Source organism: Hyla sarda, chromosome 1, assembly GCF_029499605.1.
Source record: "Hyla sarda isolate aHylSar1 chromosome 1, aHylSar1.hap1, whole genome shotgun sequence".
NCBI lineage: Eukaryota > Metazoa > Chordata > Amphibia > Anura > Hylidae > Hyla > Hyla sarda.
In genome coordinates this window covers 417,111,440-417,255,618 of record NC_079189.1, presented here as the reverse complement: position 1 = coordinate 417,255,618, position 144,179 = coordinate 417,111,440, and the positions used below count along the sequence as shown (strand labels likewise).

The 144,179-nt window shown below is 39.9% G+C and overlaps 1 protein-coding gene across 2 annotated transcripts; it reads right to left on the bottom strand.

The window, feature by feature from the left end:
* Window positions 1–45,549: 45,549 nt before the first annotated feature.
* Window positions 45,550–136,879, bottom strand: FAM222A (family with sequence similarity 222 member A). 2 transcript variants are annotated; one of them, XM_056528861.1, is made up of 3 exons: window positions 135,940–136,879; window positions 82,776–82,896; window positions 45,550–51,239 (listed from the first exon to the last, which is right to left on the bottom strand). In XM_056528861.1, the coding sequence occupies exons 2-3, from the start codon at window positions 82,855–82,857 to the stop codon at window positions 50,002–50,004; spliced, it is 1,320 nt and encodes a 439-aa protein (XP_056384836.1). In that variant the 5' UTR covers window positions 82,858–82,896; window positions 135,940–136,879; the 3' UTR covers window positions 45,550–50,001. The 2 variants fall into 2 exon arrangements, with proteins under 2 accessions (XP_056384836.1, XP_056384837.1); XM_056528862.1 differs by lacking the exon at window positions 135,940–136,879 and adding an exon at window positions 92,426–92,541.
* Window positions 136,880–144,179: the final 7,300 nt, after the last annotated feature.

Sequence of the window (144,179 nt, the reverse complement as noted above, 5' to 3'; positions counted from 1 at the left end):
GGCAGTATATATATAAATATGCGCAGCGGGGGTCAGTATAGATATATAATAGCGCTGGGGGGGCAGTACATTTATTCAAGCCCAGCGGGCACTAAGTTTGATATAGCGCAGCAGGGGGAAAGATATATAGAAACGCAGGAGGGGCCAGATATATACCCCCCCCCCCAGCGATTCTATACATCTTTGCCCACCACAGCGCTTCTATATTAAAACTTTGCCAGGAGCCCTGATTGGCTCCTCGGTCCCGGCCTTTCAGGGCTTCTGGTGGGGAATTTAAAAATGAAAGTTTACAGTACATTGCAGGGGATCGGAACATGCCGCCTGCTCCCCTGCTTAATAACCTCTGATCGGATCGGGTCTCAGAAGTGAGACCCGGTGCGATCAATCCCTCAGCCCCTGCACTACTACCCCAACATGGAACAGACCCTGTTCCATGATAGGGGTAGTAGTACAAGCACTAATGTAGTCAGAATTTGCAGAGACTTTTTTCTGTCGCACAGAATACATTTTGTGCGACAGAAAAAAAAACCTGCGACAGAAAGAAAGGGAAATTGAGCGACAGATTAGTAAATCACAAGGAAAAAAAAGACGAGTACACTGAAAAAAAACCTAACCGACACTCCAGTCTGTGTAAATGAGGGCCATTGGGTCCATGAATACAAATTATTCCTAGAAATTTCCAGCATTCACGTTCTCAGAATATATATTTAAATGAAATAAGTGATTTGTTGCTGTGGACAACACTATCATGTCTTCATCGAATAAATTTTAACATAAATCAAGAAGAACACATAATGTGACGAGTAGTTGTCATTTTGGTTACTTGCTTTGGACACACCTTTATTCTGTGTTTACTATTGACATTTTTATCCGTATGTCTGGCAATAAAACAAAAACAAATGTTTTGGCAGGTGGGTTATTGTAGCGATGATATTCAGAAGACAGAAGCCATGTTGTTAGGTGGATGAGTGGATAGCAAGGTATTGTGCTGGCAGAGATTAGAGACAATGAATGCTGTTCCTTATCTTAAATTAGGTAGTAGCACATATTTTCTGGAAAATAACATGTTCAAAAGAATTTCCTTCTTATCAAGCAAGGATCCATTATTTGTGTTATTGTTAACCCCTTAAGGACACAGCCCATTTTAGCCTTTAGGACACAGACAACTTCATTTTTGTATTTTCATTTTTCCTCCTCCCCTTCTAAGAGCCATACCTTTTTTTTCATTTTTTGCATCTATACGACCATATTAGGGCTTGTACTTTGTAATTAATTTACTAATTTTACCATGAAATGTATGGAAAAAAAAATATACATATATTATTTGTGGGGAGAAACTGAAAAGAAAAATCCAATTTAGCAAATTTTGGAGGGTGTAGTTTTTAAACTGTTGTTTTCTTTATTCTGTGGGTCAATACAATTAAAATCATACTCATGTTTACATGCTTTAATATATATAATAAGTATGCTTATAATTGCCCTATTCTGATCCCTATAACTTTCTCAATTTACCGTATATAGAGCTGTATGAGGTCTAATTTTTTTTGCACTGTGATCTGTAGTTTTAATCTGTTCTCCTTTGCATGAATGTGACTTTTTGATTAATTTTCTTGGGATATGACCAAAAAAAAAAGCTTTGCTTTTGGACTTTTTTTTTTTACATTTATGCCATTTAACGTACGGGACCATTAACAATCTATTTTAATAGTTTATCTTTTTTTTAATCTTCTTTTACACTTTTTTTGTAAAATGGATAAAAGGGGTAATTTAAATTTTTATTGGGGAAGGGGCTGATTCACATATTTTTAAAACTTTTTTTTACTATTTATTTTACCTTTTTTTATGTCCACATAGGGGAATATTTATAGCAATCTTTTGATTGTTAATACTGTTCCGTGCTATGCATAGGCAAAGTACTGATCAGTACAATCTGCAATCTACTTCTCTGGTCTGCTAGAGAGCAGTGGAAGGCAGGTAAGCAGACCTTTAGCCACCATCTTGGCTCATCAATGGCTCATTGATTATGCCGCAGGCAGTCCGATGAGTCATATTAAGCCCCTGTTATGTTTCAGATGCCGTGATCGGTATTGATCACAGAATCTGAAGTGTTGATGGCAGGCATCAACGTGATCGCTGATGTCCACTATTACCAGCAGGTCCCTGGCTGCTGGTAGCAACTGGAACCTTCCATGCATAAAGAGATTTCAGAAGTTGCTACATGTACAGTACGTAAATGTACATTCTGGTGTGTTAAGTACCAGGGCATCAGGACGTTCATTTGCGTTCATTGTCCTAAACCTCTTAACAACATAGGACGTAAATGTACGTCCTGATGCCCTGGTAGTTAACGCACCCGGACGTACATTTACGTCCTGTACATCTGGACCGATGCTCGCATCATGCACGGCAGGTCCTGGCTGCTATCAGCAGCCATGGACCCGGCAATAATGGCAGATATCAGCTATTGCACTAATGTTCGCTATTAACCCCTCAGATGCCATGATCAATACAGATCACGGCATCTGCGGCATTGCGATTGTTAAACTGTGTGATTGGATCAGTATTATAAATGGCTCAAAAGGTGGGGGCCCTGTTAATGATTTTACATTGGGGCTTAGTTATTCCCTTGAGAACCAGTATTTTCACAGTTTTATAAACCAAGTGGCACTTAAAAATAATAATAAACATATCGATGCAGAATATTTTTCTGATCAGTGGTAAATGCTGGGACTGCAGGTAATAATTGCAACTAAAAATCTATAACATTCAACAGAACTGATTGGATCTAATACATCAAATTGCACACTAAAGCTTCTTTATAAGGGATGGGTGTTTTTGAAAATGAATTGAGAAAAAAAAAAAATAATAAAATAAAAGATTTTTTGAGGACAGTTTCCAGATAACTATGCCACTCACCGCTGAAGGGGTTATATTAAACTTCTTTATAGTAGAAGGTGGGTTTTATATTGTTTTGTCTTCTAAGATGTCCTTGACATGTTGATTAAAGAGGAAAAAAAACCTTCTTGACAAGAATGTGAGAAGTGTCAGAGAAAGCTGATTAGAGTCCCAAAGGATAAGAATAGATAAACAAGAGTTTGTGCGCTATATTCTCTCCCTATGGCTGGGCACGAAAAGGACCTTTCTCAAGGTCTTGTTAATTGATAAATGCCTTTTAACAGAATTCCGCAGATTGAGAGCAGAGATATGCACGCGAATAACTGCTTAGGGGAATTATAATGCCTCTTTAATTAAACGCCTTTATTAGGATAGATTTTAACGGCTAACCTTGATCTTATTAGAACTCCAGGGCCTCAGTGTTCAGATAATAGTACAAATAACACGGCACTGCGAACAGCGTGCGCTCACACACTTCACCGCAGATATGTGGACAGAAATGATGGGATTTTTAATATGTATACTTCATATTAAGACTATTCGCTAAATATAGACAAGGATCTGACAGTATAGCAGATATACAGACATACACTTTATTCATGTATACGCTTATGGAGCATAGTATGTGAATCTGTACAGTCTATTCATTCATCAGAGATGTGGAACCTATTGCTATACACTTAGGGTATGTGCACACGGCGGAATCTCTGCAATTCTGCATACCTTCTGTGTCCACATTCATTTTGCAGAATGCCATGTTATTTTTTCTGCATTTGCGAAATTTGAGCAGAATCCGTGCAGAATATTCTGCAGAGTTTCCTTCAGGCTATGCTCATACGCTAGAATTTCTGTGGAATTCTGACAGAGATTCTGCAGCAGCAGAGTCCCATTGATTCTGCTGTGCACATAGCAGAATATCTGTGCCAGAAACATCTGGAAATTCAAATTCCGGTGTCCGCAGAAAGAATGGTCATGTCATTTCTTTCTCAGGACTTTGCAAGGAATGCATTGCCGTCTATGAGACGGTCCATTCCCATGAGGTCCTCGTGCCGCCATGTCATGCTGGCACCCACAGTCTGCAGAATGTCAGCACAGAGATTTCCCTTGCGGACATTCTGACGTCTGAACATAGCCACAGAATTCTGCAGGATTCCTCAGTACACTTATAAAGGTGGACACATAATGTTACTAACATGCAAATTTCACGCCAATGTCGCTCAAATTCCCTGCACATTCTGTGCACATTCCACACTTTCTGCAAAAATTCAAGCCCCATGTACTTCTATAGGATTCCTATGCGGAATTCCACAAAATCATAAATCAAGACTTATATTTTTGCAGAATGCAGAATTTCCACAGCGGAAATTATTCTGTGTAAATGAGACAGCAAAATCCCATTGAAGTGAATGAGTAATTCATTTCTTCTGAATTTACTGTGGAATTTTCATGCAGAATTCCGCACTGAAATTCTGCCATGTGAACGTTCCCTCAAGGAGGAAGTAACATGGCCACAGCTGTGCACAAAATTATTTTTTATTTTTTATGCAGGATTATTCAGTATTGAAAAATACCAAAGAAAGAAAAAAGTTAATATGAAGTCCTGCACACCACAATTTATCCCAAAAAATGACAAGCTTTATTAATAACAAGACAGTACACTTAAAAACAGTAAATAACTAGAGTGGTGGAGACTAATAGAAAACCTGCTGAGTGTGTGATCAGAAAATGTTTAAATCAGGTTTTTAATTAAACATTTTTTTTTAAAAATTTGTCGGTGATTTTTTTACATTTTTTATTTTAATCTGTAAAGTAGTCCTAGAAACTTGCAGTTTTTCTTTTTATCACTAAACTTAAAGTAAAAAAGTAAAGTAAAATAAATATATCCCACGATCTCCGATACAGGGCCCCGACTCAGCCCTGGCTGAGCTGCTGTGCCGCTGGTACAAACCTGCCCCCTCCTTTCATCTCTATGGGAGAGGTGTAGACACAGCGTTCCTATGTTTCTGCCTCCCCCATAAAGATGAATGGAGGGGGCGTGTTTCGACCAGCTGAGGTGCTGGGTACGAAACTCTCTAGCAATGCCAAGCCGGGGCTCTGTACGGGAGATCACAGTGGTCCCAGCTGGGGATACATTTATTAGTACTAGACTTCTTCTTTAAAGCTAACCTGAGACATGCTGAATGTGATAAGGAGGAGGCTGCTAGAAAGCAATCAGTACAGTAAGACAGTGAAAGGTGACACCAGGAGATAGAGAAGACAATAGGAGTTCAGCCTGTCCTCCCCTGTAAATGATCTCTGCACAGGTCACAGAGCATGCTTACTAGCCTGGTCCATGCAAAGAATAGGGTTTGGAATGTTCATGTGTATGTCCATAGGGCTTGCTGTGAAGCATATCACACTATTAAAAACAGCTCAGGCAAGATGGCTGTCCCCATTTTTATGTACTAAAAATAAAATAAAAAACTACAATCAGAAAATAGAAAGATTTTAGAAAATAATAACATTATAGTATAACATTTAGTATCTGGCTTTAATGGGTAAAAAAAGAAACTACACATGTTCACTTTAAGGATAGTTGTGTATATATAAATCAATACTTTTGGGAATTTTTTTTCAGGCAATGCAGTTTCTTGAGTGTTCGCTGTTTGGCTACTTTTTAGCACAGTCTCTTTATGACTCAATATCTTTTATTCAAAGTACAGGGAGATGAAGGACAATAAAACAGTACAATGTAGAAAGACTATATAATGGAAATTACTCTCCCGGAGAAACAAATGTGAACATTAAACATCTGAGTACACAAGAAATCATCTTTGTAAATAACAACACTGAAAGCTGGGTTAGAACTTCACTTGGGCAGAGGAAGTATTTTTGTGTATTATTTAATTACTATGTGTATAAAATATATGAATATACAGTCATGGCAGTATATGTGTGCACCCTGAAAGTTTTTCAAGAAAATGAAGTATTTCTCACAGAAAAGGATTGCAGTAACACATGTTTTGCTATACACATGTTTATTCCCTTTGTGTGTATTGGAACTAAACCAAAAAAGGGAGGAAAAAAGCAAATTGGACATAATGTCACACCAAACTCCAAAAATAGACTGGACAAAATTATTGGCACCCTTAACTTAATATTTGGTTGCACACACTTTGGAAAAAATTACTGAAATCAGTTGCTTCCTATAACCATCAATAAGCTTCTTACACCTCTCAGCCGGAATGTTGGACCACTCTTCCTTTGCAAACTGCTCCAGGTCTCTCTTCTTGGAAGGGCGCCTTTTCCCAACAGAAACTTTAAGATCTCTCTCACTGTAGGTACTGTGTTCTTCTCTTTCTAAACCGAATTCCGTTTTCGATAAACAATAGAATGATGTGCTTTACCAAAAAGCTCTATCTTGGTCTCATCTGTCCACAAGATGTTTTCCCGGAAGGATTTAGGCTTACTCAAGTTCATTTTGGCAAAATGTAGTCTTGCTTTTTTATGTCTCTTGTGTCAGCAGCGGGGTCTTCTTGGGTTTCCTGCCATAGCGTTTTATTTCATTTAAATGTCGACAGATAGTTCGTGTTGACAATGATGCTCCCTGAGCCTGCAGGACAGCTTGAGTATCTTTGGAACTTGTTTGGGGCTGCTTATCCACCATCCGGACTATCCTGTGTTGACATCTTTCATCAATTTTTCTCTTGGTCCACGCCGAGGGAGATTAGCTACAGTGCCATGGGTTGCAAACTTCTTGATAATGTTGCGCACTGTGGGCAAAGGCAGTTCTAGATCTCTGGAGATGGACTTGTAACCTTGAGATTGTTGATATTTTACCAAAATGTTGGTTCTCAAGTCCTCAGACAGTTCTCTTCTTTCTGTTGTCCATGCTTAGTGTGGCACACACAGACACATAATGCAAAGACTAAGTAAACTTCTCTCCTTTTTATCTGCTTTCAGGTGTGATTTTATATTGCTCACACCTATTACTTGCCCCAGGTGAGTTTAAAGGAGCATCACATGCTTGAAACAATCTTATTTATCCACAATTTTGAAAGGGTGCCAATAATTTTGTCCAGCCAATTTTAGGTTAGGTGTGACATTATGTTGAATTTGCTTTTTTTCCTCCCTTTTTTGGTTTAGTTCCAATACACACAAAGGGAATAAACATGTGTATAGCTAAATATGTGTTACTGCAATCCTTTTCTGTGAGAAATACTTCCTTTTGTAGAAAAATTTCAGGGGTGCCAACATTTACAGCCATGACTGTATAAATTCTTCCTAGGCCCCCACATCACCAGCCCTGAGCAAGCCATGCCCTGTGGTGATACACATGGGGAGTTTGGTGGCCCAGGCTAGTCTGCCCCTACAATTCAATGGATGATATACTTTCTTACTTTTAGTTACGCTTTGGATATTTATACATCTGCTAAACTTAATACACTTACATTGCACTTTGAACAATTAAGTATAACTCAATATTTATAACTGTATTCTACTTTCCTTAGGTGACTGCACAACAGGGCCAGAATGGCCTACCGGGATACTGGGAAAATTCCTGGTAGGCCGCTCACCTGGTGGGTCGCAGCAGCCAGCTTGTGTGCTTTCACCCTGCGGCCGCTCACTTGCACTAGCACACAAGGTCCTTGTGTGCAGCGGCTGCAGAGTGCTGGAACTAAGAACTATAAGCTCCCAGCCCCACCACTCAAACCAGTACTGACTGGGAGGTCATGCAGAATGTCAGTCATGATGCCGGAGGCACCATGACGTCATATTATTGCGACACCCTGGACTGAGATGTAACTTGAGAAGATGTAACAGCTCTGCATGGGCAAGGTAGCAAGATTAGCTTTTTTTTTGTTTTATTTTCACATTGCTAATATAGGGAGGGGGGCTCCACTTAGCTAATATAGGGGGGGGGGGTGCTTTGAGGGGCAGGTGGCCTTCCTAAGGGGAGATAGAGGGGCCGCCTACCTATCTAAGAGGGGGGAATGGAGAAGACACCTACCTATCTAAAGGGGGTGGGACTGAAGCCACCTACCTAAGGATAGGGTGGGGGGAGAATGGAGTAACCACCTACCTATCTAAAGGAGGGGTTGGAGCTGAAGCCACCTACCTAAATGGGGGATGGAAAAGCCACCTACCTACCTAAGGGGGGGAGGCTGAAGCCACCTCCCTAAGGGGGGGATGATGGAGAAGCCACCTACCTATCTGAGAGGGGAAACTAAAGCCACCTACCTGCCTAAGGGGGGGGGGTGGAGAAGCCACCTACCTATGGGGGGATGGAGAGACCATCAGTATCAGTATCTTTTGTCTCTGGTATACCCCTTTAAGGACCCAGACCATTTTCACCTTAAGGACCTGAGCATTTTTTGCAAATCTGACCACTGTCAGTTTAACCCCTTAAGGACCACGGGTTTTTCCATTTTTTTCCTCCTCACCTTTAAAAAATCATAACCCTTTCAATTTTGCACCTAAAAATCCATATGATGGCTTATTTTTTGCGCAACAAATTCTAATTTGCAGTGACATCAGTCATTTTACTCAAACATCTATGGCGAAACGGGAAAAAAATCATTGTGCAACGAAATTGAAGAAAAAACGCCATTTTGTTAATTTTGGGGACTGCCGTTTCTACGCAGTAAATTTTTCGGTAAAAATTACACCTTATCTTTTTTCTGTAGGTCCATACAATTAAAATGATATTTGCGCAGTGATCTGAGGTTTTTAGCGGTACAATTTTTGTATTGATCCGACGTTTTGATCGCTTTTTATAAATGTTTTCATGATATAAAAAGTGACCAAAAATACGTTATTTTGGACTCTGGAATTTTTTGGCGCGTACACCATTGACCTTGCAGTTTAATTAATGATATATTTTTATAGTTCGGACATTTATGCACGTGGCGATACCACATATGTTTATATAAATTTTTATTTACACGGTTTTTGTTATAATTTGAAAAGGGGGTGATTTGGACTTTTATTAGGGAAAGGGTTAAATGACATTTATTAACTTTTTTTTACACTTTTTTGCAGTGTTATAGCTTTCATAGGGAGCTATAACACTGCACATACTGATCTCATACACTGTTCACTGCAAAGCCATAGCTTTGCATTGATCAGTGTTATCGGCATCTCAGGCTTGGAGCAATCAATCGCTGAAGGGACACCCCGGAGAAAGGTAAGAGGACCTCCACTCGTGTCCCAGCTGATCGGGACACCGCATTTTCACTGCGGTGGTCCCGATCAACCCCGCTGAGCAGCCAGGAAGCTTTCACTTTCATTTTTAGATGAAGCGTTCAACTTTGAACGTCACGTCGAAAGGGTTAATAGTGCACGGCACCGTGATCGCTGCCGCGTGCTATTAGCCCGAGTCCTGGCTTCAGTTACATGCCGGGACCGACCCGATATGACATGGGGTCACTGCGTGAATATACGTCCTTGTTCGTTAAGGGGTTAAGCATTAATAACTCTGGGATGCTTTTACTTTTCATTCTGATTCCGAGACAGTTTTTTCGTGACATATTCTACTTTATTTTAGTGGTGCATTTTTGTTGATCCTCCATAATTTCTTGGTGAAAAAGGCAAAAATGTTATGAAAAAATTTGAAAATGTTGCATTTTTTTTTCTTTGAAACCTCTGCTTATAAGGAAAATGGACATTCTAAATAAATTATATATTGATTCACATATACAATATGTCTACTTTATGTTTGCATCATACAGTTGACATGTTTTTACTTTTGGAAGACATTAGAGGGCTTCAAAGTTCAGCAGCAATTTTCCACAAAATTTTCAAAATCTGAATTTTTCAGGGACCAGTTCAGTTTTGAAGTGGATTTGAAGGGCCTTCATATTAGAAATACCCCATAAATGACCCCAGTATAAAAACTGCACCCCTCAAAGTATCTAAGGTTATTTATTCCCTTTAGGTGTTTCACAGGAATAGCAGCAAAGTGAAGGAGAAAATTCAAAATCTCCATTTTTTACACTCGCATGTTCTTGTAGAATCAGTTTTTGAATTTTTACAAGGGGTAAAAGGAGAATAAGCCCCCAAAATGTGTAACCCAATTTCTCTCGAGTAAGGAAATACCTCATATGTGAACATAAAGTGCTCTGTGGGTGCACTAGGGAGCTCAGAAGCGAGGGAGCGACAATGGGATTTTGGAGAGTGAATTTTGCTGAAATGGTTTTCGGGCGGTATGTCGCATTTAGGAAGCTCCTATGGTGCCAGAACAGCAAAAAAAAACAAACACATGGCATACTATTATGGAAATACCCCATCTGTGGACGTAAAGTGCTCTGAATGAGCACTACAATGCTCAGAAAAGGAGTCACAGCCTTTTGAAAGCAAATTTAGCTGAAATGTTTTTTTTTTTTTTTTGGGGGGGGGGGCATGTCGCATTTAGGAAGCCCCTATGGTGCCATAACAGCAAAAAATAAACAATTTTGGAAACTACACCCCTCAAGGCACGTAACAAGGAGCACAGTGAGCCTTAACACCCCACAGGTGTTTGAGGTCTTTTCGTTAAAGTTGGATATGTAAATGAAATAATTTTTTTAACTAAGATGCAGGTTTTTTCCCCAAATTTACAATTTTTACAAGAGGTAATAGGAGAAAATGTCCCCCAAAATTTGTAACCCATTTCTTCTGAGTATGGAAATACCCCATATGTGGATGTAAAGTGCTCTGCGGGTGTACTACAATGCTCAGAAGAGAATGAGCGCCATTGGGCTTTTGGAGAGAATTTGTTTGGAATGGAAGTCTGGGGCGATGTGCATTTACAAAGCCCCCATGGTGCCAGAACAGTGGAACCACCCCCCCACATGTGACCCTATTTCGGAAACTATACCCCTCACGGAATGTAATAAGGGGTGCAGTGAGCATTTACACCTTCAATTCCAGGAAAATTCTCTCTCCAAAAGCCCAATGGCACTCATTCTCTTGTGAGCCATGTAGTGCGCCAGCAGAGCACTTTACATCCACACATGGGGTATTTAAATTGTGTTACAAATTATGGGGGGCTTTTTTCCTATTACCCCTTGTAAAAAAAAAATTTGGGATAACACCAGCATTTTAAGGAAAAAAACTAAATTTTTCATTTTCACGTTCAACTTAAACGGAAATTTTTCAAGCACCTGTGGGGTGTTAAGGCTCACTATACCCCTTGTTACGTTCCGTGAGGGGTGTAGTTTGCAAAATGGGGTCACATGTGGGTGTTTTTTTCCCCGTTTTATATCAGAACCGCTGTAATAATCAGCCACCCCTGTGCAAATCACCTCAAATGTGCATGGTGCGCTCTCACTCCTGAGCCTTCCTGTGCGCCCGCAGTGCATTTTACGTCTACATATGGGGTATTTCTGTACTCCATTTCTGTAGAAATTGCGTTACAAATTTTGGGGGTATTTTCTTCCTTTTACCTCTTGTGAAAATGAAAAGTAGGGGGCAATACCAGCATGTTAGTGTCAAAAATACAAAATTTTACAATAACAAGCTGGAGTAGACCCCAACTTTACTTTTTCATAAGGGGTAAAAGGAGAAAAAGCCCACCAAAATTTGTCAGCCAATCTCTCCTGAGTATGGAAATACCCCATATGTGGCCCCAAACTGTTGCCTTGAAATACCACAGGGCTCCGAAGTGAGAGAACGCCATGCGCATTTGAGGGATAGGGATTTGAGAGGGATAGGGATTTGCATAGGAACGGACCCGGATGCAAGAATAACATTGTGCCTTCGATACAAAAATTATGCTACAGCCTTGTTTCCCAAACAGGATGCCTCCAGCTGTTGCAAAACTCCCAGCATGCCTGGACAGTCAATGGCTGTCCGGCAATACTGGGAGTTGTTGTTTTGCAACAGCTGGAGGCTCCGTTTTGGAAACAGTGCCATACCAGACGTTTTTCATTTTTATTGGGGGGGAGGGGACTGTGTAGGGGTATATGTAAATGTAGTGTTTTACTTTTTATTTTGTGTAGGTGTAGTGTAGTGTATTTAGGGTGCATTCACACGGGCGGGGGTTTGGGCTGCAGTGGAAAATATGCTGCATCTCAAACTTGCAGCGAGAAACTCAACTGTAAACCCCCGTCCATGTTTCTTGTTTTGCTTTTGTCTTTTGATGTATTTTTGAAATGTACCTTCAGCTGTTGTAAAACTACAACTTCCAGCATGCCCTTTGGCTGTCCGAGCATACTGGGGGTTGTAGTTATGCAACAGCTGGAGGCACACTGGTTGCAAAACACTGAGAGTTTCTAACTTAACTCAGTGTTTTGCAATTAGTGTTCCTCCAGCTGTTTCAAGACTACAACTCCCAGCATGTTTGGTCTTTCAGTGCATGCTGGGAGTTGTAGTTTGCAACAGCTGGAGGTACACTGGTTGCGAAACACTGAGTTGGGTAACAAACTCTGTGTTTCCCAACCTGTGTGCTTTCAGCTGTTGCAAAACTACAAATCTCAGCATGCACTTACAGCTGAAGGGCATGCTGGGACTTGTTATGCAACAGCTGGAGGCACACTTCTACAACTTCCAGCATGCCTTTTGGTTGTTATTGGAGAGTTGTAGTGCATTTCATAGAAAAGAAGTGCCACCAGCTGTTGCATAACTACAACCCCCAGCATGCACAATCTACCAAAGGGCATGCTGGGAGTTGTAGTTGTGCCTTATGCTGTTTCATAACAACTCCCAGCATGCCCTTTTGTGCATGCTGGGAGTTGTTGGTAGGCAACAGCAGGAGGCACAGCCTTACCTCCTGCTGCTGCTCTGCCGGATCCTGCCTGACGCCACCGCTGCTGTCTCCGCTCCTGAGGCCCTGCCGCCGATGGTCCAGGTGAGGACTCCTGGCACCCGCTCTCGCACTCCGGAGTAGGGGCGGACACCTCCACAGCAGGAGTCCTGATTCGTCGGCCGTTGCCGACGACATTATCTGAAGATCTGTCTGCAAGTGAGTTCTCACACACAGCCCTGCATGTGAGGAGGGGGGACATCAATCTGTCAATCCCGGTATCTGACAGGGCAAGCAGCGCACACAAGGATGCCGCCGGGAGCACCAGCCGTCTATGCCAGAGAAGTGCTTGTCACGATGCCGGCTGGCAGGAGGTGGATCCTCTGTGCCAGAGAGGGATAGCGAGGACCGCGCTAGTGGACCGGTTCTAAGCCACTACAGGTTTTCACCAGTGCCCGCCGCAAAGCGGGATGGTCTTGCTGCGGCGGTAGTGACCAGGTCGTATCCACTAGCAACGGCTCACCTCTCTGACTGCTGAAGATACTGAAGATAGGCGAGGTACAAGGGAGTAGGCAGAAGCAAGGTCGGACGTAGCAGAAGGTCGAGGCAGGCAGCAAGGATCGTAGTCAGGGGCAACGGCAGGAGGTCAGGAACACGGGCTAGGAACAGACAAGGGAACGCTTTCACTAGGCACTAAGGCAACAAGATCCGGCAAGGGAGTGCAGGGGAAGTGAGGTAATATAGGGAAGTACACAGGTGATCACACTAATTGGTAATAGGGAAGATTGGGCCAGGCACCAACATTGGTGCACTGGCCCTTTAAATTGCAGAGACCCGGCGCGCGCGCGCCCTAGGGAGCGGGGCCGCGCGCGCCGGGACAGGACCGACGGAGAGCGAGTCAGGTACGGGGACCGGGGTGCGCATCGCGAGCGGGCGCCACCCGCATCGCGAATCGCATCCCGGCTGGAGGCGGTACCGCAGCGCACCCGGTCAGTGGATCTGACCGGGGCGCTGCAGCAACGAGGATGAGGCGAGCGCTCCGGGGAGGAACGGGGACCCGGAGCGCTCGGCGTAACAGTACCCCCCCCCTTGGGTCTCCCCCTCTTCTTGGGGCCAAAGAACCTGAGGAAAAAAAAGTAAATTTTTCCGTGATGAGGTCCGATGCACATTAGGAGGGGTTCTGTGCGGAAACGCATGAGACAGTCCAATCTTTTATTGTTAATACAATAGATGTAGAGGGGTCTGGCGAGACTGGTCACAGGGACGTAGAACCTGTTGATAGGAGAGGCCAAAAAAATTTTTCCTGCAGATCCGGAATCCAAGGAGACCAAAGTAGAGAAGGAGAAGGTAGAGGCAGATATCCGCACAGGCACAGTAAGGCGTGGAGAAGCAGAGTTGACATCAAGAACTGTGTCACCTTTGTGCGGAGTCAGCGTACGTCTTTCCAGGCGGGGAGGACGGATAGGACAATCCTTCAGGAAATGTTCGGTACCGGCATAGTACAGGCAAAGATTCTCCATGCGGCGTCGTGTCCTCTCTAGAGGTGTCAAGCGAGACCGGTCAACTTGCATAGCCTCCGCGGCGGGAAGCACAGGAACGGATTGCAGAGGACCAGAGGAGAGAGGAGCCGGGGAGAAAAAACGCTTCGTGCGAACAAAGTCCATATCCAGGCGGAGCTCCAGACGCCATCCGGAAGAACGCATGTCAATGCGAGTGGCCAGATGAATGAGTTCATGTAGGTCAGCAGGAGTCTCTCGTGCGGCCAGAACATCTTTAATGTTGCTGGATAGGCCTTTTTTAAAGGTCGCGCAGAGAACCTCACTATTCCAGGACAACTTGTAAGCAAGAGCACGGAACTGAATGGCGTACTCGCCAACGGAAGAAACACCCTGTTCCAGGTTCAGCAGGGCAATCTCGGCAGAAGAAGCTCGGGCAGGCTCCTCGAAGACACCACGGACCTCAGCGAAGAAGGACTGGACTGTGGCTGTGGCAGAATCATTGCGGTCCCCATCAAACTTGTCCGGCAGGGACAAGCAGGGGTTAAGAACGGCCGGTTGCTGCGGAGGAGTTGCAGGAGCCGGCGGAGGAGATGGTTGTCGCAGCTGTAGCTGTGACTGAAGTTGCTGTATCTGCGGCAGCAGCTGCTGTGACTGAAGTTGCTGTATCTGCGGCAGCAGCTGCTGTAACTGTGACTGAAGACGCTGTGTCTCGGAGATCAAGTATGCCAGCTGTTGATCTCGTTGGGCGATCTTTACGCCAAATTTGTCCGGCAGGGACAAGCAGGGGTTAGGAAGGACCGGTTGCTGCGGAGGAGTTGCAGGAGCCGGCGGAGGAGATGGTAGTTGCAGCTGTAGCTGTTGCTGTATCTGCGGCTGCAGCTGCTGTATCTGTGACTGAATACGCAGTGCCTCGGAGGTCAAGTATGCCAGCTGTTGATCTCGTTGCGCTATCTGTTGCGACTGCTGGGCGATCTGACGAGCTTGCTGGGCGACCAGCGTAGGGAGGTCAGCGACAACTGGCAGAGGAACTTCAGCGGGATCCATGGCCGGATCTACTGTCACGATGCCGGCTGGCAGGAGGTGGATCCTCTGTGCCAGAGAGGGATAGCGAGGACCGCGCTAGTGGACCGGTTCTAAGCCACTACAGGTTTTCACCAGTGCCCGCCGCAAAGCGGGATGGTCTTGCTGCGGCGGTAGTGACCAGGTCGTATCCACTAGCAACGGCTCACCTCTCTGACTGCTGAAGATACTGAAGATAGGCGAGGTACAAGGGAGTAGGCAGAAGCAAGGTCGGACGTAGCAGAAGGTCGAGGCAGGCAGCAAGGATCGTAGTCAGGGGCAACGGCAGGAGGTCAGGAACACGGGCTAGGAACAGACAAGGGAACGCTTTCACTAGGCACTAAGGCAACAAGATCCGGCAAGGGAGTGCAGGGGAAGTGAGGTAATATAGGGAAGTACACAGGTGATCACACTAATTGGTAATAGGGAAGATTGGGCCAGGCACCAACATTGGTGCACTGGCCCTTTAAATTGCAGAGACCCGGCGCGCGCGCGCCCTAGGGAGCGGGGCCGCGCGCGCCGGGACAGGACCGACGGAGAGCGAGTCAGGTACGGGGACCGGGGTGCGCATCGCGAGCGGGCGCCACCCGCATCGCGAATCGCATCCCGGCTGGAGGCGGTACCGCAGCGCACCCGGTCAGTGGATCTGACCGGGGCGCTGCAGCAACGAGGATGAGGCGAGCGCTCCGGGGAGGAACGGGGACCCGGAGCGCTCGGCGTAACAGTGCTGCAGTCCACCTAGCCGGAGCCCACCATCTTCAGTGCTGCGAGACGGCCGAGTCTCCAGCAGCGCTCTCTCCAGCCAAGAGAGCCGACACAAGGGGCAAAGACCAGCACACACAGGAAGGCAAAAACTTCTGTTACCGGCATCTGTCAACAGGTAACACGGCTTGCCATCAACACTGCCGGATGGGTGAGCATTTTTCTTATTGATAAACGGAGCTTACTGCTCATATTGTATATCCAACTAATACCGCACCTAAGGACTAAACGGAATACTAATAATACTAGTATCACCAGCACATTTTTTTACTAGTTATCACCTTGCCTAAGGACATTAACGGACATAGCTATCACTTAAGGACATTAATGGAACTCTCTGCTTATTATCTATGCTATGATGGACTGGTCTCAATAGATGTGCGGTCACACTTATATATATATTATCATTTTATTGCACCATCCTTTTATTGCATATATTTTTATCATTTTATATTATCTTTATTGTTTACGTGGTGACCCTGACGACCCACAAGGGCCCTGTGAGTCACAGGTCACAGTATATTCTACTATTACTATATGTCTTTGTACAATTGTTTTATATAATAAATCACATATTGGTTAAATATCTGTGACCTTAAGCCCAATATCTTGTGTTATATTTACCCATTTTTGAGACACCGTGGTTATAGGTGTCAGTTGGGCAGCTCAGGTCTTTACTGGTGAATAGTTTGACAGGAGCCTCTCCATATCTATATATTTATTTGTCTCAGTATAAGGCCATGTTCACACATCGGAATTTCTGCGCGGAATTTCGCACAAAGATTCTGCAGCATTGTATTCAATGGGATTCTGCTGCCCTGTGCACATTCTTTCTGCGAACTCCACAAAGAATGCATTGCCGTCTATGAGACGGTGCATTCCTGTGCGGTTAGCGCCGGCATGTTATGGTGGCATCTGCAAAATGTTCTTAGAGAGATTTTCCGTGCAGACATTATGAAGTGTGAACATAGCTTTAAGAATAAGGTCAAGATTTTTATGACGGACGTTCATTACGGATGAATTTTTATAGTGTGAAAGCAGCCTTAGACTTCATTAAGGTACATATATCATATATCAAATATCAGATCCTCCCCACTCTGTACATTTTTGTATTCTAATAGTTTTTATCAAGCTATATGGGGCTTCATGGGGTATTTCTTGATGTGATCAATTAATATGTGATTTCTCATTATCTTTCTTTGTGGTTGAGTGTGTTCTTTGAATTAGACATACCCTCTTTCCACGTATTTCCTTATAATAGGGTGGGGATGTAGATCACAACAGAGGGGAGAAAAAAACTAAAAAGAAAACAAAATGAATTGATAAGCATTTAATTTAATATCGAATAAGGTCTTATATATGTTCATATCAAGAACTGAGCTTATAAGTGTGATTTATAAGAATTAGGCAAGGACTTGGATCAGCTCGGTTCCTAATACATTATCCAAGGCTGCAAGGTCCTGAAGTATTTATCATCTACATCAGAATCCATGGCCATAAACTCTTTTATCCATCTAATAGCCTCAGATGTATCAAACCAGTCTCTATCAGAGGAGATAGTTTTGGTTCTCCTGTACCTAGGTACAATCATGTAATAGGGCTTGCGATTGGCGTTTGGCTGAGCGGGACATTACTTGCCTATGTCAAGGAAGGTGGGGGATGGCCTCATACAGGAGATTGTGGGGGATGTGTCTGGTATTTTTCGTTCCCTGAAGTACTCCTTAAAAGCAAAGCAAAGAACCAAAATATTAGACCTACCTAAATATAGACCTACCTATGAGCAAGAGAAACTCAGAATTTCCAGTGTTACAATTAGAAGGTCTGTTTATCTTATATAGACGAACCCACTGAATGTAGTCTTACTAATTGAGCCCATTGTTTGACCTTCTTATGGTAAAACCAATTTAGAATATGTGTGAATTGGGCCACTCAATGGTTGGAGGGTTGCATGGGTAAGCCCAGAGCACCTTTTGAAGCTGCCCACATAAAACTAATAAATACAGAGTGGAATGTTTTAAAACACTGGAGAGATGAACTAAAATAGAACATCCTTTTTAATCTCTATAATAAATAAGATGATTAACCTATAGAGGTCATCAGGTTTTACAGGGAAATACAATCCCACATATTTTATATGGCCCTAGGGTCATCATGGTAAGAGCAATTGGTCTTTAGATGTTCCATATCTGATCTGGGAATGGAGAAGTTCAAGACCTCTGGTTTGTAGAAATTTACTTTGAAATTGATGAAGTGCCAGAACCTCAATATATTAGGGAAGCCTATCATTGCATTATCACTGTCTTTTAAAAACAAAGCAGTCAGTGACTATGGGTTAGCTGCTTTGGAAAATGGAACGGCTAGAATCCACCTCTTATTTCATCATAGGTTAGGGTTATTTCCCTATGCTTCCCCATGCATTATACTGCAGCTTCGCTTGTTCAGATTGATATCAGTGTAAAAGCATAAATATCGCATAGCTTCTCAAGTTAGAACTTAAAATGCTGATTTTATCACAGTGAGAGCAGAATGATAATAAACAACACGCAACTAAAGAATATTATCAGAAAATTTCCACACATATACTGGGCAAATGAGACTGGCTCCGGGGACGTCTGGAGATATAAAGATAAAACATTCCCCAAAATAACTATTTCATTTTTAAACTATATTAAAAAGTATAGTGGTGTAAATACTGGTGTTTTTCTACCTATCACTGAATGAAAGAGGGAAAAAAAGCAGCCTATAAACCCAGTAAGTTAGTCGACAAATGTTACCCAGTAGTATGAATATGAGACACATACAAAAACACTATAATATAGAAGGGAAAAATAATATTCTAGTATTTAATAACACTAGTACATTATTATTACTGTTATCATTGTTTTATTATTATTATTATTATTATTATTATTATTAATAATAGTAATAATAATATTAGTGCTATTTCTAGTTATTCTAATTATTTATAAATGTTACCCTTGCACACCTGTATGTCAGCTCTACATCTAGTGCTACCACCAATTGGTGCTGTATTTTTTTTTTTTTTTTTGCAATGTACAGAGGTAAGTACAATTGTAGAGTAGGCCCAGATTAAGCCTGCTGTTGCTGGGAATATGTGCATGGTGTCACCAATTACCACCACACTGTGACAGATAGCTGCTTGGAGGAGCAGTTAGAAGCCAGCCAAATGCTGTCTAAAATAGGTTACTACTTTAGCAAGTGATTGGCTAAGCCAGTATTTCCTTGTACAGTCATGGCTGTAAATGTTGGCACCCCTGACATTTTTCAAGAAAATTAAGTATTTCTCACAGAAAAGGATTGCAGTAACACATGTTTTGCTAAACACATATTTATTCCCTTTGTGTGTATTGGAAATAAACCAAAAAATGGAGTAAAAAAAGCAAATTGGACATAATGTCACACCAAACTCCAAAAATGGTCTGGACAAAATTATTGGTACCCTTAACTTAATATCTGGTTGCACACCCTTTGAAAAAAATAACTGAAATCAGTGGCTTCCTATAACCATCAATAAGCTTCTTACACCTCTCAGCCGGAATGTTGGACCACTCTTCCTTTGCAAACAGCTCCAGGTCTCTCTTATTGGAAGGGCGCCTTTTCCAAACAGCAATTTTAAGATCTCTCCACAGGTGTTCAATGGGATTTAGATCTGGACTCATTGCTGGCCACTTCAGAACTCTCCAGCACTTTGTTGCTATCCATTTCTGGGTGCTTTTTGATGCATGTTTGGGGTCATTGTCCTGCTGGAAGACCCAAGATCTCGGACGCAAACCCAGTTTTCTGATACTGGGCTGTACAGTGCGACCCAAAATCCGTTGGTAATCCTCAGATTTCATGAAGCCTTGCACACATTCAAGGCACCCAGTGCCATAGACAGCAAAACAACCCCAAACATCATTGAACCTCCACCATATTTCACTGTAGGTACTGTGTTCTTTTATTTGTAGACCTCAGTCCATTTATGGTAAACAGTAGAATGATGTGCTTTACCAAAAAGTTCTATCTTGGTCTCATCTGTCCACAAGATGTTTTTCCAGAAGGATTTTGGCTTACTCAAGTTCATTTTGCCAAAATGTAGTCTTGCTTTTTTTATGTCTCTGTGTCAGCAATGGGGTCCTCCTGGCTATCCTGCCATAGAGTTTCATTTCATTTAAATGTTGACAGATAGTTCAAGCTGACCATGATGCTCCCTGAGCCTGCAGGATAGCTTGAATATCTTTGGAACTTGTTTGGGGCTGCTTATCCACCATCCGGACTATCCTGCGTTGACACCTTTCATCAATTTTTCTCTTCCGTTCACGCACAGGGAGATTAGCTACAGTGCCATGGGTGGCAAACTTCTTGATAATGTTGCGCACTGTGGACAAAGGGAAATCTAGATCTCTGGAGATGGACTTGTAACCTAGAGATTGTAGATATTTTTCCACAATTTTGGTTCTCAAGTCCTCAGACAGTTTTCTTCGCCTCTTTCTGTTGTCCATACTTAGTGTGGCACACACAGACACACAATGCAATTACTAAGTGAATTTCTCTCCTTTTATCTTTCAGGTGTTATTTTTATATTGCCCACACCTGTTACTTGCCCCAGGTGAGTATAAAGGAGCATCACATGCTTGAAACAATCTTATGTTTCCACAATTTTGAAAGGGTGCCAATAATTTTTGGAGTTTGGTGTGACATTATGTCCAATTTGCTTTTTTTCCTCCCTTTTTTTGTTTAGTTCCAATATACACAAAGGGAAAAAACGTGTATAGCAAAACATGTGTTACTGCAATCCTTTTCTGTGAGAAATACTTAATTTTCTTGAAAAATTTCAGGGGTGCCAACATTTACGGCCATGACTGTGTTGAAATAGGGAATGAGAAGTGAAGATCGTTGCGGAAATGGACATCGTTGGGATGGCAGTGGTGTCAAATTGGCAAAATGAGTACTGATCTTTTAACTGTATTTTTTAACCCATTCTGCCCTCGCTTTTTATTATATTTTATCCTGCCATCGCTATACCGGTGAGTATGTGAAGAGAACAAGTTGCAATTGTCTTCCTTTAAAGGAGACCCTTGTGGGAAACCGCATATTACGTTTATTCTTTGCGTTGTCTACTTTTTCCTGTTTGTTCTTGGTTGTCTCTTGCAATATTTAACCCACAATATATTTGCCTGGCAAGTGCTTTCTCATGACTGATATCTTGCCTGTCTCTCATCTTTCCTCTTCTTGAGAAGACTGTGGGTAGTGTTAATTCTTCATGTGTGTAGGTTATTAATGGACCTTAACCCAACTAGGACCTTTCAAGACATAGGTGTAGGGTTCTCAGATATGTATAGGTCCCAGTAGGATTAGGTACATCCAGTAATTGCTCTTCTGCTAACTCCATGTCATTTGAATCCCAGCTGCTTGACCTATATTCCTGCGCCACGGGGCATGTCATGTATAGAAGACAGAACTTTCTTTATTTACACTTGTCTGCTGCTTCAGACATAATTAAAGTACAGACATTTTGACATCTTCAGAGGACAACCTGCAGCAAAAAAAAAAATGTGTAGCTTGGATATAGGCAAAATCATTAGTCATAACAGGGATACAAGGATCTAATTTATGTTCAGTTTATTCTGTCATCAAGGCTTCTGTTGTTTAATGGATCCAAACTGACATTTGTAGACCCTTTTGACTATAACGGGGTCTTTATGGGTTTTGTTGGGTTACCATATTTTTTAGCACAAAATAATGTTATTATAGGAATCCTCAACAAAACCTCAGATAAAAACATACAATTCTATTGTGAACAGAGCTTAGTTTGCATTAATACACATTTCAATAAGTATTAAAGGAATTTGCACAGTTAAAGGGAACCTGTCACATTAGAATGTAATCCAATCTTTTGGCAGGATGATGAAATTTGCGCAGCTCTGCTGTGGTTGGAAAAGCTCTACCACATACACTTTTTCTAGAAGCTTATGAGGGAGGGAAGTAGACACTTTCCTGGGTCCTGAATTTGGCAGGTGAGGTGTTTATACTTACTTTTACAGAGCTGCCAGGACATTTTTACTTGCATTTAAGGTTTTACAATCAATTTGATTGCGGTGTCTAAGGGGTTAAAGCCGGGCATCACCGTGATGTCTGGCATTAGAGATAGGTCCTGGTGGCAGATAGCTGCCAGGACCACCCAACTAGGACCACCCAGCTATGACACACTGAGCACGTGCCATAGAAGGGGAGTGGGACACTGTCGTCCACAAGAGGTTAAAGGTTGAATTGCGGAAAGTAGAAGGGATTCTGATGCCTACTGGTAGGTGGTGCAGCTTTGCGCCTAAAAAAGTACAAAATAGTGACTTAAGACAAAAGTCGCAAATGATAAATACGTGACCACTGCATGGTCAAAAAGAAAAAGTTCTACGGGTAGGCAAAAAGAGTGAAACTGTCTATATCAAAAGTTGCATAAAATTTGCTAAATATGTTGCTTGCGCCTGAGCTGCGCCAAAACATAGACAAAAAAAATTATCTAAAAGCAATGATAAATCTCCCCTATAGTTTGTGGGAAAAAGTCCAGGAGAACTTATTCAGTCATTTATTCATGTAAGGCTGTGTTCACACAAATAACATTTCAGGCATGTATTGTATAATACATGCAGATATCCCACAAAAATGCAGCAACATTTTTACAGATATATTTTCACAGCAAATCAGCATGTAACATAAAATATGAACCAAATGTTATGCCATGTGAACACAGTCTTTTGGGCTAAGTAGTAGTAGTAAATGTGGGCGGTCCTACACAGAGACTGAGAGTTATCTGTATGTATGTAGAGAGCTTTCAATCACAGAGTAGGACCACTCACTTGACTGTTTTGCTCATTCTGGGCTAGGTAGTCATGTGACTGTGTGCATGCACATTATACACACAGTCAATCACTGAGTAGGACCGCCCACATAACCACATAGCCCAGAATGAGCAGAGGTTTACCTAACTAAATTACAAATTTTACTGGAACCTTCCCTACACATTACATATCAATCTGCTCAGCTCCAACTGCTCTATATCATGCTGCCTGCAGATTGGACTGAATTTTTAATGTGACAGGTTCCCTTTAAATAGGGAAAAATAGCAAGATCCAGTTTCTATCTTTTGAAATATTGTAATTGGTAATAAAATACATGAACTCAAGCCTACTAGAAAGAGTTAAATGACTGAAGTTTGGGGCCTAGAGTTATTGCAAGTTCTAGACATGTTTAGGAGATGAAAAGAAACCTCTTCCTGATTGAATTTTATCCTCAAATGAACACAAGCTTCAGCAAAGTGGATCTGTTTGCTTGAGCCTTTCTTGCTCTCAATAGACTGAGTCGCCTGTTTAACAAAACAGCAGTAACAAGATGTGAAATGTGGAACAAAGGGTAATTTGCAAGCGACCCTATTTAAGTCTGATTAACCCTTTGAAGGTTGCCAATCAATGCCAAAGAAAAGCTGTTTGAAGTATTAATCTACACCAGTATGTTTATTTTTAAATAGCTAACCTTCAAAGCCCTGCTAAGGCCTATTCAACAACTTCCTTATCTCTGTACATGCTACAGAAGCCAGCGCCAAAAACAGCTTTCTGGGAAACCTCGAAGTACAGTGGGTTAGAAAACATATGTACTTCCCAGAGTAACAAAGGTAATGCTTTTACATAAGAATATTTTTTATTCATTCTCTAGGCATATTTTGAGTGATTTTTTATCTATGGGTCTTCATGTTAACCCATACACTTGTGTGAATAACAATATTTATAAAACATATAACATAATTTACTATTCAAGAACAAGAAGGAGGTTCTCACAGATATGCGGTTTTATTTTGTCATGCAAATAACACACAGGACATACACAGAGGTGACGCGTTTCGTGATTGCTAACTGTGATTAGTTTGATGGTGGGATTAGGTGAGGTGATGAAAAGATGGGAAATAAAAATGTTTTCCCTAATGAATAAAAAAATGACATATCTGCCCTTGTAACACCACCCTTAGAGCTCATCCACCAGGACAGCTGTTTAGCTAATGCACAGCCTATCTGCTCACAGTTTACAGCACGACATTGAGTACTGTGGCTACGTGTCCAAAATGTCAGAAAACCCTTTGGAGCTTGATAGACTAATCCTGGCAGATTAGTGGGCATTATATATATATATATATATATATATATATATATATATATTGCTGCTCCAACATAATATGAAATGGCATACCACAATATACAATCAATGACCATAAATTGAAGCTGGTGTGTTGATAAGATCTTAGATTGGCAAAGCATGTGGAGCGGAATTCATGGGGAAGGGACGACCATTTCTTCATTCTTTTAGATATATGCAGGATGAGCTAAACTCTACCTGCAACCAATACTAATTGAAAAAAAAAAAAAACAGTAGATAGGGGGATACAGATATCCAGGTCACAAATTTTGGTTCCACTACTATGTTGGAATCCAATACAGAGAATCAGTAAATATATTAATTAATCAATCAGAACAAATAACACACTGCCTATTATTAATGCAAAATTAAGCTCTTAGGTTTTAATTCTAACCTAATGATCTAACCTTTTAATATAACATAGAAATCCATTTTAACTCATTCTTGTGGCGTAAACATTCATGAGTTTCTCTTCTTCCCATAGGGACATACTAGGGGGGAGATTTATGAAAACCTGTGCAAAGGAAAAGTTTACTAGTTGCCCATAGCAACCAATCAGATCGCTTCTTTCATTTTGCAGAGGCCTTGTTAAAAATGAAAGAAGCAATCTGATTGGTTGCTATGGGCAACTGGGCAACTTTTCCTCTGCACAAGTTTTGATAAATCTCCCCCATAGTCAATCACTTGAATCAGAGTTGGTTGACCGAATGTTGCTGATCAATCAGCCATCTTTTCTTAATGGTGCTTTTATGTTTATTGATGTTTTCAAGGAATATCAGTAGGCATCTCACCAACATAGATGACATAGCATGGACTATATCCACCCTTAACAATTAATCCTGTAGATTCCCACTCCATCTGTATGAAATAATAGGAGGGTTTTCAAATTCAGGGATTTTTCTACACAAGTACACAATGTATGTACAATTCAGAGCATAGTTTTATTATACTTTTGTGTTTATATGAGTTGCTTTTATATATGTTTAGTGTTCTATGTATACCAGGTGTATATTATTATATTGTCAATGATAACCACTGCTTAAGAAAAAGTTTGCAAAAGCCAAAATTGCTTTAAGACATATGGATTAATAAAGAACCACGTTTAGCAAAAATGCCCATTTCCATGCATGTTACTTTTTTTTTTTACCTATCTCCAGTTCAGAGAATCCCTAAAACATTTCCATTCACATGTATGAATGATACATACAGCATAATATACGGACTTTTAGAAGCTTTGTAATTTAGTCTTCCTGCTCCTTTAATCCAACTCTGGTTAACATTAAGTGCATTTTAATTTAGCACAGAGATGTAACAGTGAGCTTTAATTATATAGTACCATTTATAATCACATGTTGTCAGCACTTGAATTAGTTGTTCATATAGCAAATAGACAAGCATTCACTGTCAAATGCTGTGTGACATATACTTATTTCATAAGAAGACTTCAATAGATTACAGCACACATACCACCAACCTCACCCCTTGATAGATGTGATATGGTGATGTCACTTTATGCCTCATTTACCTGGAAAAGCTATACCAGTTAAAAAGTTAGAAATCAGAGGCCTCACAGGCCACCCAGCCCCACTACAATCCCATTTAGGATGCAGCTCTGCCTCATTATAGTACCAAAGTTCTTAGAAAGTCCTTGTTTGGAGGCCAATGACCACCGTTTTATGGTAATCTTCTAGAACCTTTTGGTTCTTCTTGATCAGTTAGGCTACATTCACATCACGATTTTGCCATACTGTTTTGCATCAGTTTTTTTTTTTTATAGAACGTATGCCCAAAAACTGACAAAACTGTATGTAAATGTGTGCTTTGAAATTAAACTGCATAAGGTTTTAAACCGTATGCGGTTTGAATTTAGAGGTCCGGTTCCATCAGTTTTTGTAATAACCAAAATATACTTTTCTTTGGTTAACACTTTAATGCAATAAAGTTCCAATTGTTTTATTGAAATTCCAAAGAAAACGACGTATCCCAAAAACCTTATGGCACTGTAGACACATCTGTTTTTCATTGACTTCAAAGTTAAAAAAAAATTATACAGTTCATATACAGCTTTTAGACAGGACACAAAACAGCCAAAACAGTACACCGCCAAAAACTTAAACCGGATGTATATGGTTTTCCATACGGTTGTATACGGTTTTCCAATACAGAACAGTTTACAGGAATTGTACAGCAAAATTGTGATGTGAACGCACCCTTAGAGCTTTTAGTATATACCTGCCAGGCTATCTGTGTATTTCCTGTTGGAATTTAGTCTCCTAAAGGGTAACTATCATTAAAACTAATTTTTGCTATTGCACTCCTTATGGTAAATAAAAATATTTCTAATATACAAAAAAAATTAAGTTATCTAGATTTTATTTGTGCTTAAAAAAAAAAGCTCAAGAGGACATTTTCCCCCATCTCATACACAGACTTTGGACCGTAGTCCAAACACAGAAAGTGCAGCCTGGAGTGCTGAGGGGGTGTGTACAGCCTCATCCAATCATAGCTCCTCTCACACTTAACTGCCATATGTTGGTTGGACACTCCAGGCTGCACTTTCTGTGTTTGGACCTCGGTCTTAAGTCTGTGTATAAGATGGGGGAAAATGTGCTCTTGAGCTTTTTTAAGCACAAATAAAACATAGAAAACTTCATTTTTAAGCAAAGTATATTAGAAATATTTTTTATTAACCAGAAGGAGTGCAATAGCAAAAATTTGTTTTAATGAGAGTGCCCATTTAAACTACATATCCCATAGTTCAATGTTTGCAAGTGTGAAGTTACATTCCTCCCTCCCACCCATCAGCCACCCCACCCATTGCAGCACAAATAAGTTGAAACGATCAGTGTTTTCTAATCAGGGTGCCTACAGCTGTTGCAAAATTATCTTTCTGTCGCTTCACCCATTAAAGCAGACAGTCTCCTTTTGCACAACTGACTAGTGATGTCAGGTCACTGCAACCTGGGAAATCCCAAGACACGAGTAATTTTGCTGTTAAAAATAAATATTGGGGCGAACATAACATAAGAATTGCGAGACCACTGTCACACACAGGTACCGGCACTATATTATGAACTACACTAACTTTAAAACCTCTGAAGCATAGTCAAATAAAAATAATTCCTGGAATACCCCTTTAAAACAGCTCTTAAATGGAAAGCAGCAGGTTCTGACAGAACCTGACAGCAGGTTCACCCATAATAAACCCAAAAAACAGTGTAAGGCTGCATTCAAATCACGTTTGCAGCCTACGGCTTGTGCCGAAACACATTCACTGCGCCGACACACATTCACTTTAATGAGCCGACCAGAGTCAAAGAGTGACTCCGGTCGGCTCATTTCTGCCCCGTATCCGGTTTTGTGACCAGACCTAAAACTGTAGTATACTACGGTTTTAGGTCCGGTCACAAAACCAGCTATGGAGCACAGGTGGAAAAACATAAGAGAACAGGCAAAGGTGGAAAAACATTTTAAACAATAGTAAATTATTAGCAAAGGAAGAGTGGGATCAGCTCACCCGGCATAGACCCGCTGCAGCACGGACAGGTGCAGATTCACCTCGTAGCAATCAAAAAAAAGCTCCACCATTTTTCTTAGTGTCACAATACACTTACGATAATCTTAGATTTCACTCTGTATTTCACACTACACATCCAAGTTCATTCTGCCACTAGTGTTGCTCGCGAATATTCGCAATTCGAATATTATTCGCGAATATCGCATATTCGCGAATTCGCGAATTTCGCGAATATAGCGCTATATATTCGTAATGACGAATATTCGTTTTTTATTATTTTTTTTCTTCACAGTACACATCACAGTGATCACCCCTCTCTGCTTCCAGCTTGTGTGGTGTAAAGAAGGCTGTAATACTACTGTGTGGGACTGGCGTGCGAAAATTCGCATATGCGAATATTTGCATATGCTAATTTTCGCGTATGTAAATTTTGTATATGCTAATTTTCACATATGTTAATTTTCGCATACGCGAATATTCGCATATGCGAAAATAAACGAGAATATAATGAATATGCGAATATTCGCGAATATATGACGAATATTCATCCGTATATTCGCAAATATTCGCGAATTCGAATATGGCCTATGCCGCTCAACACTATCTGCCACCTTCACCTGCATTTTTTTTTATCTTTGACTTGACAAAAAAGTCAGGGCATGCCCTCATCATCTCCCACCTGAACTTCTGTAACGTCCTTCTCTGTGGCCTCTCATCTATTGCTTTTGCATCCCACCAATCTTTCCTAATGGGGATGAGCAATATTATAAAAATGTTGGTCCTTCTGGTTTGCTGAACACTAGCAAAAAGTTCTGGTTCTGACCGGACTAGTTGCGTCCAAAGCTGTACTGCACTAATAGCCAAGAAACATGTATAACACTGTCTAAGAGCCTTAAAAGCCATGTAAAACTCTGTCATATCACTTAGGAGGAAGATGCCTGCAGTTGTTTACATTCACACAGTGGTTGTGGCAGAAGCAATGGCTTTTTCCATGTGGTCCAAATATTATCCCTTTTAGGGAGTAGCAACAGGTTTTGTGCCTGGAAAGTGAAGGAGCAGTGGCTTTTTACAAGTTGTGAAAAATTATTACCATTTTGGATTGGCATCTTAAAAAGTTCACAAAAGTAACCTAAAATTGATTTAAAAAATAAATAAAATATAACACACTTAAAGGGGTACTCTGGTGGAAAGCATTTTTTTTTTTTTTTTATTATCAACTGGTGCCCAAAAGTTAAACAGATTTGTAAATTACGCCTATTCAAAAATCTTAATCCTTTGAGTACTTTTCAGCTGCTGCACGCTCCACAGGAAGTTCTTTTCTTTTTAATGTCTTTTCTGCCTGACCACAGTGCTCTCTGCTGACACCTCTGTCCATGTCAGGAACTGTTCAGAGTAGGAGCAAATCCTCATAGCAAACATCTCCTGCTCTGGACAGTTCCTGACATGGACAGAGGTGTCAGCAGAGAGCACTGTGGTCAGGCAGAAAATAAATTAAAAAAGAAAAGAAGTTCTTATGTAGAATACAGCAGCTGATAAGTACTGGAAGGATTAAGATTTTTAACAGAAGTAATTTACCAAACGGTTTAAGTTTTTAGCACCATTTGATTTAAAAAAAAAAATAAATTGTTTTCCACCGGAGTACCCCTTTAACTATTAACCCCTTAAGGACCCAGCCATTTTACACCTTAGGACCCGGCCATTTTTGCACATCTGACCACTGTCACTTTAAACATTAATAACTCTGGAATGCTTTTAGTTATCATTCTGATTCCGAGATAGTTTTTTCGTGACATATTCTACTTTAACATAGTGGTAAAACTTTGTCGATACTTGCATCCTTTCTTGGTGAAAAATCCCAAAATTTGATGGAAAATGTTGCATTTTTCTAAATTTGAAGCTCTCTGCTTGTAAGGAAAATGGATATTCCAAATAATTTTTTTTTATTCACATATACAATATGTCTACTTTATGTTTGCATCATAAAATTGACGTGTTTTTACTTTTGGAAGACACCTAGGGGCTTCAAAGTTCAGCAGCAATTTTCCAATTTTTCACAAAATTTCCAAACTCACAATTTTTCAGGGACCAGTTCAGGTTTGAAGTGGATTTGAAGGGTCTTCATTTTAGAAATACCCCACAAATGACCCCATTATAAAAACTGCACCCCCCAAAGTATTCAAAATGACATTCAGTCAGTGTTTTAACCCTTTAGGTGTTTCACAGGAATAGCAGAAAAGTGAAGGAGAAAATTCACAATCTTCATTTTTTACACTCGCATGTTCTTGTAGACCCAATTTTTGAATTTTTACAAGGGGTGAAAGGAGAAAATGTATACATATATATGTAGCCCAATGTAGCTCCGAAGCGAAGGAGCGACAAGGGGATTTTGGAGAGTACGTTTTTCTGAAATGGTTTTTTGGGGGCATGTTGCATTTAGGAAGCCCCTATGGTGCCAGAACAGCAAAAAAAAAAAAAAAAAAGAACACATGGCATACCATTTTGGAAACTAGACCCCTTAAGGAACGTAACAAGGAATAAAGTGAGCCTTAATACCCCACAAGTGTTTCGCGACTTTTGCATATGTAAAAAAAATAATAATAATTTCACTAAAATGTGTGTTTCCCCCCCAAATTTCAAATTTTTTGCAAGGGTTAATAGCAGAAAATACCCCCCAAAATTTGTAACCCCATTTTTCCAAATATCTGTTTATTAGTTTTTTTACACAACATAACAACTTAACGCAAAACAGACAGTAAGTAGGGTGACAAGCCCCAAACACATTACCGAAATATAACATGTATGGTCAATAATAAGGTTAAGGGGAGAGGATGAGGTAAGAGGGAATGGGAGAGGGAGCGGTGGATCAGAGGGTTTTGCGGCAATATATGGGTCTTCATAGCATAAGCAACAAGCTGAGGACCTGTTCAGAGAGAGGAAGGGGACACTAATGAAACATCCAGCAAGGCGATGCCATGAGCCAATAACTGTGCCCACCACATTCACCCACCATCCAACAGCATGCAAGCTGCCGATAAAAATTCTCGAGTAACTCAATGTTGGGAAACTTCATCTGTACAATATTCTGAGGATAACCAGGGATTCCATATTTTTAAAAATTTGTCATAAGTTCTCATTGATCTGTGTTGCATGCCCTCAAATCTACATATCTGGTGAACCTTGGAGAGCCATTCTGCCACAGTGGGAGGTTCAGTTTAAAGCCAATGTAGCGGAATAATAGATTTAGCCGCCATCAATAAGTGGGTAGTTAAGGAGTCTACCCCATCTCTTCTGAGTATGGAGGTACCCCATAAGTTGACCTGAAGTGCACTACGGGCAAACTACAATGCTCAGAAAAAAAGGAGTCATATTTGGCTTTTTGAGAGCAAATTTTGCTCGGGGGGCATGTCGCATTTAGGAAGCCCCTATGGTTCCAGGACAGCAAAATAACCCCCACATGGCATACCATTTTGGAAACTAGACCCCTTGAGGAATGTAACAAGGGGTACAGTGAGTATCTCCATAGTTGGGAGAAATTGCATTACTAATTTTGGGGGCTTTTTTCCCTTTTACCTCTTGTCAAAATAAAAAGTATAGGGCAACACCAGCATGTTAGTGTAAAAAATTTCTTTTTTACACTAACATGCTGGCGTAGACCCCAACTTCACCTTTTCATAAGGGGTTAAAGGAGAAAAAGCCCCCCAAAATTTGTTAGGCAATTTCTCCCGAGTACGGCGATACCCCATATGTGGCCCTAAACTGTTGCCTTGAAATACGACAGGGCTCCAAAGTGAGAGAGCGCCACGCGCATTTGAGGCCTGAATTAGGGATTTGCATAGGGGTGGACATAGGGGTATTCTACGCCAGTGATTCCCAAACAGGGTGCCTCCAGCTGTTGCAAAACTTCCAGCATGCTTGGACAGTCAACGGCTGTCCGGCAATACTGGGAGTTGTTGTTTTGCAACAGCTGGAGGCTCCATTTTGGAAACAGTGGCGTACCAGACGTTTTTCATTTTTATTGGGGAGGGGGGCTGTGTAGGGGTACGTGTATATGTAGTGTTTTTTACTTTTTTTTTATTTTGTGTTAGTGTAGTGTAGTGTTTTTAGGGTACAGTCACATGGGCGGGGGATTACAGCATGTTTCCCACTGCGAGTTTGAGCTGCCGTGCAAAATTTGCTGCATCGCAAACTTGCAGCCTGATACTCACTGTAAGCCCCCTGCCCATGTGAATGTACCCTGTACATTCACAGGGGGGGGGGGGGGGACCTCCAGCTGTTGCAAAACTACAACTCCCAGCATGCACAGTCTATCAGTGCATGCTGGTAGTTGCAGTTTTGCAACAGCTGGAGGCACACGGGTTGAGAAACACTGAGTTAGGAAACAGACAATGTTTCCCAACCAGTGTGCCTCCAGTTGTTGCAAAACCACTACTCCCAAACATTCTCAGGCATGCTGGAAGTAGTAGTTCGGCAACATCTTTAGAGCCAGATGTTACCGAACTACAACTCCCAGCATGCTTGGAGTTGTAGTTTTGCAACATCTGAAGGACTACAGTTTGCAGACCACTAATACAGTGGTTCCCAATCTGTGCCCTTCCAGATGTTGCAAAACTACAACTCCCAGTATGCCAAAACTGTCCAGGCATGCTGGGAGTTGTAGTTCTGCAACATCTGAAGGGCCAGATGTTACAGAACTACAACTCCCAGCATGCCTGGACAGTAAGGGCATGCTGAGGATGTGTAGTTTTGCAACATCTGGAAGGGCACAGTGGTCCCAAAACTGCGGACCTCCAGATGTTGCAAAACTGCAACTCCCAGCATTCCCAGATGCCAAGGGCTGTCTTGGCATGCTGGGAGTTGTAGCCTACAGGGTCCCAATACAGCAATGCATGTCGCTTTACGGTGACATGCATTGCTGTAAAGGGCCCGACCGCGGCTGAAGTGGAACTCACCTGTTGCCGCCGCCTTCATCGCCGGGATCCGGGTCTTCAGGGACGAGGTAAGTACCGGGGCCGGTCCCCAGCACTCCCCCGTCCCCCGCTGTGTCCTTCGGTCTTCCTCCTGTCCTCTCCGGGCTTCCAGGGGCCGGGCAGGGTGGGAGGAAGTAACCGCCCCCCTTGCGATTGGTCAGTTAGCTAACCGACGGATCGCAGGGGATCGGAGGAGGTGGCAGGCTTGCCACCTCGCTCCTAGTCTTCAGCATGGTCCTGGCTGTCTGTGACAGCCAGGATCATGCAAAATTACTGGGCGGTCGGGTCCCAGAGACCCAATCAGCCCGGTATCGCCGCAGATCGCAAGGGCGATTTCCCTTGCGATTTGCGATGATCGCCGACATGGGGGGCCTACATGGCCCCCCTCGGCGTTTGCCCTGGATGCCTGCTGAAGCATTTCAGCAGGCATCCGGTTCCGATCTCTGCCCGGCGCGCAGCAGGGACCGGAAAATGCCAGGATGTACGGGGTCGTCCTGGGTCCTTAAAGCCCAGGGTGCGGGGACGTCCCCGTACATCCTGGGTCCTTAAGGGGTTAATTAGAAGAGATCCAAAACACTTTATACACTGCTGCTTTACTACAGTTATTATATACAGTACAGACTAAAAGTTTGGACACACCTCATTCAGAGTTTTCTTTATGTTCATGACTATGAAAATTGTAGATTCACACTGAAGGCATCACAACTATGAATTAACACATGTGGAATTATATACATAACACAAAAGTGTTAAACAACTGAAAATCTGTCATATTCTAGGTTCTTCAAAGTAGCCACCTTTTGCTTTGATTACTGCTTTGCACAAGCTTGGCATTCTCTTGTTGACATTCAAGAGGTAGTCACCTGAAATGGTTTTCACTTCACAGGTGTGCTGGTGTGGAGGAGGAGGTGTGATGGTGTGGGGGTGCTTTGCTGGTGACACTGTTGGGGATTTATTCAAAATTGAAGGCATACTGAACCAGCATGTCTACCACAGCATCTTGCAGCTGCATGCTATTCTATCCGGTTTGCGTTTAGTTGGACCATCATTTATTTTTCAACAGGACAATGACCCCAAACACACCTCCAGGCTGTGTAAGGGCTATTTGACCAAGAAGGAGGGTGATGGGGTGCTGTGCCAGATGACCTGGCCTCCACAGTCACTGGACCTGAACCCAATCCAGATGGTTTGGGGTGAGCTGGACCGCAGAGTGAAGGCAAAAAGGGCCAACAAGTGCTAAGCATCTCTGGGAACACCTTCAAGACTGTTGGAAGACCATTTCAGGTGACTACCTCTTGAAGCTCATCAAGAGAATGTATGTGCAAAGCAGTAATCAAAGCAAAAGGTGGCTAGAATATAGAATAGGACATATTTTCACAATTTCTTGTTATGTATATAATTCCACATGTGTTAATTCATAGTTTTGATGCCTTCAGTGTGAATCTACAATTTTAATAGTCATGAAAATAAAGAAAACTCTGAATGAGAAGGTGTGCCCAAACTTTTGGTCTGTACTGCATGTAAGTTCCTACTTGCTTAGTGTCTCTTCACCTAACACCTGCAATGTCTAAAATGGCTGCTGTAGCTATCTGCATAGGATGTTATCGTGGCTTTGCCATAATCCCTATACTGCCTCCTGATTGGCTGGGAAAACTGAGATTCCCTGAGGTGATGTAATCTTTCCTCCTTCTTCTTTCTGTCACATATTTTAGCAGGTTCTGCTGAACCAAAACACATAAGGATTGAGTTCTAGCCTAACCGAAGTTTTAGCAAAGTTCTGAAGGAACTTTGGTTCTAGGGGTTCAGTACGCTCACCTCTACTTCTTGATCTGTGCTGTTTGGTTAAGCCAACTCTCCCTTCTCTGCCTCCCCTTGCTGTCACTCCCTTCACTGGTTACCCATTGTCTATATAATTCAGTTTACTCCGGTAAAAATTACATACACGTCCATCCACAACCTGTCCCCTCCATTCAACTCTAACTTTATCTCCCAACACCACCACTAATATGATTTCTGACCTTCACAGGACAGCTTCTTGAGCTGTTCTCTTGTCAGTTTCTCCCACATCTCCCAGTTTTTTCATGTGGGTCCCCAATACTCTGGAACTGACTCCCCTGCACATCAAACTCTCACACAACATTGAAACCTTAAAAAAGAACCTGACAACCTATTTATTCCAAAAAGGTACATGATAGAATACAGCCCATAATAATTCTGTCACTACAATCCATCATATGTCAACATATCTCCCCTAGAGATTGTAAGCCCTCATGGGCAGGGTCCCTCTGTACCAACCTGTAAAGCACCCTGAAATTAAAGGCGAATTCCAGTGAAAAACTATTTTTCATATCAACTGGCTCAAGAAAGTTAAACAGATTTGTAAATTACTTCTATTAAAAAATCTTAATCCATCAAGTACTTATCAGCTGCAGAAATTGAGTTGTTCTTTTCTGTCTGACATCAGTGCTCTCTGCTGACACCTCTGTCTGTCTCAGGAACTGTCCAGAGCAGAATAGGTTTGCTATGGGGATTTACTCCTGCTCTGGACAGTTCCTGAGACAGACAGAGGTGTCAGCAGAGAGCAGTGTTGTCAGACAGAAAAGAACAACTCAACTTCCGCATCTGATAAGTACTGGTAGGATGAAGATTTTTTTAATAGAAGCAATTTACAAATCTGTTTAACTTTCTGCAGCCAGTTGATATGAAAAAAATGTTTTTCACTGGAGTACCCCTTTAACTGCACTTTAAAATAAAAATAAATAATCATAAAAATAACTACCAGGTTTTGCAAGAATTGTTATGTTCATGCACATTTCTTTGAAGTTTTATTAGATAGGTTACAGCTGAAGCTAACTGGACTGTTGCTTTTAACCCCCTGTACTGCTCCTATTCTTGTTTGTTCTAAAAAGGAAAAAGAAGGGGTCACTGAAGCCATTTTCTGGATGATCTGATCACTACAAGAAAAACTGCAGCAAATTTAGACAATACAAAATGTGGTATTCCAGGAAAAGATTTCTTTTTATATATCAACTGGCTCCAGAAAGTTAAACAGTTTTGTAAATTACTTCTATTAAAAAATCTTAATCCTTTCAATATTTATGAGCTGCTGAAGTGGAGTTGTTCTTTTCTGTCTAAGTGCTCTCTGATGACATGTGTCTCGGGAACTGTCCAGAGTAGAAGCAAATCCCCATAGCAATCCTATACTGCTCTGTGCAGTTCCCGAGACATGCAGAGCAGAATATCAGCTGCTGAAGTTGAGTTGTTCTTTTCTGTCTGGCAACAGTGCTCTCTGCTGACATCTCAGCTTGTCTCGTGAACTGCACAGAGCAGAATAGGATTGCTATGGGGATTTGCTTCTACTCTGGACAGTTCCCGAGACAGGTGTCATCAGAGAGGACTTAGACAGAAAAGAACAACTCAACTTCAGCAGCTCATAAATACTGAAAGGATTAAGATTTTTTAATAGAAGTAATTTACAAATCTAATAGTGTAAAAAGGGGAGGCAGTCCTGCTAGGCTAGGTCAGAATAAAAGATATAAGGTCAAAAATTAGAAGAAAGAGAGAGAGAAAAAAGAAAACGTGTCTAAAATAGCATAAAATGATAAAATTTATTTGGAAAATGATGAGAGGTCTGCGGCAGGGCCCTTGCCGCAGACTGGTCACTAGATAAAATGGTTACAATGGTATAAAATGCTAAAAATATAAAATATACACAGTGGTATTGCACTTCACTAATTGGACAATGAGACAATGAAAGTGGGGCAATGGGACAGTGCAAACAGTATCTGTTTAGTTATACTGTAAAGTCAAATTATAAGATCCAGGATTAATCCAGATGAAAGTACATAGCAAAAAAGTTGATAATCCAATAAGGCAAATTTTCGATAGCTCTGGAGCCTCCCAGATTGGGGCCCACTATAAACATTTTTAGGTGCAGAGATACAGGCGATGCCCCCTCTACCCCGATGGCACGGGGACTGAATGCAAGAGGGCAATCGCTACACAGTTCAGGCACTTAGTGCCTCTTACCGGCTACAGTGTGCACAGTCAGGTGAGTGCAGCTGTGCTTGCGATCCGGATACACGTCCCTCTGTCCCGGCGGCACGGGAGAAATGTAGGAGGTGTGATATGATCCGGTGCTGAGGGTCGGAGATGATGGCTGGGAAGCAGCGTGTGGCAGCGCTGTGAAGCCTAGTGGTCGTAGCAGCGTATGGAGGTATCCTCTCTACCCCGACGGCACGGGGAGCAGGTGAGAGAGTAGGTGAGGACCGGCAATGCGGTAACGATTGTCTCAGATGATGTGCAGGGTTGTCTTAACACCAGACGCGTTTCGGGGAACTGCGTCCCATTTTTCAATGGTGGAGGTTCAGGAAGACTGTATGTGCCTAGCACTGTTATGGGGTACAGTTAAAGAGTCAGAGTATAGGCTTCTGCTCAGGAGACACAGAAGTGACTTCATCATAAAACCCTGTGCTGTGTTCTATGTTGATGCACATACATGATCTGCTTTTCCTCACCATCTCCGGCATGGGGTGGTAATGAACTATGGGTCTAATGGGCTACAACTATGTATTGTCTAATGGGCTACAGACTTCATTAACTGGAACAAAATGCTGTCTATTCAGAAGCCCCAAGACAGAATAAAAACAAATCTAAACAAATTCCTTCTAAGATAAAACATTCCCTCTAATGAGCAGAGAACCTTCAAATACATCTGTTTGTCTTAGTGTTAAGCTTTCTTTATTTTCTGCTAGGCCTCAGGCCCTGGTAATGACACACCATATGCTCCTCTCTTTAAGGCAGCTGAGATAGACAAGCCCCAGAGTGATAGAGGCAGTGAGTATGTGTAGAGTTTAATACAATTATACTAATGCAAGCTTCTCTATTGTTCACGGCAGAAATCTGTGTGTTGTGCCAGTGCACGCCAGGTCAGTATTATTCTGGATTACCCATATTGTGAAGGATATAGTGCAGTCAGCAATCCAGGGGACTTTTTTCACGCTGTGGGTTTCTAGCTCTAGAAAGTTCTCTGCTTTCCATAAGTGTTTCTGAGTTTACTGAAGCATCATATTCTGTAATGTTCTGGTACACAATGAACAAAACAAAAAAAATATTTACATGCAAGCAAAATAAAGTTATCCTAAACTTTATTGTTAGAGTTAAAGGAGTAGTCTACTGAAAAGTATCGTTGTGCCCGGATCTGCAAAAAACAAAACAAAACAGAAAACAAACTTGAACTCACCGTTGTCAATTCCCCCGAAGCACCACTACAGCTGTTTGGTCCTCCAGTCCAGTCTTCTTCCTTCTTCCGTGTGCACAGATCATCACACTGCAATCAGCGTATCGCCAGCTGCAGCGATGTCCCGCCTCGGCCCGTGATAGGCTGAGTGCAGTGTGACGATCCGTGCACAGGAAGAAGACCGGACCGGAGGACAGAACAGCTGTAGCAGTGCTACGGGACAACGGAGGAAGGTGAGTTGAAGTTTGTTTTCTTTTTTTTTGCAGCCTGGGCATAACGGACTGAAGATACTTATCAGTAGACTACTCCTTTAATAGACCTTTATTATAGGATATCTAGGAAATGTTTACTAGAGGCACCCAAATGCATTTTCAAAAGATCCCCCCATCCACTTTATACCTTTTATAACACTGGTGACTTCCTACTGGCAGAGTGGCGTTTGGGTGCCTCAGGCACCAGGGCCTTGGTGTTACCTCTGTTCCCTCTCCACCTCCAATACCTACACCCCTGATTTTACCATAACTTAGACAAGAATAGTTTCATTTTATCCCATAAGTGTTTACATATTTAAAGGTCCTGAGCCCTGAATGATTGTTCATACAGTGTATGGTAGAATATGCTTCTGTTAGATTTATATAAATATTGGGATTTTTTTTCCTTTTTTTTATTCATATACCCTTTAGCTAAACCTATTTCAACAAAAATATATACACCAATCAGCCATGTGCATTGGAGAATGGGCAGGAGACCAATACTGGACTCCTACCTTATACTGTGAAGGTCTGAACCGTAGAGTTATGTACTCTACATAAGAGGGGATCTGTGGCCAGTTTGAAAACAAAATCAAGTTACTTATATCAGTTTGTTGCCTCTGGTGTTGTGATTACGGTGGTGTATTTGTTGTGTAAATACACCACCTTTCCCAAGGTATAGCAAAATTTACTCTTTGGCTTCACATTTCCCCCAATGGTCAACTGAGTAGTAAATTCCTTTCAGTAGGAATTATGCATAGATCTAAGTCTCAGGGGAATTGAAACTCATGTAATTCATGCCCCCCTGAGTGTGCAACACATTTTTTCTTGCAAAACTTTCAGGTGTAAAAGTTCCAGGCTGTAAGTGCTGCAAGTGTCAACATAGTGTACAGAGGAGAGATTTTTGTTGCAATGTAGCAGTAACAGAATGTGAAGTGTGGCCCCTCAAGCGCAATTCCAAAGTACTCACTGAGTAAGGTCTTGTAACTGAGGTAGTATGTTAGCTCCTGTACAGGATACCATATTAACAGTGTTGAATGTACTGGAGCACGTTCCAGCATCCTATCTAGATAGCATCCCCATATTTGGAAATCGGTACTGCTAACCAGACCAGGACCACGTGGCATGTGGCGCCACGGTTTTCACTGTCTGCTATCAGGCACTTCTGTAGTTTCCTTTTTCCTGAAAACTCCCTAGTACTAGGGGTGGACAATGGACACCCTGTCATCAAACAGGATGTGTCTGGGTCTCTCTCTCACTTTGTGGCTCAACCTCCCTTTGTACTCACTCAAACTCACCTAAAGACATGTGGGCAGGTTACCTAGCAATTCCTGTGGAAAAACTCTGCTCTATGTGTAGAAAAACTGCTATAAATTTTTTCTAGTAGATGGCATTGTTATGTAACTTGTGAGTAGGAGGGTAAAATGTTTATCAGGGATATATGTCAGGGTTAGATTTAGAGAGCAAGTAGTAGTGTTATATTCAGGGGGACCAGTGTGTGGCAGGGTTACATTCAGAGGGTGCAACATCTGACAGTTTTTTTTTAATCATTGTCTTCATAATCTTGAAATCATGGCGGTCTGGTCCAGAAGAAGTCACTAATATCATTGTATATTCTGCCTGACTGTCCCATCAGTGCTGTAGTCACTAACATTCTGCAGTTATGATTAGTGAAACAACAACTTCCAGCATACCCTTACTACTGCTTTGATCATACTGAGAGGTATTATTTCATATAGTAAAAACTTATTAAGCACTTTTCTCTTATATGGCAATAGGTATTGTTATAGTCTGTCACGCCAAGTAGGGAACGCATTGTTAAAAAAGTGTAATCCTATAGTGATTAATAACTGTACCCCCCCCACACACACACACACACTTTTTTCCTGGCTTAGAGAAATAACTTTCTCTAAGCCACAAAGCAGTCATCGTCTTTCAGTCAACCCAGCATTGACCACCAACTTTATGCTCCTGGGTATGTTTTAAAAGGATATATTGTAGATTGGACATTTTATTTGGGTGAATGCTGCTTGGTTTTTTTCACCTATTGTTCGTGTTTTGCCACCATGCGTTATGATTATTGAAGTTGTGTACCCCTGGAATATTTTTGACTCCCTCTATAAGTTTTCAAACATAACAATATAGTAGTATAAATGTTTATAACCAATTGCAGTAGTGCCTGCCCAGCTTTCTCTTCTTAACCTAGTGTGCCATGTTGGTGGTGCCTTGACCAGTCAATCAGCCACCACAGTTTCAAAGTTAATTTTCCCTTTGGCTGACTGAAGTGTGTGTGTGTGTGTGTATATATATATATATATATATATATATATATATAACAATGGTGCAGCACTCTGTTCCAAAATAAAGTGCAGTTTATTAATTTATCTTCTCCTGTCACAGCAAAGCTTTGCTGTGACATGAGAAATTAAATTGCACTTTATTTTGGAACTGAGTGCTGTGCCATGGTTTGGATATTTGCTAGAAACGTGAGCTATGCCTTTCCCCCCCTCTGAGCAGTGCTGTTTTTTTTATTTTTTGTACATATATATATATATATATATATATATATATGTATATATAATTTTTTTTTCTTAACATTGAAATTAAAGCATATGAAGGAAAAGTTGTGGTCTAATGTATTGTAGCTTGACCCCTCTAGTCTTCACTTGTGGTACATTAAGAGCTCGGCATTACAACAGTTTGGTCATGGAAACAGTGGTACAGCTATTTCTATGAAGTGGCCAAGGAGCAGGCTACCATGACTGAAGTGTCTCCGGACTTTGTTTCCCATTGAGTGCATCTAGGACATCATTGGCAGGCAATTGTAAAGGGTGCTGGCAGCAGCAGATCTTGAGGATTTGTGTGCCCAAGTGCATTCAGCATGGCAGCACTTTCATATCCAACCATCACTACAATGCAGCTTACTGTCTCTTTAAAGGGGTACTCCAGTTGAATTTATTTTTTTTAAATCAACTGGTGCCAGAAAGTTAAGCAGATTTGAAAATGATTTCTATTACAAAATCTTAATCTTTCCAATACTTATCAGCTGCTGTCTAATACAGAGGAAGTTATTTTCTTTTTGAATTTCTTTTCTGTCTTACCACAGTGCTCTCTATTGATACCTCTGTCCATGTCAGGAACTGTCCAGAGCAGGAGCAAATCCCCATAGCAAACCTCTCCTGCTCTGACAGTTCCTGACATGGACAGAGGTGTCAGCAGAGAGCACTGTGGTCAGACAGAAAAGAAAATCAAAAAGAAAATAACTTCCTCTGGAGCATACAGCAACTGATAAGTACTGGAAGGATTACGATTTTTAAATAGAAGTAATTTACAAATCTGTAACTTTCTAGCACAAGTTGATTAAAAAAAAAAAGTTTCCACTGGAGTACCCCTTTAAGCACACAGTAATACACATTTTGGTTCAAGTGATTTATCAGAATGACTAGCTCAGGTCAGCATATTGGGACTTTACACAATTTGTCAGTGTTGTAGTTCATAGCTCTTAGAGTAAAATGATTAAAAAGTAAACATCATTTATAATCTCAGTAGATAAATTGCACTTTTAATAAACTATACAATAAATACAGAAATCTTCAATGAGAGACTTGAGACACACAGATCAAATAAAATTTCAGTTTTACTGTGGGAAATCAACATCAGAAGGTACATGTCCGTATTTGAGCTTTTCACTTCTGCAGACTGTTGGATTCACAGTGGCATATTATAGAAAAGAGCAAAGCTTTAACCCACACAGTTCCAGTCACGTTAATGCAGTGATGTATTGCCAAATCGATTTATTACATTTTTTTAAAAGCCCGGAGGGTAAATAAATAAAAAGCCTAATATTTATATATAAGTTACTCATTGTTTATAAATAGGTTTTCTTCTTCCTGATAGGATGTGATACAGAGATGAGGAGCAGTTAAGAATTATTCAAAAGGCAATCTGTATTTAAAATATATAGTAGAGGCGTTATAGTAGATGAGATTAGACATTAGTGTGTAAATTGAAGTTAATTTACAAAGCAAAATTCCATTATTTGGGTATCATTTAAAGGGGTACTCCGCCCCTAGACATCTTATCCCCTATCCAAAGGATAGGGGATAAGATGTCAGATCACGGGGTCCCACCGCTCAGGACCCCCTCCGGCTGCAGCACCCATCTGTTGCGGCTTCCGGAAACGCTGGAGGCTTTGGCTCCCGACCACAGTGATGTGAGATCGTGACCTCACGACTCCGCCCCCGTGTGATGTCACGCCCCGCCCCTCAATGCAAGTCTATGGGAGGGGGCGTCACCGTGGTTGTGAGGCGCTAGGATGAGAGCCTGCAGTGCTCCCGGAAGCCGCAACAGGTGGGTGCTGCAGCCGATATCCCGGGGGTCCCCAGCGATCTGACATCTTATCCCCTATCCTTTCGATAGGGGATAAAATGTCTAGGGGCGGAGTACCCCTTTAAGGCTGTGTTCACATCTGTAGTGGAGGCTGCTTTGCAGATGCCATCATATTGGAGAGAAACAATTGCACCGCATGCCGATCTGTTTCCCCTACCAAAACAACAGACCACCTTGGTGGACACCATGGGCTTGCGTATTGTCTATCATGCGATGGTACCACACTGCATTGTATAAATAGAAAGCACAATGAAGATGTGAATAGAGCTTTAGTTATTTGTTTTGGGGACAGAATTGCCACTTAGGACGATCAGTGTTCATGGACTCCATATGTAGGACATGGAATCATAGGGATCCCTATTACAGACTTTGTGTGCCACCTCTGATAGACTGTTTTCTCCCTTTGTAGCTTCCAGGGAAATTACCAGAGCAATACGACATGCAATAGAGCATGCCAATAATTTAGTCTTATGGATTTACATGGAAATACATAAGATCTCATGTGCACAAGGGAAAAAACAGTATGAAGCCATTGCAGTCTATTAGAGACCCAAATGACATGGATTATTATATAACAGTCTGCATATGGTCTCAACCAAGAACATGGCAAGAGGAGATAGCAGAGACAAGTAAAGCTATCAGTACAAGTTTGTGGCAGAATTGTTTAAACTCCCATTTAGCTCCATCTTTTCCTAGAAGAACTTGTTATACATTGTAAATTACTAAATCTCCAGTTACTATAATGCAGAATATATGACAATCTGGCACCAATTCAGTTAATGCAATGTTAAATGATGCCATATTGAATTAATTTTACTGCAATGTATTCTATTAGTAACATAATTACCTACATCCCTGAACGTCTCTGAGGGTATGCAGAGGTTGTACAGGGGCACCATAGAGTCACTGTGGCTTTATACCCCACATGACTTCAGAGAGGTAGGTGGTCCACTAGGGCGCTTATAGAGCATTATAGGTACTGTTTTATGCCTCATTCAATTCCACCTGATATACTCGGTAAATAAAGTTCTTCTTAGGGCTTCTGAACACGGGTCAAAGTCACGTGTTGTTAATGCCTTCTGTTTACAGCAAGCCAATAGACATTTAAGGGTAAGTTCACACATCCAGGATCCTGTGCAGATTTGATGTGCAGGATTTGTATCTGCCGATTAGAAGTTGTGCCCAGTCATTTAGTTTACATTGAAATCTGCAGCAGAAAATCCTGTGCATCAAATCTGCATCAGTGTGAATGTACCCTTAATAGATATCTCAGTTAACAAATGCACACGGGCATACGGCTACCGGATCCGGTGGGGAAATTTAAAAACCAGCCGCTGCAGTGTCCCCGCTGGACCCATTCATTTATATGAGCTAGCCGGAGTCAGATTGTGACTGGTCGGCTCATTGTTGCACCGTATCAGTCTTATTGCCGGACTAAAAACTGCGGCAGACCACGGTTTTCAGTCCAGCAACAAAACCGACCGGAGTAAAAAAAAAATCTGACTGCAGCTGGCACATTTAAATGTATGCGGCCGTATGCCCAAAACTTAGTGTGAACGTAGCCTAATATGTCTGTATTTAAAACATTACATAGTATAAGTTTAATAAAGTCTCCATGTTTTAAATACAGACATATAAATTGAGAAGGATCTTGTAACCCTCTAGGTTTTGTGTTGTTAAGCCCTTGAGATAGAGGCTGAATATTGGGCCCCGAGAAGTAATTTATCATTGGTAAAAAAAAAGTCAGTGGTATTCAAGCAACACTGGAAGCAGCCCTGGGGTGCTGGTATAAACAAAACCTATGAATTTGGATTTCTTTTGTTAGTTTTTAAGGCTGGGTTCAGAATACAAGGTTCATTTGTTTATTGAGAGTCATACCCATGGAGGTATGACTCTTCACACATAAGAAGTTATTTACAGTAGCTAGCATTATGATTATGGTGTGTGAGCAGAAGCAATACTACCGCTAAAGTATGCAGTGCTTTGCCCTTTACTAGGTTCACTGAAGAGTGAAGTTGGCGTAAATAGGCTTGTACCAAAAGGGAGATTACTGGCTAAAAAGATTACATATATCATGAAGAAATATTTTTTGGAAAATAAATTATATCTAACCTAGGGCTAATTAAATCCTATGAGCAAAGTAGCCCATGTATCTAGAAAGTTCCTGTGCCTAGAAATATTTGTTATGGTGTCTACAGATGAAGGCTACAATAATGTGTCCACCCCAAATTAAAGCAGTTCTGTCAAGCCTGAGGGCAGCATAAAATAGAGGGAATGGCTGAGCTCTGGTATATATTATATGGCATTGGATACCAACCCCATAGCTGAAACAGTGGTATTACATGATTGGTCATTCATGTGACTGGTTGACATTTAATGCTGCATTTCCTTCGAAGTGGCATCTACAGGGGAAATAATTTACTAGATTGTGGTTTCCAGGGCTTTAATAGTTTATTGTAAGTGGCCACATCTGCAATGCCATCTTCTGCTGAAAAAGGCTGTCTCATGAAGACAACCCTTTACCAAGAAGTTCTTCTTTTACCTTTGGCAATAAGCTGTTATTAGTAGGAGAAGACTCAGCCAAGCACATATTGCCCTGTAGCAGGTGTCTGTAATGTATGGACTAGGAATACTTAAAGGAGAACTCCGGAATAGGAAAATTATTGTCCATACTGCCAGCAGTAAAAAAAATAAACAGGTACATACCTTCCTTCACTCCCCCGGTGTCTCCGGTAACCGTCTCCAGCCTCCGCCGCGATCCTCTTCCTGGTTGCCAGTGGTCAGCGAGTCATACTGCGCTCAGCCAATCACCGGCCGCAGTGAAGTCCCGACTCGGCCGGCGATAGGCTGAGCGGCAGTGTGAGAACGTTTCACGACACACAATTCTTCACTACACCGGCACCTGCTGCCGGAGCCGAAAACATCACACTCAGCCTATCGCCGGCAGAGTCAGGACTTTGCTGTGGCCGGTGATTGGCTGAGTGCAGTATGACTCGCCGACCACCGGCAACCAGGACGAGGACCGCGTCGGAGGCTGGAGACGGTTACCGGGGGAGCGAAGGAAGGTATGTACCTGTTTATTTTTTTTTACTGCCGGCAGTATGGACGATCATTTTCCTATTCTGGAGTTCTCCTTTAAGCAAAACTGACTCTAAACTAAGACTCTAAGCTGGAGTTCTCTGTTTCTGCCCATTGAAGGGGGCTCCCAAGAGAGGAAGTCTCCTCTGTGATGCCCATTTGCCCTTAGGGAACGTTCACACATACAGGATGCTGCACAGATTTGATGCGCAGGATTTGTAACTGCAGATTAGAAGCTGTGCTCAGTCATTTAGTTTACATTTAAATCTGCAGCAGAAAATCCTGTGCATCAAATCTGCATACGTGTGAAAGTACCCTTAAAGGGTTTATGGACAAGGGTAGTCCTAATGAAACAACCGCTTTAATGCTGCCAGTATTCATGCTTAGTACACCCACACCACAGTGATTGACTGAGAATCCTCCCTATACACACACGTATAGAAAGCTTACTATGAGTGGGAAAACAGGACTCAAACAGAGAGATAAACACATCCTCCTAAAAAATGTTTTGGGTTCTTATTGCCCCATTTGCCCACTGAAAGTTCTACGCAAAAAGTTCAGGATCTAACGAATAAGATTTGTTTTGCAAAATTCAGGTTGAATTGATTCCCTCATCTCTACTCACAGACTTTCTCCATGAGTACTTGCAGCATAGGAAGTTTTTTTTAATGAAATACTGAATCAAATCATATAAAACTATATATCCCCGAGCTCAGTGTTCTCCTTCTATCCTGTGCTGCTTAAATCTAATTACAATTTTTCCATCCAGCTTAGAGGATGTGGGATGCAAACATGACTGAAATCTGCAATCTCTAAAATATTCCCGCTGAACACTGAGCATATACAGTGGAAAGACTGGTAATTGGTGGGTGTAAAAATGTTATTTAAATGCCAAAAGAGATCCAAATTCACAGATCACAAATGCTAAGCACCACCACCTTCTCAATTCCTTCTTGTCTGCCTGAAACAAAAGCGTACAACGACTGAAAATAAAAAAAGATACTGAAAAAAGAAAGATAAAAATCAATAGTATGAAGTCTATTTTCAAGCATAGAAAGCATGGGATATGAGGAAATGTTTTCAGTATTTTTTTTGTATAGCAGCCAACAAGTAAATTATACAATATTATCACACTACAAAAATTATATTCAAGTTTTCAAGTTTTTTTTTTTTTTAATTATTGTGTGTATTTTAAATATCCTCCTGCATTCGTTGTTTACTTCTACCTTTTTTTTACTAGTGCAAGTAATGGACTAAAAAAAACAGATAGAAAAGAATGAAATTTACGTTAACAATTTTTGTTTAATTATCCCATTTTTTCTGCCAAAACACTGACAGAATCAAAATGATCTTTTTTTCTTTTTTTAATCAGTAATGTGACATTGGTAAGATTATACAAATTTTTTTGGGTAATACATATATTTTTATGACTTTTTTTTGAGCAAAAAAAAAAAAAAAAAGAAATGTATTTTTTTTTCATTTGTTTCCAAAATAGCAGCAACTATGAAGCTTTAACCCTCATTCACATTCTTTGCACATATTTCTGTAGTTAAACGTTTGAATTTACTGGGCAAAAAGCATCACAGATCCAGTGGAAACATGGTAAAATGTCACAATAAAAATGTATAAATAAATGAATCCTTTCACTGCCACAGACACCTGAAACGCATTGTGGGTAAGTTAGGCAGCTAAATTAGATTGAAAAAAAATCAATTAGGTCGGTAGAAAGATAATGATCAAGACGCTTTTTTTTTTCACTGAAGACTATTTTTACCAATTTGCTTTAAAGAAATAAGATAAGTATTTGAAACTAGGACTAGGTCATTATCTCCCCCTCTCCTGGGGTTAGTTGGCTTTGCCTTGTTCTTTAATCCATGCCCTTGGAAATGGGAGGTATTGAAATCATACTTATGAAAAATAGATATAAAGAACCACATTAAGAAATTGTACTAAAGTGTACTTCTGTCGAATGCACAAAGGGTTAAGGTTTTCTCCAATAATTATGGATTGAGTAGAAACATTTCCAGAGATTGCTGTATGCCGGAATGAGTTGTATGAATGTAAATGGGGTTAAGTTCCAAAATTGACCTATATGTTATAAAAACATGATAGTTGAACTACAACTACTGTCGTGACTCACGCAGACCAAATTCATAACTGTTGTGGTCAGATAGATTTGTCTATAAGATTCTTAGCATTCACGTTGATGTTGATGAATCACATGACTGCAACATGTTATGATGTCACAAAATGTAAAGTTTGTATAACCAGGAGTAAGATGAGACTGTGAAGCCAGCTATACATTTGAGATAAAACCTTTTGATGTAGGATCAGATGACAATCTTGTCTGTATGGGATCTCTATGGATCTACCAATGGCAGATATCAGGGGAATGAGGGATTGGACATTTTACTGTAAACATGACCGATATTTTGTTCTTGGGCAGAATCAGCCATTGTCAGGAGTATCAGGCAGGGCTTTCTCTTCTCTCTGTTGAAATTAAATGAAATAACTAAACATGGGCTAAATAAGCATTTGAATGTTATGAAAATAATTATATAATTATACAGTGGCCCCTCAAGTTACAATGGCCTAAGGTTACAGGGGTTTCAACAAATAATGGTCTTTCCTGGACCATACTCAACATACAATGCTACAGACATAGTCTGGATCCACAGCACATGTGAATGGCTGGAAGATTTGACCAATCAGATCTGTACAGGACCCTGAACAAGCTTCTGCTCTCTATGCTTAAAGTTATTTTTAGTCTTAAGCAGCTGTTTCTGACTTTTATGTACGGACTTTATCTGCATTAGTTATCTAGTCATTCTTCATAAATATTTTTTCTTATTTCGGAATGACATTTCTTTTGGATAAAATGGTCTCATAATACAATGGTTTTAGTTGTCCAGGATCCAAATACATCTATCCAGTTTGAGAAGAGCACCCCCTTATCCAGACCTGATTTCATGAGATGGATTTTTTTTAAGTCCACCATACATTATTTATAGTGGCCATTTTCTTTAAGAAGACGACACCATAGAAGACCACATTTCAGAGCAATTTCAGGTGGTCTTCTCAAAGAGGTTTGGATGTAATACTATAACTTGATGGACCACTGTAATGGGAGTTACTCTAAGTATTCAAGGCACTAATGTTCTTTTTTCCAGCATTTTCTAATTGTCTTCCATTGGCCCGAGTGCATCATGTGTTCAGCTCATAGTGGTGCACTCACTTCTGGCATTTCTAAGCTGCAAGAAATCTTACCAATTCTAATAAGACATGTGCTCATCTTGTACCTAAAATGTGCCAAATGCAAGCTCTCAGAGAGGGGTCAACTCAAGTCTTTCTATTATACTGGAATCTTTATGATTGTATTTATACATTGAGCAGCGACTGCCATATTGGTATGTAGATTTGGGTTGTTCATAGACAGTACAGTATAATCCACTGGAAACAGAGGACACCATGAGAGCTGGTATTTTAGATGTGGCATTTCTTACCATAGTTCTCACAGGACGCCATTGAACCGCTGACCTAACATTTTGTGATATAACAGTTTACATTATTGGTTAGCTACTTAATGACTTTTATATTACTTGTGAACAAGTCACGTTACTACTACATTTAGCTTTCCGTAACTGTGTAACATGTAATATAGTCCTTGCCCATAACTATATGCGGAACAAAGAGATTCTCAGACAAGGTAACTAAATTGTACTAGCAGGCCTATCTTGTGTTACTTTGAGTCTTGATGCAAAATCTTCAAGTGACTTTAGGCTCCTGTGAACATAAGCTGACCAAGTAACAGCGATGAATGTTACATGTGAAATTAATTAAGGATTCACATTCATTTTAAAATTGATACCTTGCTTATTAAAAAATAAAGCCTTGTCACAATGAGGTCAGGATAGTTGGCAGTGAAGGGGTTACAGAAAGAACATAAGAAAAAAAAAATTATCCCAGATAAAATAATAAAAGTACCTATTCTATGCCTACCCTTCTTCTTGTGCCACAATGGTGAGAAATGATGCTGCATTCAGACAACTTTTGAGATTTTAAAGAAAAAAAAAATCAAGATGTCAATGATTACATGAAATCAGCATTAAAAGAAGCCAGAGCATTACATTTGCATTCAGTACAGGTACAACCAATATCTCTTCCATTGTAACAACATAAGACATGGAATAAAGAACCTGCATTTGAACTGAACCATTCTTTTCCATTTACTTGCAAGATAATATAAAGTGCAGGAGCATAGGCAGCATAACCAGAGCAGAAAAATGAAAACCTTTTTGCTGCCAGGACTCTCCTAAGCACTCAGACTGCAAAGGAGTGAAGGATGGCTAGCGTCACCTCTGCCCTCTGCACTGATAAAACATGCCTTCTTATGGCTAAGTAGCATTATCTAGTGTACTGAACCAGTGTTGGCCACCTTTACATGGAAAAGAGGAAAAAACTTTATCTGTAAATGGGCAGGCGGATGTGGGCATGCTGATGATCAAGAAGTCTTGGCACAGACACTGTTTCATAACCCTTGCCAAGCATCTGCTCCTTAATACAGGGTGGGTGAATGTCATTGATGAGATACTCCAAAGACTGAAGGCTACTGCTAAGAATAGAGGTATTGCAAAGGGTCTTGCTGGGAATGCTGGTTAGTCCATCTGATGGATGCACCCCCAAATCCCTGTGACCATTGGCAAGTTCCTGTGGATTGTAACAGTCACTGTTGGGTGTGACCAAGATACTGTTCCATGGAGGGGCAAAGTATTGACCAACAGAGAAGTTGCCATGCATTCCAACACAGTTCAGTGGGGAGGAGCTGACTTTCTCAACGGCACTAGCAAGCATATAAGGGCGAGACACTCCCGGGCAGACTTCAGGTGACTTGCTGACTGCTCCTCCTCCACCACTGCCACTACTGTATATCCGGAGTTGTTGCTGCTGTTTCTGTTGCCAAATAAGGTAGTCCATGCCATCCTGGTAGGATCCAGCTTTGGCCACCACTGGGGCAGACCCCAATGCCAACTCTGTGCCAGACCTACAGTCTTGTAGGACAGTCCCGGTATATGCCACAGTGCCACCGGTCATAGCAGTAAATCCTCCGGTCATTCCCTGCTTAGCTGGGCTGGAGTTAGCAACTACCAAACCATGACAAGCTTGGTGAGAAGCCTGAGCCTGGCACTGTTGGTTGATCTGGTAAATGATGCTTTGAATAGAGGGTAAGTTGGACTGCTGGAGTGTTAAATTTCTACCTAAAGGAATGACTGAAGTTGCCACTGTCACATTGGGTGGCACTGGTGCATCCATCTGTTTCTGATTTGTAATATAACTCAACTGTCCGTTGCAAGGTTGGCCTTGTGTTAAAGTGCTTGACATTGGGTAGGGAGCAACACCAACCTGTGCAGAAGAAATTTTAGTTCGTTTTCCCTCTACATTCTTTACCACACTTTTGCTAGAAGATTTAACAATAGCAAGAAGGCCTTGGTAGCCAGTTGTGTGTATTGGGTAAGGGCTATAACGCTGGCCTGTTGTGTCATAGCCATTTACAGTCCTATTTAGGTGCTTGTGCTGAGGAACCCTGATGTTGGTGGGGAAGATCTTGATAGTCAGTGGGCTGTTTGCTACTTTTTGTGCGTAGGCATCTAGTTCAGCAGGGCTTGGGTATCTTGTGGTCTGTACTGGTGTAGTAGTTTCACCTGAAATAGAAGAGAATAATGTCATTGTTTTTGCTATACTGTACAAAACGACAAAAACAAGATTTTTAACACTACAATTACCAATGTCCTCTTTGTTACTTTATAGTTACATATTATAGATATAGTATCAATATGGTAAGAAAAAAAATCAGTGGTTTAGACTGGAGGCATTATGAAGGTGCATGCATGCAGAAGATAGTGGGAGATGTAAGAAAGTCAAAGTCCTACAGATAACAATAACAAATGTATATGTTCTTTATGTGAGTGAAATGAAAAAAAGAGGTATAATATGTAGTAAGAAAATAACATACAATAATAGTATCATTGGCTCACTGGAAAATGGCAGATACAGGAAAAAAGAATGAAACAGGAAAAAAGTGAGAAAGAAAAATAGGCAAACATACAATGAGAGACAGAACACAGAAAACATAAGGCTGAACGGAGATGTGTTAGGTGTAAGCTTTGCCTTAAGGCCTTATTATAGTAATTTAGAAACTTCTATCATTCAAGCAGATTAAACATTCCCCAACTATTTAAGAAAAGTGTCAAAAATGCAAAATGCAGAATGTTTCGCGATGCATTGTTAATGATTATAGCTGTAAATTATGTCTAATGTCTTGTGTCTTCAAAAAAGAGAGCATTTTTGATTACTAAAAAAGTCCATATTTTGTGAGATGGCAGTTAATAATTTAATGACAGGGGAGGAAAGAGCTGTCAGCTCAGAACACGTTTGTCTCTATTCTTCTGTTAAAACAGACAAAAAGAGCCTTAGAACTGTGGCATTTGGTTCCACCCAAAGTACTTGGGGAGACAAAAATGACTGAACTGCTGTCGTTAAAAATCCCCTATAATTAATGCAAAATCTGTCATTTAAAATTTAACCCTAGAAGAAGATGCTGCAATACCGGGAGGGTTAACAGTACTTTGGTAGTAAATGCTTTGAATATATATGTTAATTTGCGATGCACCATCATACATTTAAAAAGAGTCACATCCTGCCCCTCTACACTACTGTATTATGGCACCTTGTAACCTCAGAGTTGTACAAAGCCATTTATACAGTGCCTTTAGAGATATGTGGGCCCTACTATACCATTGTGTGTGTCTCTGAATCTGTTAAGGGAACATTATTGTTAGATTTCACATAAATCTGCATTATGGTATACGGGCAGGGTCACACAGGGCGCATCCGCATCATATTTCGTGCTGCAGATGCGCAGATGGCAGTCACAGAGGGACACTGCAGAGCAAGTTCCCGGCTGTGGCAAGGTAGCTCTTTGTGTCTGCTCGTAGTGGCGGATTTCCGCCGTAGCAATTCCCCGCTACAAGCGGACACACAAAGCTATCCCGCCGCCGGGAGCTCACACTGCAGTCCCTCTGCGACTGCCGGTGGGGCATCCTCAGCATGAAATACCCTACGGATGTGCCCTGTGTGACCCTGCCCTAAGGGAATATTTGCTCTTATGCAAGGTAATGCAAAGTATTTATTCTTACGCCATACTGAGGCACCATTCAGTAGTATACAAAGCTGCAGGAACTCTCTACAAGCAATGCTATGAGTATGAGGCCTTAAAGAGATTAAAAAAAAAAACTATTGACAGCTTATTTACAGGATAGGCCATCAACAGTTGATCAGCAGAGAGCTGATAACCAGCATCCCTGCTGGTCAGAGACTGAGAATGGAACTGGAAGCAGTTGGCTCAGTGTTCCATGTAGCCATTGGTGCCGGGTTTCAGTACCCCGATGCCACTGCTACACAGAGTAAAGAGCCAAATGCTTCCGGCCCCATTCTCAGTATAGTGTGAATGCTGAACAGCTGAGCAGCAGGGGTGCAGGGTATCGGCATACAAATGTTGATTGTATATATATGATTTCATGATTTTGTGTTAAAGCTGGAATGTTTCTATTTTCTGTTCCACAATACCTTTGTTGCCTATTTTATGAGGATATGTATTACATGCATGATATCAGCTGGTGCAGTGTCTTACATAGCGTAAATTATTCTTGTGAATAATACAATAATAATTGTGAAATACATCTGCCTCTAATTGGAACATACTTCATGCGTAGATACAGGATAGGAAAATAAATTGCCTAGCTATAGTAACAAAAAACAAATATAAAAAGAACAGGATCAAACAAGAATGGATCCCGACCAAACTTCCAAAAATGAACACAGCACTTGGCTAGTGTTGCCATCAGTTTTAGGAAGTCTTCTTTTGTCTTCTGCTCTGCTTACGATGCAAAGATGAGAGCTCATTGTTTCTTTATAATACAAGTGAGGATAAAATGCTGCAATAACAATCTCAATCAATCTGATGATCCTTTTGAGATACGGAGACGGTTTTGGCTTGCTGAATAAAGCTAATCAGTTTATTTTCCAAGCAACTTTTTATATATTTATTTACAAACTGTGACATTGACAAAAGTTCTTCAAGGTCATTTTTTAAGAGCGCTGACAATGGAAGCCTTCCTGGATGGCCCATTATGTCCCATACCCCCATTATGACTCATTTCTGCATAGTAAAAATATATAAATAAAAAAAGAATGCAGCAAAAGTTTGGGTACGGCCACATTCACATTTTTGATTGTTCTTCATCTGGATTCACGCATGCAGTTTTTAGTCAACTCACATGTGGATAAGTAGAAAAATAATACACATAATAATTTTCCCTTTATACCTTTTCCTTCCTTTATCATCTATTTCTGGCTTTGGCTAGAACATAAAAAAGCAAAAAAATTTGCATTGGTGAATCTGAGTTTACTGTCATTAGTATCAGGTTTTAGTATCAGAAACGGTTATCTACAAAAAACAAATGAATTGTTGGACCCTATTCACCTCCACAAGAGGCAAAACGTATGATATAATGGATCAGTAAAAAAAAAAAAAAAAAAAAAAAAAAAAAAAGAAGAAAACACAAAAAAAGCCCTGAAAACATAATTGCCAATGTGGACAGAGCCCCGCTTCAGCGTTGGGTCATTGAAAATAGAATCATATCCAAAAAATCTGATAAAAAATGATGCAATCTATTATATAAATGTATTCCAGTGGACGTTTATGGGATATTTATTCATGAATATCACGTGGACTTGATTTCCTTTGAATTATCAGATACCAAATTGCAATTTAAAAGTGTATGTCTTGATGTGGCCAAGCATATTAGGTGCTGTGAATTCTATTTTTATCACGGGTCATTAGCACTGATGTATTCTTTTTTTTCAACGGTTAATCATTCATGAATTTGCGCGAGCGTTAAAAAAAATGCGCACATACTGATGATATATTTCTCTGGTGTGCTGTCTTGTGGTATGACATCTAAAAACATAAGTGCCATAACATCTTTCATCTTAACCTATTAATATTTATCATTATGCTCCAGTCGGTAATCTAGATTATTTTTTTTTCATCTAACCTTTATAGTGTTTTTTTTTTCTGCACAGGAATAAAAAGGTGACTCTCCAAAACACATTGCAATTTACTAACTCACTTCATAACTGGCGAGTGGGTTTTATATATTACCAACACTCATATGCCTAAATGTTTTGATATAGTGTCATTGTTAGTGGTGTAAAACATTTACAACCTTTATATTTAACATACATAAAACATGCAATACATACATACAGGACAAATGTAAGCACTGTGGGACCTTGATTCATCACAATAATGACAATCAAAGGAATGATCTCATGTACGGTAAATGCTCTCCATCACTTGTATGCATAAGAGTACCATCAAAAAGGTATTCAAACATATACTGTATCTTAGTTTTGGACTTCAGTAGCCTACATGTGACTACATTTGGCTAGTTTACCACCGGTATACATTTTATTTGTGAAGAAAGCACAGTAGTCCAAGTCTTTTTTTATCATGAGAAGACTACATTTGATCTACTAAAGCCTAGGGCTACACAGGGACTACACCAGGGTATACAGTGAAACATCTTTAAACAGAATAATTATTATTATTAGTACTATTATTTTTTAGTTTTCTACCTTGATATTGCTCTGTATTTTCTGCTCAGTTTCAGTCAGATTCAGAGACTGGGAAGGGGCGTTCCCCAGCAGACGTGACATCATCTGAAGCCATACAGGGGAGAACTTCCTCCCTCACTCTGCTACACACAGCCAAGAAACAGTTCAGTGTGTGAGAGGAACTATCATTTACTAAGGCTGCACACACACACACCCCTCAACACTCCAGCCTGCATTTCCTGATTTTGAACTTCTGCCAGGTCAGCAAAGTCTGTGCAAAAGATGGGGGGGAATGTGCTCTGGACAAGTAGGGAGACACCTAGTGGCAGTTTTTTAAAACACAAATAAAACATAGAAAACATTTTTTTAAGCAAAGTATATTAGAATTTTTTTTAAATTTACCATATGGAGTGCAATAGCAAAAACATTTTTTAATGACAGTGCCCATTTAAGACCACCCAAGTGGTCTATGGCCTCTTCTCTGAGGATGGTCTGTTTAAAGAAAATTTGCACAATGCATATATATGATTTCTGTGTTTTGGAGATGTTTACCTGTATTTTTTATACCTTTTTGATTATATATATGGGGCCTAATAGGTAAATACAAGAGGTGAGATATCAACACACACCTGGCCCAGTATTGTACACAAAATAAGGTATGCTGAACGTGCTATGAATGTAAGTATTTATTGGTGTTTCCCACAACATCATTATGACTAGATACTCAAAGCAACAATAATAAAAAATATACATCCAGGTATATGCTGCACAGGGGCCTGCTCCTATGGTAAAAAAATGGTATTTTAAATCAACTGGTGCCAGAAAGTTAAACAGATTTGTAAATTACTTCTATTAAAAAATCTTCATCCTTCCAGTATGTATCAGCTGCTGTATAATACAGAGGGAATTCTTTTCTTTTTTAATTTATTTTCTTTCTGACCACAGTGCTCTCTGCTGACACCTCTGTCCATGTCAGGAACTGTCCAGAGCAGGAGAGGTTTGCTATGGGGATTTGCTTCTACTCTGGACAGTTCCTGACATGGACAAAGGTGTCAGCAGAGAGCACTATGGACAGATAGAAAATAAATTCAAAAATTAACTTCCTCTGTATTATACAGAAGCTAAGTACTGGAAGGATTAAGATTTTTTTTTAATAGAAGTCATTTACAATTCTGTTTAACTTTCTGGCACCAATTGATTAAAAAAAAAAAAAAAGTTTTCCACTGGAGTACCCCTTTATAGTAGGTTGGTAAAAGAGCCATAAATGAGGTGGTTTAGCACCCCATTGTTATCAAACTAGAGTAGCTGAGAACAAGGGTCCCATATAGTGCTTTTGCACAAGAGCACTTCAATGTTGGCATGTGCCCCTCAATGCTCCATCCATGAAAAACCACCACCCTATGAAACTACCACCCTAGAAACTACCAGCGCTAATGACAGTGAGATGGGTGCATTATATTCTCCTAGACAAGCATGGAGTAAACAATATACAAATGCAAAATCTTCAATAGACAAAAAGCACTGACATTAAGACTATTTATAAACTATATAACTCATCTGTACATCCATATAGACACAGTACATTTGACTCTACCAGGTTATACATATTTTTCCTAAATTTAAATAAACTAACACCAGCCTAGTAATTCGAGGCTTCAAGGAAATGAAGTCCAACACAACACAAAACTCATTTTAACCCAAGCAAAATAAATTGAATGTAAAATACATTATAGACCTAATTTCATGGGTGTTTAACCCCCTCCAAAATACACACAAACGTAGTGAGAAAATCAGCACTTTTATAATGGGCCCAAAAAAGCCCTGTACATGCAATTTTACAGATGATCAACAAAATTAACACTTAGTTTGTCAAAAGCCGTGCCGAACAGATTTCATGACCCTCAATGATTGGTATTTTTGAGAAAACAATGAGCAAAATAAGAAACCATAGAACAGATTTTGTAAAATTGTGTTATTATTATGCAGTAGCTAAATATACCTATGTATTATTTTATAGGTCAAATACAGTTTAGTTTAACAGTTCTACATGTCTTGTCCAAGCTATTTGCTAAAGGATTGACCAAATATTTTTGGTGGAGAGCTTAAAGGGTATTGACTCATCTAAAAAATTTTTTTAAAACTTTGCAAATATTCTTGATTTAAGAAAGCTTTCTCTTTTATGTCTGCTTCTCCTATGTACACCTATGAGTCTAAAAGGGGATTCTCCTGATTGCAGATTTTTTATTTATTTTTTACTTGCTATCCCTACCTGTTCCAACTATTGTCAGCATTACGTTTGGTGTCCGTAATGCAAGTTAAAGGGGTACTCCTGAGGAAAACAATTTTTTTTAAATCAACTGGTGCCAAAAAGTTAAACAGATTTGTAAATTAGACAAAACCAAGATGCTATATTCGGCACTGCTATGACTGGCTATACCGGACCATTGGACGGACACTTAAAGGAGTAGTCCAGTGGTGACTCAGTGGTGAACAACTTATCCCCTATCTTAAGGATAGGGGATAAGTTGCAGATCGCGGGGGGGGGTCTGACCGCTGGGGCCCCCTGCGATCTCCTGTATGGAGCCCCGAGAGCCCGCGGGAAGGGGGCGTGTCGACCTCCGCACGAAGCGGCGGCCGACACGCCCCCTATATACAACTCTATGGCAGAGTCGAAGCGCTGCCTTCGGCAATCTCCGGCTCTGCAATTGAGATGTATTGAGGGGGCGTGTCGGCCGCCGCTTCGTGCGGGGGTCGACACCCGCTATCTGGCTGGAGAGCCGGGGCCCTGTACAGAGAGATCGCAGGGGGCCCCAGTAGTCGGATCCCCCGCAATCTCAAACTTATCCCCTATCCTTAGGATAGGGGATAAGTTTTTCACCACTGGACTACCCCTTTAACTAGGAAAATCCATAGAGATGTGGTGGTGTTCTGATAGAATAACAAAGTTCAAATCTTCCATGCAGTGAAGGAATAGAAATAATCGGAACTCACTTGAGTGCCGATTATTTCTATTCCTTCACTGCACTGAAGATTTGTAAATTACTTCTATTTAAAAATCTTAATCCTTCCAGTACTTATCAGCTGCTGTATGCTACAGAGGAATTTCTTTTCTGTCTGACCACAGTGCTCTCTGGTGACACCTCTGTCTAGGCCAGGAACTATCCAGAGCAGGAGCAAACCTACCCTCCTCTGGACAGTTCCTGACATGGACAGAGGTGTCAGCAGCTTTCTAGCACCAGCTGATTTTATAAAAAATAGTTTTCCACCAGAGGACCCCTCTAAGCTTATTAATAGCTAGCTTGCTTTAGTGGAAAGTCATTTTTGACAATGCACCCGAGGCTGGGTCTCATGGAGGGCTTGGCAGACAAACCTAATGCATAGCATGACTACTAGTCAATACATTTTCACAGCAAAAAATTGTGGCATCCTAGACTGGTTGCAAATGATATGAGTGTAAATGTTACCCATGGAAATGAGATGTTTTATCTATTTTGTCCTCCCCGTCGTAGGGTAATGCAATGTAACAGTTGGGTGTATAGAGTTCTCAAAACCATACACCCTATTTATTCTCACCAGGGATATGGCACAGATGTAATTTGTTGACTATCGACATGGCTATCTTGTGGGTCACAGATTCTGACCTAGTAGATGCCTAATGTTATACAGCACAGCACCAGGATGGCCGCATCTATGTAGACCACTTGCTCCTCACAGATCAGCAGTCTGATGTAGAAACTTGCTGTTGCCCCATGAGTCCTGCTATGCCATAAATGTACACTGTATACCAACACAGGAACAGAAGGAGCCAGACCAGCGTGTACACCACTGACATATCCCCTTCACTTAGTGACACCAGCACTTAGCCCCACTACCATGCCAATGCCACACATAATGCCTTACTTCTGAAGTTTAGGGTTTTTGTCACAATGCAAAATAGCAGCGCAGAGTAACTGCAAATAGTGAATGTACATTTTTGGTCACTATTTGAATATATATATATATACACATACACTTACACACACACACACACACTTATTTATATATTTTAATAGAAGCAGAGATAGATGTGGAAAGACTGGCAAGGAGCACATCTCTCTTCCTGTTCCAATTACTGAGGTCAATTATAGAGTTAAACACTATAGTTACCATACAGGGCTTCACTCTGAAACTAAAATAAACTGCTGAGTCTACGCCACCATCTTCCTCTTGCTGCGAGACAGTCACCCTGCAACCATAAAACAAAAGACAAAAGCGCTCCCTCATGTGACACCTACAGCATAAGAAATTTAAAATAGGTGAGCCAAGGGTTAACTCACCTAAAACGGTTGTGCAAATTCTGGCACAACACGTATATGCACTAGTTCATTTAAGGCTGCTGCACATTTCTCCTCATGCTCACAAGCGTGAATAATAGATTCCAATACCACTCCAAACTCCACGGAGGATAATAGGCGCTGCCAATGGTTGATCCAGGGGTGATAAAAAAACGTATTTTATTAAAACATGCTATGCACCGGTCCGGTTTCGTAACGCGTAGCATGTTTTAATAAAATACGTTTTAATTATCACCCCTGGATCACCTATTGGCAGCACCTATTATCCTCTGTGGAGTCTGGAGTGGTATTGGAACCCGGCAACCATGGCACTGCTTATTAAGACGTCGCTGGACATATTTAGGCCGAGGCTTAGTTAACAACGGGGCTAATATATTGTTCATTAACTCCAGGAAGAATATTCTATTGGGAAAACCTATTGCTTCTCTTGATATTGAGACATTTTCTGAAAACACACAGGGAATTTTTAAGAAAGGTTTCCTAAACATGGAGTGAATAAACAGATTAGTGTCCTTCTACAATTAAAGGGGTATTTTGGCCAAATACATCTTATCCCCTATCCAAAGGACAGGTGAAAAGATGTCTGATCGTGGGGGCCCGCCACTGGGACCCCCTGCGATCTCCGTGCAGCCCCAGCATTCTATGCGGGGTTGCGTCTCCAGTATCGGAAGCCTCTTTGTTTCCGGGACTGGAGAAGTCACCCCAAACCCGCTCGTGACGGCACGCCCCCTCCATTTATGTCTATGGGATGGGGCATGACAGCCGTCACGCCACATCCCATGGACATAAATGGAGGGGCCATGATGTCACGAGGGGGCGTGGCATGACGTCATGTCTCCAGTCCCGGAAGCAAAGAGGTTTCTGAGACTGGAGACGCAGCCCTGCATGTGGGCTGCACGGAGATGGGACTCCCCACGATCATACATCTTATGCCCTCTTTGGATATGGGATAAGATATATATAGGCCGGAATACCCCTTTAAACTTTCAGGTTAAGTAGATCTGAAATTTTGACTTTTTATTTTATTTACTTCTTTAGGTCAGTGTCAACAGGTAACTCCCTAGTCCACCATGCTTGAACTAAAAAGTGTGCAAAATAAAAAAAAGTTTGAATAATCTATCAAATGGACACCAGGGCCTTTTCATTCCAGCCCACATCCCAGTTGAAGGTAGGTATACATTTCTTTGACTCAACCTTCTAACAAAAAATAAGATGAACTACATATTATTCCTAAAGCACGTACTATAAAGTAAAACTCTGTGCTTCAGTATATTGCCTTTTAAAAAATCCAAATCTGTCCGAATAACAGTACTTCCTGCAGGTGCTTATATACTGGCAGTTTCCTATGAAAGTGCATTCTAGCTCTTTATTTGTAGAGGTATACTGGCTATATTCATTATTATCCTGCTGTTTGGCCCAAGAACCAGATTTAGAGTTCAATTCGGCCACATACGTTAAGTGCCAAGTGGATGATATCCAGCTGTTCAGTGTTCAGGGCAAGCAGCAGGATCTCTTCCTGCATCAGAAGTCTGCTACGCTAGGCATACAAAGCAACTTTTTTTTTTGTCCTTTACAGTAAAAGATCAGTTATTTCCAAATGATGTCAGATCCATTTACTGGATATGTACAACTCTGAATTTTCTGACTACATCTTGCAGATAATGTTGGTTTCCACCATTTAAGCTTTTTCCGTATTTATCAGGTTGCAGTGCCATAGTTGTTTTTCTTTTTGAAAAAATTTAATTCCTCATAAAATACAAATTTGCAGACATTTTTTTGAATTTTCAAAGAGAATTTTATGATTGAGAATCCTTAGCTTTTAATTATTCTTCACACACACACACACACATATATATATATATATATATATATATATATATATATATATATAATTAGTACAGACCAAAAGTTTGGACACACCTCATTCATCATTCAGAGTTTTCTTTATTTTCATGACTATGACAATTGTAGATTCACATTGAAGGCATCAAAACTATGAATTAACACATGTGGAATTATAGACATAACAACTGAAAATCTGTCATATTCTAGGTTCTTCAAAGTAGCCACCTTTTGCTTTGATTACTGCTTTACACACTCTTGGCATTCTCTTGTTGAGCTTCAAGAGGTAGTCACCTGAAATGGTTTTCACTTCACAGGTTTGCTGGTGTGGAGGAGGAGGTGTGATGGTGTGGGGGTGCTTTGCTGGTGACACTGTTGGGGATTTATTCAAAATTGAAGGCATACTGAACCAGCATGTCTACCACAGCATCTTGCAGCGGCTTGCTATTCCATCCGGTTTGCGTTTAGTTGGACCATCATTTATTTTTCAACAGGACAATGACCCCAAACACACCTCCAGGCTGTGTAATGGCTATTTGACCAAGAAGGAGAGTGATGGGATGCTGCGCCAGATGACCTGGCCTCCACAGTCACCGGACCTGAACCCAATCGAGATGGTTTGGGGTGAGCTGGACCGCAGAGTGAAGGCAAAAGGGCCAACAAGTGCTAAGCATCTCTGGGAACTCCTTCAAGACTGTTGGAAGACCATTTCAGGTGACTACCTCTTGAAGCTCATCAAGAGAATGAGTGTGCAAAGCAGTAATCAAAGCAAAAGGGGGCTAGAACCTAGAATATGACATATTTATCATAATTTCTTGTTATGTATATAATTCCACATGTGTTAATTCATAGTTTTGATGCCTTCAGTGTGAATCTACAATTTTCATAGTCATGAAAATAAAGAAAACTCTGAATGAGGTGTGTCCAAACTTTTGGTCTGTACTGTATATGCAGAGATACTTACACTGATGTCTTCTCTACCAATCTATGGGTTTGCGTACATAGAAAATAGTACTGTCACAGGTCTAAATTATTGATATAGGTGGGGGACATTTGGTCCGGCTACCACTGTCCAATGTCTAGTCACATGACAAGCAGAAAAATAATTTTAAATAAAGTGACAGCTCTTGCGAGACCTGTTGCAGGGTATGGCACAGATAAGAGAGATAAAAGTATTTTCTTAATATAGCAATTATTATGAAGATTTATGCAAAGTAGAGATCTTGTCCTATAAGCTGCTTATTATGCATAATCCTTAATAGCAGCTGCACTAATGTACACATATATTACAAACTTTGTGCAAGTTTATTGGTAGGTAGATGATGTTTTTCGTTTACTCTATATCCAGTTTTGGATATTAACTATCTGTTATCATTACATATGGGGTTTGGTCCGAATTTGACAAAAAATGTGGGTCTGTTATATTGGAACTTTTTTGTTATTTGTTTTGTCCTTGCTCTTGTTTACTTAGTTGTAATGCTTAACCTCGGGGCCACTTTCATTACATTCGCTGGAACGGGCTCTCTGCCCTGGCCCAGCTGCTCAGTGTACTGTACAGTAACAGAGACACCTGCCTTTGACAGGAGTCCCTGCGCTGAACATACTTTGGGTGGGCAATCACAGCATTTCTGAAACAAATCTGTGAGAGCCAAAACCATATCATATAAAGCTTGTGTTTGGTTCAGATCTGCAATGGAGGTTTTGTTTGGGGCCTCTGTAACAGATTCCTCTGCTCTCTGTTGATCACTCTGCTCCCTAAGCAGATGGAGCAGAGCAGTGTTGCAGGCTGTCAATCACTCCGAGGGGGAATCTCTACAGCCAGAGCGATGGGACCAAGTAAGTACAGCTCCCCACCCAGGGGGCTACTTATGGAGTGGTTGGGGAGACATTATTACTTCATATCCTCACCATCCCTGGGGGCAAAAACATACCCCGGGGATGGGGAGGATAAAGATTTTACCATTTATAACTCGTAGCCAATCATTATATATTGTAAGATCTAGTGCTTAATTCCTTTTAAACAGATTCTGTGTCGGAGGCACCTTTTCTGATGTGACCCTGTCCTAAAATGTCACTAGCAGAGAGAATAATCTTCATTACTTCATTATTTACTGAAGGAAAAAATTTGCCTCTAGTTGCGTGACTGACATTTACATGTTTTTGAATATTAACAGAAGAGGAGTATATTCAAATACCAGAAGTTGACAAAATGTTCCTTGCAACTTGAAGTATTGCTTTTAGGTTAGTGAGAGGTCAGGACAATTCAAGTTATAAAGTGTTCAAGAACAGAAATAACTGGGATGCTACACAGAATGTTCTAGAACAGCGGTCTTCAACCTGCGGACCTCCAGATGTTGCAAAACTACAATTCCCAGCATGCCCGGACAGCCGTTGGCTGTCCGGGCATGCTGGGAGTTGTAGTTTTGCAACATCTGGAGGTCCGCAGGTTGAAGACCACTGTTCTAGAAGAACTATTGCTTAAAATCATATCTCATTTCAGATGTTTTCATTGATAACATGGTTTTTTCTTTATGTTTTTCTTTTTTTGTTACTTTTAGAGATTAGCGAACTTACAGTAAATTCGATTCGTCACGAACTTCTCGGCTCGGCAGTTGATGACTTTTCCTGCATAAATTAGTTCAGCTTTCAGGTGCTCCCGTGGGCTGGAAAAGGTGGATACAGTCCTAGGAGACTCTTTCCTAGGACTGTATCCACCTTTTTCAGCCCACCGGAGCACCGGAAAGCTGAACTAATTTATGCAGGATAAGTCATCAACTGCCGAGCCGAGAAGTTCGTGAAGAATCGAATTTACTGTAAGTTCGCTCATCTCTAGTTACTTTGTTATTTTTATTATAAAATCCCCTTTAATAAAAAATGAAAAAAAAAATCGAATCTTAACATATAGTACTAGTATACTGTCCTTTCTAAATAAATGCTGGAGCTGATCATCCAGTAGAAGCGTTGCTAATTGAACAGAAAGAATACCATCATGATGGCCGCCGCACACTCCATTAAATCAACGTTAGACGCCAGTTACAGGTGTCTGAAACAGAAACCTCTATTAACCAGTATATTAAACTCATTTAGCTACGGCCTTTAGAGTAAAATTTTATGCTGATGGAAATTGTAATAAGATCTTTCAGTGTGGAAAATAAAATGCAGTCATTTCAATGAGATGTGGCAGACATGTCACGGTCTATTGTATATCTATTTCTTATCCAGAATTCAACTTTTAGTTTACACACAGAAGTTAAAGGGGTTATCCAGGGAAAAACGTTTTTTTATATATCAACTGGCTCCAGAAAGTTAAACAGATTTGTAAATTACTTCTATAAAAAAAACGTAATCCTTTCAGTACATATGAGCTGCTGAAGTTGAGTTGTTCTTTTCTGTCTAAGTGCTCTCTGTTGACACGTATCTCAGGAACTGTCCAGAGTAGAAGCAAATCCCCATAGCAAACCTCTTCTACTCTGTGCAGTTCCCGAGACAAGCAGAGATGTCAGCAGAGAGCACTGTTGCCAGACAGAAAATAGCAACTCAACTTCAGCAGCTGATAATTATTGGAAGGATTAAGATTTTTTAATAGAAGTAATTTACAAATCTTTCTGGAGCCAGTTGATAAATAAAAAAAAGTTTTTTCCTGGAATACCCCTTTAAGCATAAGAGTTACCAATAAGAACTGAATTTATGGAACAGTCTACCTCAGGAACTAGTCACAGCAGGAACAATTAATAAATTTAAAACAGGGTTAGATACATTCCGGGAACAAAATAACATTAATGCTTATGCAGAAATATAAAATCCCATCCCTTCCCCCAATATCCCACCACACCCCTACCCTTCAATTCCCTGGTTGAACTTGATGGACGTATGTCTTTTTTCGACCGTACTAACTATGTAACTATTTCTAATAGAATTCTATTATGACGGGATTGTTTTGTACAACGATGACAAGATTTTATATATATAGCAAAGGACTTATAGCATAAATATTATTGGAGCCTAATATATATCCTACATTAATACAGCTTAAATGAGTACTCCGGTGGAAAACTGGTGCCAGAAAGATAAACAGATTTGTAAATTACTTCTATTAAAAATATTTATCCTTCCTGTACTTATTAGAAGCTGTATGCTACAGAGGAAATTCTTTGCTTTTTGAATTTTTATCTTGTCCACAGTGCTCTCTGCTGACACCTCTGTCTGTGTCAGGAACTGTCCAGAGTAGCATAGGTTTGCTATGGGGATTTTCTCCTGCTCCGTACAGCCCCTGATATGGGCATCAGGTGTCAGTAGAGAGCACTGTGGACAAGACAAAAAGAAAACAATTTCCTCTGTAGCATACAGCTGCTAAAAAGTACTGGAAGGATAAAGATTTTTTTAATAGAAGTAATTTACAAATCTGTTTAACTTTCTGGCACCAGTTGATTTAAAAAAATTTTTTTCCACCGGAGTACCCCTTTAATGTATGGAATCCATTAAAGAGGTATTATATCGCATTTGCTGGAAACCCTTGCAATATGGAGAATGGGGTCCCAAGTTTCCCATATGAATGGAGTGGTGGAAGTGTGTGCTCACCATCAATGCATTTATTGTCTATGGATGCACCAGAGATATCCAAGTACTGTACTTCCCTATCGCTGGTGGGCCCATAGACAATGAATTGAACAGCACATAAGTTATCAGGCAAGTCCATGTCCAGCCAAAAGCTATTTCTCCTAATCCCCCCCCCCATATAAATGAATGCTTGGCTGGGAATAGGGAAGGTAGGTCACTGCCAGACGCATTTTCAATGGATACAAGAAATCTCTGTTATTTATACAGTTAACAACCAAGCATAAACTGGGTCCAGAAAGGACAATAGAAGGAGGTGGAGAGGTTGATAAAAAGGAAGAGTGGGGGAATGCTCTAGGGTCACCCCCACTTTCCCCACCTTTTAGAGAACCCACTCTCTTAATAGCATTGACCCTCTGCATTTATATTAATATGTCTGCCATTTTGGAAACCATGGCCGTTTTAAAAGCTAAATCAGCAGCTTCTTTGACAGATTCTTTGACATAAATGTGAATAAAGGGAAGGACATGACCCTGGTGTCTCTTTAAATAATAACGAAATAGTTAAATAAGCGGAAAGTTAATTAAATAACAAAGACAAGATCTAAAGAGGAGGTCACCCTATGCCTTGACCTGACCTTTACCTTACCATTCCTTCCATGCTAAACTTAAAAACATAAGAGCCTAATCCTATAAATCTTATAAATTGCCCCAGAACACATGACATAAATATATAAAGTCATGTAAAATGGGAAGACTCATTTTTGGTGACATTTAGCCAAAGTGAACCATACAAATTTATAGTATACACTGGTTTTAACTCAAGCTCAATTGTGTCTAATGTTCTAGCTGCATTTGACGTTTGGCCCTTCTGTAAAGGACTCATTTTATTGTGCCATGCAGAAATTGCAGCCAGCAGAAAAGTCAGACAATGGCTAGCACTGTTGTCTTCAGCACATGGTCCGGGGATTGATTCTGAAGTTGACCAAGGGCAACATCTGCAGTCTGTATAGTCTTCCTTTATTTGCATGGGTTTCCTCCAGGTGCTCCAGTTTTCTCCCACACTCCAAAGACATACTGATAAGTTAACAGGCTTCCTATGAAAAAAGCCCTAGTACGCGAGTGCCGAAGGTAAAGAATCTAGACTGTGAGCCAGGGACAGGGACAAATGTGAATGGAAGTCAATGCAGAATACTTTGAAACACTATATAAGCAATTGAATAAATAAATGTACTCTGGGCAATTTTACTACACCTGTAGCCATAGTCCAAATTATTGGGAACATTTCTAATTATTTGCGACATAAGGAAGCATAGAGTTTGCTAGAGATAAAAAATGTTTACCTTTAGTTAACCTACACAACCTACAAAATATGGAGTATAAAACAATATAGTTATGTACTTCTAGTATTGATACTGCTCCATTTGGGGTAGATTTATTTATACATCATGTTTTATACATCAGTCTTCAGATGTTTGCTAAAACATATATATTAATACATTTGGTATATGTGTGCCTATGTATGCACAATGTAAGAGCACTGGGTATGGATTTGCTGTGCTCCCCAACCGGTTTAACTTAGCACCAAACTTAGCAGTTGAATTCTGTAGGTTTTCACCCTTTATTCCACTCCTGGAGGTGGAAGATGTAATTTCTTGCTAGGGGGTACCAGGTCACTTCCCATGAGTGGTCCTGATGTGGGTAGCAGCTGGCCCAGTGGATCAAAAGATATGAATGCAAGGCAGCAAGTGGTCAAACAAGTGGTAAGGTATGTCAGGGTAAGAACTTAGGTCATGGGCAGGTGGCAAGACACCCTGGTCAGGAACAGGCAAAAGGGTTGTAGCACGGGGGTCAGACAGAGATGGAGTCAAGAGTTCAGGCACGGTTCAACATAGTATTACCCATAAGCTTCACAGAAATATCTTTACTAGAGTATAAACCACAATATGGCTCAAGAAAAGGTGAGCAGGTATAGCAGCATTAAATAGGTAATTCTGGGCAGGGACAGGTGGGGAACAGATAAGCCTTGTGTGGTAGGAGAGGGAGTAGTATGGTGGCAGCAGGAAAGGAAAATTAAAGCATGGAGAAAAACCCAGCAGGGGTGAATGACTCTGGTGGGGGACGACAACCTGCAATACATAGACAAAAATCTATGCCAGCTATTTCTGTTATAATAAACACCATCACAACACCACAATTACAGTAGGAGCCCCCTATTCCTTCAGCTGAACCCAACCAACATAAATACTTAAAAAGATAAAAAGAATTATGCTCATCTGTCTGTTAAACTAAAATAGAGGCTGAAGGCCCTTAATATATCACCCCCTTTATCTTTATACACTTTGGGTAACATCACTCGGGAAAATGTCATCCTTTGACTTGTCAAAAAGTGCACTTTATGGCAGACTATAGTCAGCCTTTAGTGTACCTATCACAGGATATTTTCAAGGGGTTCCCTAAGAGTATAAGACTTAAAAAATATTTTTGTAATGATTTAAATAAAGAATTGTACAGGTAAAATAAATGCCAAAACAAAAACACTAATAAAGCTTAACTACTCTAAACTTTTCACTGATGTGCGGTCACCATTGTAAGCGATGTGACATTTAAACCTCAAACTGTATTTTCACCCTATTATTACCAAACATCTGTAGAAGAATCACAGGTAACTTTTCGGAGGAATTTGCCATCCAGTGTTGGCATTGTCCTTCATTGTGTAACGGTTGTCCTTGGCTGAATACCCAAATCTCAATTAATGTGACACTAATTAGCTTTGTGACATTTGCAAAATTTTAATTAAATAAAAATCTCAATTGAGCCTTGAAGTGTGATAAAAATACTTAAAAGAGAATAAATACACCCTCTTGGACTCCTACCAACACGTTAATAGGCCGTGTGCACGACACTTGTGGGGATTGTACCTGTGGAAAATTAAGGGCACGTTCATATCTCTGAACAAAGGCCTTTAGCACTAACATATATTAAAATGTTAATCCACATTTATAACTGGATATATTGTAGCCCTGATCAGAGGTAGGCAGTGTCTGGAAGAATAAAAAAAAAAAAAAAAAACACTTTACATATGCATGCCCTTGGTCACATGCACAGGCACTTAAAGGGTTATCCAGGAATAGAAAACCAGAGCTAATTTCTTCGAAAAACTGTGGTATTGAAACTGTGCTCCATTTACATCAATGGAACTGAGCTGCAATACCACACATAACCTGAGGACAGGTGGGGTGCTGTTTTGTAAATTAATCACCTCTTTTTTTCTAATCCTGCTGAGTCCATTGACTCAGTGGCCCATGCTCTGTGTACAGGGAGGTCCCCTGTACACTCATAATTTGCATTGATGGCAGGACTGGTTTGGGAGCAAAATAAAAAAAAAATCTTTAAAAGACATACCAAAACAACAGTATCATGACCAAAAGGGCCATTATTTGTACTGCATTAATACTTCACAAGAGACAAGGCACCTGGCTGTGACATTTTTGGTAAAAAAAAAAAATAAAATAAAACAACAACACCCCTCTGACCAAAAAGACGTTCCTAAACACCAAAACTATGGCAAAGAAAGACAAAAAAAAATACACTTTTGTGTGAAATAACCCATAAAATAACTGCCCTGGAAGGGTTATTTCCATCTAATAAATTAATAAAATATTTCTAGGAAATGACATCGCTTTATGATTGATGGGGGTGTATTGTTGCGTGACATTTTTTTCAAATTCAATTTAGGAAAAAAGTGTAAATAATCCTAAAATTAAAACTAAGTAAAAACCTCAATGCGTAAAACCGCCCCCAATGTTCAGATTAAGTAAAGCGGACGGAATAAGTAGATGTCATACCTTTTTTGTATAAATACTGCTTAGGAAAATGTAAAAATACTCCTTCCCTCATCGGTACATTTCATGGTATTAAAGGGATATAATTAAAGATATTTGCCTTTAGCTGTGATCTTTCTTAACCAGCTGAGCGCCTGGCTGACCTTCTGAAATGGCCGCCTGCAGTTTTGCCTTGACAAAAGAACTTTCTTGGTCATCAAAACAGGAAATCTGGGGCGCACAGAAATGATCTGCTCCACTGAGCCCATTCTGGAAACATTTACATATAGATTTCCAAATTTTTACCTGAAGCATTTTTTAATAGAAAAAAAAAAGAAAGAAAATAAATCCAGTGCGCCTTACTCCTCTATTATGTCTTCTAGCAACTTTATCTTTGCAGCTGTTTTTTTTTCCTAGAAAAGATTAGTCAGAAGTAAAACCATATTAATTGTGTCGGGAAGAGAATAAAAGCTGCACGACAACTGTACGTGGTAAGAGGGACATGAAAGTCACAGTGACCCTGCGTATTACAGATCACAGTGGAAATTAAATAAAGCGGTGAAGGGAGCAGTAAATATTCACACACAAAATCCAAGAACTTCTGCTCTGCATAATGGCTTCTGACAAGGCCTTTCTGTGAGGGCTGAAGGCTCCGTCTCTCATTGAACACTACATAATGTTAGAATAAAACCAATCAGACTCCAGCTACTACTTTTATATCACAGTCTGGTAAGCTAGATTGGGCTTCTGATCATTACACATGAGAGAATGGATGGAAACTGGTCTAATATAGAGCTGTAGCTAAAATGCTGAAACGGGGATCCACGATTCAGCCTACATTGTCTTATACACAATGAAGAGAGCTCCATACCATAAAATCTTCCCAACTGCATAATGCTGAGATAGTGAATATTTCTTGACTCACGTACAAACTTACATTCGGTTAATTCTAGTCACCAGCTACCCATAAAAATTACTTTTATTATAGATTCATTAAAATTTCCAAGAAACACAAAACACGTTTGGGAAGCAAGTGATTGGAGTCAACCAGTCTTGGATGTGGGAACCGGTCCGATCAGTTCCATGTCCGGTGTGCTCCCCTGGAAAGAATGCATGACTCCACAAACATCCAACTGGTGGTGGTAAGCTATTTTTTTTTTCTTCTCCCAAACTTACTGTCATATTTCTAATACAGTCAAGCCTATTGGAAAAGACCACCTAAAATTGCACAAAAAAGTGGTCAAATGTGGGGCTGATCGCCATGTCAAATCTATGGTGTTCTGAAAAGCTGTCATGCGAAATCGGTCACATGAGAAGGTGGTCTCCTGAAAAAGGTGGTCCGATGGAGAGGTTTTCCTGTATGATTGAATTGATTCTCCTGTTGTTCTATAAAAAAGTGTGTTGTATCAGATACTATTGCGTTCAGCTTGTAATATGCAATATACTTAGCCTTTGGCATAAAAACTCTACAGAACATATCAGTGTTGCATATAGCCAGGGCTACACTCAGGACAGGATAAATGAGCCCAAAAAAGGGGGCCCACCTTCATATATCAGCTCTCGATAATACTCATCCAATGGGACCAGCTCCTATCAGATATAGATTATACCATAAATGCCTATGATGGATATTTCCCTTAGGCCAGTTTCAGACAGCAATAATAAGGATGGATTTCTCTATCTGTATTACAACTGCAAGTCCTGGTCCCTAGGCTGCGGTTATTTCGGGTTATAAGATTTGTGGTCCATCCAGGGCTGTATTATAGATGTAGAAATGGGCCTGCAATATGCTAGTCTGAAAGTGGCCTTAAATAATAATTATAAAAAATAATATTAATTATTATAATTATTACTTTATATACAGAGATCCAACAATTCAGTGATAAAATTCCTAGAAATATATAAAATAATGTGTGTCGGAAAGAATATAACATTTATATGCTGGAAAATCTATCAGAACGGTAGCATTCAAGATGGGGGTTGGGAGCCCAAGGTTTTTATAGGGCCCAGATATTACATGTGGCAGCCCTACCTACAGTGATCAGATTTCAGCTTACATTACATCTATGAAGAGCAGGCTGAAGAATAAAAGAAGAGCTCCGAATAATTGCTTCGGGCAATGACACTATTCGTCTGTACTAGTTTTTAAGCATGAGGTGAGTTGCCGCGCCGCTTACCTACCTCGTCTTAATAGTCACATCGCCCACAGATCTGTTCTTGAGTCTCAAACTATGTGCTCGAATTTTATATATATATATATATATATATATATATATATATATATATGTATACCGTATATATATATATATATATATATATATATATATACACATACTCCAAGAATTGTTCATGCAACACTACCCTGTGTGTTGCAGAGGTATATTTAGGTGCCGACGGCACAGCCCAGGTCACGATCTGTCTGCATATATATATATATATATATATATATATATATATATATATATAATTTTTTTTTTTTTTACTTGTAATGTAATAATAATATATATACAAAAATATATAAAAATAATAAAAAAAACATTCTATTTGATAACATTTTTAATCATATTTTATATTACTTATTGAGATATATATATATATATACATATATCAAAAAGTAATATAAAATATGATATAAATATTTAAAAAATTATGTTATCAAATAGAATTTTTATATATATATATTTTATACATATTACTACTATATTACAAGTAAAAAAAAAAAATATATATATATATATATATATATATGAAATAATCATATTATCATATTTTTTATCAGTTTTAATACATACACATGCATATATATTTTTAAACTAATATAAAATATAATAATTAGTATATATATATATATATATATATATATATATACACACTAAATTATTATATTTTATATTAGTATAAATATATATATATATATATATATATATATATGCATATTTATATATTAAAACTAATATAAAATATAATAATTAGTATATATATATATATATATATATATATATATATATATAAAAAAAATTTTTTTTACCGAATATAAAATATCATAACATATATAAATGCATAGTTTAGTATAGTTTAAAGAAATGATGTCAGGAATGACCTAAGCAGATACCTGTAAGCATTTAAGCTTATTCTGAAATGGTGCCTATGAGATTATACCCAACGTGGGCGCTACACCTTTAAACTGGTCCAGGCAGCAGACTGTGTACACATCATTTTGCATACGTCTGCTCAGCACAAACGAGGCAAGACACGTTATTAGCCCTGACTGGTGCAACAGCACAGCTTGTCATATCGTGTTATAGTCCTAGAGGCCAACACAAATCCTAAGCGAGCAGCTCAACTGACTGGTTATAAGCTTTATTAACCCCTTACGTAACCAGCTTGGCGTAAGCAGGCACGATACACAGGACTACCGGACCCATTTACATCCCTTCCATCCATCCGACTCAGAGTCCATTGTATAATATGAATAAAGTAGGTTCCATTTGTAATTGATATCCTGTTCTGTGCCGAAGACTAAGACAGGTAGAAGTCCGAATAATGCTCACAGTAATGTGTAAGCATTACAATTCCCTTTCAGATGAGGAATCTGTAACCCCCAGCTAGTAAATGCAAAGCTGCAAATATATGGAAGGGATTCAGGAGGATGTCAGGACTTTCCGACTCATTGAATACCACTGCAGCAGTGTTTCCCAAAGAGTGTGCCTCCAGCTGCTGCAAAACTACAACTCCCAGCATGCCCGGACAGCCATAGGCTGTCCGGGCATGCTGGGAATTGTAGTTTTGCAACAGCTGGAGGCACACTGTTTTGAACAATTCATTGCCTTCCAATACAACACACTAATACATCAGTGTCCCTTTAAATGTATTGGCAGCCTTTACCAGACTGTTAATTTTTAGCATTTTCTGTGCTGTTTTCCACTAGTCCTTTCTCCAGCACAACCCTTGACCTTCAACGACCTTATGTTCCGGCCAAACAAAAATAAAACTTTTTTTCAGGTGCATGCCACGTGGGTGCCAAATCCTCGGCCTTGCTTTTTCAAGCTGGGACATCAATGTGCCAAGTGTATCCATTTTCCTTTTGTTTGCCCTCGAAATAAATAAATACATTAAAAAATAAAAAATAAATCTCTCTCTCTCTCTCTCTCTCTATGTATATTTATAAAAATATATATCTATTTATTTTTTTTACCAAATCGATACATCCCACCCTCCCCTGCCGGGACTAAAGCAGTTAACTGATAGCACGTATACCTAAACGCTCTCATTTACAAAAAATGCCATTCTCTAATGCTGGCTTGTGTCTTTAAGAGACAAATGAAATATTAATAGAGAGAATATTTGCAGATCTGTCTCTTAAATGACAGTACAGAGGGGGGTTTAAACATGCCTCCGGCGAGCCGCAGGGCCCTTCCAATCCATTTAATGCGAGAATTCTTTTTCTCCGTCTGACAGAGGCGCTTGCTCTTTCTTCGGTTCTGTAATGCTGACTTGGCTGCTGTGTCAGACAGGAAAGAAATGGTTAAGCGTGGGAAAAAAAATAAAAAATAACTTGTTTGTTTCACAAACACTGTTTCACCTTTCACATTTGATACTGATTCTCCCTGTCATTGTGCAACGACATAGCAGAATGCTGCTCTCCGTAATACATACCATGAAAAAACGAATATTTTATAGCCTTGGCCAATAACTTGTGATTCGTCTCTATGCAATTCATGGAATGGAGCCATTAAATTAGGCACATATTCAGAACCAATTATGCTACAAGAGACAAGTTTGTGGGAGCGTAGAAAATCGATGGCGGGATACAGAACATTCTCCAATGGCCACAGTTCTATTTTATATATCTTTTAGATATATTGGATTTCAGATGCTTCTTGATTCGTCAATATACAGATGCCTGACCGGTTCGGCGGAGGAATAAAGAGGAATACCCTACATAAGGGCCATTTAATTAAACAGAAGCCGCTCCTCTCCGTTGAACAGAGCAATACAGGAATGAATTTTGGCCGCGCGGATTTGCAGATGATGATTTATATATAATTTAAATACGGCTCCTGCCGTGCACTCAGGAAAGATATGCCGGCTAGGTAGTTTATTACTCTGCATTGCGTGGTTTGTTCAGGGGGTGGATGAGGGGTTAAACCCGCCTGATCACATGCTCAGAGAGAAGAACTGGTTTATCAGTGCTTCAGATTTCGATTACAATAAAAACAAAAGATTAATTTAGCATCTGCCAAGGAACATGAGATCTGGAGACTGGAGTGATGGACGTGCCATGAGCCACGAGGGAGTGCACTATTTCTTTATGAAAATGTAGCACTGCATGCCAGAGCAAGAGCTGCTGTTTGTTACTAGCCCTGGCTTCACTCTGGTTCATAAAGGAGGGTTTTGAGAAGAGGTACCCCTCCATGATGTGTGTGTGTATATATATATATATATATATATATATATATATATATATATATATTCTCATACAGCATATGGAGAGGGGTTGTCTTTGGGAAACAACCACTTGAAGGTTGCAGTAAACATTTAATATGGTCAGCAAATAAGAAGGGACAATTACTAAGGTATGATGTCGTATAGTAACACACTGGTGAGAAATCAGTTATTTGGTGGCATGGCTTGGCCACCGACTGGTATGGCTGCATAGTTGCCTTGCCTCAGAGCCAGAGACTTCTTTACAGGGACTGACGGTGCATTAAACCCTGAAAACCCACCTTGTTTGCCACCATAAGATGTGGGAACCTTCCTAGCACACAATAGCATCCAAAAGAAGAGGTAAAAATCACGGTAGACCAAAAAAGTTAACATTGCTATGGCACCCCTAAGGATCCAGCATTCCAAGATGGCGCCGCCGCCTCACAGCATGGCCCCTCTCCGCACTCTAGCCCCCAAGACAGACAGCATTCCCCACAAGCTGAGGAGGAGACTCTGCCCAGAGCTCGCTCGCATCATTACCATCACCCGGTCTGAGACATACAGAAGATTTACCTTGCGGCTCCGGACGGTAGGTACATGCCTCAGCCCCCGTCTCCCCGGCCTCCTCTATATCGGACAGCCCAGCTAAACAGAGACCCCGGCTATCTCTCCCACGGGAGCTGTGCGTAGCAGACGGAGAATCCCTGCCCCATCCACCAGATATATCTGCTTCACTTCCCACCTCTGAGACCACAGTCACTGAGAATACTTTCAAGCAGATGCTGCAACTGCTGAACTCCTCCATTCAGAGTAATCTCTTATTATCCCTCCATCCATTACAATCCTCAGTGACAGAAATAGAGGGCAGAGTGGACCATATTGAGGGCAAGATGGCGGAATTAGTGGGTTCACACAATTCACTCATTGATGATCATTATGATTTGGAAGAAGAGGTGTGTGCTCTCCGGTCTAAGGTTGCAGACCTGGAAGACCACTCTCGAAGAAACAATATAAAGCTGACTGGCGTCCCAGAAGAGATAGCCACAAAGGATCTAGTCCCTTATATACAAGACCTCATTAAAATCAATTGTCCCTGACTGCTCACCCTGTGATCTCCTGATTGATAGGGCACACAGGATGCCAAGAAAAAGCATCTCTCAGAAAATGTACTGCATGATGTGCTTGCTTGCATACACTTTTATCATATCAAAGACCCGCAAATGACGTGCTCAAGAAATTGGGACTCTCTACCAGCCAAGTTCTATGGGATCTCCATTTATGCAGACCTTTCAGCGGTGACCCTCCAGCTACGTAGAAACCTGAACCCCATTACGCAAGCCCTGAGAGACAGAAAAATCCTCAATAAATGGGGTAACCCAACTCGCCTGCTCATCCAATACCGTGCAAAAGTTGCAGGTTTTACCAATCCACATACCTCCTCAACTGTATACAGACCTAGACTTAGCCCACCCATTAGACTAGCAAAAAGACAACATTACATATTTAGAAATTAAACTAACCAGTTCCTTCTCCAAACTGTATGCATATAATTATGTACCTTTCCTCCACTCTTTCCGGATTGACCTATATAAAATAGGAAAATATGAAGCCTCATGGCTCGGCAGAATAGCTGCATTCAAAATGCTTTTGTTGCCCAAACTATTGTATCTATACCGTACACTGCCTATGTGTCTTCCAATGTCTTTTTTCAAACAGACACATTCTGCTCTTTCGACATACATTTGGGGAAACATGAGACCTAGAGTGTGTACACAGTTGTTAATGAGAGACAAAGCTAACGGAGGGTTAGACCTTCCGGATCTTTGCCGATACCACTCAGCAACACCTCTTTCTCAACTGAAACTCTTTTGGTCTAATGAGGTTTTGATGCCTTGGATCCAAATTGTATTATCTGTAAGTGAATTGTCATGCCCTAAAATGTTATTGTATATGTCCATATGGAATCTTCCTCTCTCAAAAGACACATCCCCTTTCACCATAGCGAGACTACAATGTTGGTCGAGATTTCATGAGAAAAACAAAGTGGTTGCATAGATCCCTTACATGTGTTGCTCATGTTGAAGCTGCTATCAAAACCAGGATGTGTTGATATTTTTCCCCTGTATGCCTGTATGCCATGTTCCCCGACGCATCTCCACCATGCTGGAGAAATTGTGTACTCTCATGTACTTTCATGTACCTAACTCACCTATGTGGATACTGATATTTCATGCATCCCTAATGTAACTCTCCTTCATTGACGGAGGTTTTTGCCTATTTCCTGTGTAGCTCTCCATACTTGTATTGTTATGAGTACTACTGTGTTCTCTCAACCTTTCTTTGTATGACATTATGATTACTGTTATACCCAATGTCATGATATAATCTGGAATGTTATTTTTGTCTTTGTTCAGTTATGTATACTTGTTTAAATATACAAACATTTTTCAATAAAATGACTGAAACAGAGAAAAGGGTAATTGTGACAATGCTGTAATGCTAAGACTGTTTTGAAGTGTTAATGTCAATAGCTCCTGCAAAGTCTGGCCACCCCTGATATGTAGAGTAGGTTTTTATGGTGTCCCCATTTCTGTCTTTGATGATGACACCGTTCCCTAGAGGAGGAGGCATCAGTCAGTAAAGGCCAGACTTTGGCAGTAGACATTGTAGTGCTGTGGTGTGCTCCAACACCTTTAGGTGAAACTGAGGTGCCACCATATATATGTTTTTCGTGTCTTTGGGCAGTGTGTGCGCAGTGCAGTGAGATTGGGTGGAGGTCTGGGTCTAAAATGCCATTAAAGAATAGACCAGAGGGCTAAAAAATGTAACAGGTTAGATGAATGACTGGGTGCGTGAGGAGGAGTGGAACCTATGAAGCTACTATCTGAGGCCTGTGTAGGCTGAAATGGGAGATGAGTCCTGGAGATAGAAGTCCTTAAAGGGGTTATCCAGGAAAAAAAAGCTTTTTTTTATATTGCAACTGGGTCCAGAAAGTTAAACAGATTTGTAAATTACTTCTATTAAAAAAATCTTAATCCTTCAGTACTTATGAGCTGATGAAGTTAAGTTGTTTTTCTGTCTAAGTGCTCTCTGATGACACCTGTCTCGGGAACCGCCCAGTTTAGAAGCAAATCCCCATAGCAAACCTCTTCTACTCTGTGCAGTTCCCGAGACAAGCAGAGATGTCAGCAGAGAGCACTGTTGCCAGACAGAAAACAACAACTCAACTTCAACAGCTGATAATTATTGAAAGGATTAAGATTTTTTAATAGAAGTAATTTACAAATCTGTTTAACTTTCTGGAGCCAATTGATACAAAAAAAAAGTTTTTTCCTGGAATACCTCTTTAATGAATTTAGAGACAGTGAGGGTGCCCAAGAGGCTGGTTGGTTTGAGAGGCTGCTGCAAGTTACCAGTGGCTGTATAGTGTACACTGTTAAAACCCCAGCAAGTCAACAATAGGACTGGTTGCCCATGGCCAGGTCAAAGGCCATTATACAATAGCACTGTAAGTGAAACAGGGAGAGGCCATGTGACCACACCAGTAAGGGATTCATATGGAACGGTACAAGAGGCACCAAGAGACAACTGAAAAACATAGCAAAGTTACTGCCTCCTCGTGCTTAGAAATGAAAACTGGCTTATCAGTGCGTCAAATGTTGATTACAATTAGTGATGAGCGAATTGAAGCTGACCAACCCGAATTCGTTCCGAATTTCATGAAATATTTGATTCGCAACGCATGCGAATATCGCAGCGATTCTATCAACTGGTGTCAGAAAGTTAAACAGATTTGTATATTACTTCTATTAAAAAAATCTTAATCCTTCCAGTACTTTGTAGGGGCTATATACTACAGGAGAAATGCTTTTCTTTTTGGATTTCTCTGATGTCAAGACCACAGTGCTCTCTGCTGACCTCTGCTGTCCATTTTTGGAACTGTCCAGAGCAGGAGAAAATCCCCATAGGAAACATATGCTGCTATGGACAGTTCCTAAAATGAACAGCAGAGGTCAGTAGAGAGCACTGTGGTCATGACATCAGAGAAATCCAAAAAGAAAAGCATTTCCTCTGTAGTATACAGCCCATAAAATGTATTTTTTTTAATAGAAGTAATTTTAAATCTGTTTAACTTTCTGGCACCAGTTGATTTAAAAAAAAAAAAAAAAAAAAGTTTTCCACGGGAGTACCCGTTAAACTCCATTTACTGCGGTCCAGATTCCAGGGCATCTAAAATGGTGGATCCACAAGTCAGTACATGGGGCAAGGAACGCTGGGAAGGCAGGAAGGGAAGTAGGCGAGATGACCCTGAATCATATGCAGGATGCAGCCTATCAGCAGCCAGTCACCCCTGTGATGTCACAGCCCTATATATTCGTCAGCCATTTTGCGGCTCGTCATATCATTCATTACACTGCATAGAGATAGGATGGACATCACTATGTGTTACACAGAAAAGCTTGTAGCAGCAGCGTTTCACCTCTTAGTCACCTCAGCCTTCTGTAGGACACAGAGCACAACGTATTTGCACATAAATGAATTCTCACTGCAGCGATTAACCCCTCAGTCACTGTGAACAGCATTGTATTACAGAGAGGAGCAGAGAGCTGTGTATTGCCTCAGCTGCAGAACCATTTTCACAGGAGGGAGAAATAATTTTTTGGGGCAAATCTGTGTCTTTGTTCCACAGCAACTGGTCTGCTGGTTATACTAGTCTGTAGACGGTATAATCCATACCCAGCAGTCCATTCCTAATAATATTCTAGAGAGAGTCTTTTTGCAATTTTGGGTTTAGTACACTGTGTGCTCCAGCATTGTTGTGTACTGCTGGTGCTGTGGGCAATTTTTTTTTTTGCAAAAGTACTCACCGGCTGGTGCTTTACTCAGATACCTTTTTAAGTGTACTGTAGCACATTTGTCTGCCCTCATAAGTGCATACCACATACCTACATCTAAGTGGTGTACCGATCGAATCACTCAGTCATCCACTTCATCCCAAGTGACATCCGACACCCCCAGTCAACAGTCGGTGGGTTCCTCAGACTCAACCCTCAGTTGGCATGGCCCTCATGCTGCTGCTGCCGCCACTTCAAGGCTCTGTCATTTTGCTGCTCTATGGTCTCTTCATGCTAATGCTAACACCTCCAGGCTCTCTCATTGTGCCACCATATGGTCTCCTCATGCTGATGCTACCACCTCCAGGCTCTCTAATTGTACTGCTCTATGGTCTCTTCATGCTGATGCTGCCACCTCTAGCCTCTCTAATTGTGCTACACTATGGTCTCCTCATGCTGATGCTACCACCTCCAGGCTCTCTCATTGTGCTTCCATGGATACTGCAAACCATAATTAAGGTGCTGGTCCCCAGTTTCAGAAATTCCTCTGCATTAGGGTCACTTTAAGGACTCCTGATGTTGCCACCTCCAGGCTGTCTCATTCAGCCCCTATATGGTCTCCTCATGCTTCAGCCAACTCCAGGCTGTGCAAATCAGCCACTATATGGTCTCCTCATACTGCCACAAACTCCAGGCTGTGCCATTCTGCCACTATATAGTCTCCTCATGCTTCAGCCACCTCGAGGCTGAGCCATTCAGCCACTATAGGGTCTCCTCTTGATTCAGCCAATATATGGTTTACTGATGCTGCTGGGCCTGGGCCTAAAAATTTTCATCGTAGAACTAGCTACCATAAATCTTCAATTTAAACTTCAAAATTCATCTTTTAATCTTAGGGATTGTGAAGCCCTAGTGTCTACTCATGCTGCTGCCTGCTCCAGGCTGTGTCATTCAGCAACTATATGGTCTCCTCATGCTGCAGCCTACTCCAGGCTGTGTCATTCAGCCACTATATGGTCTCCTCATGCTGCCAACACCTCCACGCTGTGCAAAATTCGGCGAATCGACCGAATCAAATTTTTTCAAAAGTTCGCTCATCTCTAATTACAATAAAAACAAAAGATTTATTTAGCATCTGCCAAGGTACATGAGATTTGGAAACTAAAATGAATGACGTTCCATCCCCTTCTTACAGCTAGGCTCAGGTAGCAGGAACCATTTTCAACAACAATGTCGCCAGCTTCTAGTCACAGAGTCAGACAGGCTTCATAGAAAGACACAGACCCTACTTTGAGCCCTATGTGAAGTTCCTTCTGTTTTCTCAAAGATGTACAAGCATACTTCTTAATAATAAATAAGAATAAAATAATAGCTTTGTGTTTTCACACAGTATTCATACAGCTGTAAGCAATAACGTGATGGCAGCTATAATATTGTTGAAGAATAGTACACAAAGAGAAATAATAAGATACAAATAGACCTACACCAGCTATTTACATTTTAACTAAGATAGAGAGACAGATACATATATCTACGTATTAGATTTCAAATATAGTATACCAATTGATGAACAAACCTGAGTCAGCAAGAGCCAATATGAAATGTGGTTAGCCACATTTCACAGTCACATCGCTACTTTGTTGCAAAAATAAAGCCATTACTGTACTCCCTGCCATTACCCTCACACTTTAATATTTTATGTATTTCTTTCTCCTTGGCCTGATTTATGGTGAAGTTACATGTGCTTAGGTTACAGGAAGCTAAATAATATCATAGATACTTATTGCATGCAGTTTAACCTTCATTAGTAGATGGCTGTCATAGGCCGGTAATAGATGTACTGTAATGCTCAGACACCTGATAAATAGACATTACAATCAAGCCTCTTAAGTCAGTAGTTAATCTGCATTATAAACCCGGCTTGACCCAAACTCTTATTTTTATGCCACAGGAACTAGTCCTTAAATCAGGGCAATGATTTACCTAAGAAATGCAAGGGGCATGGGAGTGGAGCAATATATCATTTATTAACTAGCTAGGCACTCTTCACTCTTCCCTATTAACATATGTATGCACTCTGGATTGACGGCATATACCCAGAATGTTGGGAGTTAAAAGGAACACATAATAAAGAGAGTAGGATAAGAAGTGAAATCACCCAGAATTTAGACAAAGGAAGCTGTATTAAAATAGAGGCCTATTGAAATAAGTGAAAAGGGTCTTATCGGACCCTGTCATATCTCTCACTGAGCCGGTGCCAGGGTATACAGAAGACAGTTACAGCTGAAAGCCTCAGTGCTGCATGTAGGCAAATAACCACTTAAGTACTGGTGGGAATAACAAAACAAAAAAAAATATGCATATTAATAGTAAATGTAAGTTAAAATGCCCTTTATTGTCCTCTTATAGCCATGTCATATGTAGGTTATTCCAACCTATCCTACATTGAAGTCTTGAATCTTTATCGGTCTCTTTAAGAAAAAAAAAACAAAGAAAAAAACTAAACAGCAAAGTCCATTGAGTCATGTTCACACACTACACTACAACAGCAAATAATGTGCAATATCAGTTAATGGGAATCTATGAATTTCACCATTGGCTTCAATTCAAGAACACTATTAATGTTAAAAACGAGCATATGTCCCTATGAATAAATGTAAATAGTAAACTATGTCACAATGTAATATCTACAAAAGAAAAAATATATAATACATACAGAGTAAAAACATTTTATATTACACTTACACTTTCGAGGCTCCAGACCCTTGTTTGAACATACAAGGTGCTTTACTGGAGGATTCTGGGTTCTTTGAAGACAGGCCAACATGGTTACGGGGACTTATGGTCACCTAGGCAGATGGTCACACTGCAAGAAGACATTAATAACAGTTAATACACTGCTGACCCGGTTAGGTATAACATTACTGTAATCATATTCCATTCTTCAGGATGAAGGAAGAATAAAAAGCAGAACATTAGCGGCACAGAAACATCCATCTTTAAAACATAGAAGCGTCCCTGGAAATTAGGGGCTGCCGGCAATTATGAGAACCGCAAATTGAAATCCCACAATATGAAGGACTAAACTCCAGCAACATGATCTGTTGACAGGAAAAGTCTGCTGCATGTTATTCACAGCGAGGGGAGATTGCAGCCATCTCCATCCGTGACTGTGAAAAGCCCTCTGTTACTTGCCACATCAATTATGTGGCTGCAATAAAGTCATCTATATTATAAGAATAAGCAGCTAAAATATTTACGCACGGAAGAAACGTCTTTTGGTATTGGAATATATTAAAGCTTGTTGCCTACTCTTTCTTTTCTAGGGAATTGAGCATTTCACTTACATAATGGTTGTACATTTATTTTTAAATATCCCATTCTTCAATTATCCTAGTAAACAGGTCCATGGGTTATCCTCTCCGTCCGCATTCTCAAAGATTCTGCATTCTTTAACATGTTATATATTCTATGAAGGCTGGAGAACAACCGATGTGGCTGCAATTACAGCTTTCCAATAGTTACATGTGACCAGACCCTGTACACATTCTAGGAAAGATGGGTAATGGTATACAGGGGGTCTGTATGTATAGACTTCTACATATGCCGTATTGGTGCAACTACAATATTGTAGCTAATGATTTAAGGTATAAATCTAATTTAAAGGGAACGGGTCCCTTTAACATGAAATATAAGTGACATTTTGATGTTAAACATATTTTTTGGGTTTGGTGATTTTTTTTCCTTATTTTCGATTTTTTGTTTATCTGTATGTTAAAATCTTGCAGGTTTTACAGGACGTTTTTCTAATTATACATTTTACTGTTTACATTTTCAAATAATCCTGAAAATAAGATGACATTTCCTGTTCTGTGGAGGAAACCTTTCACCAGTGTACTCCTTATCATATACAGGATTACACTGTAGGGTGACACCAATATATAGATAACAAATGATTAAGCCATTCACAATAGGTGATAGTTACAGCTTCTCTCTTCCCTTCCCTGCACAATGACCCCTGCACAGGTCATAGAGCGTGCCTCTCCTATAGAAGTCATCAATGCTTCCCACCCCCAAGTTTTTTGTTTGCAATGGTTCATGTATCTGCTGTAACGCTTCTCTCTAAATGCTGTTAAAGAGTACCTGTTACCAAACTAAACTTTTAATATATTGTTCCTTATGTTATTATAAGACACTTTGCTATTTACTTGCTGTTAAAATTCTCTACCTTTATATGTTTTTAATGTAATTGAAAAAACCGCCACTAGGTGGCTCTGTTTGGTTCCCAAACAGTTAGTTTGGTCTCCACTTGGACTTTCAGTCCAAATGTGATGGGCATGGCGAGTCACAGCTCTTGCAGGCTTCAGTGACATTGCAGCTGCTAGGGAACGTCCACTTTCTCCTGCCGGGAGCTCACACAATGTGAGCAAGGGGTGAGGTAGGATACACAGCTTTTTAAAGCTCAGAATTTTTTTTTTTAGGGCCGGAGGGGTGTTAGGAGTAGTTAGGGAATATAATTAGTTTAGAAAATATGGTTTGATGGCAGGTACTCTTTAACAGAGCAGAAGCTCAGCCAATATGGCTGCCTATAGTAATGTACAATAAATGAAAACAATAAAATAAAAATAATTTGATCAGAAAATAGAAATGGTAAACCAGTCAGTAAAAAAAAAATCTAGGTGGCACATTTAACGACTTTAGTGGTGGTATACAAACAAGTAATACTATACTATTTACTTCACATATACAAGGTGCTATATAGGGGCCATCTGTATGATATCACTATATCAGAATTACTACTGCATTGTGTAATATATGTAACTAGTCTTATAGATAATATATTAAATCCTGTTAGTGTAGTCACCCCATGTTGTCTACAGTATAATGGGGTTTCATCTTCATATTTGTAGATGTGAATAAGGATCTGAACTGAAGTTATGAGACTGGATGAATCCTTTGTATAATATATATATATATATATATATATATATATATATATATATATATATATATACACACACAAGACTTCCAGACAGTTTATGTATTTAAGGCATGTTTTAGACTTGATAGCATAAATACTGCTTAAACGTAGCTCTAGCGTGACAACCATATAATAGATATATCTAATTGAAACAAGAGACTATGCGGAATATAAATATATACGTTTACATAATTACATTTGTTATATTAGTGTCCATTTAGGATTAATGTCATCAGGTTTTCCATCTATTCCCTGACAGTCAGCCCTGGGATATCCCTGAGCAACATTTGAAGACTGGGTAATTGTAGATAAACACTCCTAAGAATAGGTGGGAGGGCATGTGATCTTTAAGTTCTTGTATCTGTAACAAATACATTCTAAAGTGCACTCCTGTGAAAAGGTTAATGAGAGAATAAAATAAGGAAGGCCTCGGTGCAACCTGAGAGAACTCTGCTGTGTCCATTATTAGGATTAACATTCACATAACTTCAAGATCAATTAATGTTAAATCACTTTCTGTACTGTCTAAATTAATGGGATTCAATGAGAAGTAAAAAATCCTATGTCCTATCTAACAAACATATGATTGTCTAATAATTGTACATTTTTGGACTTTGGAGTGCTACAGTTATTTCCTATTATTTTATAACCATACAGCCAAAATTTTATACCAGACAGAGCAATGGTTGGGGTTAAAAGAAAACTGTATTTAAATACGTTTACGTGATATTAACTATCTACAGTTTAGTTTCAGTCAGATTTATATTCCACCTGGGTCATTATCCTTAGAAGGTGCCCGAGTTCCTCAACCTGCTCTGTATAGCAGTAGGAATTCTTAAACTTGGACAAATGTAAGTTTCGTTGTGAGGGGTGAATCTGAGGCCATGTTTACAAGTCAGAATTTTCAGAGATTCCGCTGCAGCAGAGTCCCATTGAATTCATTTAAAAATCAATTAAAATTATTTGGTCTACCTGTCATCTGTAAAAACTTTTCATATAATGTAGATAATACCATTATATCTGTATTTGTAATATACATTGGTTAAAATTTTTTTATATTTTTGGGTGAAAAAATGTTGTCCCTGCAGCTATTGCCTGTGTGTCTCTGTGAGGTGTCCAAATACAGGAAGTGAGGGCAATACAAGAAGGGCTCTGTGCAGACTCCTGGCTTGTCAATCATCCTAATGCGTAAGCTGGGAGGGTGTCATAGAGCCTCAGTGCACAGTGCCCTGCTTGTCCTCAGTGTACAGAGCCCTGCTTGTCCTCAGTCTACAGAGCCCTGCTTGTCCTCACTGCACAGAGCCCTGCTTGTCCTCAGTGTACAGAGCCCTGCTTGTCCCCACTGCACAGAGCCCCACTTGTCCTCAGTGTACAGAGCCCTGCTTGTCCTCAGTCTACAGAGCCCTGCTTGTCCTCACTGCACAGAGCCCTGCTTGTCCTCAGTGTACAGAGCCCTGCTTGTCCCCACTGCACAGAGCCCCACTTGTCCTCAGTGTACAGAGCCCTGCTTGTCCTCAGTCTACAGAGCCCTGCTTGTCCTCACTGCACAGAGCCCTGCTTGTCCTCAGTGTACAGAGCCCTGCTTGTCCCCACTGCACAGAGCCCCACTTGTCCTCAGTGTACAGAGCCCTGCTTGTCCTCAGTGTACAGAGCCCTGCTTGTCCTCACTGCACAGAGCCCCGCTTGTCCTCACTGCACAGAGCCCTGCTTGTCCTCACTGCACAGAGCCCTGCTTGTCCTTATTGCAGAGTCCTGCTTGTCCTCATTGCACAGAGCCCTGCTTGTCCTCACTGCACAGAGCCCTGCTTGTCCTCACTGCACAGAGCCCTGCTTGTCCTCCGTGCACAGAGTCCTGCTTGTCATCACTGCACAGAGCCTTGCTTGTCCTCACTGCACAGAGCCCTGCTTGCCCTCAGTGCACAGAGCCCTGCTTGTCCTCAGTGCACAGAGCCCTGCTTGTCCTCAGTGCACAGAGCCCTGCTTGTCCTCAGTGCACAGAGCCCTGCTTGTCCTCAGTGCACAGAGCCCTGCTTGTCCTCACTGCACAGAGCCCTGCTTGTCCTCGGTATACAGAGCCCTGCTTGTCCTCAGCGTACAGAGCCCTGCTTGTCCTCAGTGTACAGAGCCCTGCTTGTCCTCAGTGCACAGAGCCCCGCTTGTCCTAACTGAACAGAGCCCTGCTTGTCCTCAGTGTACAAAGCCTTGCTTGACCTCAGTGCACAGAGCCCTGCTTTTCCTCAGTGCAGAGCCCTGCTTGTTCTGAGTGCACAGAGCCCTGCTTGTCCTTAGTGTACAGAGCCCTGCTTGTCCTCACTGCACAGAGCCCTGCTTGTCCACACTTCACAGAGCCCTGCTTATCCTCAGTGCACAGAGCACTGCTTGTCCTCACTGCACAGAGCCCTGCTTGTCCTGTCCTCACTTCCTGTATTTGGTCTCCTCACAGAGATACACAGACAATAGATGCAGGGACAATTTTAAACCAATATATATTACAATGTTATTTTCTACATTTAATAAACAGTTTTTGCTAATGACAGGTACACTTTAAAGAGTCTGACAAGGAGAAACACTGTGTCTCGTTTTCAGGTAATGGAGGCTTTGCAAGCAGGCACTTCCTTTCAGTGTGGCACACATTTCTTAGAATTACAGACTTTCCACAGTATGCAAAACACAAGCGATTTGTATCACTTAAACAAAGCAGTTCAGCAAAACTGATACAAGTTTTAAAAAAGCCGAAGGACAAAGCTGTTATTTAAAACCAGGCAGGTGTCTGCCGAGCTCCAATTGTAAACCGTCACTTCCTTTTTTTCCCTTTATTCAGATTCTTAATGAGGTATTCATCCTTTGAAAGATATCTGCGCCACCTCCTTAAGATACTAATTTCACAACAAAATCCTCGTTACAGAGTAATTACTCTAAACGCCTGTCTAAATTCCATCTGTCCTCCTGCTCCTTCTCAAAGGCAAATGGAGGAGTTTGCAGTACGGCGTCTAAAGTGATGCTCATTTGTTTCTTTTCATTCATTTTTTTAATTAACTTTTTTATGCGAGCAATGAAGTGATCATGCAAGAATTTGTCCACTGGATCTGATCCATGGCGCATGAAAAAAAAAAAAGAAGTTACAGCACGCAGTAAAGCAAAACATAGTCCAATAAGTGCATGAACTAGCATCATTTAAAGTGGGCCTCAAGTGCAGATACACAACTAAACTGCAAATTATAATAAATTATAATTCCAAGGTGTACAAGTACAACTTTCCAGTAGCCTCTCGCTATTTTTCTCAACTGCGTGCAGCACCTGCCTATGAACATTTTGGGATGTGTTGTGAGAGACATAATGAGAAAAAACAAATCCATAAAATCACTGTCTGATTTTTAAAGAATTTATTTGGAAATTATGGTGGAAAATAAGTATTTGGTCACCTACAAACAAGCAACATTTCTGGCTCTCACAGACCTGTAACTTCTTCTTTAAGAGTCTCCTCTGTCCTCCACTTGTTACCTGTATTAATGGCACCTGTTTGAACTTGTTATCAGTGTAAAAGACACCTGTCCACAACCTCAATCAGTCACACTCCAAACTCCACTATGGCCAAGACCAAAGAGCTGTCGAAGGACACCAGAAACAAAATTACCTGCACCAGGTTGGGAAGACTGAATCTGCAATAGACAAGCAGCTTGTTGTGAAGAAATCAACTGTGGGAGCAATTATTAGAAAATGGAAGACATACAAGACAACTGATGATCTCCCTCGATCTGGGGCTCCATGCAAGATCTCACCCTGTGGTGTCAAAATGATCACAAGAATGGTGAGCAAAAATCCCAGAACCACATGGGGGGACCTAGTGAATGACCTGTAGAGAGCTGGGACCAAAGTAACAAAGGCTACCATCAGTAACACACTATGCCACCAGGGACTCAAATCATGCAGTGCCAGATGTGTCCCCCTGTTTAAGCCAGTACATGGTCTGGGCCCATATGAAGTTTGCTAGAGAACATTTCAATGATCCAGAAGAGTATTGGGAGAATGAAACCAAATCAGATGAAACCAAAGTAGAACTTTTTGGTAAAAACTCAACTCGTCGTGTTTGGAGGAGAAAGAATGCTGAGTTGCATCCAAAGAACTCCATACCTACTGTGAAACATGGGGGTGGAAACATCATGCTTTGGGGAAGTTTTTCTGCTAAGGGACCAGGACGACTGATCTGTGTAAAGGACAGATTGAATGGGGTTGTGTATCGTGAGATTTTGAGTGAAAACCTCCTTCCATCAGCAAGGGCATTGAAGATGAAACATGGGTGGGTCTTTCAGCATGACAATGATCCCAATGAAAGAGTGGCTTCGGGCAACGAAAGAGTGGCTTCGTAAGAAGCATTTCCAGGTCCTGGAGTGGCCTAGCTAGTCTCCAGATCTCAACCCCATGGAAAACCTTTGGAGGGAGTTCAAAGTCCATGTTGCCCAGCGACAGCCAAAAAACATCACTGCTCTAGAGGAGATCTGAATGGAGGAATGGGCCAATAGAACAGCAACAGCGTGTGAAAACCTTGTGAAGACTTACAGAAAATGTTTGACCTCTGTCGTTGTCAACAAAGAGTATATAACAAAGTATTGAGATGAACTTTTGTTATTGACCAAATACTTATTTTCCACCATAATTTGCTAATAAATTCTTTAAAAATGTGATTTTATGTATTTTTTTTCTCATTCTGTCTCTCATAGTTGAGGTATACCTATGATGAAAATTACAGGCCTCTCTAATTTTTTTAAGTGGGAGAACTTGCACAATTAATGGCTGACTAAATACTTTTTTCTTTGCCCCATTGTACATATAAAGACAAATACATATATAGCCCCTTGCCGCATATGGACGTTTATAAACATCCATAAGCGGCTCCCGAGGTATGACACACGCTCAGCAGGTGAGCGCGGATCATACCCGGTGAGTCCGGTTGTTTTAAGCATCCATGACCCATGGCTAATGCCGGACATCGTCTAAAGTGAAAGTAAAAGCTTCCCGACAGCTCATTATAAATTTTCCTGCATGTATTTATGATTTTTTTTCAGAAGTAATACAAATTCAAACCTAAGTAGGGTATCATTTTAATCGTATGGACCTACAGAATAAATATAAGGTGTCATTTTTACCGCAAAATGTACTGCGTAGAAAAGGAAGCCCCCAAAATTACAAAATGGCATTTTTTCTTCCATTTTGTCGCACAATCTAAAGTGCAAAAATGAAAAATCGCCAAAGAGGGAAGGGGATAGAGAAAGAGAGGCACACATATACACATATATAGACATTTACACACACACAGTAGATAGATAGATAGAGACATATACCTATATAGAGAAAGAGAGACACATATACATATGTAGACATATATACACACACACACACTAATATATATATATATATATATATATATATATATATATATATATATATGTATGAACGAAAGAACAAGGTCCGGCACTAGGTTGCAGGTAAAAACTTCTTATTTCTTTATTTGAAGATTCTGCAGTACAGGGTCGAAAGGCTGACGCGTTTCGCAAAAGAGCTTAATCGTAGATTAAGCTCTTCAGCGAAACGCGTCAGACTTTCTACCCTGTACTGCAGAATCTTCAAATAAAGAAATAAGAAGTTTTTACCTGCAACCTAGTGCCGGACCTTGTTCTTTCCTTCACAAGTGAGCAGCCAGAGGCGGTACCGGCCGGTCTACGGCACAGGTGGCGAGGTGGGCATGCACAGGGTGAGCGACTCACAAGTCAGCCTTTGACATATATATATATATATATATATATGTATGTATACACATATTTATACACACATATATATAATGATAGAGAGACACACATACATAGAGAGAATTTGGCCACATTCTGATGCCTTGTTATGAACCCAAATGGAATAATTCACCAGAGCGTGTGGTTCCATGCCAAGCAACCAATCAGTTGAGAACCTACTTCATCCAATAAGACCATAGCAATGGGTGGGTTTAACAAATGACATGGCTTCTTTTTATTTTGTAAAGGTATTTCTATTGTTCTCATAAGGTGATTGTGTCATTCAGTTTAGGTATCTGCGCAACTTTAAAACAACTTTTACAATGAATTAAGACACTCTCAGTTTAGTCGCTGTAAGTAAAGGAGAGCTCCTGCCCCTTTTGGAAACTTAGAAGTAGAGTTTTCATTAATACAACCCAGTTTAACTTTTTTCAGCTAATAGCTTTGTCTGAAAAAAACTATATTAAAGTGTATGTAGCTACCAAGATTCCATTACAATTTACAGCCATGAGTACAATCCCAAAATGCATAGATAGTACACCCAGTATTCTCTGTGCGATCTGCACCAACATACAGTTTTACAGCTCCTTATGTCATTATGGACTAGTACTGTATGTCATGAAGACATCACCAAGAAGCAATACAGAACAAAGAGGGGCTTACAAACTCATGTCTGTTAGCATCTATGTGATTTACAGTATGTCTCACTTTAAAAGGGGTTGAGGGGGTATTATGTCTCCCTGTGGATATTGCCAGCTGGCGTATGGAGTCCTACAGGCCAGGAAATGCCCCCTGGGAAAAAGGTATGCACATTAGTTTCCTCAAGGAAAATATTGTCTCTGTAGGGCCACCGATTGGAAGTAGTTACCCTGTAAGTCACTTCCCAACCCATAAAAGATCCTTGAAACGTGACTAGGGATAATCCAAAATCAGAATATGTTCCAATAGAATGAGGAACCATCTATGAGTACAGAGCAGGAGCAGGATGGCTGGGTAAGAGGCCTTTGACCTAGATCTAAGGGGGTTGTGTTTCTCCACATGGAGACCACCAAAGAATATGAAGAGAATGAAGAGTCAGACATTAATTTATACTGTAGCTACCCCCAATGGGTGGCACTATTGAGCCAGCTTTCTTCATTCTAGAGAAGTGGTAATTTGTCATTTTGACAAAAATATCCCACGTATTGTGTATAGAACATTATAGATGATATATAAAAACAGTAGAAATATACGAACCTATCCATAGCAATCTAATAAATATAACCGTAGATAACTAAATGTATAGAAAGACATACAATAATGTTGTATACCTGAATTAGCTGATCATTATGACATATGAGGTGCTTAATACAGATTATAGATATCCGCAGTATAAAAAAAAATTATATTATGGGAAAAGTCAATAACACATTGATCTGGAGAAGCATCTCTCTTTTATCAATGTTTTAAAAATACCCCCCCCCCCCCCCATACATAGGGTATATCCAGAAAGCATATGCCAAAACACAAAGTATCTCCAGCACAAGCCTTCATTTTTTTTCTAAATAAAAAACATATTTGCCATCAATGCAAGCCTGCCTTCAGGCAACTGCTCTTCTACCGTTCAGTAGTAAATTAATTTATTTCCTTACCTCCAAACAAGCATGGATGAACATACATATAGCCATTAACTCTGTTGTTTCCACTATCCCATCCACATGAAGACTGCAGCAACTCAGGCAGAACCCTCAAATTATAGTGTTCTCAAGACCAATGACTGATGGATAGATCTGCCCTCTAATAAAATAAAATGATATAGGGGGAGATTTATCAAAACCTGTGCAGAGGAAGAGTGGTGCAGTTGCCCATAGCAACCAATCAGATTGCTTCTTTCATTTTCCACAGGCCTCTTTAGAGGCCTGTGGAAAATGAAAGAAGCAATCTGATTGGTTGCTATGGGCAACTGCACCACTCTTTCTCTGCACAGGTTTTGATAAATCTCCCCCATAGACTCCACAGAATGCCCAACAAGGAGGTAAAGAGGAGATACCTCCATTCTGGAGCAATATAGATCCAAACACATAGACTAGTAGCCATCACCATTAATAGAAATGTTATATTGAGATCTGGGCAAATGTAAATAGCTTCAATAACTGAGCACCCATCCCGCTTTAATAAACATTAGGTTTCTTTTGGTGGAGCCAAATGACTTCAATCTAGTAATTCTGAGAACTGGCCTTGAATATATTAAGGGGAATCTGTCACTAGTTTCATGCTGCCCGAACCATGGACCACACTGATGGGTTCTTTTACCACAATATATATGTATCACTTTGAACAGCTGTGCTCTATTAGAGGTATAGTAGTTGTAACTTCAGCCAGGAAGGGATCTTTAAGTCACTAGGGTGGTCTTCCAGCTCTGGATGACAGATGTCCATCAATCTGCGACTTGGACCTCGCTTGGGACCAATTCACAACTATGTTTCCTCTTCAACGCCCAGCCATTCTAAATTTATAATACATCTGTGTAATAAGGAAATCCAGTACTTATGAGCTGCTGTATGCTCCACAGGAAGTTCTTTTCTTTTTGAATTTCTTTTCTGTCTGACCACAGTGCTCTCTGTTGACACCTTTGTCCATGTGAGGAACTGTCCAGAGCAGGAGCAAATCCCCATAGCAAACCTCTCCCGCTCTGGGCAGTTCCTGACATGGACAAAGGTGTCAGCAGAGAGCACTGTGCTCAGACAGAAAAGAAATTCAAAAAGAAAATAACTTCCTCTGTAATATACAGCAGTGTATAAGTACTGGAAGGATTAAGCTTTTTAAAAAGAAGTAATTTACAAATCTGTTTAACTTTCTGGCACAAGTTGATTAAAAAAAAAAAAAAGGGTCATGCTTTAAGGGTCATGCTTGGTTCCTTTGAAGGAAGGGTTCCTAACATTTAGTCCTTCAGCTTTTAGAAGCATTTTACTCAGGAATCAAGGTCAGTGCAACACATGAAACGCGACTTAGTTCATTAACAAGGGCTATGTGACTACCCGAAAGAGTAGAGGTTTCCGTGGAAATGCTTTCATTTTGGCTGCCTGTGCAGTACTCAATAGCCGGGACATGCTGAAGATACATTGATGGCTACAATCAGCCCTTAGGGGCAAGTTCATTGCAGCTGTTTTGTGAGAGGGATTAATCAGAGAGAGAGCAGGGAGATAGCGTCTCTTGACATGAAGTGATCCTGGCAGTTCTGCTAATCATCAAATTAGATTTTCTGCTACAGTTGTCTATGCATAACTAAATCTGCAGATGATGGGGTAGTGTGGGGGAGGAACCGGGAAGAATAGAGAGGAAGAGCCACAGGGGGGAGGGAGAGAGGATCAGAGGAAAACAAGAGCATAGAGGGCACTGATGAAGAACACATGACTGCTTCTCTATAGCATGCTTCATATCCGGAGAACACATAATAAAGAAGCAAGTAATGCATTATATACCTTAAATCCAAATTTGCTGGGGGGTGGTGAGGGCACAGGATAAGTGCACTTATTGTCACATGTATATCACTTGTGGTGCTGAAACAAGGGGGAGGATATTTTTTAGCACACAGTAAACTTCCTATTGAGTGACACAACCAGCAGTGTGATCTTGTGTGTAGGCAATGTTGGGCCCTGTTTACACTGCCACTAAACTAACATATGCATCAAATGTATCCGTTATATTGCTCTGTCCTCCTATCAACTTCAATGTAACTGTTCCTTTTAAATGTTAGAGATTGCTTACACATAATAACTGATGAACGCTACGTAACATACAATGCTATCAAATATAGAAGTATGCACAGAGGTTTGTATGATTCTTCACTTACTGCATGTTCAGCCACAACTCATGCACTGTTTTTAACTTTTTTACGTAGTTACCGTACTATTTTTTTTTCAAAGTGTTTACAATCTTAAACTCTAAATCGGCAAAATGTCTTTGCTGATCAATGTGATCATGTATCTTTTCAGGGGCTGGAGGGCAATAATTTTTTTTTGTTACAGAAGTCTCAAATACTTTGCTTTAAAACATACATGAATTATAACATTTTGGTTGCTGCCAGCCACCACTTGGAGAAACTTACTTAAAGGGGTATTCCAGGAAAAAACTTTTTTTTATATATATATCAACTGGCTTCAGAAAGTTAAACAGATTTGTAAATTACTTCTATTAAAAAATCTTAATTCTTTCAGTACTTATGACCTTCTGAAGTTAAGGTTGTTCTTTTCTGTCTAAGTGCTCTCTGATGACACATATCTTGGGAAACACCCAGTTTAGAAGAGGTTTGCTATGGGGATTTGCTTCTAAACTGGGCGGTTCCCGAGACACGTGTCATCAGAGAGCACTTAGACAGAAAAGAACAACCTTAACTTCAGAAGCTCATAAGCACCGTACTGAAAGGATTAAAAAAATTTAATAGAAGTAATTTACAAATCTGCTTAACTTTCTGGAGCCAGTTGATATATAAAAATTTTTTTTTCCTTGAATACCCCTTTAAAGTGTTGCTGATATAGTCATAGACACATGTCAATTGTTTTGATTGGTTAGGGTCTACATGTTCAGACCCCTACCGATCGCCAAAACAAGCCTGATGAAGTGCTTGGCTGAGTGCTTCTTGTCCTGGCTCGCTGCTGTCCCCATATGGCTGCAAGAGATGAGGTCTATAGACTCTCCCACCGAGACCCCAGCGGGCCAGGATGAGCACTCAGCCAAGCTCACATAGACACAGAGCACGGAGAGAAGAGCGTGTATGTGCCATGTCCCTGTAATCATTCAGGGTCTGAACCCTACAGATCTTTTGACATGTACAAAGTTAGGTCGATAATGATAGGTTCATAAGTGGTATTTTAGTCAGTATTTAGTCCCCTTTTTGGTCATTATTTAGCCCAAACCAGAAATGGAACTGGCACCTCTATGTTTCGGAGTGACTCTTGATTTGGATTAGAAATAAAGGCCAAAATAAGAACCAGATATTATATAGATAGTCATCATTGTAGGTATAACTACCATATTCAGTCCACCTGAGACAATACAAAGCAATGACATTTTCATGTGCAGTCACAATATACAGTCTGAGTAATTTCTCACCAGCTCTAAATGATAATGCCAGTGTCAGCAAGTAAACTTTATAAAGGTCTGTAACAGGTGCACAAAAACACAATAGTGTAATTGTTAACCGCTGTAATTGTATGCAGCGCTTATCCTTAAAGCTGTGGCAGATTGTACTAAATGGGTCCCTCCTGATCCCAAATTAATCCTAGTGCTGATGACTAATTTAATGCTAAGTACTGGGACATTGTACATCTCACGTCCTATCAGCTGATGTAAAATGCTGTCCTGAGAGAGTTCAGCTGGAATGTCCTTTCATAGTCCACCTGCTAAGAGCACGCTAAAGTAAGCCACTCTGTAGCCGTAATGCGTCTATACATCGCTAAAACATTTGGCACAGCATCATTCTGCATGTATGCAAAACAAATCAGAAACAACCATTTCACAACAATCAATCTCCAGCATCGCCAGGAAAAAAACAATATGACATGCCTCTCTGTCATCTGACTTTCTATGGCAACAAGCTGAGCTGGCAAAACCATTTTACTGCACAGGTGGTTTCAAATGAGAAGAGCTGTAACAGAGCGGAGTTTCTTATCTGTCCTAACAATATGCTTGTGGTTTTAATTCATTCTTTTCTGAGTCATAAACAATTCAGTGTAAGGGTAGAGTCACACATAGCCTATAAGAAGCGTATTTCCAGCTGCATGAAATCCGCTGTCCTATAAGCAGACACATAGGGCTTCCCCGTGGCAGCCCTGTGTGTGCAAGGAGGTTTGGAGGCGGGGCTTGCACATCACAGTCATGTCAGCGTGCAGGCCCTGCCTCCAAACCTCACTGCCCGCACAGGGCTGTCACGGGTAACCGAGTGTCTATATTTCTTGCTGAGCAGTGTATTTTGAGCAGCCTGAAATATGTTGCATATACGCTAAGCATGACCCTACCCTAAAAAGACACAGAAACCCCTACATGCCTGTAGTAGTGCAAATAAAAACAGCATGCATACTCAGTTCTAGAAAATGTATTGTCTTATTGTTGTCCTCTCCCTAGTGGTTTAGTATGCTTCCTTCTTGATTTCCAGCAAACTGGGCAGACCTGCACTCTGTCACACATGACCACTTGGTTCCTTGGCTAAACTATCTTTCCCAGGGTTCCCTGCGCTGTTATATAAGCATTTATGATCTGTGCCGTTATAGAGCAACAGGCAACAACAGGCAAACATACCAGTCCGGTAAGCTGCGTAGTTATACAGATGGCAATATTCTGTATCTGGCAATTACTCCTGTGACTGGCCATAGGCTTTTTATTTTATCAGGAATGTTGATACCACCTTCTGGACTACAGGGGTAGCATGAAGGGTATTTAGTAGGGCACTGTAACAAATGGGGTACATTAGAATTACCATAATTCTTGCATATACATTATGAATATAGTGTTAGGAATCCGCCTTGGTAATGCCCCGCGAGTGAGGACCAGCCTTGACAGCTATTGGTCTGACTTAAAGGGGCATTCTGGTGAAAAAAAGTTTTTTTTAACTGGTGCCAGATTTGTAAACTACTTCTATTTAAAAATCTTAATCCTTCCAGTACTTATCAGATGCTGTATACTACAAAGGAAGTTCTTTTCTTTTATAATTTATTTTCTGTCTGACCACAGTGCTTTCTGCTGACACCTCTGTCCATGTCAGGAACTGTCAAAAACCGGATAGGTTTACTATGGGTTTACTCTGGACAGTTCCTGACATGGAGAGCGGTGTCAGCAGAGAGCACTGTGGTATTTTTAAACAGAAGTAATTTACAAATCTGTTTACGTTTCTGGAACCAGTTGATTGTAAAAACTAAATGTTTTCCATTGGAGTACCCCTTTAAGGCCAAACTTGGAGCAGAGTCTAAGTATTCTACTGGTTTTCACCCTTGAACTTACTCTAGGATGCAGAAGCTAGACTTCTTCTGCAAGGGTGATACCTGTTCACTTTCGCAAGAGTGGTTCAAGTTAGGAGGAACTGGTCAGGATGGCCAGAACGCCCCTAACGTAAAACATTGGATACTTGAGGTGGGCGGAAGCAGATTGCATAGCAGAGTTGCTAATATATATGAATACTTAGTAGCACAGGAGCAGCCAGGTGCTGTACGATTGATGAACCACCAGCATTGTCAACAGTTTGGGTCAAACAAAGAATCAGCAAGGTGTAATGGCATCAAGCAGAGTCGAGATATCAGACACAGAAACAAAACACAAATCAGACACCTTAGCTGTATAAACTGCACTATTGCTTAGGCAAGGAAGGAGTACGGTACCTGGCAGGGATTGAAAGAGGGCATGGATCAGGGATGCCTACAGACCCTTAAAGAGACAGTCTGTGCATGCACATTGCCCCTACAGGTGCCCCAGAAACTGTCACCAGTCGACAGCACAGAGTAGTATGGATCAATATTACAGGGGAATGCCAGTGATTTTTTTCTCCAGGCTATTACTGTAGCTTGAGGGGGAGGTCAGATACAAATATGTTTTACATCTTGGCAAAACATTAATTATAAGAAATTATTATTTACGTGTTATAGAAATCATGGTTTACTGTATCAAAAAACACCCCATACCATACAGAACACAATCCTGTCTGGCTGCAGAATCATCTTTGTCCAAGCTGAAGCACAGGCAAGGACAAAGTCCAGTGAGTGAGTGAGGGACTAGCACTCCTCTGTGCTCACTCCTGTCCTGTCAGACTGCAGCATGAAAACAGAGAGGAGGGGTAACAGAGTACCCTGCAGGGATTGGATAAAGTGACCCAGCACAGCACAGCAGACTCAAGGAGGAAGTGAAAGCATGGTGCGTGAGGACACACCCCTGCCAAAGCACAGAATGACAATGCACCAGATTTTTGAGAGAAATATAGATGCTCTACACATAAAAATTATATGTACATGATTAGGATTAGGTACTGAGTAAGAACTTTTTTTTTTTTTTCTTTGTGGGATGTGACAGGTACGCTTTAAACACACTGACAAATTCCCTTTACGAAGATGGAGTTGAACTTTCTTTTCCATTTTGTTAAAAAATATTTCCCAGAACCGTGATTCCTTTCAAAAAACATTCCGTGCTTTATAAAATATTACTACTTCATTTTTGATGATAAATTCACTTTGAAGTGGGCTGGATTTCAAGCAGCTCGGAAATGCTAGTGTTTCTTTGTGATACTTCTGTTTGTCTGCTATGTTAATTATGTTTTTTTTATATACACTTTTTAGCTAAAAAAAAAAATTAAAAAAAATTAACATTTCTTTTTTTTTTTAAATCAAAATCTGTGCCAAAATGCTTCTGGGACCGAAATCCTAAATGTCATGGTGGACTGGTCTTATCGTCCACTAGGTCTGATAGTTTATGAAAAACAGTCTGTAAAAAATTGTCAGCTCAGTTTAATGAATTTTGGATTTCATATGTGATCTGAGGGCGAGACTTGGAAAAGAATTAATCATCCGAAAAGTAGAATAAAGTCCACAGAATGTAATGACTTTTTCTTTTTTCCTTTTACAGTCCATATGCTATAAAAGTCTGTCATGGTAAAACTGCTTTAAATGTCAGCTGGTAGATAGTAACCAAGATTGTACTGAGAACAGAACTCCAATTGTTTCTATCGTTTTTTTCCCACACATCACCCTAACCCTAAAAAAAATCTAATTATGATTATTTATAAGCTCTATAATGTAGCAAAGAGTGAAGAAAATGCTATTACTGTCACAATCAATGTTCAATAAAAAGGGTTTTCACGCTAGGATATGCAATTATTTAAAGGTGTACAGTGACCCCCCGACCTACGATGGCCCCGACATACGATAATTTCAACATGCAATGGCCTCTCAGAGGCCATCGCATGTTGAAGGCAGCATCAACATACGATGCTTTTGTATGTCGGGGCCATTGCATAAATGGCTATCCAGCAGCGCAGACTGCTTCAGCTGCCACCGGATAGCCGTTTACGGTGCCCCGTGTGGTCCACTGATGATCACTTACCTGTCCTCGGGGCTCCGGCGCGTCCTCTCCGGGATCCCCTGCATAGTCGGCGCTCTCCATCGTCGTCATCATGTCGCTGTGCATGCCATACCGTCATCCAATAGGAGCGGCGTGTGTAGCGACGTGATGGCGGTGACGGAGAGCGAGGATGCCGGGGAAGCAGAGGCCTTGCCGGAGCATCGGGGACACGACGACAGCAATGGAAGGTGACATCCAGGGCAGCGGTGACGAGCGGTGACAGTCCGGAGCGGCGGGGACACGTGAGTATAACCTCCAATACCAGCGGTCTTCAACCTACAGATCCCTCAACATACGATGGTTTCAACAACCATTGGTCCATTTGGAACGGATTACCATTGTATGTTGAGGGACCACTGTACTCTCATATCACAAAGTTATCCTCTAGTCACATGATAGGGAATAACTAGCGGATCAGTGGAATCTGAATGCCAATGCACGCTTATTTTGTATTCTGCTTTTGTAAAATTAAAGCAGAGATCTGATTGGTTGCTATGCGCACCATAGTCTTGATTATTACCTGAATAGTGTAAACATACCCTGCTATATACAAGTCCATACTGTGAATGGACTATTAGGCATGGTCAGGGCCAAATTTACGGCTTGTGCTGCCCTAGGCACTCGGCACTCAGGTGATTTCACAAGCAGTCAAATTTTTTTCATACAGATAGGACACACGGAATGTAGTGAAATCAATCACAAATCCACAACGTTATAAGCGACTGCGGCTGCAAATCTGCAGATAAACTTCTTAGCAGTTCTGACCCCTGTGAATGTAACCAAAAGGGGAAACTGATTGTTACTCTTCAGACGTAAGCAATATGTTGTGTGCCTTTAGGGTTAAACCTCTTGCACAGCGTTCTATCAGACCCTGTATTCACGTTTGATACAAGCCTCATGGGGTAAGCAAAATACTTAAAGGGGTACTCCCGTGGAAAACTTTTTTTTTTTTAAATTTAAATCAACTGGTGCCAGAAAGTTAAACAGATTTGTAAATCACTTCTATTAAAAAATCTTAATCCTTCCAGTACTTTTTAGGGGCTGTATACTAAAGAGAAATCCAAAAAAGAAATGCATTTCCTGTGATGTCCTGACCACAGTGCTCTCTGCTGACCTCTGCTGTCCATTTTAGGAACTGTCCAGAGCGGCATATGTTTGCTGTGGGGATTTTCTCCTGCTCTGGACAGTTACTTAAATGGACAGCAGATGTCAGCAGAGAGCACTGTGGTCATGACATCAGAGGAAATGCATTTCTTTTTTGGATTTCTCTTTAGTATACAGCCCCTAAAAAGTACTGGAAGGATTAAGATTTTTTAATAGAAGTGATTTACAAATCTGTTTAACTTTCTGGCACCAGTTGATTTAAATAAAAATAAAAAAAGTTTTCCATGGGAGTACCCCTTTAAAACAAATATTGTGCAACCAATAAACTAATATAACTCACAATTCAGACGTTGTCTTCATGCCATGATTTTTATGTTTCTTTATGCACGGTTCAAAACAAAAAAGAAGTTTCAGGGAACTTCCCTGAAGCATTGCATCTGGACTGAGTAGTGACCGGGTCTGTAACACCTCAAGCATTCTTATCCAGAAAAAAGCTTTTGTATTGAACTATGCATAAAGAAACAAATAAATCATGGAATAAAGACAATGGCCCTCATTTACTAACAGGATTCCTACTCTGTCGGGTTTTGCACCTAAATTCTGTTGCACGGACCATGCAACAGAATTTGCGACAGAAAAATACAGACTTAATCGGAATCACTCAGAGTGAAAGAAAAAAAAAATACATAATGGGTGTGGTTTTCGGGGAAAAGAGGCGTGTTCCCTACATTTCATCCAAAATCACTAGTGTTTTCCGAAAACCTCTCTTCACTGCTTTGTCCCATGTGTCCCGTAGCATAAGTTTTTATTTTACTGCTGTCTCTGACCTTTCCCACCATTTCATGAGGCCAGGAAAACCTGTCCAGAGGAAAAGTTGCTCAGTTGCCCATAGCAACCAATCAGATCGCTTCTTTCATTTTGCAGTGCCCGTGTTAAAAATGAAATAAGTGATCTGATTGGTTGCTATGGGCAACTTTACCTCTGGACAGGTTTTCATAAATCTCCCCCCAATATGTCATAAGTCACATGGTCTCCAGGAGAGGTGGCTACGAGGCAGTAGGTGGGTGGCACTACTTCAGTAAATCCCTTCCCCCTTGCTATTCACCCACCCACTACAGCATGATAAGCTTACTGGTTGCACTTGTCTGTAAATGCTATATATGTTACTCTCTAGGACACATCATGGCGGCAGCAGCTACATCAAAAGTATTTATCATTTGTCAAATCACTGAAGTGCCCCCCTCACAACATTGCTGCCCTAGGCACAGGACCACAGATGCCTAATGGTAAATAAAGCCCAGTTTATGGTAGCCATACTGTTTACCACTCACATCCCCCCAGATTAAAGGGGAATTCCAGCAAAAAACTATGTTTTTCATATCAACTGACTCCAGAAAGTTAAACAGATTTGTAAATTACTTCTATTAAAAAAATCTTAACCCTACCAGTACTTAGCTACTGAAGTTGAGTTGTTCTTTTCTGTCTGACAACAGTGCTCTCCGCTGACACCTCTGTCTGTCTCAGGAACTGTCCCGAGTAGGAGCAAATCCCCTTAGCAAACCTCTGCTGCTCTGGACAGTTCCTGAGGCAGAGAGCACTGTTGTCAGACAGAAAAAGAACAACTCAACTTCAGCAGCTGATAAGTACTGGCAGGATTAAGATTTTTTTAATAGAAGTCATTTAAAAATCTTTTTAACTTTCTGGAGCCAGTTGATGAAAAAATAAAAATGTTTTCCACCACAATAACCCATTAAATCTAACAAAGGATCACTTATATTTACATGTAATTTCCCTTTATTTCTAGGGAACAATGCATGATACGGAATGTTTCATATTTTCACTCCATAAATTTCCGATCTTTTCTGGTATACTAACAAAAGCCACAGGAAGCCTAAATCCGCTCCACAGCTTTCTATATCCAGTAAGTTTTTTTATTTTTTCCACCCTAAAGTGCTTCTACAAGTTAGATATCAGGTCGCCCTTCACTTAAACAAAGTGTGCGGTTCACCTCAAGCTGCAGCCTAACCTTTTAATTCCATTGACTCTATCCACTTGCTCAGCCTCAATTAAAAATACATAAGGGTATTATTTATTCAATAAGACTTACTTATGTGAAATATAATCATAACGTCTCAGCAGTCCACAGAGGATGAAAAGGCTTTGTGCCAAGGTGGGAAGGACAGATTGTGGAAGTTTAAAATGTCTGCTGCCAACATTTTTACACGACAGCGTGCAAATACATTTCCATGACAAGACCTTGTGTCATAAACTGGTCGCGATGGAATTCGAGAAAATAGCCGAAAACAAATCTGATGGATTCTATTCTTCAGACAACTGTGTTTGTAAATAATTGTAAATATTTGTAAATAAATTGTAAATAAATTGTAAATAATTGTAAATAAATTGTAAATAATTTGTTGATCCCTCTTTTTTCTGGTGATCATAACATTTATACAAATGTATTTTATAAAGGAATTCCTTTTGACTGCCGTGGGATTTGGTTTGATACTTTTGTGTCTTATGAGGCATCTCTCAGCACAAAACATTTTCTTGCAGGTCACACTGAAGTCAATGGGGCAGTGGATGAAAACGAGTGTCATTCATTGCATATGTTTTTCACATCTGTCATCTCATTGACTTCAATGTAATTTGAAGGGGTCAGGTTTTCAAGTCGTTTCTGTTTCATGGAAAAAAAACAACGAGCAGGGTATAGAATAGTGCAGTGTTTTCTAATCAAGGTGCCTGGTTGGGAAACACTGAATTTTTAGCTCCTTGGCGGTTTCGCAAAGTCACAGCATATTGAGCCAATGGCGTTTTTTTCCCTGAAATCGTGGCGTTTTTCTCCCATAGAAGTCTATGAGAGTGAAAAAACGCCAAGAAAAACGACATGTGGGTTTTAACTTTAGCGTTTTTGCAGGCGGTTTTTATTTTTTTGGACCTTAGCGATCCAAAAAAAGTGATGAAGATACCTTTTTTAATAGAATTTCGTAGGGTGCCAATAAGAAGAAGAAAAAAAAAAGATACAGTAGTGAAGGCAAAAATTGTATCTAACAAAATTTATCTTTTTTTATAACCAAATTTTTATAATTTTTTAAAACAGGGATCAATTTATGTGTGCGTGCATGGCACTAAAAATGTAGCCGACAATAATAATAATTTTTTTTAGGTATTACTACTGCTCCCAGCATGGAACACACTGTTCCATGATGGGAGTAGTAGTACCTGTTCTAATTGACAGATCACCCGGGTCCGTTGCGATCCTTCTGTATAATTTATAGATGTGGCCGGCCGCTCTTCTAGGGTCCCCTGCACTGCCGAATATATATACACATATTTATATTTCCCGCAGAGAGCTGTGATTGACCAGATGGTTCCAGCCAATCAGAACTCTACTACATTATACAGGAGGAGCTCAGTGGGTGTCAGGAGTGACATCCGCTGTGATCTTTCCTTAACTGAAGGTACTAATGCTCCCAAAATGGAGCACACTCTGCATTGAGCAGAGTGTGCTCCATGTTGGGAGTAGTAGTACCTGCAGTTAAGAACAGATCACAGTAGGTGTCACTCCTGACACCCAATGCGATCATCCTGTCTATTGCAGAGATGCGGAGCGGCACTCTACAGCGCTCGCATCTCTGCACTATACTTCGGCCAGTGCTATCAATAGAACATCGCTCATTCCTATTTCCTGCTGAGAGCTATGATTCGCTGCAACCATTCGGTCAATCCCCACTCTGGGTGAAAAATATGAATGAGCGATGTTCTATTCACATCACTAGCCGGAGTACAGAGCAGAGATGCGAGCACTGTATAGAGCCGCTCCACATCTCTGATATATTATGGACGATTCCATCGGGTGTCACGACCGACACCAGAGGCGATATGTCTATTAGTACAGGTACTACTACTCCCATCATGGAACAGTCTGTTCCATTCTGGGAGTAGTAGTAGTACCACCTAAAAAATGTAAAAAATAGAGAGAGAAAAAGTGAAACACACACACTTTATAAAAAAAATTAATAAAAATTTTGTTATAAAAAATATAAATTTAGTTAAATAAAAAAAATTCCATCACTACTGCATTCCTCTTTTTTTTTGGGGTACCAAAAAAAAAACCGCCAAAGGGGCCAAAAATGCAATTTCCACTCAAATGCAAAAAATGCCAGAAAAAACAGAAGAAAAAAAACGCCAAACAGGAAAATGCTGTGGTGTTTTTTCTACGTTTTTTCTTGTGTTTTTTTGGGCCACAAAAAAAACAAGTAGAAACTTAGCCTAAATCTAACCTTGGAATGGAGATAGCATCCCCAATTAAATATTAAGAGACTGAGAGATGTACTGCCTCAGAGATGGATGACCTCGAACCATGGACATTTGGTTTGTGTGTCTATATAGCAAAATACAAGGTGCTGTTTTTTATTTTTTTATTGTGCAACTACAGCTCAACTGTGTGTGTCTAGTTTCAAACAGAATGATAACACTGTTTATGTAATGAGATACCATCATTTTTATTAGCATTTTCAAGGCAAATGTCCTTTAAGATTTCAGATATTACCCGACCATGTAATATTCTGAAGCTGTTCATTTACGGAACCTTGGTACGGTACGTGGACGACGAGTGCTGTGGAAGGTTGCTTGATTTAGGCCATGGTTTTGGAGTAAATTGGAAGGATCCCATAACAACAAGGAAATATCAGATCGCATTGTACAGTCTCAGGGTCAATAACTAAAACACAACGCAATATTTCAGTAGGATCATTGCTTTAGGTTGAAATGGGACACTACAATTTAAATACAATTACTGCGGCCTCTGATACCATAAGATTTTTCTTACACCATTTAGTCATAGTTTTATGTAATTCTTTAAAGGGGTATTTCAGGATTTTTAAACTTTTATGGTATTTGCCTCTGATGCCAAGTTATGTATGGTGTCAATCAACTTGAATTACCTCTCTGGGGTGGATCGTGCATTTTTTTTTTTTGTATTTTCCTCTCCCCGGAGCTTTTGCATTCTTGTGCACTAGGGATTACTGTCGTCTCAAGCTTTTCCCTGCTTGCTGTGCAGCTCGAGACAACGAGTCACAAGTCAGCTGATCACAAGGTGCTTGGCTACTTCTTGTCCTCAGCAACAAGCCAGCCCCCTGATGATGTGTGGGACTCTTCTGTGTGTCCCACCGTGCCAGCGTGAATGCGCCCCCACTATCTGCAGACTGTGCTGAGATCACTTTACAGCAGGGGGCGCATTCAACAGTGGGACGTATAGATGGGCCACACGTGTCATCTGGGTATAGCTTCTCAGGGGGGGCTTGAGATGATAATAATCCCTAGTGCACAAAAATGCAGAAGTTCCTGGGGTGTGATCATACAAAAATCATCATGATCCACCCCAGACAGGTAATACAAGGTAATTGACACCATACATAACTTGGCATCAGGGGCTCATAACCCTTTAACATTTACTAGCAGTTGTACCTGAACACTGAAGCTTTCCTCTAAAACATGAATTCCACCTGGAGATTGCCAGAAATAAAAATATTCCCAATCCGATTTGTCTCACCAGAGGTAATACTCTAAATCTGCACAATTGTGACAACAGTGATTTACATAGGACTTACATTGTAGGGAAATTGAAATGATAGAATGCCAGCTGCCACATAAACTGAGGAGATGTATTACTTGTTGTACCTGTGCATTCTTACATGATATTCAGCTAGTTGTATGAAGTAAATAGGTGAATGAAGAAACAAGTGTGGGATGACTGTCACAAGGTCTGAAGCGTACTTGGCGATGCCACTTTAACATTCCTCTGCCCATTTCTAAGCACAAACCCAACCAAGCCTCTTAGTGGGCCTCATTATTAATTAAATGTTAATCTAAAAAGCAATTTACGCCAGCACTCTTATGACACGCGAGACTACATTAACACATCTAACTTTCATGGCTTGATTTCCCCTTACAACCAAACCTGTTAAATGCTTTTATTTAAAATCACAAACTTCATTTGTCACTTCAGAGTACACTACATACAATTGCGTCTCAAGATAAAGCTGACAACATCCTTCTGTATTTTTTAAAGGCCGCTTACTGTCAAACCAGTGCACAAAGGCTGATAGGAAGCAATAGCCCTGGCAAATTCCGCAGCATTTCGGGTCATTCTTGTGATTTTTTTTACTGTATTTAATCAGTGTATATATTTTTACTTTAGATAATCGATATGGCACAGCTCACACGTTCGGCCCTCCCTCGTCTCGGACCGAACCGGACCTTGGTTCAGATAATACTGGTAAGAGCAAGGAATGTCCAGCGCGGATGTCAAGCAATACGAAAATTTATTCAGCCATAACACCAAACGATGACAAGTGACGCATTTCGGCCGCAATCAACGGCCTTAGTTTTTACTTTATATATAGACTTTTAATAAAATATAAATTATACAGTGACACCTCCCAAAAAGACCCCCCTTTTGAGAAGACCACCCCATCTAGACCACTTTTTTCAAATGATTTCTCTCACATTATAATCTATAGAAGCTGCCCCTCTATAAGCAAAGACAACTTTTTAAGAACATTTTTCAGCTGGATGAGGAAGAAAAGTCATACTGGGGGACCAGGAATGAGCAGAGGAGTCATGCCAGGGGGCCTGGAATAAGAGGGGAAGCCATTGTGAGATCAGAAATGAGAAGGGAGCCATGCCGGGACCAGGAATGACATAGAAAACCATACTGGGAACATGGCATAACATGGGATGCCATGCCGGGGACCAGGATTGAGATGGGGAGCCAGCTGTGGACAAACTATATGGGGAACCATGCTGGTGACCAGGAATGATATTAGGAGCTATGCTGTGGACTAGGAATGAGATAATAAACCAGGCTCGTGACCATTAATAAGATGCGTAGCCTTGTGGGAATTATGAAACAGATAGTGAACAATGCTGGGGACAAGGAATAAAAGGGTGTACCATGCTGGGGACATGTTAATAGAACATATGTAATAGAGACACCATTTTTTGGGCTCCTCCCTCATTATATGTATTTATTTGTGTGCTATACATGCTGCTAACTTCTTTGGACAATTTAAACCACATTCTGTGTACTTTTTTCTTTGAGAGGATCAGGCCCATAAAAGACCACTTAACTGTGCAAATTGGGTGGTTGGCTTAAAAAGGGCTTACTGTACTTGATTCAGAATAGCTTCTTTTCTCTATGGAAGTCTAGAGCAATAGTAGTTGGGGGGGGGGTGCATGGAAAGGAGAGGCCATTATTTTGAAATACACAAACGGATTAAATACATATCCCTTCCCATATAAACATTTATATATGTAGCTGATATTGGTAGACCTCCTTAATGGCCAATGTTTCCACTTATCCCCATTGAGGGATACATTGTGGGCCAGTCACTTTTTATATACGAGTCAGCTGCAAAGTAAAAAAAAAAAAAGATGCCCATCTACTGATATTAGGATTTATTCAGACCTAATATTGCATGCTCAGTTATGTAAACACTCAGGATAAACTGTTTTTTAAAATATTATTAGACCAAGTAGATTTAAAAGGAACCCGTCATATTTTTTATGCTGCCTGATCCAAGAGTCATGGTGGCAAAGACCTATGAATCAAGGCCAGTAAGACCGAGGAAGCTGCCAGAGACCACCTCAATAACTCCTAGTTCAGTCATCATACAAATGATGGTATGTTAGCTTTAAAAATGGCAGCAGATTCTAGTATGTTGTGGTGCCTTACCAACGCAACAACCTAATTCCACCTATTCATTATCTCCAATATCTTTCACTCATCGGGCCTTAAAAGGTTACAACACTGTCTCCGCTCGATTATCATATTATTCTCCTGTCATTGCCTGGTATCATTCCTCATTTTCTTCTTGCCTCCAATTCTCCATTCCAGCTCTTTTCCCTCCATCTCAGATCTACTTTTCTCTCCATATTCTATTTTCCTTCCTGACATTTCAGCGTCTCGGTGGTTCATACCCTTGTTAGAATATATATACTTGACAACAATACAGATACATTAGCCAAATTAAACTTCTCTTTCTGAACAGTGTATTATTTATTCTGACAGTGCTAGCTCTCCAGGAATTGTAGCAGGGCTATGTGCCGAGTAAAATATATGGGTTTACACCATTTAAATTGCTGTTGACCTGTGACATAGTAGAACAGCATATTTTACAGCGCAACATCCGAAGCGTCGGTGGCAAATCATTTAGTCAAAAGTAAGCAAGTTTTAGCAATGTAGTCCTCAACTGTGTCTCCGTGGATCCTGTGGGCTAAAAAATTTTTTCTAACCAACACCCCCAGTATGTCAGACAAGGAGTCCACACATTATAATAGAAACGCAGAACTGTCTGCACTATAGTATTGCTTCTTTAGACATGTGCGACCCAGGAGAATTCATATCAACGTGGTGTATTAGCCTTTAATAGAAGGCTGTATGGGTGAGCAGACTATATGTGGATAGCATTAGGGTTCTTTATTACTTACATTACTACATTACTGACTATAAAGACAAAGTTAGATAACTTGAAACTTTGAAATCACAAAAACCCTGTCCATACCTTGGCATTCGAGACCCCACTTGAATGTAATCTCACTACATCATATGGCAGACAGTTGTAGAGTCTCACTGCTCTTACAGTAAAGAAGCCCTGCCTGTAATGATTGCTAAACATTCTTTCATGTAGACATAGAGGATGTCCCCTTGTTATGGTTACAAGCCAAGGTATAAAAAAGTCCCTAGAAAGGGCTCTTTAACGTCCATTTCTGTACATTGTGATCAGATCGCCACAAAGACATCTCTTCCCCCCCAACAAAAATAAATACCCTTAAGCATGATAACCAGTCTTGGTACTACAATCCACCCATGAAGTGAATTAGAGTTCCCTATTGCAATAATATAATAGGGAATCCTTCATAATCCCTAAAGAATGAGGTCTACAAACACTGTGCTTGTTTCGGCAGCTACACAGCAACAGACAATAGTGATCCCTACTGAACTGAACGCTCATGATGAGACAGAGTGATGGCACAGCTTACTAGTTTAAATATGGCAGCCTTGGATCCCAATCACACAGAGCGGATACCCATTGGTGACTGGGATTGCGAGATGGAACAATAAACCCACTACTCACCCCTGTTGTTCTGTCTATGGAGAGTGGCCACTGCTGATGTCAGCTGCGCACAATGGTACTGACTAAGACCCAAACCCAATCACTATAACAAGTTGGGAGAGTACGTGCTTAGCGTGTTCTCTCACAGCTCTAGGTCACATGACCGAGACAGTCTCCTAATGTAAGTCTATGGGCCCATCTAGTCTGCATACACACAGGGCTGGGAAAGATGAAGGCAGCCATGCACTTCTTTACCCACTTGTTCTAGAGATCAGTGAACACTCAGACCATGACCGATCAAAATTTTTGACAAGTTTGTAGTACATGTGACATTTTTTTTGTAATGACAGGGCCACTTTAAGGCCATGTTCACAAATCATACAAAAAAAAATAAATAAATAAATAAATAAATAAATACAACCGTATTTTATTTGTGGCCTTTTTTGTAGCCAATAAAAGTGAAAAAAAAAAAAAATATGGCTGAAAAATGACGGGAAATAAAATAACCTTTTTTTGGCTAGATTTATTGGTTACTCTTGATGGATAGAACTAGCCTACAAGCGCTGGTTACTAGCTAGATGAAACAAAAATCAAAATGTCTAATTTCTAACCTAGAGAAAAAAACCTTGAATTTCTATGTACTATTACCCTTATTAAATGAGTCAAATGAGTTCCCTTATTGAATATTCTGAAGTCTATTAGGAAAAGCAATGTGTCTTATCTGCCGCTTCAGATGTTTTGCCGAGGCCTGTGGTTTTATTAAACAAGAATAAGCATGTTTTTGATGGCCCACGTCTTTCACAAATAATGAATCTTGGGTTAGCAAGCCTTTTCGTGAATGTCTGGCGGTTCCTGGACTGTGCCGTCATCCAGTAACATTTGGAGAAACTTGGTTCATCTCTCCTATACAGTAGCCTCTCTAGCCACATTTCGGATTGCACAAAGCAATGAAAGTAAATCAATGCAATGGATTGGCTTTAATACAGAGACAGCAGACAGGAGCCATCTGCTTATCTACAAGATAGCACACAAGAGACTTCCATTTAACCTATTTTTTGCCAAAAAGGATTTGCAACCAAGATATGCAACACAGCAAACGTGAGACAATCTGTCCTAAGCAAGTGATGGTACAAAAGGGAAATTGATGTTATAATACCACTTGATCAAAAACTATTCAAAGATTTAATATATTGTTCCCAGTCTACATAGTGAATATATAACTTCATCTTAAAACACAATTAAGATACAGTGAAATGTTAAATCCGAGCAGAATGAATTTATACTATGGTGGCTATTTTCATGCCTAATTCTTCTTAGTTATTTATATCTTGCATCATAACCTAAGAATGTCATACATACAAGGCTATGTTTCCCAACCAGTGTGCCTCCAGCTGTTGCAAAAAGCATGCTGGGAGTTGTAGTTTTGCAACAGCTGGAGGCCCATACGCTGGGAAACACTCACATAAAGGTATCAGTCATCAAAAAATTGCTAGGGCATTAAAGGGGTACTCCGGTGGAAAACGTTTAATCAACTGATGCCAGAAAGTTAACCAGATTTGTTAATTACTTCTATTAAAAAATCTTAATCCTTCCAGTACTTATTAGCGGTTGTATACTACAGAGGAAGTGCTTTTCTTTTTGCATTTCTTTTCTGTCACGACCAAAGTGCTCTCTGCTGAACACATCTGTCCATCTCAGGAACTGTCCAGAGCAGGAGAAAATCCCCATAGCAAACATATGCTTCTCTGGACAGTTTCTGACATGGACAGAGGTGTCAGCAGAGAGCACTGTGGTTGTGACAGAAAAGAAATCCCAAAAGAAAATAATTTCCTCTGTAGTATACAGCCGCTAATAAGTACTGGAAGGATTAAACATTTTTTTATCGAAGTAATTTACGAATCTGTTTTATTTTTCAGTTGATTTAAAAAAAAAAAAAAAAGGTTTTCCACCGGAGTACCCCTTTAAATTGAAATATGGCTGATCTACTTGCCACATGACATGCAATGCATAAAGGTGTCTTAGCAGGTTCCTATGCATATTGGATTGACCATCACAAATAAAATAAAAAAAACTCATACATGGGGCTTGACAAAGTAGTCTAAAAAAAAAACCTGAATAACTCTATTTCCAACTATAAATAGGAGGAAGACAAAATACTGTAGACTTTAGGAGCCAGATTGTTTTCCAAGAGGCCAGAAACCCATAATATTGATAGAAAGCAACCTATTAAGTCATAAATTGATACATGGGATTGTAACCTAATCTCAGAAAAAATATATATACATATTTATTTAATTTTCTGATTAATATCAGAATTTTATGATTCTCTAAATAAAAAGTAAAGCTGAACATATAAAAAATACTGCAGTCTCGTAAAAGGGGCCCTCCGTTAAAGGGGTACTCCGCTGGAAAACAGTTTTTTTTTTTTTTTTATCAACTGGTGTCAGAAAGTTAAACATATTTGTTAATTACTTCTATCAGAAAATCTTAATCCTTCCAGTACTTATCAGCTGCTGTATGCTCCACAGGAAGTTCTTTTCTGTCTGACCACAGTGCTCTCTGCTGACACCTCTGTCCATTTTAGGAACTGTCCAGAGTAGGAGAAAATCCTCATAGCAAACCTATACTGCTGCGGACAGTTCCTGAGGTGTCAGCAGAGAGCACTGTGGTCAGATAGAAAAGAAATTCAAAAAGAAAGGAACTTCCTGTGCAGCATACAGCAGCTGATAAGTACTGGAAGGATTAAGTTTTTTTAATGGAAGTAATGTACAATTATGTTTAACATTCTGGCACCAGTTGATTAAAAAAAAAAAATGTTTTCCAGTGGAGTACCCCTTTAAAAGGGAACCTGTTCTCACATTAATGCTGCCTGAAAGACCACAAGTTATTAAGGTGGTCCACAGTGGCCCACTCACTTGACTGAGATTTCCCCCTATTCCCCCTATCGCCAGAGATCTTTCAGTCAAGGTTGATGGGGCCGGAGCCCCACAACCCGCTGAAGTGTGTTTGAGAGAGCTTCACCACTCCACATCGACATACTTTAGAAAAAAAATAAAAAAAATTATATACAGTGGTCCCTCAAGTTACAATATTAATTGGTTCCAGGATGACCATTGTATGTTGAAACCATTGTATATTGACACCATAACTCTATGGAAACCTGCTAATTGGTTCTGAAGCCCCAAAATGTCATCCGAAAAAAAGGCAAAAGTGAGGATTAAAGATAAATAAGTAGATAAATAATAGAGACAAAGCTTCTCCATATATAGGAAAGTAAGAAAGAGCTGCTGTAAATCACTGTCTATGTCAGTGTTTCCCAACCAGGGTGCCTCCAGCTATTGCAAAACTACAACTCCCAGCATGCCCGGACAGCCGTTGGCTGTCCGGGCATGCTGGGAGTTGTAGTTTTGCCACAGCTGGAGACACCCTGGTTGGAAAATAATGGTTAATGTAGAGGACAGGAGCTTCTTCAGGGTCCTATACAGTACACCCAGTGTCCCAAATGGAGCCACCCTTCCTTGGTGTTCAAAGGAGCAGCTAACTCTGGCACAGGTAAGGAGTAGTCCAAAACTTGTAGTTCCTCCCTGTACTGTAGGGGGCGCTAACAGACAGCCAGTCAGTGCATGCACTTCAGTAATACAGGTGATTTACCAGTAAAATGCCCATTCTGATTGGTCAGTTCCTCCAGTTGTGACAGGTATCACAGATCTGGACTGTCTGTAGCATTGTATGTTGAGTCTGGTTTCAAGTTACAATGGTCCAGAAAATACCATTGTATGTGGAAACTATTGTATGTTGAGGCCATTGTAAGTTGAGGGATCACTATATATATATATATATATATATATATATATATATATATAAATAAAAGGTATACATGCTGCTGTATGGCATAGTTTGCAGGAATCCAAAATAAACATAAATGCCAGGTTTCTAACAACAAATATGCCATTTCCTATGCAGCTATTAACATAATTCTGCATAACTCTCAGCTCGCCTCGCTCCGAAATGGTGCACTGTACACGTGTGACAAGTCAGACTGGTTCTACAGTAAAGTTGACAGGCATATGAAATGCTATGCAATGGAATATAAATCTGTCACAGATGCCATTTTCTGCACCACTGCAACAAAAACAGCACCACAAACCTTACCTTACCTTGGGGTAAGTGACCCTACACAAGGAATATAATAAATAAAGTGTATATAAAGTAAGTAAATAAAGTAGTAAATGCTATATCTTCCGTGTTCGCTATCCTATCATTACCAGAAGTTAATTACTCCTGTTTATCCATAGACAAAAAGGCTGAGCAATAGAAAATCCCATCTTATAAAGTTTACAGTATACTTTTGTCTGGACAAGTCCCAAGGTGAACGCACTCCTCTATAGGCCAGTTGTGTTTCCTAGTAAATCCTGTTTGAAATGCAACTATTTGGCAATTAGGGAAGCAGCGGGGAAGAGGAATAAGGTAGGACACCCGCCGCTTTCCCAGCAGGTCTTTTCAATCAGAGACTGGTACGCTATGCTGTGGCTTAAAGAGACATTAAACTTAAAGTCGGTCTTATCTCCAGCCACTGTGTAGATGAATGCAATCTATTGTTCTCTGTTATTAGCCATTTCAGGCAGGGGAGCGGCTGGGTGTAGAGTTCTCCAATCCCTGCCCCCATGACCATTACTTGATCTCACATCCCCTCTCTGAATGAATAGAAAGGATATTCACATTCCTTTAAAATTAAAGCGATTGCATTTTAAATGATTTTTTTTTTCACATTTACTAAAAGCTGTGTAGACGTTGCCCATAGCAACCAATCAAATCACTTTTTGACTTTTCTAAAAAGGCCTCTGAAAAAGGAAAAAAAAAAGCTATCTAATTGGTTGCTATGGGCAACTGCACCTCTCTTCCTCTACACAGGTTTTGATAAATCTCTCCCTATGAATGAAACTGATAAGGACCATAATCGTCATATGATATCCATGTAAAAAAAATTAATATATATCACAGTCATTTCCTAACCTTGAAAATGGACAGCCATAATACAATTTATCCTAATAAGACAAATACATGGGGGGGTATCAAAATGCGTGTAGAGAAAGAGTAGTGCAGTTGTCCATAGCAACTAACCAGATTTCTCCTTTTATTTTTATACAGGCCTTTGAAAAATTGGTTGCTATGGGCAACTGCACCACTCTTCCTCTCCACAGGTTTTGATAAATCCCCCCCATGGTTTTATTTCTATAATTTTTTTGTGTGCAAGTGTTCATCATAGAAATAACTAAATTTTTTGTATTTTTTTTTAGGGTATGTTCACACTACAGTGTGTAAACGGAATCTCCGCTCGCTGAATTTAGCGAGCAGAGATTCAGCCTGGCAGCCGGCGGTAGGACCGCGCGGCACTGCGCCGTCACCATTGACGGCTATGCAGTGCTCGCGGACTTCCGCGCAGAGAATGAACATGTTCTTTCTTTGCGCGGAACAATTCCGCAGTGTGAACGGGTCTCGGAGACCCTTTCACACTAATGTTAAGTTCACACCGTGGAATTTCGTAGTGTGAACATACCCTTAGGGTGTATTCACATGTACAGAATTCTGCACATATTTGATGCACAGGATTTGAAGCTGCTGATTTGATGCTGTGTTCAGTGATTTACACTTAAAACTGCATGATAATGTACATGGGAATAGACCCTAAGGACTGTCCATATATAGCTATAAAGGGGTCCCCATAGGTATACAAGGTAGAGTCGCTTTGACTTCTCTTACACGTACAGGCATTTATAGATGAAAAGAATGTCTCAGTATCTGACTCTATAATAACAATTTAGACAATATATTCCCTTTAAATGAACATCACAAATATTATGAGAACTGAACCTTATTGCGCTCTTGCGGTCTACACCTTTCTCACAAGACACTTCCTAACCAGAAGTCTCTTTATAATCTTAGTCTAACTGTGTTCAGACACAGCAGGTGTTAACTCCTGTTGTATTCCAGAGGGAATTTTCCCTCCCTTACTGGCTTATCACAGGTTAGGTCACTGGTCAGGCCGGCGGCTGAGAAAATAAATACATTCTTCCAGAGCAGACAGGTCTGAGGAGGTTGTGGTATGAATTTTGTGCTATCTCCCTCGCTTCACTTGTTCTGTCTGACAGAACAAAATACCAGTAGGTGGCGTACCCTCATACCTGGCATATCTTCAGCCATGCAAGGTACTTTATTATCTAAGATAAATACAATCTGGCTCCTTTGTTATTTTCACAGAACTTCTTTTGGCTTCTTAGGCATATACTTGAGATAGCTGTCAATCGAATGCTCCCTGACCCCCTCCATATCTGTATAGAATCCAGAGCCTGCTTTCCCAACATTTGCCACTGGAGTAGAGTTGGGATACCTCCATAAACATTAGACATATGACGGGTCCTGCCAAAATTGGTGGGTTTCCCAGACATTAAAGGAGAACTGCAGCATACATTTTTTAAGTCCCCCTGTGCCCGGGCTGCAAAAATATTTAAAATTTTCTTTTTTTTTTTAACTCATCTACCTATGTTCGTCAGTTGCGGTGATATTGGCATCCCATTCCTCCGATGCAACTGGCTTCTGGCTTCTTAGGCTCGAAACGTCACAGGCAGGCAGTGTATCGCCGGCCGCAGCAATTTCCCGCCTCGGCCGTTGATAGGCTGAGTGTACTGTCATGTAAGGAGCCCGGGCCCAGGCTCCTTACACGACAATGCGCTCAGCCTATCACTGGTTGACGCGGCACATCGCTGCAGCCTGCACTGTGACGTTTCCAGCTTAAGAAGACAGAAGCCAGCAGCACCGGTGCAACGGGACACCCATATCTCCGCAACGGGGTATGTAGGAAGGTGACAAAGTTTGTTTTTTATGTTTTTGCAGCCCGGGCACAGGGGGACTCACACCACAGTTCTCCTTTCAGACAAGGTCTGTTCAGATGACTGATTTTAGGAGGTTACCCCCCTTTGTTATCAGTTAGCATGAATGTGATTGTCCCGTTTACTCTCCTCTCAACTTTGTCAAGATAACACATAGGAATACATCCATACACACACAAAAATCTTTACATGCATTCAAATATACACACATATATGCAGGGTCGAGATGACTTGTGCCTTTTTTCTCTATTTTGTATTTGCATGTAAACAAACGATCAATTAACAAAGCTAATGACCTGTATCTGACAAGAGCATGTGAGAAACTCGTAAAGTATAGACATGCTGGGCTTCTAACAAAAGGCCCTTTATAAAACATCAACAGGAAATTTGGATTTCTTAGATTTATTACGATCAAAATAATTCTAAATACACAGCGAGGCAGATTTATCAGTGTGTCAACAGGCGAGGAGACACATTCATACATCATACATATAATAATGATTTGGGGAAAAAAATTATATAGCACAAGAATAATGTGTATATGTATATATATATATATATATATATATATATATATATATATATCGCCAAAAAACACAAAGAAAGTAAATGCTGGCACTGTTACTGAATTTCTCAACCTTACTCTGGATTATTGGATTATGCTTCAGTGTCCCAGCATACAGTCTCCTTTAACTCCCAGCGTATAAAGTGGTGCACAGCCCAGCAGGCGCATAGACATCCAAATAGCTCAAAGAGAAATGAATTGGTGGCACCCACTTGTAAAATCCAACATGCTTTATTCTCTTTTGGAGCAGCGGGTTACAGCAATGCATTTAAGCAACAATTGTTTCGCGCTTACACGTGGAAGAAGCACGTGTCAGCGTAAAACAATTCATACCATAACTGGTCAAGACCAGTATATGGAGGGTTAATTATAACAGTTTTCCTATAGATTCACCTTGGGGTAATCCAAAAATACCCTATCTTCCCATATACCTTTTAAAATTTCCATAAGCTTTATTGTTTTGTTACTTATATTCTACACACAATTAAAAACAATAGTGCTGAAAGCCCTTTTTGTTATATTTGTAAAACACTGTACTCTTAGAGACCACTCTGTCTTCTGAGAGTTATCGTTTTAATTGAATGTCTGAGTGTGCTCACACTCAGTCCTATCCCGGACTCAGCACTATTTATGTTAAAACCTCCTACTCTGCCCCCCTCGACATGTTTCGCTACATAAGTAGCTTTATCAAGAGGTAGCAGGCATCTGAGCATGGATGCCGTGTCAGCTTGTTTTATAGATTCCGTTTGTGACATCACTGGAATATCCCGAGCGCTCTTTACCCAATGGGATCATGAGCTTCTCGATCGGGTCTGTTGTATGGATTAGTCATTCTTGATTGCCAGATCTATCCTGCAATCAAATTCTTTGTTTGTTTATAGGCCACTCCTTCATTTACTAATGGTTCGCCCTTGCTATGCTTCCGCCCAATCATCGCCTTTGCTTACCTCCTGCGTTACCCGCGCGTTCTCGGGTGCGAGTAGATTCCACATATGCTTGTACTTAAATAGACACTTTTAGATTTCATTGCAAGTGTCAGACCCCAACCTTTGTTTCATTATACTGTGAGGGTTTTGGTGCCTATTTCTGTCTTTAGGACGTTTATACCTATTGTGCCCTGTTCTACTATGAGTATTCTATCAATTTTTATTTGTTCTTAGAAATAAAAAGGAAATTTGAGAAAGGAAGCAGCCAATTATAAACAAATAAAAATTGATAGAATACTCAAAGGGGAAAATAGGTATTTTAGGATTACCCCAAGGGGAATCTATAGGAAAACAGCACAAAACAATTGTCGCTTACTAAACACATTGCTGTAACCTGCTGCTCCACAAGAGAATAAAGCACGTTGGATTTTTACAACTGAGTGCCACCAATTAATTTCTCTTTGAGATCTATAATTTTTTTTATCACAATAAAAGGGCTGTCTCATCAAAATTGTCCATATTCGCTGTGTATATCCTTTATAGGGGAGTTCGTGTAGGTTTTCTGTGCATTCATGGTGTAGTGGTGGTATTTTCCTTTCATATGCACCACAACACTGTCAAATCTTCCCCATTGTGACCCTCTGTTCATATAGACATAAAATTGTGAGGCCTTGTCTTAAGAAAGGGGTGATCCATAGGAACTCTAAAGAGACACAAGGCACATGCTATTTATTGTAGCCATGAAAACAAACTCTGCCAATGCCTGCTGCCAATGTTTTAGAGCAGTGCGAATACTTTCACTAAGCAGAGAATATTTTACCTGATACACATACTGGGCTTCCAACAAAGGAAATGATGGTTCCGAAGAATTATTTAAATCATACGCAGTACGCAGTGAGGCAGATTTATCAAATGTGTTTGAAGTGACAGGTGACACATTGCTTATAAAAATGTAATTCAACAAATGAAATCACAATTATATGGACACTTTTTGTCAATTCAGAATTTTGGTTTGCAGGGGAATGTTATCACCAGCAGTATTTCAGGAAACATAAATATATGATGCATCCAATCTTATGAAAAGTCGATACAACAACTACAAAAAGTGGAGGTGTCAGGGACCAACCAGGGGACAGGGAGAGTGAGCTCTAAACTGACCCTAAATCCACTCTCCCTGCCTACTTGCCCATCCACCCTAAATGGATCAACAACTGGGCGCCGGTCCCTCCCTGAGTTAAAGTGCAGGGGCCTAATAAAAACACATACTAATAAATAGTCGGACACAAACCAGAAACAAAACAGGAACATAGAACTCTATATTATAAAGTTCAGAGGACACAGATCAGAGAGTTAGTACAGAGGACTCAGTGGTCGTGAAAAGAGGACACTATAGATAAGCGGTCATGAACAGAACTCCAAAGATCTGAATAAAGAACTAATAAACATAAGAGTTTATACCAGACAGGAAAATGGATAAGTCTGAACATACTCCAGAACAAAACAGGAATAAGTTTAATCCCCTAGAAAAACCTCTGGTAGACACAGGAATAACAATACCCTATGAGTCCCCACGGACAGGTAAACGGGATCTATCGCTAAACAGGAATTATCGCAATCCCTCCAAACATCTCCAGTAGACACGTCCTCAGTCCACAGTTCCCATGGACAGATAAAAGGGATGCCAAGTTACAACTCAGAAAAATGGATACTCAGGATATAATTATAGAACACTGTTCACACTAAAGACAAGACAGGAATAATCGCAATCCATTCAGAACACCTCCAGTAGACGCAGGAATAACAACACCCTCTGAGTCCCCATGGACAGGTAACAGGGATGCCTAAATACACAGGATATAATAAAGAACACTGTTCACACTAAACACAAGACAGGAATAGCAATCCCTCCGAACACCTCCAGTAGACAAGGAATCCCCATGGAGCGGTAACAGGGATGTAACATAGGACACTGTTCACACTGGACACGCAAACTGGACACTCCACTAACGAAGTAGCCATTAATAATAAATCCAAATAGACTACTGGCCAGCGGCACACTCCACAGTGTGGTCAGAAGCTGACCCAGTAGGAAAAACAGAAATATAAAACACAGAACTTAATATAAATGGATACAAGAGAAAAACAGTGTGAACAGACATATAGCAGAAAAGATATAGAAATCCTAAAACAGACTATACAAACACAGATTAAAATGTACTATAAGCATGCCACCTAACCATGGCAAAACCAGAAAATACAAAGTGCATACTAAGACAGAGATAGTAGATTAAAAGCTCAAATAAAGAGTGTTTCACTAAGAGCTCCATGCTGCATGTCCAGCATCTTAGCAAGTCAGGATATAATTAAGTATCACCAGCCCAGAGGCTAGACTGGGCTGACTTTAAATAGACAAACCCTAGGAGCTCTTGGCTAGCAAGCAAAAGGCTATTAACTATTCCCTGACCAGGGAACAGGAAACTGTTCATATACAACCAAACCAATAGCTGTGTGTGAACAAAGGCCAATACAGACATGACAGGAGGAAAAACTAAAAGAAAAGAAAAAAAAATCCTCCACCCTATAACCTTACAAAAAAAAAAAAGATTTAGAAAAATATTCTTATATGTCATTGATATAGTGTCTGAAGATCACACTGATGGAGTCCATGAGTCGGGAATACCATAGAGGCAGTAAAGAACACCCAAGTCTCCTTCCACGCAGGGCTGGTGCAAGGATCTTTGTCATCCTAGGCGAAAGCTAATTTTGACACCCCTTGACCCCGCCCATTGGCTCCGCCCTTTGACTTGCCCCATCTTACTAATAGGGTGACTTGCTGTAGCAAACATCCTCCTCATGGGGTGGATGTATTGAGGCACGCGCAATGCAGCATTTGGCACTGGACTCCTCCAGCAGGCTGAAGAATGCAGATTATTGTGATACTGGGAAAGGGGGGGAGGTTGCGACTGTGGTGCTGGGTGGGCAGGTTCTTCGGATGAGCAGCGAGTGCTTTGGATGCTGGCTGGCTACTAACTTTTTTGCACAGCGGGCGAACAAGGCGGCTGCCAATTTTGCCTATAGGCAGAACCAGCCCTGCGTCCACATACATTTCCATTACTGACACAATGAGGGAGATAAGAAAATTACATCTTAGACAGTATAAACCTAGACTAGATAGTCTATAAATACAGCAGATTTTTGAACAGTGATGTTTTGCTTTAAATATAATGCAATACGATCACAGTGGAAATGTCAGAGTAAAGCCAAAGGGATATAGTTGCACTACAGTTTTAATGCTGAGCGGCCATTTGCATTTCACATCAGATTATTTTTGAGTGGATTTGCCACCTTTAAACTATGTTAACCCTTTAAAATAAAATAAAAAAATAAAAAAAAGTGTCTAATAATGTGTTCTACTGAAGTCTATGGAAAAGTGTATATCAGTGTACACCTTGAGAGAAAGAAACTAAAACGGTTGTCTGGTTTAACCCATAACAACCAATTACAGCCAAGCTTTCTAATGTTACGAACTCTGGAAAACAAAAGCTGAGCTGTCACTCATTATAAGATTAAAAATACAGCTTTTTATACAGTACCCTTTTTTATAGCCTTAAGGGGATAAATCTTGTGATATTATAGGTAGAAGTTTCTAGTGAGAATATTATACTATAACTTATATCTTTAAAAGATGTACAAATGAAACGAGTTTTGTGGTTTCAAACAACCGCACAAAGTGTCATATTCAGTTAAACCCAAACATAAACACTAAGAAGGTTCGTTGATAGGACATGTAAAATACACAGTCCAGCATCAAGAAAAACACTTAACTAACCTTTCCTATCTATTTTACGTAGGGAAAGTTTTAAAATGGTGGAATGGAATGTCCTGTACTTTATGTACATTTTATATTAATTTTCAGAATATCTTGTCCACTTGCCATTTGCACTAATTTCAGGAGTCATTGAGCAGCAAATGGTTAATATATTAACAGTGACAGGTTAATAGAACAGGCTGGTCTTTCCAAACTGAACTGTAGTCACCTACACAAGGAGGGTAAAAGTGCTGAACTATGGATTGCTATCACTTGGCAGCCTTGACCAAACTACAACAGTGCAACCCCCCATTGTGGAATATAAGATTCTTACTGAACTACTAATACAACCACAAGCTATGTTCGTTTAACTCTGGGCCGATAAAAAAAAGAGAATAAAAAGAAACATTTGTACACGGTAGCTCTCTCTTTATGACACACAGGTTAGTTCGCTAATCGATTCACATACACTAAAGCGGATGGGGGTGAGATGCAGTAACCAATACCAGCCACTACACACTGTATGGAGCTATTTGCTTTTGGCTATGTTCTTTGCAGGTAGGGAGAGCCGGTCGCCCAATAATCAGATATTAATGGTCTAACATGACAATAGGCCACCAATATTGAAGTCCCCTATAAGCTGGTTAAAGAACAGTTACAGTTTGGTGATGTCACTTAGAGCCCATTCCCACCCCATATTTTTTGAGCATAAATCTCCAAAGATGAAATACGGTGCAGAAGCCTACCATTATTTACAAGTGCCCACTTTCCTCCAACACTCCGAGACAGAGACTTCCTGTACATGAAAAAGGATGATCTTTATGAAACGTTTCAGAATATCGTTAAAATACAGGTATAGATACAAATAAAAAATAAACAAAAAGACTAACTTTTCTTTCCTTTCAATAAAAACAATATATATTTAAAAGGATTTTTCAGAGACTACACTGTGTGCAATGTATTTTTTGTTAGAAAATCTTTTTTTTTCTAAGAGCTTACAATCAAATTATTTTAACCCAGGTTCAGAGAGATTAAAAGATTTGCCTTAAGGTCATGTAGCTACTGAGTAACTGAAATCCAGCCACTTCAAAGGCAGTGAAATCACATTGCCTTAATGAAATATCTTTACCCTATATACCAAAGGTTAAACGTATCAAAGGGTAAGACACTGGAAACAGCATTAGATCAGAGACCATGCAGAAAACTGATTTGGGAGATAATATATCACTTTAAGCTTTATCCCAATGAAAATATTTCTTTAGCTGGCAAACAGTCAAAGTTAAAACGGCAAAGAGCACTAAATCTCAACTGCTAGCGTCTGGGTCCAAGGATGACCTAATGGATGGATAGCAGTTTTGTTACCTATATATACACAATATGAAATGACCAGATGTGGCAAAGGAAGGTGCTGTTCAAACAGGACACCTGTAAAAATGTAAAAAATAAATAAATAAATAAATTATATATATATTGATTGTACCCATTAAACACTCCTTATAATTTACTGCTTGGAGGTGTATAATTAAGTCAACCACATACAGTAATGAGACAGACGCCACCTTCCAGCCATTATATAGGGATTATGTGAATCCTTAAAGAGTCTTAGGCCATGTTCATATCGGAATTTTTCATGCCGGATTCCGTATTGGAGTTTGGCACGGAAATTCTGCTGCAGCAGAGTCCTGTTGAATTCAACGGGATTCTGCTGCTCTGTGCACATGGCGGTATTTCATTGCCAGATTCCGGCAAGGAAATTCCATTTTCCGTGCCCAAAGAATGAACATGTTCATTCTTTGTGCGGAGACTGCACGGAATGCACAGTCTATGAGATGGCGCAGTGCCGGGAATGTCCGCTTGAAGATTCTCCATGCGGATATTCCTGAGGATACTACGCTAGGACCGCACAGGAATGCGCCATCTCATAGACAGCTATGCCTTCCGTGTGGTCTCCGCACAAAGAATGAACGTATTCATTCTTTGTGCAGACACAGAAATCGGAATTTCCTTGCTGGAAACATCTGGCACGGAAATTCCACCATGTGCACAGTGCAGCAGAATTCAATGGGACTGTGCTGCAGCAGAATCTCTGTGGTGGATGCGGAATTCAGCATGGAAATTCTGAGGTGTGAACATGGCCTTTGAACTGATGTTTGAATACCAAAAAGCGCTTTAAGGAAACATGTGGCAGATTTGTTGCAGAAATTCATCTGAATGGAGTTTGCAGAAATCCATGCTCATGGTGAGGAAACCAAATGTATGCAATTCTGGTATGTACCAAAATACGAGCCCTCAAAGCTGCAATGCTTTTTACACAGAACAGAATGTAAGAGAACTCCTAGTTTTCACCCTATTCTTTGCAAGGAGCTGCAGAGTTTACGCCATACATGACACTAACTGCTGGTGGTAGTGTTGCTGAAGTGAAGAATGGTCAGGAGCAGAGCCAAGGAGCATCACCAGGAGATCACACATGAAACAACAAACCAAGCGATAAGACAGGAGTAAAGCCTAGAGCAAGCTGGGAGAAAGGAACAGAAGTAGTACCCAGGCATAGTAACCAATGGGCAAGGCAGAGATGGCATCAGAGATAGCCAGGTACAGTGTCCAAGGGTCAAAACAGAAGTGTAGTTGAGAACACAGGCCAAGGTCAGGAAAGGGAGCAATAAAATAAAGAAAGAAAAAAAATCAAATATACTAGAAAGGAGAAGAAAGGGCTTTAACCACTAGGCAACATGTAACAGGGTGGTGGTACGCCTTCAAAGAGGCCACAAGGCCTGACCTGGCAACCTGGCAGAGCAAGAGGCTGTGGGCCACAGAAGAAGATATAAGTTAGAGCAGGATGGGGAGTAACAAGTGGATTTTTCACTTGCATTTATTTCTGTTTCCCACTATGGAACCGGACTAGTGGGCAGTGCAGCCTTCATCAATTGCCATATAGCAACGAATGGTTGCAAAACTACAACTTCCAGCATGTCCGGACAGCCAAAGGCAGTAAGGGAATGCTGGGAGTTATAGTTTTGCGACAGCTGGAAGGAGGCAGGCTGGACACCTAGGGTTTATAGTAACCTGTATACCTTTACAGGTCATAAATAATAAGCTACGGCTCCTTAACAGCCTGGAGTAGAGATGATTTACAAATGGTAAAAATTCCATGGTGTCATGTATCGCAAATAAAGGAAAGCAGAGCACAACATATCTCACACTGACCACTTAAAAAGGCTTCTTATAACAATTGATAAGGCTGTGTCTCCAGTGTTTATCTATGTGTCATTGCCCTCCATTACATTGATAATCTAAACAGAAAGGCTGTACTGGCGTCTTAGCTTTTAGCAAATAGGTTAAATTTAGTCTTGTATGTGGCTGGCGGATTTACATAAAGCACACCAGTCACTGTTGCTTGCCCCTGATGACAGAATGGAGTTATGTATCCGTAAGACAGGGGGCTGACATTGCTGTCAGGTTATACACTGAACCAGAGGTAGCACTCCAGTTGCTTTAGAACTGAAATCTCAGGTCTTAAAGGGGTACTCTGCCCCTAGAGATCTTATCCGCTATACAAAAGGATAGGGGATAAGATGTCTGATCTGATCTCCCTGCTGCACCCGGCGTTCGTTTATAGCATCAGGTGCAGTGCTGGAGGCGCTGTCATGGCCACAGGCCATGTCTGGGGTGCCGCAGCAGAGATTGCGGGGGTCCCGTTGCTTTGGATAGGGGATAAGATGTCTAGGGGCGGAGTACCCCTTTAAGAATAATAGAAGGGTGGGGGGGAATTGGCTGAGGATATACTTGGAAAATGCCATCAGCAAAACCAGTCTAAGAAAAAAAAAGTATTATAGCACTGAAGTATAGCACTGGCTGCCAGAGTGCAAAGGCCAGCAGTTCATATAGAAGAGGCAGACAGCAGGATTGGAATCAAACACCTAAATACAGGTTAAAATGACCAATAATCATTCATGGAAACAGGCAACATTAAGGCGACTATAAATGAATTGCTACACCCATAAACCAGTCCTAATGTAGATAACTATCCAAAGACTACAATTAAACACAAGGTCACAGTCTGCAACATGTTCTTCCCATCAATGACTTACAGAGAACAATTTGCTGGAAAATCTTTAGTCCTAAGGCTCATTTACATATTATTTCTTTCAGTATGAACAATAAGACATAGGCAACTACCAAAACCCGAACAGATGTTCACATCTTTACTACTAATATATACGCCGCACAGAACTTCTTTTATATAGTTGACTGTAACAGTGATATAGTATTGTTGTAATAAGCAGGAGGATTATTACCAATATAATGGAGTCCTCACTGCAAACACAGATTATAAATAGAGAAGGACAAGTTATCATTCATTGCTCCAGAAGAAGGGTCAGACAGGTCCAATTGGATCCCTTAAGTTCACTCTATGGAAGCACTATTTATGCACGGTTGAGATGAATTGGCATGTTTATGGGAAATTTTTGGGTCATCTGAATGGTCATGCGTATATCTGCAGTTATGCACAAGGCTATCTTATGCATAACTGAAGCATAGAACAAAAACCTATATTGACCTAGCCCCGATCCCCCACAGCTCCTGATCAACTGCATCTAGTCCTCGGACCTACTGTCTTCTTTCTGTTTCTGAGATAAGTGTTAGGACCAGGACCTGTTGGCCACTGGCTGCAGTGGTGTCCTATATTGGCCAGTGATTGGCTAAGCGTGTAGATCTGCAACACATGCTCGTCTTGAAAGCAGGAAGACGACACAAGATCTGTGGAATGGACATAAGCCAACAGGAGCTGTGGGGGACCAGTGATTACTCAAGTATAAGGTTCTTTTTATATGGAAATGTCTATGATGGTCACAGTGTAGTGGTGCAACAACAGAGGCCTTTGCCTATTTATCAGCTGATTACTCTCTTACATTGGGCAATAATCATCCCATTCAGGCCTTAAATGGGTACTCCACTGCTCAGCATTTGGAACAAACTGTTCCGAATGCTGGAGCCGGTGCTGGGAGCTTGTGACGTCATAGCCCCGCCCCTCATGATGCCCCACCCCTCAATGCAAGTCTATGGGAGGGGGCGTGACAGCCGTCACGCCCCCTCCCATAGACTTGCATTGAGGGGGCGAGGTGTGATGTAATGAGGGGTGTGGCTATGAAATAAGCTCCAGGAGCCAGCTCCGGCGTCTGGAACAGTTTGTTCCAAACGCTGAGCAGTGGAGTACCCCTTTTAAGAGGGTCTGTCCCCCCTATAGGTTCCCTTTCATAAAGGTTTATGCTGGAATTAAGTAAACTAGAAGATATCCTCCATCTTCAAATACAGTCCATAATATACATAGACAAAAGGTTAATAAACGCATCAATAAGTACGATAGATGCGCTAGCACAAAGTCTGTGTTCTTTTCCTTTATAAAGAATACCAGCTCCAGACACTTTTCACAGATAAACAGGTATCTCAACAAACAACTTGCAAACATTCTTCTTGTTAACCTTCTCAAGAGTTGTTTATACTGTATAGTCAACACATTCCCCATTAATCTCCATAATCTATCCAAATATGATCATTTTAACTAGCACTGTGTCACATGGGCTGCTGAAAGGGGAGGCTTAGCCTCAGCCTGTATAAATCTCTTTATCCATGATAGACTCCACTAAGAAACAAACCCTCCAGATTGTTTCCCCTATTTAAAGAGTATGCGGGGTCCTCCCAGCCGAAATACCTACAGTACCGGCCTGTGGCGCTTATTTCCACATCATCACACTTCTGATCTAGAGAGGTCAACCATGTTAATGTAAAAACAAGAGAATTAAGCTGCAAATATTAGATTATTTGACTTCCAATCTACAAATCTATTTCCTTCCTTCCCTATAAACCTCCGTGCCCATTGTTCAGTGGTCACAATGATATGTCTATAAAGAAAAAAATTATATTTGCATGGTCTCAGAGCCTGGGGACCACTTTATAAGGCAAACTTGCTTATGAACGAATAAGAGAACAGCCTTTTTTGTTGTTGTACATCATACCCTGTAAAGAAGATACATTACCAAATATTTCCATAGTGCCAGTGTTATTTCCTAGTCTGTAGCATTCTGAATAGTTAAATATGTTGCACATTCTATTTTTTCAATATTACACATATATGACATAATAAATAACTAATGCAAAACAAGCTTCAGTTATGCAACATTGTAGCACTAAAACATGTGTGAACAAGGCCAATACTGGCCTTGTGATTTACGTTTTCATGATTTATGTGCATATCGTATTATTCCACCTATATCCATCTGGTAGGTTATAATCCGAAACACTGTTATAGTGCTATTTTTTACTAATTTTTACCTTTTAGATAGAAAGACCAGTGCTTGACACAAGCACCAATCTAGTATCGTTTTTATTCATTGGCTGATCGCTGAGCCTAATGTGACCAATAACCAGCCTTTATGGTCCCAATATCAACCTCATTTCCCTATCTCACACACCCTCTTAGACCAGTTTCAGACCAGCATAATACAACTGCATTTCTACCCCCATATTACAGCCGCAAGTCCCAGCTTGACAGCAAATTCAATGATTCAAACTGACAGCATTATAAATCTCTATGATGCTTCAGTTCGGTTCATTATATCCATAGTCAGAACTTGCAGCTGTAATATGGAACAGAAATGTGGCCATATTCTGAAACTGGCTTGGGGCAAATGTTATTGAAGGCTTCCACACCTATTGGTAGGATTTCAGAGTTTAGGAGGAAACTGCTGTACCATAGAACAAGCAAACATGGGGTGAATATATAAACTGCATAAAGATGATGTCCATGTTAGGTTCAATGTAACACCTGAATTACATTCATATACTCTCCCTACACCTGCATGATATTCATATACTCTCCCTACACCTGCATGATATTCATATACTCGCCCTACACCTGAATGACATTCATATACTCTCCCTACACCTGCATGACATTCATATACTCTCCCTACACCTGCATGATATTCATATACTCTCCCTACACCTGAATGACATTCATATACTCTCCTTACACCTGCATGACATTCATATACTCTCCTTACACCTGCATGACATTCATATACTCGCCCTACACCTGCATGACATTCATATACTCGCCCTACACCTGCATGACATTCATATACTCTCCCTACACCTGCATGACATTTCATATACTCGCCCTACACCTGCATGATATTCATATACTCTCCCTACACCTGCATGATATTCATATACTCTCCCTACACCTGCATGATATTCATATACTCTCCTTACACCTGCATGACATTCATATACTCTCCCTACACCTGCATGACATTCATATACTCTCCCTACACCTGCATGATATTCATATACTCTCCCTACACCTGCATGACATTCATATACTCTCCCTACACCTGCATGACATTCTTATACTCTCCCTACACCTGCATGACATTCATATACTCTCCCTACACCTGCATGACATTCATATACTCTCCTTACACCTGCATGATATTCATATACTCGCCCTACACCTGCATGATATTCATATACTCTCCCTACACTTGCATGATATTCATATACTCTCCCTACACCTGCATGACATTCTTATACTCTCCCTACACCTGCATGACATTCATATACTCGCCCTACACCTGCATGATATTCATATACTCGCCCTACACCTGCATGACATTCTTATACTCGCCCTACACCTGCATGATATTCATATACTCGCCCTACACCTGCATGATATTCATATACTCTCCCTACACTTGCATGATATTCATATACTCTCCCTACACCTGCATGACATTCTTATACTCTCCCTACACCTGCATGACATTCATATACTCGCCCTACACCTGCATGATATTCATATACTCTCCCTACACCTGCATGATATTCATATACTCTCCCTACACCTGCATGATATTCATATACTCTCCTTACACCTGCATGACATTCATATACTCTCCTTACACCTGCATGACATTCATATACTCGCCCTACACCTGCATGACATTCATATACTCTCCCTACACCTGCATGATATTCATATACTCGCCCTACACCTGCATGACATTCATATACTCTCCTTACACCTGCATGATATTCATATACTCTCCCTACACCTGAATGACATTCATATACTCTCCCTACACCTGCATGACATTCATATACTCGCCCTACACCTGCATGATATTCATATACTCTCCCTACACCTGAATGACATTCATATACTCTCCTTACACCTGCATGACATTCATATACTCTCCCTACACCTGCATGACATTCATATACTCTCCCTACACCTGAATGACATTCATATACTCTCCTTACACCTGCATGACATTCATATACTCTCCTTACACCTGCATGACATTCATATACTCGCCCTACACCTGCATGACATTCATATACTCGCCCTACACCTGCATGACATTCATATACTCTCCCTACACCTGCATGATATTCATATACTCGCCCTACACCTGCATGACATTCATATACTCTCCCTACACCTGCATGATATTCATATACTCTCCCTACACCTGCATGATATTCATATACTCTCCCTACACCTGCATGATATTCATATACTCTCCCTACACCTGCATGATATTCATATACTCTCCTTACACCTGCATGACATTCATATACTCTCCCTACACCTGCATGACATTCATATACTCTCCCTACACCTGCATGATATTCATATACTCTCCCTACACCTGCATGACATTCATATACTCTCCCTACACCTGCATGACATTCATATACTCGCCCTACACCTGAATGACATTCATATACTCTCCCTACACCTGCATGACATTCATATACTCGCCCTACACCTGCATGATATTCATATACTCTCCCTACACTTGCATGATATTCATATACTCTCCCTACACCTGCATGATATTCATATACTCTCCCTACACCTGCATGATATTCATATACTCGCCCTACATCTGCATGATATTCATATACTCGCCCTACACCTGCATGATATTCATATACTCGCCCTACACCTGCATGATATTCATATACTCGCCCTACACCTGCATGATATTCATATACTCGCCCTACACCTGCATGACATTCATATACTCGCCCTACACCTGAATGACATTCATATACTCGCCCTACACCTGCATGATATTCATATACTCTCCCTACACCTGCATGATATTCATATACTCTCCCTACACCTGCATGATATTCATATACTCGCCCTACACCTGCATGATATTCATATACTCGCCCTACACCTGCATGATATTCATATACTCGCCCTACACCTGCATGATATTCATATACTCGCCCTACAGCTGCATGATATTCATATACTCGCCCTACACTTGCGTGGGTTTTCTTTGCATTATATTACTGTGCACTTTGGATCTAAAGGTGCACTTAACAGCAATCTAAACTTACAATGTTGTGTTATTCAGGACAGTAATGCCACCTTTGGAGATACTGCTGAGTAAACACACATTTCACAGTATAAACATTTAGTCAAGCTGTGTCTTCTAAAGAAATTCAATATACATTATATAAATCCCCTATGGCTGTTTACATTTAGACCATCTATTTTTCTAAGGGTTTATTCAGATATAGTCTCCCAGGGTTTTGAGCCTCCACTTGTTTGTGAATGGTTACTAGGCCATATGCCATTAAGCCCTTTCATTTCCTTTCTGCCTTGTTATCTGTTTAGAGGTTGAAAGGCAGAACAGTTTTATTGTGTCTACCTTCATAAGCAAAACAAGGACAGACAAAAGGAGGACTGACCCATCTGCGAGGCCTGCTCATCAAGATGTCTACTAATCTGACGTTTCCTATTAAATCTCCAGCTAAACAAACACAAACTAAACCAGTCATGGTACATATTAGAAGAAACGGATAACTACTAGACTGCATACAGATGTTGTTCATAAAACACAGACACCTAACCATAGTTTATAAAAGGTAATAATGCAATGAACAAAAAGAAACCCTCCAATAAAACCCCCATGATAATGTATGTATGAATATTCCTGTTCTGGACACAAGTAGTGAGTAGCAGAAGAAAATTGACATCACGGAAAACAGAAGTATTTCAATTGCTATGATAGGGATAGTTATTGCTGGTTACCATACAGCATGTAAAAGGAATAATTCAAACCAACATCCTTATAATAAAATCAACCCTAAGGCTAAGTTCACACATAGTGTTTTGGTCAGTATTTGTAGCCAAAACCAGAAGTTGGTCCAAAACAAAGAAAAAAAGGTGCAAAACTTTATTTTATAGTTTTATTTTGTGTTGGTTGCATTTTGTCCGGGTTTGGGCTAAAAGTAAACTGACCAATATGGTACATGTAAGCCCAGAATGATAAGTACATGGAAAGATGCACTCAAGAAAACTTACTTCAATGAGCCTTCTGCAAAAAATAAAAAATAAAAAAAACACAATGAAAAAACACAACCAAAAGCAATACCTGAACCCAAAAAGGACCTTTTCTGCCATGGAAAAACATAATCTTCAACCATAGATCTTCACTATTCATCACTACTGGAGAATGAAGGGCAGCGTGGACCCATGTCTCAGGTAACCCTTTAACCCTTTTTACCCACATGGTAAAAACTTCTATATGTTTTGTGATGTAGATACATAAAAGGTTTACAATAATCTGCCATAGGAAGAAAAAAATAACCTTATTTACATTACAACCAGCTACAGATGTAAATTACAGCCATTGTCTGATCATCAACCAGGCAGAAGTGTTCCCCATTGTAAAGTATCCTCTCACAATGCCATCAGTTCGGATTTACACTAATATGATGTACATTTTAATAGTTTTGCCGCAGCTGAGACAATGATATTACTTGCAGGGAATTTCTGCTCCCACGCCATTTGCCTGTTTCCTTTGATGTGCAATGACTACCTGGAGACAGTTCCAACCAAGGTCAAGGCCAACACTGTAATAAACCTATTCCATTTGTTTTACAGATTCATGGGTTTTTAAAAGAATATCCTCCCCCATAAACTAACTTCCTACCCTTACATCAGGAAACTGCAGTTCTTTTAACTATTCCCAACAGGTGGCAAGGGCATTGAAGTTCACAGTCCATCACTACACCAAATTTCTGCACAAATTATGAACTAAGAATGGAATGTGACATATAGAATAATGATCCAGGGCCATCCACTATGATTTAGCACTTGTGTAATGCGGATACACCAGACATGGGCATAGATGAATGGGGACTGGTAATTTAAAATGTCACTTTTGGGTTATAAGGGGTAATAAATTGCATTATTACAGTATACGCAATATAAATTAAAGTATTAAATTACAGGAAGAGCCACAATAAATACTGATAATATCCGAGTAATACAAACTGAATTACACACTTGCCTGGAGGATGTAAAATCCATAAAAAAAGGGAATAAAAATAGCTTATCCAAATAAAATTTATGTAGGTAAATATTTGGGGATAGTAAACAAAAAAAAACAAAAAAAGTTCTATATTAATACTGAAAAACAAAAAAATACAAAGTAAAACTAAATCATGTCATATAATTATGAATCGGAGTGTTCTAAGAGTAGACAGTGCAATAAAAACAGAAACATAAAGCCTACTACAGCAACCAAAACACAAAAGGGAAAATGTGTTTTATATACAACTGTATGATAAAACCAGCACAAAGGTCATCCCTGCAACCAGTATTTAATAGGACATTTATTCTGTCCTATACCCTTTACCAGCTAATCCCTTAAAGGTTTTATTACCATCATATTTATCTGACTTATATGATCCTAGATTTCTAGACGCAGCATGGTACACACAGGAGAACAATTCAAATGCTAGCATAGTAAAAAAGACAAGACCAGATCAATTCTCATTTAAGGCTAGACATCTCTCCTTAGTCATACAGAAAAATACTGTCTGACTGTGTCTTCTGAGATGGAAACTAAGTCATCTCAACTTTCCAGAAGAAGGACATTAAATTGCTTCTAGCCACTTCAGAGGAGCTGACAAGCATACAATGATATACAACACCATTGGCTTTGCTTGCAAATATTTACATTCTGTTCTATAGAATAGCTTCAGCACAGATTATAGTCAATCCCCAGCAATAAATCCTATGGGACAAAGGCCTAATGACCCTACCCTCTTAGTGCCACCGAGTGCTATTCAACCCTGGTATAAAAGATAAGATACAGCATGCCTAGCCTGAGAAACTACCATCCTGCTCTATTTTCAAAACACACATCTATATCTATGTGTCCATTGTAAACTTCCTTACAAGTCTTAATACTGCAAGACAATAACTGAAGATCCCCATCTACAAAAGTGCTGGAACAAAGTGCCTAACCCTTTCAGGACCCTGCCTTATCTGCAGGAGCAGGTCTTCACCTAACACAGTACAGTGATCCCTCAACTTACAATGGCCTCAACATACAATAGTCTTTTCTGGACCATTGTAACCTGAAACCAGACTCAACATACAATGCTATGGAATCTGCGAAACATGTCAATGGCTAAAAGAACTGACCAATCAGAATGGATATTTCACTGGTAAAACCCGTGTACTCCTAAAGTGCATACACTGACTGGTGTCTGGTAGCGCCCACTATAGTACAGGGAGGTATTACATGTTCTGTACTCTTTACCTATATTACTGAAGTGTATGCACTGACTGGTGTCTGGTAGCGCCCCCTACAGTACAGGCAGGTATTACATGTTCTGTACTCTTTACCTATATTACTGAAGTGTATGCACTGACTGGTGTCTGGTAGCGCCCACTATAGTACAGGCAGGTATTACATGTTCTGTACTCTTTACCTATATTACTGAAGTGTATGCACTGACTGGTGTCTGGTAGCGCCCACTATAGTACAGGGAGGTATTACATGTTCTGTACTCTTTACCTGTGCCAGGGTTAGCTTCTCCTTTAGACACCAGGTAAGCGCGGCTCTATTTTCCTTTTTTTCTTTTTTTAGGACATTGCGTGTTCTTTACAGGACCCTGAAGAAGCTTCTGTCCTCTACCTAGACCAGTGTTTCCCAAAGAGGTTGCCTCCAGCTGTTGCAAAACTACAACTCCCAGCATGCCCGGACAGCCTTTGGCTGTCCGGGTATGCTGGGAGTTGTAGTTTTGCAACAGCTGGAGGCACCCTGGTTGGAAAACACTGGAATAGACAGTGATTACATCTCTCAGCAGATCTTTCTTACTTTTATATGTAAGGATTTGCTTTATCTATATTAGTTATCTACTTATTTATCTTTAATCCTCACTTTTTCCTATTTTTTTTATGACATTTTGGTGGCTTCCGAACCAATTACCAGGTTTCCATAGAGTTCTGGTCTCAACATACAATGGTCATCCCGGAACCGATTAATATTGTAACTCGAGGGACCACTGTATTACAATATTCCCAGATGATAAATGACTATCCCTACTAAAGACATATAGTAAGTAATAAAACAAGTCTAAAACACGCAGTAACTCCTAACAGCTCAGTAGAAAAAGAGGTTTCTATTAATTCTACACAGATGGGTGACGATTAAGATAAAGTAACTAGTTTAAACCAGCAAGAAGATAGCTGGGAGGAAAATCCACCATCTGCTCTAAAATACCCGGAAAATCCAAATTGGGAAATATTTAGCATTTAACCTGAAAATATTTACCATAAATCTTCTTTTTTTTCCCCTGCTTTGCTGCCTTTGATCCAGGAAAAAAAATAATAATAAAGTCTTTGTAGGACTCTAAAACTCAATCCAAGCCATAAGGTCTTGAGAAATATTCCTTTAATCTTCCGACAAAAACCAGTGGGATGGGAATGAGCATACAAAGAGTTGAAATGAAATTCTGTCTTTAGGGACCATCAATTTTTCTTAAGTGTCATGTGGACTTGAAGTTGGTACCATTAATCCAAGTGTCAAATAAACCATAAATAATAATAATAATATTAATAATAAGAATAACAACAAGTATGTTCCAGGACAGAAGAGAAATGAGCAGTACAAGGGGTCTTTCTAGAAGACAGAGCTGGGGTCTGAAGAAGAAGCCTCCGTGTCTTATTAATCTGGATTTTTTCCTTCTTCTTAGCAGTGAGAATTCAATTTCTTTTGCAGCCTCAGGGGCAGCGTCTTCATATCACGATCACAGCAGAAAATCAGCAAAACAATACAAAATGAATTTAAATATTAACAGGGAAGAAAGGGAAATGTCTTTGTTGCGATCATTCTTGTAAACTCCACACAGAGGACAGCCTGGAGTCTATGCAGACTCATCCACCGGAGCCGGATGCCGCAGATAAGAAATATTACCGAGAGAAGTGCGAAACGTGCCGTGACCCGGAGCCTCAGAGCCGCCGCTGCAGAACAAGAAGAAGATGCACCATCCGACATCCACTTAATCCTCTCCTGTGCGGGTTACATCCCCTCTCGGGTGTCTGGCAGCAGCTTAGATCCTCCACACATTCAGGCTTGTGGGGGCTTTGTGCCGGGTTCCCCACCAAGCCCAGAGGGGGGAGCGGAGGAACAGAACCGATCGTGCAGAGATTGATGGATGAGCCGGATGGATCTGCGCCCATGCAGCTGCTGCTCGGCCACAGCCTCCTCTCTGCTGCTCTGCACGTCGGGAACTGACAGGGAACCAGAACGATGCATCTGTCTCCGCTCTGCCAGCCCCGCCCACCCACGCCCATACCAGACAATGGGCCAATGAGCAGAGAGGAAAAGCGGTGGGCGGGTCATGGTGGGCAGAGAAGTGGGAAGTTCTTCAGGACTGGGATCTCTCATTCTCTGGTGCTAGTTCTGTAGTGCTGAGGATATACAGCTGATACATCTATATACTGTACTGTATATACAGCTGATACATCTATATACTGTACTGTATATACAGCTGATACATCTATATACTGTACTGTATATACAGCTGATACATCTATATACTGTACTGTATATACAGCTGATACATCTATATACTGTACTGTATATACAGCTGATACATCTATATACTGTGCTGTATATACAGCTGATACATCTATATACTGTGCCGTATATACAGCTGATACATCTATATACTGTACTGTATATACAGCTGATACATCTGTATACTGTGCTGTATATACAACTGACACATCTATATACTATACTGTATATACAGCTGATACATCTATATACTGTACTGTATATACAGCTGATACATCTATATACTGTACTGTATATAAAGCTGATACATCTATATACTGTACTGTATATACAGCTGATACATCTATATACTGTGCTGTATATACAACTGACACATCTATATACTATACTGTATATACAGCTGATACATCTATATACTGTACTGTATATACAGCATATACATCTATATACTGTACTGTATATACAGCTGATACATCTATATACTGTACTGTATATACAGCTGATACATCTATATACTGTACTGTATATACAGCTGATACATCTATATACTGTACTGTATATACAGCTGATACATCTATATACTGTACTGTATATACAGCTGATACATCTATATACTGTGCTGTATATACAGCTGATACATCTATATACTGTACTGTATATACAGCTGATACATCTATATACTGTACTGTATATACAGCTGATACATCTATATACTGTACTGTATATACAGCTGATACATCTATATACTGTACTGTATATACAGCTGATACATCTATATACTGTACTGTATATACAGCTGATACATCTATATACTGTACTGTATATACAGCTGATACATCTATATACTGTACTGTATATACAGCTGATACATCTATATACTGTACTGTATATACAGCTGATACATCTATATACTGTACTGTATATACAGCAGATACATCTATATACTGTACTGTATATACAGCTGATACATCTATATACTGTGCTGTATATACAGCTGATACATCTATATACTGTACTGTATATACAGCTGATACATCTATATACTGTACTGTATATACAGCTGATACATCTATATACTGTGCTGTATATACAACTGACACATCTATATACTATACTGTATATACAGCTGATACATCTATATACTGTACTGTATATACAGCATATACATCTATATACTGTACTGTATATACAGCTGATACATCTATATACTGTACTGTATATACAGCTGATACATCTATATACTGTACTGTATATACAGCTGATACATCTATATACTGTACTGTATATACAGCTGATACATCTATATACTGTACTGTATATACAGCTGATACATCTATATACTGTACTGTATATACAGCTGATACATCTATATACTGTACTGTATATACAGCTGATACATCTATATACTGTACTGTATATACAGCTGATACATCTATATACTGTGCTGTATATACAGCTGATACATCTATATACTGTGCCGTATATACAGCTGATACATCTATATACTGTACTGTATATACAGCTGATACATCTATATACTGTGCTGTATATACAACTGACACATCTATATACTATACTGTATATACAGCTGATACATCTATATACTGTACTGTATATACAGCATATACATCTATATACTGTACTGTATATACAGCTGATACATCTATATACTGTACTGTATATACAGCTGATACATCTATATACTGTACTGTATATACAGCTGATACATCTATATACTGTACTGTATATACAGCTGATACATCTATATACTGTACTGTATATACAGCTGATACATCTATATACTGTGCTGTATATACAGCTGATACATCTATATACTGTACTGTATATACAGCTGATACATCTATATACTGTACTGTATATACAGCTGATACATCTATATACTGTACTGTATATACAGCTGATACATCTATATACTGTACTGTATATACAGCAGATACATCTATATACTGTACTGTATATACAGCTGATACATCTATATACTGTGCTGTATATACAGCTGATACATCTATATACTGTACTGTATATACAGCTGATACATCTATATACTGTACTGTATATACAGCTGATACATCTATATACTGTGCTGTATATACAACTGACACATCTATATACTATACTGTATATACAGCTGATACATCTATATACTGTACTGTATATACAGCATATACATCTATATACTGTACTGTATATACAGCTGATACATCTATATACTGTACTGTATATACAGCTGATACATCTATATACTGTACTGTATATACAGCTGATACATCTATATACTGTACTGTATATACAGCTGATACATCTATATACTGTACTGTATATACAGCTGATACATCTATATACTGTGCTGTATATACAGCTGATACATCTATATACTGTACTGTATATACAGCTGATACATCTATATACTGTACTGTATATACAGCTGATACATCTATATACTGTACTGTATATACAGCTGATACATCTATATACTGTACTGTATATACAGCAGATACATCTATATACTGTACTGTATATACAGCTGATACATCTATATACTGTGCTGTATATACAGCTGATACATCTATATACTGTACTGTATATACAGCTGATACATCTATATACTGTACTGTATATACAGCTGATACATCTATATACTGTACTGTATATACAGCTGATACATCTATATACTGTACTGTATATACAGCAGATACATCTATATACTGTACTGTATATACAGCTGATACATCTATATACTGTACTGTATATACAGCTGATACATCTATATACTGTGCTGTATATACAGCTGATACATCTATATACTGTACTGTATATACAGCTGATACATCTATATACTGTGCCGTATATACAGCTGATACATCTATATACTGTACTGTATATACAGCTGATACATCTATATACTGTGCTGTATATACAGCTGATACATCTATATACTGTACTGTATATACAGCTGATACATCTATATACTGTGCTGTATATACAGCTGATACATCTATATACTGTACTGTATATACAGCTGATACATCTATATACTGTACTGTATATACAGCTGATACATCTATATACTGTACTGTATATACAGCTGATACATCTATATACTGTACTGTATAAACAGCTGATACATCTATATACTGTGCTGTATATACAACTGACACATCTATATACTGTGCTGTATATACAGCTGATACATCTATATACTGTACTGTATATAAAGCTGATACATCTATATACTCTACTGTATATACAGCTGATACATCTGTATACTGTGCTGTATATACAGCTGATACATCTATATACTGTACTGTATATTCAGCGGATACATCTATATACTGTACTGTATATACAGCAGATACATCTATATACTGTGCTGTATATACAGCGGATACAACTATATACTGTACTGTATATACAGCAGATACATCTATATACTGTACTGTATATACAGCTGATACATCTATATACTGTACTGTATATACAGCTGATACATCTATATACTGTGCTGTATATACAGCTGATACATCTATATACTGTACTGTATATACAGCTGATACATCTATATACTGTGCCGTATATACAGCTGATACATCTATATACTGTACTGTATATACAGCTGATACATCTATATACTGTGCTGTATATACAGCTGATACATCTATATACTGTACTGTATATACAGCTGATACATCTATATACTGTGCTGTATATACAGCTGATACATCTATATACTGTACTGTATATACAGCTGATACATCTATATACTGTACTGTATATACAGCTGATACATCTATATACTGTACTGTATATACAGCTGATACATCTATATACTGTACTGTATAAACAGCTGATACATCTATATACTGTGCTGTATATACAACTGACACATCTATATACTGTGCTGTATATACAGCAGATACATCTATATACTGTACTGTATATAAAGCTGATACATCTATATACTCTACTGTATATACAGCTGATACATCTGTATACTGTGCTGTATATACAGCTGATACATCTATATACTGTACTGTATATTCAGCGGATACATCTATATACTGTACTGTATATACAGCAGATACATCTATATACTGTGCTGTATGTACAGCGGATACAACTATATACTGTACTGTATATACAGCTGATACATCTAAATACTGTACTGTATATACAGCTGACACATCTATATACTGTACTGTATATACAGCAGATACATCTATATACTGTACTGTATATACAGCATATACATCTATATACTGTACTGTATATACAGCAGATACATCTATATACTGTACTGTATATACAGCTGATACATCTATATACTGTGCTGTATATACAGCTGATACATCTATATACTGTACTGTATATACAGCTGATACATCTATATACTGTACTGTATATACAGCTGATACATCTATATACTGTGCTGTATATACAGCTGATACATCTATATACTGTGCTGTATATACAGCTGATACATCTATATACTGTACTGTATATACAGCTGATACATCTATATACTGTACTGTATATACAGCTGATACATCTATATACTGTACTGTATATACAGCTGATACATCTATATACTGTATTGTATATACAGCTGATACATCTATATACTGTGCTGTATATACAGCTGATACATCTATATACTGTACTGTATATACAGCATATACATCTATATAATGTACTGTATATACAGCAGATACATCTATATACTGTACTGTATATACAGCATATACATCTATATACTGTACTGTATATACAGCAGATACATCTATATACTGTACTGTATATACAGCTGATACATCTATATACTGTGCTGTATAAACAGCTGATACATCTATATACTGTACTGTATATACAGCTGATACATCTATATACTGTACTGTATATACAGCTGATACATCTATATACTGTACTGTATATACAGCTGATACATCTATATACTGTACTGTATATACAGCTGATACATCTATATACTGTGCTGTATATACAACTGACACATCTATATACTGTGCTGTATATACAGCTGATACATCTATATACTGTACTGTATATAAAGCTGATACATCTATATACTGTACTGTATATACAGCTGATACATCTGTATACTGTGCTGTATATACAGCTGATACATCTATATACTGTACTGTATATACAGCGGATACATCTATATACTGTACTGTATATACAGCAGATACATCTATATACTGTGCTGTATATACAGCTGATACAACTATACACTGTACTGTATATACAGCTGATACATCTATATACTGTACTGTATATACAGCTGACACATCTATATACTGTACTGTATATACAGCAGATACATCTATATACTGTACTGTATATACAGCATATACATCTATATACTGTACTTTATATACAGCAGATACATCTATATACTGTACTGTATATACAGCTGATACATCTATATACTGTGCTGTATATACAGCTGATACATCTATATACTGTACTGTATATACAGCTGATACATCTATATACTGTACTGTATATACAGCTGATACATCTATATACTGTGCTGTATATACAGCTGATACATCTATATACTGTGCTGTATATACAGCTGATACATCTATATACTGTACTGTTTATACAGCTGATACATCTATATACTGTACTGTATATACAGCTGACACATCTATATACTGTACTGTATATACAGCAGATACATCTATATACTGTACTGTATATACAGCATATACATCTATATACTGTACTGTATATACAGCAGATACATCTATATACTGTACTTTATATACAGCTGATACATCTATATACTGTACTGTATATACAGCTGATACATCTATATACTGTACTGTATATACAGCTGATACATCTATATACTGTGCTGTATATACAGCTGATACATCTATATACTGTACTGTATATACAGCTGATACATCTATATACTGTACTGTATATACAGCTGATACATCTATATACTGTGCTGTATATACAGCTGATACATCTATTTACTGTACTGTATATACAGCTGATACATCTATATACTGTACTGTATATACAGCTGATACATCTATATACTGTACTGTATATACAGCTGATACATCTATATACTGTACTGTATATACAGCTGATACATCTATATACTGTACTGTATATACAGCTGATACATCTGTATACTGTGCTGTATATACAGCTGATACATCTATATACTGTACTGTATATACAGCGGATACATCTATATACTGTACTGTATATACAGCAGATACATCTATATACTGTGCTGTATATACAGCTGATACAACTATACACTGTACTGTATATACAGCTGATACATCTATATACTGTACTGTATATACAGCTGACACATCTATATACTGTACTGTATATACAGCAGATACATCTATATACTGTACTGTATATACAGCATATACATCTATATACTGTACTTTATATACAGCAGATACATCTATATACTGTACTGTATATACAGCTGATACATCTATATACTGTACTGTATATACAGCTGATACATCTATATACTGTGCTGTATATACAGCTGATACATCTATATACTGTACTGTATAAACAGCTGATACATCTATATACTGTGCTGTATATACAGCTGATACATCTATATACTGTACTGTATATACAGCTGATACATCTATATACTGTACTGTATATACAGCTGACACATCTATATACTGTACTGTATATACAGCAGATACATCTATATACTGTACTGTATATACAGCATATACATCTATATACTGTACTGTATATACAGCAGATACATCTATATACTGTACTGTATATACAGCTGATACATCTATATACTGTACTGTATATACAGCAGATACATCTATATACTGTACTGTATATACAGCATATACATCTATATACTGTACTGTATATACAGCAGATACATCTATATACTGTACTGTATATACAGCTGATACATCTATATACTGTGCTGT

What these genes read in the sequence shown, in the direction of transcription:
- FAM222A (XM_056528861.1), bottom strand. Translation starts at nt 82,857, where the DNA reads ATGTTGGCCTGTCTTCAAAGAACCCAGAATCCTCCAGTAAAGCACCTT. An exon ending in GGGTCTGGAGCCTCGAAAGT is followed by an intron (nt 51,240 to 82,775) that starts GTAAGTGTAATA and finishes CTTCTATTTCAG; the next exon opens with GTGAAACTACTACACCAGTA.